The 103,144-nt window shown below is 40.5% G+C and overlaps 4 protein-coding genes and 2 long non-coding RNA genes across 16 annotated transcripts; 4 read left to right on the forward strand and 2 right to left on the reverse strand.

Annotated features, from left to right (window-relative positions):
- Nucleotides 1-238: 238 nt before the first annotated feature.
- Nucleotides 239-41,432, reverse strand: LOC125967064 (C-myc promoter-binding protein). 7 transcript variants are annotated; one of them, XM_049717753.2, is made up of 36 exons: nt 41,195-41,432; nt 31,845-32,175; nt 27,618-27,864; nt 25,850-25,919; nt 23,080-23,249; nt 21,552-21,835; nt 21,280-21,346; nt 20,905-20,963; nt 20,625-20,769; nt 20,269-20,444; nt 19,756-19,856; nt 19,341-19,556; nt 18,842-18,987; nt 18,534-18,572; nt 17,720-17,853; nt 17,509-17,641; nt 17,161-17,367; nt 16,916-17,044; nt 16,435-16,576; nt 16,104-16,232; nt 15,751-15,834; nt 15,077-15,193; nt 14,814-14,963; nt 13,380-14,539; nt 12,591-12,810; nt 12,002-12,084; nt 9,782-9,957; nt 9,497-9,664; nt 9,210-9,381; nt 8,416-8,670; nt 8,236-8,353; nt 6,367-6,393; nt 5,725-5,887; nt 4,646-4,710; nt 4,135-4,273; nt 239-4,048 (listed from the first exon to the last, which is right to left on the reverse strand). In XM_049717753.2, exons 2-35 carry the CDS (start codon nt 32,150-32,152, stop codon nt 4,137-4,139), a joined length of 5,997 nt encoding a protein of 1,998 aa, XP_049573710.1. In that variant the 5' UTR covers nt 32,153-32,175; nt 41,195-41,432; the 3' UTR covers nt 239-4,048; nt 4,135-4,136. The 7 variants fall into 7 exon arrangements, with proteins under 7 accessions (XP_049573710.1, XP_049573712.1, XP_049573709.1 ...); XM_049717755.2 differs by having other exon boundaries at nt 239-4,273; nt 12,002-12,060; XM_049717752.2 differs by having other exon boundaries at nt 239-4,273.
- Nucleotides 5,806-20,473, forward strand: LOC125967107 (uncharacterized). The gene is made up of 3 exons (XR_007480660.1): nt 5,806-5,909; nt 8,250-8,396; nt 17,751-20,473. It is a non-coding gene; the product is annotated as an uncharacterized lncRNA (long non-coding RNA).
- Nucleotides 41,433-45,040: 3,608 nt separating the features above from the next.
- On the reverse strand, nt 45,041-64,448 carry LOC137840246 (uncharacterized). The gene is made up of 3 exons (XR_011086774.1): nt 64,360-64,448; nt 54,836-54,889; nt 45,041-46,255 (listed from the first exon to the last, which is right to left on the reverse strand). It is a non-coding gene; the product is annotated as an uncharacterized lncRNA (long non-coding RNA).
- On the forward strand, nt 52,389-54,585 carry socs4 (suppressor of cytokine signaling 4). The gene has a single exon (XM_049718162.2). It carries the CDS (start codon nt 52,402-52,404, stop codon nt 53,557-53,559), a length of 1,158 nt encoding a protein of 385 aa, XP_049574119.1. The 5' UTR covers nt 52,389-52,401; the 3' UTR covers nt 53,560-54,585.
- wdhd1 (WD repeat and HMG-box DNA binding protein 1) lies at nt 64,393-81,829 on the forward strand. Of its 3 annotated transcripts, none has more exons than XM_049718159.1 (26): nt 64,393-64,521; nt 64,741-64,826; nt 65,319-65,430; nt 65,535-65,686; nt 67,905-68,016; nt 69,071-69,121; nt 69,207-69,302; nt 69,380-69,472; nt 70,047-70,153; nt 70,319-70,460; nt 70,876-71,095; nt 71,498-71,676; nt 71,784-71,968; nt 72,106-72,347; nt 72,723-72,860; nt 73,088-73,244; nt 73,776-73,890; nt 74,123-74,254; nt 74,328-74,548; nt 74,683-74,813; nt 74,900-74,965; nt 75,747-75,778; nt 75,867-76,031; nt 76,207-76,343; nt 76,547-76,682; nt 81,413-81,829. In XM_049718159.1, exons 2-26 carry the CDS (start codon nt 64,750-64,752, stop codon nt 81,599-81,601), a joined length of 3,387 nt encoding a protein of 1,128 aa, XP_049574116.1. In that variant the 5' UTR covers nt 64,393-64,521; nt 64,741-64,749; the 3' UTR covers nt 81,602-81,829. The 3 variants fall into 3 exon arrangements, with proteins under 3 accessions (XP_049574116.1, XP_049574118.1, XP_049574117.1); XM_049718161.1 differs by having other exon boundaries at nt 74,900-74,956; XM_049718160.2 differs by having other exon boundaries at nt 64,447-64,539.
- Nucleotides 81,830-85,589: 3,760 nt separating this feature from the next.
- On the forward strand, nt 85,590-102,207 carry gch1 (GTP cyclohydrolase 1). 3 transcript variants are annotated; one of them, XM_049718878.1, is made up of 8 exons: nt 85,590-86,063; nt 93,615-93,724; nt 96,751-96,806; nt 97,907-97,938; nt 98,007-98,091; nt 98,541-98,655; nt 100,057-100,120; nt 100,940-102,207. In XM_049718878.1, the coding sequence occupies exons 1-8, from the start codon at nt 85,703-85,705 to the stop codon at nt 100,975-100,977; spliced, it is 861 nt and encodes a 286-aa protein (XP_049574835.1). In that variant the 5' UTR covers nt 85,590-85,702; the 3' UTR covers nt 100,978-102,207. The 3 variants fall into 3 exon arrangements, with proteins under 3 accessions (XP_049574835.1, XP_049574834.1, XP_049574836.1); XM_049718877.2 differs by having other exon boundaries at nt 100,057-102,207; XM_049718879.2 differs by lacking the exons at nt 100,057-100,120; nt 100,940-102,207 and having other exon boundaries at nt 98,541-99,912.
- Nucleotides 102,208-103,144: the final 937 nt, after the last annotated feature.

Below are 103,144 nucleotides of genomic sequence, written 5' to 3' on the forward strand. Positions count from 1 at the left end.
TGTCATATGGTGTCTAAAGTATGGTGTCATATTGTCTCGTTAAACAGTTGATGAACTGAAATGGATGCAAATAGAAAGAAAACAATTTTTCATTTAAAACATTCTGCAATAAAAATATTTTTAACAGCCTCATCTTTTTTAACTTGTTGTCTTGAACAAATATGGAGATAAAAATACATATATATATTTAAAATGTTTTTAGTCTGATGTTTAGAAAAAGAGGGGAGGTGGACAAATGTGAGATTATATGACTTTATTTAAATCCAAAGAGCCCTGAATGCGTGGTCCTTCACAGAACCATCACCACACTCGGCACAAGTGTGAATAACTCTTACTTATACATACTGTATATATATGTTTTTCAAACAAAACATCAAAATGTAGCTTGTCGAGTCATTCCTTTATACATTTTCCATTTTACAGATGAACAATGTCAGCTTTCGCAAACTGTTGCCATCACTGAGCTAGTTCAAGTTAAAATCAGCCCACTTTTTTATGGGCAAAAGTGCAGCACTTTAAACAATTGTTCTTCCATGTCATAAAAGTGGTTGACTTTCATAAGACCTTCTCTTGACATGAGGGCTTCCTTCAACCACCATAACACTAAAGACATAAGAAGTTACTTCCATTATGCAAGACTTTTCAGCTACTTATAATTCATATTGCCAGACTTTAACCGAATGAGAGTCATTTGGTTCTCTGTGCAGTTTTAGGACCACTGGTGGTGGCTCACTGGTGCATTTTTTTTTTAATTCAGTCATTCCCTTTTTAAAATATATTTTAGATGGATATGCACATGGGTGTGAAACACTATATACAAAGTCTTGACCAGCTTGGCCTGTTGCTCCAATGTGTCAGCTCATTCACCCTTTCACAGACTAAAAACACATCAACAACATGGAAAGTTCAATCTGATGATTATTAATGGATATGATAGAAGTCAGCCCCAAACCAACATACCGGTACCATATGTGCTGCAAAATTTGACAGCTACCAATATATAACACTGTTATGGTGATTACAAATATTTTAGTATTTTTGCTTTCTCATTTCTTTAGCTTTGAAAAAGCTACAGTTTTAGAAAAGTTAAAGTAGGTAACTCACAACAGAGAAGTTACCTTGGGGCAATTTCATTTAATAGGCCAGATGTGGGAATTCACAGTTTTATTCCTGTAAATGTACTTGTTCCGAGTATTAAGTATTAAATCAGCAAATTGTATTTGTTTTGCAAATACAATCAAAAGTCAGAGTTAATTATCCAAGATCTTGCTAGGAGTGTAAAACAGTCGGTATATTTCTAAGCAGCAAAACAATATGGCATTTTTACTGCCTGCTCTATTTTGCCCCATCTAATATGGCAATGGCATTTGTGGATATACTGCAGTTCTTGGGTGTCATGTCATATACTATTGGCTTGCACATGTCAATCAATGTGTGCAAATTGCACCGCCGTGCATCAACGCAGGCAAAATGAGAGGCCATTGGGACAAATTCTGGAACTTTTGAGTGATTGAGAAGGCTGACTTCAGGCCATTCACAAGGAGTCATGCCATATCACCTATGACTACATTTTTTTCATCTCTGCAATTAAGCACCTGATATTGGGGATATTGTCAATCAGAACCTTCTAGTCTACACACGGCTGTAATGTGCTAATTTAAAAAAAAATCTAAAGATTTCTTTCATCTGTTTGTTGTCTCTGTTTGCTGCTCTACATATAGTATGTTAGCATTTCTAAAAACAATTCTATAAATAAAATGGAGTGATAAGATCTTTCTTGAAATTATGCAGTAAACTAAATTCATTCATAAAACAACTTAAAATAGCAATTCATTATTAGGCCCTAAAATCTCTTTTTTATCCGTTCCTCTTGTGCAGTTACCTTGTCGTGGTGGGGAACCTTGCGTGTTTCTGTGACCCGGATAGCTATACCGACGGGGGCTCTGCCGCCAGCAAGTTCAACCATGTCGGGCAGGTATTCCAGGTAGAGTCCAGACAAAAAACAGCACCTGGTCCTCCAGGTTGGGGGTGGGGGCCAACAACCCCACCCCGTAAAAAGACACTACCGTTACGGAAACTTCTAAAAACTATACTACAATGGACCTCACAGTAGGCTCTAGCCAACCTATTGGCAGTATGACCGCCCCTGATGAAAGCCTTCAAATTGGGAAGTCAGGAGCACGCGAGGCACCTTACAGGGACCCAAAACTACGATCCGCCTGGGTGCATGGAATGTCCGTACCATGTTCGACACATCCAAAACAGCTCAGGTCACGAGTGAAATGAGAAGAAACAGGTTGGACATCCTGGGAATATGTGAATGCTGATAGACCGGTTCTGGACACCAGGGGATGAGCGATGGCACAGTTATCCTGCACTCTGGGCACTCTGATCAACACATGCGTGCCGTGGCCCTCATAGTCTTAAAGGAGAAGGTCAACACCTTGCTGGACTGGGAACCCCTTGGCGACAGGCTGATCAGAGCCCACTTCAACTCCATGCACTGTAAGCTCGCCATCATTCAATGCTATGCACCAACCAATGAAGCGAAGGCCGAGGAAAAAGATCAGTGGTATGAGAAGCTACAACAGTCTCTGAAGTTCCCCTGTATGACACGCTAGTGACCATGGGTGACATCAACACCAAGGTGGGAGCTGAGATGTGAGAGAACTATGGGGAAGCACGGGTGCGGTGTGATGAACGACAATGGCGAGCATCTTGTTGACCTCTGCATGACCAACAACTGTGTCATGGTACCATCTTTCCACACAAAACTATCCATAAACTCACATGGAAAACACCTGACGGTTCCACCAACAACCAGACCGATCACATCTTGATCAACGTAAAGTGCCAAAGGTCTCTCCAACATGTTTGAGTTTATCGTGGCGCAGATGTCAACAGTGACCACTGGCTTTTAACAGCCATTATTAAGCTGAAACTAAGGACAGCGCAAAAGCGGAGTCAACGTAGGAAACATCTTGATGTAGCCAAACTAAGATGCCCTAAGCTCAACAAAACGTTCTGCCTGGAACTGAAGAAGCGTTTCAGTGCTCTCGCCAAACCTGCAGACGAAGAGTTGGACACCCAAGGCAAGTGGGAGAACATCAAAAAGTCTTACGTAGGGGCAGCCACCAAAGTCTTGGGTTATAAAAAGAGAGGGAACAAAGAATGGTTAACACCTGGCAAAGAATTGAAGAAAGAACAAAATCTGCATAGACCAGATTTTCTCTCTGAGGAACATTATCGAACAGTGTGTAGAATGGAACACTCTGCACATCAACTTCATCGACTTTCATAAAGCCTTTGACAGCCTACACCGTTGACACCCTATGGAAGAGCATTAGGGCCTTTGGAGTTTCTCCAAAACTGATCACTCTCATAGGAATATTCTACCATCACTTTGAATGCAGCGTCATTGTGAGCTATCTACATGGTTCACTGTGAAGTCAGGTGTGCGGCAAGGTTGTACTATTTCCCCCACTCTCTTCCTGATTGCCATAGACTGGGTCATGCGGAATACAACTGACAGACCCAGGTGTATTCAGTGGACTTTGTTCTCTCAACTTGAAGATCTAGACTTGGCCGATGATCTTGCTGTCATTGTACCAAAGCACATCTATCTGCAGGAGAAAACTGACAGATTGAACAAATTTGCCCAACAGGTAGGGCTGAACATAACTGCGTCCAAAACCCAAGTGATGTGCATTAATCCCACTCCAGATGTATCAATCAACCAAAGTTACAAAAGGTAAACAAATTGTTATTTTGGGTGCTCAGATCAGAATTGTGGCTGAGTGGTCATTTCTATTCAAGTCACATTCCCATTAATATGTCAGAAACTAACTGTAACACACCTACAACCACAGTAGAATCAACAGATGACTTTAGAATAAATACATCTGACTTTGTATAAATAGAATTCATTTGAAAATATCATTCCTTTTAGATTTGCATGCCATGTTTTCATGAAAAATATTGCCTTGAAAAATACTCTTCTGGTGCGTAGTAACAGTCTTTCTTTGAGGAGGCTCAGTGGAGATGATCCCTGTACAAATGAGAGGATGGCTACATGGTGAATATTTTTTTTATTCACAAACAGGACGGCAGGTTTCCTGAGCTCATCTTGATGACCTTTAGAGGTAAGGTTCGCCAAACGTCCTACGACACTCCATGACGCCCGTGCTGGGGGGGCGGTCGCAGTTGCGCGTGAGCTTCACCAGGCTTGGTGACAGGCGGTCGTACGCCAGCTTGTATTCTCGATCGAAGGCGTCTGCGTAAAGAGCACCATGTACCCGAGTTATTCCATGAAGTCCCTTTTGGAACTTTCCCACCACTCAATTCTCCTGATGAACCAGTCTACCTGTTTAGTACATCAAGTAGTGAAAGCATGCAGACCTGATACCCAGTTGCAAGCACAATTTAGAGAAACGTAAGACTTCAAGTCTTGACACTAAGTCTTAAACCTGAAGATGATTTGGAGTGGACAGGAAACGTTTTTAGCTATTTTGTAAACTGGATTTTACTTTTCCTGGCAGGTTGCTTGTCTAGTGTAGTAGTGCCAGTTCAGATACAGAAGTCACAGACTGAAATTGTACACCAAAAACATTTTGCATTTTCTTTCAAACACAAACTATGTACTGACCGATATCAATGTTGTCTTTACCCAGAGCCACCAGGGACAGGAAGAGGAGGTCTCTGTACAAACTCCTAAGGAGGAAAAAATCAAAGGGCAGGTCAACTTCCAAATTTTCTTAACAATACTGTGTTGAATATGACTTAAGCAGCAAACTCCACACATTTTTATCTATCTCAGGGGGCAGTTATTTTGCCACTTGCTGTCGGCTGAAAATTGATCAGTTTCCAGGTCTCAGTTCACAACCAATCACGGCTCAGCTTAAAAAAACTGATGATTGGTTGTGATGTGAGACCTGGCAACTGTGATGTAATTTTCAGTCGACAGCATGTGGCAAAATGGCCACCTTCTGAGATAAAAAAGAAAATAGGTGAACTTTACCTTTCATACTCGACAAACAAAACATTAAACAGAACACTGGCTTTCAAAGAGTTGGGCAGAACAGAACATATCACAAAGAAAAATTTGGGGCTGACTTCCTCTTTAAGGTCAACAAGCAACAGTCAACTGGTTGAGCATGTTTTAGTGCGACAGCGTGTGGTATTTAATGACATCTAGTGGTGAACTAGTAGAAAGCAGGGTTACACTTGGCAAGCTTACAACAATGTCTTCAGCAGAGGTGCAAACAAAATTTCATTACAAATGACTTCTAGTGTTCCCATAAGTGTATTGCATTTGTTTATAGTCAGTGATCCAGCAAATATGCAATTCGCTATGTTTGTCCCTTTCAGGAATCCTTGGCAGAATGGCAAGACGACATGTCTTGCTGCACGTTGAGGCGCGACCCATATAATTACAGATGACTAGACCTTCCTTTACGTTAAAAAAATGTACATTGATGTGATAGAACATTTCTTTGCTGAAATTGATAGTGGGTTTTTAAAATGAGGTTTAATTTGAGGATATTTACACCCAAATCAGGGGAACAGTTGAGGAAGTACAAGTTTACATATATGCCTCCCGCTTTTCAAGGGACCAAAAGTAAAGGGATAATTGGCTGAACCCCGCAAAATATGGAAGGCTAATGAATTGTACGGTGGCGTTTATTTGCATCGGTGTAGTCCAAATATAACCATTTCGAGACTAACCTTTGCCTTTTGAGACCGAGAGTGTGGTTCTGTAGCTCAAGTAGATGAGTCATTGGCCGGCTGACATCATTCCTCTGGATGCTCTTTACCACACTGTGCAGCAGCTCCTCCGTGAACACCTTCTCCTCTTTTGGAACGGTTCGGGACACAGCGTAGCCCACATCTACCAAACCACACACAAGCAGGTAAGTGCCCATTTCTTTCTTAATCATAGATTTATGTTGGGACCGTTTGTTTTTGTGACATTTTGTGAAAATATCCGTAGTTAACCACAGTGTGCTGCTACCTACGTCAGTTTAAATAAAGACAATAGTGGCACAACTGCTGGTAGTAGTTACGATACGGAATCAGTTTTAGTCTGCAAGTTTAGTATTTCTTTGATTTTTTTGATTGAAATTTGAATGTCCGTTTAAGTAAACATTCACAGAACTAACACCCACAATCAAATCAAGTGCAGGGATGTACTGTCGTTGGTACAGACGCCCACATACACGTCGGGTAATTTCACTCACGAAAACAAAACCCATGAAAAGTAAAAAATGACTTTTCACAGACACAGATGTGACCACAGCGAGCACACATAAGAGAGCAAAGACAACCCAAGAAATACGTAGGAGTCTACAGCCAGATGACAACACTCACTTTCTAACAACAGAGTACATTTAAGCCCTGAAAAACAGAAAGCAGACAAAGCCTGTTAGCAAAAGAAGACAACTAGCTTGACCAGCAGCACGTTCTGTATAAAATCTTCAAAACAGAGCCCATGGCGGCGCTCTATTTACGACTGTCAGTCAAATAACAGGAAATGCAGATTAAAAAAAAACGTTGAAACAGAGTCATCGCATATGGACACTTGGGTTTTGTGAAAACTTGATTCATGAAGTAACTACATTTTATATGTTTCATTTTGAAAACTGAAAAATATGAATACTGAGGAAGCAAAATGTTAAATATATAGTACACCCTAAAACTATTACTTTGCTGAAGCGCCTTTTGCAATAATTACAAAATTCAATCAATTTGGGTGGTAGCTTGTTCAGGTTTTGACTGAATACTTACCAACTCTTCTTTGCAAGCTAAATGTGGTCTTCTGATTTATGAGTGGATGACTGACAGTTTTTATGCCTAAACTGAATCGTATTTTGATAATACAGTAACACCTCGCTACATCGCAGTTAATTTATCGCGGCTTCAGTACATCGCGGATACCCCCCCAAAAAAATAAAAATTACAAAATAAAAGTTCTAAATTGAGGAATTATGGCACGAAAGTTGCCCGCATGCCAGCAGAAGGCAGGGAGTGCCAACACAATTGCAGTACGTACACTTGTACCTTGTTATAAAAAAAGTTGTTATATAATAAGAGTTCTAAAAACATATTTACAGTACTGTACCTTGTTATGAATTTTTTTTAGAATAAGAGTTCCAAAAACATGTTTACAGCATGTACACTTATACCTTGTTAGAAAAAAGTTGTTATAATAAAAGAGTATTAAAAACATATTTACATTATGTATACTTTAGCTACATATATATATATATATATGTTACACACACACACATCATATTTATATTATTTATACATTGATATTATTTATACATTATTTTCTGTATGTTATTTATACTATTAATATCGTATTTACATGTTTGAAACTATTATTTACTTGTTCTAACGATAACATGTGCACTTATATGGTTTAATATACATTAAATATACATTTATTGACACACCAAAAAATTTATGTATGTTAAAAATGAGAGGGTGACACTACTTTGCGGATTTTCACTTATCGCGGGTGGTCTTGGAACCAATTATCGGGATAAACGAGGGGTTGTTATATAATAAGAGTTCTAAAAACATATTTACAGTACTGTACCTTGTTATGAATTTTTTTTAGAATAAGAGTTCCAAAAACATGTTTACAGCATGTACACTTATACCTTGTTAGAAAAAAGTTGTTATAATAAAAGAGTATTAAAAACATATTTACATTATGTATACTTTAGCTACATATATATATATGTTACATACACACATCATATTTATATTATTTATACATTGATATTATTTATACATTATCTTCTGTATGTTATTTATACTATTAATATCGTATTTACATGTTTGAAACTATTATTTACTTGTTCTAACGATAACATGTGCACTTATATGGTTTAATATACATTTATTGACACACCAAAAAATTTATGTATGTTAAAAATGAGAGGGTGACACTACTTTGCGGATTTTCACTTATCGCGGGTGGTCTTGGAACCAATTATCGCGATAAACGAGGGATTACTGTACTGCGATTCTCTCCACATTCACATTTTATCGCATCATGGCCTGCTTTGAGAAGTATTAGAATGCCTTACACATTATATTGACAAATGTTTTTTCTGACAAAATGGTTTCAGTTGTTTCTTGTTTAAGCTGTTATATGATTTCTTTGATTTGGATATAACCTGTCTGCCAAAGACCAAATGTCCACTCCAGTAAAGAAGTATGACTTACTGTACGTGTTCCAGAGAATGTAAAAAGGCTGTACGGGGTCCTGCTGCAGCTTCAAGTTATCCCACAGTATCTGGATCAACACATGTTTACTGTCCTCTAACATCCACTGACGAGGGACCTGAAGAAAGAAGAGAACTTAACTTCTTGTCTTGGCTTTCCTTGTGAGTATGTGTTTCTTACCTGGGACCCCTTATTGCAGTGTTCGGAGGTGAGAATGAGTCCTGGCAGGTTGCTGGGCAAGTCCAGCCGCCTAAAGTACCACACAAGGTTCCAAAAGATGATAGGATGATGGTCCACCATGTCAGCCTCTGTAATCACTTGGTCACCCTCATTCTCCAGAAGGCTCTCCAACTCCTTCCACAGCACCAGTGGGCTCAAGTAGGGAACCGTCACTGGCTCAGGGTTATGGAGACGCCAGTCCATACTCAAAGGGTCCTGGACATAAATGATAGAGATACAATTTTTGGTGGCTCCACTAATATTTCTCACAACAGTGAAGGACCAGATTAGCCTTAGAGGTTTGTGGCTGAGCCTTTGAAAAATGTCAGAAGTGATGTGGGAGGAAGCCAGGTCAATAGAGCGAAAACCCATGCAAGTACGAGGAGAACATGCAAAGAACTGAGGTAGGACCACACCGATACAAACCCAAGTAGCACTACAAAGTTAATGAGTATTACTTTATCCAATATCCTGTCTACTTAATTCAGACTCAAACGTTTCAATAATGTGAAAAATCTATGCAATTGATAGTGACATACTGTATGAGGTAAGCACTTTTGTAATAGTTAATGACCGTCATATTTTTTTTTTTTTCACAATGTGAAAAATGCAGAAACCCTGACAATGACATGGACCAAGTTTATTTGTCTCAAGACTAGTTTTCATTATGACCTAAGATCAATAAAATAAGAGTACAAATGGTAGGGGCTAAAATAAATTTGACAATACTCTGGTATCAATGGCATGGGACATACAGTGGTCTCGTTCAGGCGGCTGGGTAAACTGCCAGAGATCGGCAAGAAATGGTTGCATTGGGATGTTTCCTCTCCAGGAGCGAAGGCACTGACGCTTCGGGCCATTGCCATTCCAGAACAAAGGCGCCACTCAGAGGGGATGTATAGACCGTGAGATCTGGTTGATAGAGTTCTGTGGAGAAATAACCTCCTTCCAATCAAAACTGCACCATACTGAAGACACACGGTAAAACAAACATACATAAGCAAGTCAAATGTTATGGCGCAATATTGTAACATCTTTGTACCTTGATTTTGCGGAACAGTCATGAATAGATATTACAGGGGAGGGTGGAGAGATAGCAGTGTTGGGACAAGGGGTGGACAATGTGGATGTCCCTGTGTCAAAGCCTGTTGAGGCAGAATATGAAGAGCACATCGCCTCATCCATTGATGCGCTTTCCTTTAAGAACATCCTAACAACAAAAGAACACAGTGATCAAATCACATTGACGAATGTAACATGCCTTGTCATATTATTACAATTGAAGTAATGGCATCCAGATTTACAGTGTAGAAATCTGTCGAATTACCTGCCGGGTCCTCTCGTGTCCCTAATCTCCACGTTTAGAAAAGGCAGGAAGAGGTTTCCACAGAAGGGGCAGATGGTGTTTAGATTGGAGTCATCAGCTGTCCAACCAGCCATGATTTCCTCATCGTAGACCAGACAGTCGCAGGTTTTACAGCGTGAACAGCTTGAGATTAACAGCTGGAAAAAGCAAAAATGTGAAAACAATTAGCAAAAAAATATAGATACATTTATATGACTGAAAAACCAGCATCATTCTACTTACCGTAATTTCCGGACTATAAATTGCCTTTTTTTTTTCACAGTTTGGGTGGGGGGGCGACTTATACTCAGGAGCGACTTATATATGTTTTTTTTCACAAATTTTTACTTGCTCATTAAGACATCACTTACTTACAAGTATAGTTGACCACTTCCCATGTTATTTTTAGTATAGTTGATCACTTCACATGCTTTTATATCTTTATCTTGAACATATTCAAAACATAAAAAATAGAGAAAACATCAAATAAAGCAATTAACACTTTAAAGCACCATATCCAAGTCAACTGTCTGCTGTATGTACACTTGCTCCATTTTTGCTCCTCTTATATTTATCATTATTATTTATTATTATTTGTTTATTTATCATTTATTCAACACTCTTATTTATTCATTGTTTGTGTTGCTTGTATGCATCTCACCGAGGGATAGTGGGAACGTAATTTCAATCTCTTTGTGTGTCTTGGTATATGAAAAAAAAAAAAAAAAAAAAAAAAAAAAAAATCGACAATAAAGCAGACTTTGACTATGATAAAACAACCAAATAAACAAAACAAAAAACTACATCTGAAAAAAATTATATTTTCAGACGAAACTGGATGAGGGCGCTCTAAATTTCACCGTTGGCCGTGACTCATCAACTGGGTGGGCTTAAGAAAAATGGCACCAAAAAGAAACCCATATTTTGCAGGTTACAAACTTCAAGTTGTAAAATATGCAGCTGAAAACGGTAATCGAGCAGCAGAAAGAAAGTTTGGAGAACCGTGATGTACCAAGGGATTACTATTTCAAGTGACGTCAGTGGCGCGGCGGTTGTTTACATAAAGGACAAACGTACCCACGTAAGGACTACCGGCATCATTAGCGGTGATCATTTCTAAGTGGCACGGAGGACAAAGAGTTTGAAGGAATTAAGGATTTGAAGTTACATAGAAGGTTTGAAAAACTATTATGGCTTTTATGCACGCCCGGTCCTACTCTACTGAGTCGGGGGCCGGCGCTCGGCCGAGTGGCTGTCCGCGAACGGTGCATGGGGCTCGGACATGGCCATTACGCACGCCCGGTCCTATGCCATGGAGCTCTCGTGTTTGGAAGTCCACGGATGGTTTGATAATATTATTGCTTATATTATAGTTATTTGAAATATAATTTATCTATCGTTATATGAGCCTGTGGAATATTTTGAAGTGCAAGCGCCCTCAGCCGTGCGCACCCATTGTTGACAAAGAACGATCAATGGCTTTAATGAATTGGAGTGACACCGATGGTTTTATAAACATGTTATTTATGTAATAGTTGTCCTAAATCACTCTATATGTTACGTCAGGCCCATTCTCAGCTCTTCGTTTGTGTTTGTCACGTTAGGATACCTATCGTTTACCCTGTTGCTATCGTATCGAACAATCGATGAATTTAATGAATTGGAGTGACACCGATGGTTTTATAAACATGTTATTCATGTAATAGTTGTCCTTAATCACTCTATATGTTACGTCAAGCCCGTTCTCAGCTCTTTGTTTGTGTTTGTCACATTAGCATACCTATCGTTTAGCCTGTTGTTGCTATCGTTTAGCCTGTTGTTGCTCGTTCATGACTGTTTTTGGTGTGGGATTTTGTAGAATAAATTGCCCCCCAAAATGTGATTTATACTCCGGAGCGACTTATATATGTTTTTTTTTCACTTTTTGGGGCATTTTATGGCTGGTGCGACTTATACTCCGGAGCGACTTATAGTCCGGAAAATACGGTAATAAAAAGAATGCAAATAAATTACTCCACAGAAAATGAAAGTCTGCAGTTAACACAAAAACAGTACATCAGCCAAGTTTTTCTATGAAGTGTTTCTATGAAGTTCTATGAAGATTTCACAAAAACTCAAAATAATAGCTCTGTCATTAAATTTATTTTTAAAAACAACAACAATTTTGTTGAGTATTTAAACAGGTGAGTTAAGAGTTTTCACCTCCATTGCGTAGTTATTGAAGATGCTGGTGTCGCTGGTGTAGCGCGAGGAACCCACATCTGACAAAGGAGGTGAGAGGTCACCTGGTAAGATTATGAATGCTCGTAAGAGTATGTGATGGTAATACATAAACTTCATGTATCGCCGGCATCGGGCAGAATCAGAGTAGCTCCAAAATCATCACTTTTCAGGAGACCCTCAAAATAGCAAGTGTGTCCATAATTTGCAAGAGTGACCAATAGTAAAACATTTTGGAAAAAAATAATTTCACAAAAAAATGACAAACGTTTTCTGCCTAACACCAGCGATATATTACAGATTACTATGGATACAAAGCACACTGATACATCAAATTGGTAAATTTCAAGCAAAATTGAGGGTCTTTTCTGGAAGATAAAGGCTGTTCTCAGCATTTAAGAAATGGAGTGGCAGTGGACAGTCGTCGGGCATCACACACAGATCCCCAGGCAATATTTTAAAGAAACTCCAGGCATCAGGCAAGCAAGCTTTCCCTGTCAGATCTAATTTCACAAATTTTCAAGTGCCAGTAAATATGATCAAATGTATCAATTAATACATAAGGATTTACCAGGAAGCAGAGTTGTTGGTCTTTTGAGGCTTGATGATGCAGTGGGACTGTTTAGTCTGCTGTGGAAAGGGCTCCTTCCAGATCCCTTTGGGCCAAGAGGCCCATTCTTTTGTGGGGAAACCATATAGCTCCTTGACTCTCTTTTGTGCTCCTCATCTTGAACAGGGAAGCAATCGGGATCCTCAACATCGAGTGAGCAAACACTGAGACGGTGTGTGTCCTGCATGAGCACAGATTGGAACATTAATGCCCAAACAGCAAACAAGTCACGCTAAGACAGTGGATGAGAGCTCACACAAAGACACTTAACTGAATCACGCAAACATGTAACAAGTTTAGAAGCAGGAACTCCAGCAATTCAGCACACACCATTAGCTCTATTAGACATTAAAACACATAATACATGCATGTATCATAGTTAGTTTTAGTTAGGTTATAAGTACCTAGAAGCACTGTCTCTTCAAATAGTAAAAATACTTGCCCACTTCATGGGAGAGTTAAACTTGGGCACTGCACTATTATTCGAAAATATTGCAGGTATTCAGGTTCCAGTTAACTTATTATGTAAAAAAATGGCATACGTATAAATAAGATGCATGCGATTTATTCACATTTACTGCTATTAGTCAGTCGACATTATTTTCTTGTATTAGTAGTAACTCCATAAAATTGGAACACAAAGTTGCAATGTTGATTTTTTTTTCTTCCTGTCAAAACCTTACATTGCCCTTATTTTGAGTTCATAGTATTGCTGTACATGCCTTCAAAGACGATTTTTTTGGGGTGTACCTTGGTTGGTGTGTTGTATGTAGTCAAACGTGAGTACCAACGGCTAGCCTTCTCTGCCACACCTTTCCCAGCAGAGAACACACTGGTTTTGAAAACATCCAGTGTTGGTGTCAGCAGTGTGTCAAGAGCAAAAGAGGAGGAGGATGGTGAGGGAGTGGCGACTTGCATCCTATTTGTCTGCTTCCTATAAGTCCTCGGGCTAGGACAAGGGCTAGGGGTGGTGCTAGCGCTGTGACAGGGTGGTGATGACCACAGATGCTGATGTAATATAGGCTGGGGTGGCGAGGGAGGATAGAAGGTGCGAGACCGTGGCACTGCTGTAGTCCTGAAGGGGGAGCTATGGGGTAAGCTAGCTCTTCGAGTAACACAGCGTGAAGGAGGGTGAAAGATGAGGGGGCTGGCCGGGTCCTGCAGGTCCAAGCTTGGTGTGCGACTGCTCAGTGGGCTCCCCATGTGCTTCATATAAAGCTCTATTTCCCTTGCCAAATGTCGGTTGGCAGTGGGTGTGCTGTCGTCATCTGTGCATGGATGCTCCTTTTGCTGCTCTGACTGTGAAGCTGCAGCTAGCAGGGATAAAGGGTCATAGCCAGTCTCAATGTCTGTGCGGTTCACAGTTGCACTTGATGCCATGTTGCTCATGCCACAGCAACCTGGGTTGCATTCAGCATGATTCTTATGAGAGCTGCAGGTTTTGTGAGAAGTCGTTCCAGTTCTTGTGGTAGTTTTGTCCAAATCCAAATCTTCCAAATCAAAAATAGCCTCTGTGTTATTTGTGTCTTCATCACTGGAGTCGGCTTTACAAGTTCTTGTGACAGCAGTTTCCTCGAAACCACTCAATGTCAATGACGGAGGCCTCTTGCTCTTACCAAGTTTGGTATTAGACAGAATTTTGGCATCAGCGCCAAGATGTCCTAGATGTGCAATTTTAACTGGGTCGATTTCACCCTGCCTCATACTCAAACCAAGGACGGTGGTGCTGTTACTATAGCTGTTAACTTTGTCACTACTCATACAAGGCCCGCTTACAACCCGCCAGTCAAAAGACGAGCCACAGTCGACAACTTCTTCCAGAGTACTCTTGTGTCTCCTGAGCAAGGTATTCGACTGAATCTCACCGATTTCTTCCAAAGAAGAAGTGAAGAGAAGACCTGCAACATGGCCTAAAAAAGGAAGGCAGGATATAGCTTAAAGTTTGTAGTGGGTTTCATTCTATTCATATATAGACTTTCCAATTATCTGATCAGCTATGTTGGTTCGGCCCACATTTTGTATTTTTTGCGCATTTTGTGAACAACTTTAATCTTACTTCTCTTATTGTCTATAAACCTGCAAATTTGTTTTGAGTAACAGTATTTACTTAACAGCTGACTTTAACTTAATCCCGCTTGAAACATGATGCATGAAGTGGACATTTGTGATGATGTGATGATTTACCTGTGCTTGCGGAGGTCTTAGGTCTAGATTTTGAATTGTCATATTGAGAGCTTCTTCTAACAATGCAGTGGGAATGTAAGGATGAATTCATCTCCATGTCCAGCTGAGGAAGACAGTCTTTACTTCCCTTGCCACTCTCTGTTTCTGATACTGCAAATACAGAAAACAATTGAAAATCTTACAACAGAATATGTACATGGACAAGTTATTTTACCCAAATGATACAAAATATCAGCAAACAGGAAATCAAATAGACTACTGACAAGAGCTGCAGTCACTCTCTTTCTTATCATCCTTGTCAGGAACGGAGCCCAACTGTGTGTCTCCTCTGCGAACCTCCTCTTTGGACAGCGAATCATATCCCAAATCTGATTGATCTCCTAGTTGACAGACATAAAAAGCACCATTTAATTGTGAAATAGAAGGAAATAATAAACAAACAAGCAATTAAATTACTTGATCCTAAACCTTACAATCATCGATTCCATAATAGCGTACGAAATGCTTAAGATTAAAATCACACTGTTTGATGGGAGATCCCAATTGCTTATTTCACACTACATACACTCTTCCAAAAAAATTAACTTGTAGTGGTTATGTGACGCTCCTCTTCCAACTATCTTTTGTTAATTCCTCTAACGCTGCAGTGAGGCGTGGCTCCCCTCTCTGCCTTTCGGAGAAAGTCAAAACAACCCAAAAATAACATTCGTCTAGATAACTACTTGCAATCATCAATCACAAGTCAGTTAGCGGGTGACCATGCAGGGAATACCAGAGGGACACACACAAGACTAATGTGCCACAAGAAATGACTTGGCTTGAAGGTCAGAGATCTGGGGGGATGCCAGACAAATAATATGGAAATGAAAGGGGTGAAAGATAATAAAGAGTTCAATTTAAGGAAGGAGAGATCGTCAGAAGGAAAAAATAGTTTTACCTGGATAGGGGGTGGGTTTTCTGTGCTCAGAGCGCCCCCAGCGTGAGCGGGCACTGGCGCCCATGCTGCTGCCCACATGACCGACTGCATGCAAGAAGCAACACAGGCAGGGCCAAAGTGAGGGGCAGCGTTAGCAACAGAGCATAGCAGAAATCACAGCCGCAAAACCATGAAGAGATGCGAAATGATATGAATGAAGAAAAACAGTCAAGGTGGAGAGAAATGAAGATGTGGCCAGTGGGTGAGTGAGATAGGACAAATGAGGGAGGAGAGTTGTCATTAAATTTTTTTTTAAAAATCTATCAAATAACGTCTCTGTCAGTAAAAGGTTGAGCCATCGATCTGAAGAATACCTGTACTAGATCTATCGTCAGTAGGATCGACTTTGGTGGCATCAGCGTTGTAAGGGACATGCTTGTTCAGGGTTGTGTCAGCAGCGCTATCGAGGCTGCCATGACTAACAGCATCAATATCGCTGCCATCTGTTAAAAAAATAACACAGAAGAGAAAAAGTGTTTTTATGCATCACTGCATGTTTTATTTTCAGTTAGCATGAGGATAAGCGGTGCAGATAATGTATGAATGGATTTCAACATTAACATAGGCAGAATTTAAGAAACTTTTTATGATTTTCACTAAACCACTAACCAATAACTCTGACGAATTTCCTCTCAGCAAAATTACCTGACAGCGGGCTCTGAGTAAGAGGGGCATGTTTCCGTAGTGACCGTTTAAACTGAGCCACACCCAGAACAACATTTCGCAACTTCATCCATAAGAAGTAGCCTCCTCTAGTGCTGGTTGGCCATGTGCTCTCCAACACTGCCTGAAAATAGAGGAATGTAGTTATTTTTACTTTTAATTGGTACATGGAACAAAGCAAGCTGATGTCAGATGATTTCCCTAGCCCCAGAGTTGTTGTTGTTTATGCATGTTCTATGTCTACCTTTTCGCAATGGGATCAGGGATAATAAGCCAAAAATGATAATGACAACAGTGCATCTAATAAAGAAAGTTTTGCTACACATTCTATTGTTTTAAAGTTTTACTAATACCTACATGACAATTAAGTATGGTAAAATTTGAATTAAAACTCTATATACTATATACTATCTACTCACTATAATATTAATAAACTCTAATTCTGAGGGACATATGTGGCTACCTTATTGTAGTAGCCGTATGTGATTGCATTGGGGTGGACTCCAGCTTTCTTCATCTCAAAGAGGACCCTGACAGCAAGGACAGGCTGACCATATTGTCCACAAAGCTGCATCAGCACTCTGTAGCACACCTATATAACAATGAATACAATTGTCAAGCTAAGATGACGAGCTTTTAAAAACGAGACTTGACTGAGGAGCCAACAGTTAAATTACGTTACAGTTTGGCAGTCTTGGAAAACATTACCTCATCGGGTGGCTGCAACTTTTTGGACTGCATCTTACGAAGGACATCATAGGCAGTATGAAGTGCTCGCACCTTAGAGTGGCAAGCCTTCACATATGCAGGCAGGCAGATGAACCAAAGGCCATAACAATGCCGGAGGAGGCACATAGACCATAGCTGGGGGATGGATGAGTACTTTTTGGCTATTTTTTGAGCTGATTTAATCTCCTGTGGACAAAACGGGAATCCAGGATAAAGAGATGCTATGTAGTTGAAATTTACAGTTTGAACTGTACGGTTAGATTAAGAACCATGGTACACATACAGGAACTGCCAGTAAAACTTTTTAACAGCTACTGTGATATTCACCTGCTTGCTGCGCCTAAACATGGGTGCAGGGCTGGTAGGACAGCTGTGCCTGGCATTGAGGCGGGAAGCTGGGGTCTGGAGCCCCTCGACTGGGTCAAACAGGTCAAGACTTAGTACTGGGAAGCCATCATATCTAATGAACAACATGCAAGCAGACATTATGAGACAAATCATTTTTACAAAGATAGAATTTTTCTCTCTTTTGTTCTACCTGTAGCATAGTGGATGCTCTTTGTCTTCAGGCAGAGGAGGCAACTCTGGAGGTGTGATGAAGACCGTGTGCTCACTTCGGTGGGATTCATCAGTCTCTATTAACCTGGTTTCTTCTGGCCTGTCAGCATCTCCCTGCAGAAAAGAGAGCAACATGATGGTACAATGACATTATTTCCCTTGGAGTACATCTTTTAGGTTGAAACCCCAAATACAGTGATCCGATTAGACAGATGACCTGAATATTCTGACAAATGGTAATACGTACCATGTCACATACATATTTAAAAACTGCTAGTAACTCAATTCCAGGTACTTGATGTAGTTTCCCCAAATTACCCTTTGAAATCTGTTTAGTTCCGGTTAAGCCCCTCAGTACTGTATAATGCAATTTTAAAAAATATTTCCGATTCATTTAATAATGTTTAAAAACATTAAGAGATTCCACAGCTATTCTGTTTCAATTCAATCTCGGCTTCTGTATTTTTGCTGCACCTGCCATCCCAATGTGCTTCTAAAGACAGCCTTTCACGGCAAGCCATAGGAGGAGGATCACATGAGCCACACCATGTGACTTAAGGCATAGCACAATGATGTACATTTTACAGTGCCTGCTGACAACTTTTGGTAGTTTAAAGTAAGTCAATTAGTACTGTTGCTGAAAATTAAATGGAACACAACCTCAAAATGCCATTTGGGCGAAACTGGTTTAATTATATATTTTGTGGGCTTGCTTGAATGGGCAATTAAGTGGAGGACAAGGCCGCAATATAAAGACAAAATATCCATAACAAACAAGAACAGACATACTGTACCTTCACCCCCTTTTCGGCACTCCGATCAGAGCTGTACAGCTGCTCACAAAGAGAGGCAAAAAGAATAGATAGAATAGAAAAATCAAATGAAAGTAAACAACATTAAAACAGAAGACAATTTCACGTAACACCAGACACATTACATAGTTATACTAATTATGTTATGTTGGTAGAACATAAAATAGGTTTTGTACGTGTGTGTTCAACCGTCCCCTTTAAGCGCAATATGTACATTACTGTGCGTTTCTGATCTCAAATGTCCCCATTGGGTATCATTAAAGGACCATTTTATTAATGAAGGCACTCACTTTTTCCACACAGTCATCGAAGAAGGCCAGACTGGCATCTTTGTCGCTAACAAAAGAGCATTCCTCAATAAAGCGGATGAACATCTGGGTTCTGGTCATCAACGAGTAGAATTTCTGGTGAGAGCGGTCACGGCTTCTCAAGAACCCTGAAGGGATAGATGTTAATATTTTGTTATAATTGCCACATATTGCTAACACGCTCAGGCTCAATTCAACTCTGCACAATATGTTTTATGGGTCCGAGTAAGGCTGGATTTCCAACATTTCAAGCAATCAACCTTTAATATCAACAGTTGGAGAATGTCAGGTTTAGTCTTTTGGTGCATTATTCTCAGTGTATTTGTCTAATACTGACACAGGGCATGTTTTATAGAGAAAATAGACAAGCCTGTTGATGTAATTCTGATGCAATACGAGTGTGTGTACAAGTAACGTGGTGAGGAAGGATGTCTCAGTTGTGCACTACAACTTTGTGTTCCAACTACATGATTTCCCATACCGTTCAAGTCAAAGAGTGAGCTGGCATCTGTGGCTTTCTCAGATGGTGCCTGGGTAATAGGTCGCAGGAAGGAACGGTATCCCTTTAAAATTGCTGCCATGAAGCGCAGAAAGGTTTCCTGGATCTCAAGCTCCACAGTATGGAGACTTTTTCCACAGCTTAATTCTGATAAATCACTGATGCTGAGCTCTAGCAAGCTATCAGACTGATACTGACCTGCAAACAAACATAGCTAATTACACTCCTGATATCAGAATTAAGAACAGAACAAAAAAACACTTAGAACCATAAAAGTAGGAGGATATATTAACACCATGAGCTTCTTGAGGTTTTCCTTATGTCTGATGGGAAAGCACAGTCGACAGGTAGTGTGGGGGCGGGGGCGCAATGCATATTAGTCACAATCAGTACTCACCATCAACGAGTTGCTGGTAATGATTGTTCAGCACATTCATTAGGTTTTTACAGGCTTTCTTGGGCAAGATCTTCCACGTGAGGTTTCGTTTATCTTCATTACTAGAAAACAAGACACTCTTAGTTCTGGAGGGGCTATGTACACCATGTGCGCTTCATCAGCAACTCAAATATTGCATAAAATAAACAAGAAAGCCAACTGCTATGTGAAGTCAGATAATCAGAACGCCATTGGTCGAGAAATGCTAAATGTTCACATACAAAAGTTTTAAATTGTATAACAAATATATTTGTGTACAAATATATTTGTTATACAATTTTAAAATGTTGTTAAAAATCATTTGGCAAATTTCCCAAATGAGTACACAATTAGTCTGGCAAAGCTAAATTAACTACAGAATTATCCAAACAAATTGAAGAAAATTGCTATTGTTCACTTTTTAAAGAAGATTTACTTATTCCTCTTGAACTGTATACAAATGGTGGCAAAGTAAAACGTGTAGAGTGCACTTACTGGAATATGGTGTTTGTGTCCAGGTCAACACAGTTCACATCTGGTGGAGGGTCATAAAGTTCAAAATACCGAGAGTCCACTCCTACGATAAATGGGCATGGGGCACTTAACACGTCAGCCAGTGCCAGGGGGCAAAGAGGAATATATGGGCAAGGCCAATGGAAGGGGAAGATCATCTGAAAGACATTAAATATTTCAATCCAAACTTGTCAAATCACTTCCATTTCTGGTTCATAATTTACTTTTGTTGATAAGTGCATCATTTTTATTTAATGGGTTTTTACCAAAAATATACTGAGGGATAAAATTGCAAATCACACAACGATAAGTCAGTACATCTGAATAGATCAACTTACAGACACCAAAGCTTCGGTTACACTGGTCAGTACTGCGGGTCGTAATGAGTGAACTAAAATCTTTTGTTCAGTGACAGCAAACACCAGCAGGGTGATTGCATTCTCTGGACCAAGGTTCTGGAGCAACGTGGAAAAACGTCCACCACTACAAAAAGACAAATGCACAAAACAATAATCTAATTCATGTTTTATGGATGGCAGGCCTTGGAAAACAGTCGTAGTATTTTTTCAAACTCAGTAAGACTACAAAACCGACATCACAGAAACTTCAGATATTTACCTTAGTTGTAATGGAGATGATACTGGCTGGCTCAACATCAGACTGTCATGAGGTGAAAGCTGTGAAAATAACCAAACATATATTTATTAAAATGATTGGGACAAAAAATGCACTTGCCATCTAGTGGTGGATTAGTGGAATGTTATGACCTATTTTCGAAGCGCACGCATTTAGAAGCAGGTGCACTACGGTTTGTAGGAAGTAGGATTGAAACTTTTTTTTCTTTTGGGCTGCAACAACAAACATATTTGCAGTATCACATATTTAAGTTAGCAGGTTATTAGTTTGGAGAATTTGGAAGTGATCGGTTATCAATACTGGTGGAAATCATTATTTTAAACTTACTGTGTATTCCTACTTGAAATCAATGTTTACCTGCACCAGGATGCGAGGCCTCTGAGAAGAAGGGAAGGGAACTTTGTGCATGAAATGAGAAATGTGCCTGTAGAAAGAAAGAAAGAAAGAAAGAAAGAAAGAAAGAAAGAAAGACAGAAAGACAGAAAGACAGAAAGAAAGAAAGAAAGAAAGAAAGAAATGAAAAACATCCAACAGAAATCTTAAATTTTATCAAAAGTCAAATTAATACAAATAGTAAAAAATAAGATTTATTAAAAAAAAAAAAAAAAGACAAAACATGGGGAACTCACTTCTCAATTGGCAAGGCATGAGGGCCAGAGATGGAATACCGATACAGGAAGGTAAGGAACTTGCGAAAAGCATCGAAGAAGGGCCAGTGAGAAAGCAAGCAGATACATTTGTTGGTGTAGACGGAGCAGGTGTGGGAAGTGGTATTGTTGGTGACATCAGTTGGGCTGTTGCAGGGGGAGGCTTTGGGTGTATCTGTGTTAAGTAGACCCAGCTGGGAGCTCTGTTGATCAGTCAGACACTCTTGCGGGTAGGGCTCATAGAACTGTATGGCAGCACCGTACACCTGAACACAAGATGTGTGTGAGTTTAATAGCTCGCCATCTAATAGTCACAGAATAATGTCACCCCTTAATCTATATTATATAGACTAGCATGCTTCAATACATTGCCGTCTACATTTTCTCCAACTGCATCTTTATAAGTTTGTGTGACACTGCCATGCAACCGAAAACATCTCCACAGGCAACGTGAGAATGTTCTGAGAGCTTGTCCTCCAGGTGCCACAGGCTTTTTAAACAGGTCATCCGGAGGGGTCACTAATGATGTTTGTTTTTGCAAGCATTCTCAAACTGCACTTGCACTAAGGGATAGATAGTCTGTGCTTGAAGCAATGCCTCTGGAAGTCATCCGGGACTCATAGAATAGTAGTTATATCCGTAACAGTTGTTTTATTCTATTGAAAAAGCTGAGTGAGGTCATCCTGATTTAAAACAATTTTGCAAATATTCTAAAATCAATAAAAAGAAAAAAAACACATTGACAAATAGTTACATTAGTCCTAAAGCATTACTCTAAATACTTCTTACATTCCAATGTAAATAAAATAAGCAAACTAAAGCAAGCACACCAATCTTTTGCTGAACATCAACAGAAGGGTAAAAAAAACAAATGTAAGTAAGTGGTGCTGGTGATTACATTTTCCCCAAAAACGTTTGGACTGATCAAAGAAAAAAAGGCCTAATCAGCACACAAACTTGGTTGTTTGCTGATGACGACAGAGCTAAGGACTGAGTGTTCCTATGTCCTGTGTGTTATTATGAGGAGTTTGACAATAAACTACTCAGAATGTGGCAAAAAAAAGGCAATCTAAATATTAAAGAAATGAAAAGGTGGTTTTATTGACATGTGGATGTATGGAATGGTGGGTAACGGTAGAATGCAAGTGGGTGATAGGGTTGGAGTAGGATACACACTTTAACTTGAACAATGTCAATAAGCCAGATAAGCATGTCTCGGCTTAAATGGTCAAATGAAAACAGCTCGGATAGGTGTACAAATTAAGCATGAAAAAATACTGCATGTCCTGTTCAGTCTTTTGATCCTAGAAAGTCAGATCTTCAAGTTATCAGATAAATACACCCACAATGGTCAATGCACTTTTGGTTTTGGCCATACTCAGGTGCTTAGATGAAAGTTATAATTTCTGTTACTGGGATCTACGTAACAGTTTGTTGCTTCTGATGATGCTACACAGATGTTTGGATAGTCGATTGGTTGGATAAGAACCCATCAAGTAATCCAGCCTACCTTCTCTCCAGAGGCTCCAGTCAAGACAAATGTAGAGAAAACAGGGAGTGAGTATTTGGTGTTCATGGGCCAACACTCAATTGTGGCCCCCATGGGAAGGCAGAAGAGAGGAACAGATTCTGGCAGTGGGAATGACTCATAGTCCTCTTCTGGATATCTGCTGAATAGTCCTAAATGAAAAGATTTTTAAACAACCATGTGAGAACAATTTAAGAGCAGGAGAGTAGAACTGTAACTCAACTAAACAGAGTTAATTCAACCAACAACAACAACAAAAGGTTAAACTGCTGTCAATGACCTGAATCCTTTTCGGTATGATTACCGTATTTTTCGGACTATAAGTCGCGTTTTTTTCCCATACTTTGGGTGGGGGGGGCGACTTATAGTCGGGAGCGACTTATATGCGTGTGTTGGTTCACATGTTGAGCTCTTGATTTGTGTCTTGCCTGGTGCTTTGGTAACGCTACAATATAGTTATATATGTAGATCTGTGGAATAATTGGCGTCGCCAACTGACAACGAGGCTGATGTCAGCGCGCACGTAGGTCCGGAATCGACAGCTGTTTTGTTTTGTTTTTTTTGACACAGAGGATGAATATTCCGGTGGATTTAATGATTTGGAGTGACACGGATGGTTCGTTAAAATTGTTGTTCATATTACATTTATTTGCTACATCTAGTCTGACGTCAGCAGCGCACGTAGTTTCGGTGTCAACAGCTGTTTGTGTTTTTTTTTAAATGACATGGAAGACGAAGATTCTGATGAATTTATTGATTTTCAATAAAATTGTTGTTTGTATTACATTTATTTGATATATTTAGTCTGACGTCTGCGGCGCACGTAGTCTTTCCGGCGTCAACAGCTGTTTTTTTTTTTGTTTTGTTTTTTTCCAAGTGACTCGGAAGACGAAGATTCTGATGGATTTATTGGTTTGGAGTGACACGGATGGTTTGATAAGATTGTTGTTTATATTATTGTTATTTCATACATAGTTTATATATTGTTATATGGGCCTGTAGAAAATCTTGAACTGCAACGCGCCGCTGACGTCGGACTTGTTTACATAAAGGAGGACCAACTCAATCGCTGGCTTTAATGCTTTGGAGTGACACAGATGGTTTGATAAAGGTGTTATTTATGTTATAGTTATTTGAATAACTGTTATTGTTACATCAGGCCCATTCTCAGCTTCTCATTTGTGTTTATGTCACGTTAGCATACCATATCGTGTAGCCTGTTGTTGCTCGTTCATTCATGTCTGTTCTTGGCGTTGGATTTTGTTGAATAAATTCCCCCCAAAATGCGACGTATACTCCGGAGCGACTTATATATGTTTTTTTTCACTTTATTGTGCATTTTATGGCTGATGCGACGTATATTCCGGAGCGACTTTTAGTCCGAAAAATACGGTATATACTTTCGTGAAAGCGGAATTTAAATAAAGATGTTAACATACAGCTGAACTGAAAAATGACAGCTCATGTGTCACAAATAAATAAACAGCTGAATCATGTCAACTTTCTGCTTAACTTGGATTTCAATCAAATTGGTACTCCAATTCCACCAAAAGATATGAATCAATAAACATAGCACGTGGGGGTAAAAAGTGTGACCTTCAGCCAGTTGTAGTTACCCAGGCGGATTATTACATAAGCAATTCAACTACAGTATATATCCAGCATTTTACAATAGAGCAATGCAACAGTTAAAGTTAGCGGAGATTTTTTTGCTCAGTCTGCAAAATGAAGACAGATGTTGAATAAGCATGTTTGTTTCCAAGCTCAAATATTGCCTGATCTGACCGACAACACTGAAGATAAACATTGGTGAGAAAAATATTATATCTGTCTTATTCACTGGCAAGACAGAAAAACATTCCTCTCTTTACTTTTAAAATTCAAGACAGATTTAAAAAGCTGTGATATGGCATTTTTTCCAAATGACTTCAATCAATATGAAACCATTTGGAGAGACAGATAACTACCAAGCGTTAAATCTTGGATTGTATTTCAAAGGCACATTTCTTCTGACAACATGATATAAAAATCAAAGATGTTTGTTTTATTAAGTATAATGTAATAAATATTTAGTACTATGATATAAATCTTTGCAAGTGATTCAAATTATCCATGAAAAGCAACATTATACGGCACATACTGTTACCGTTAAATGTACAGTGTTCAAAACACAAATGTGTACACCACCAGGTGAAAGTTAGCTTCTGAATTTCTTAATGAACACAAGCACACATTTATGGTGATTAACTGACATGGTTATTCTGTAGTTTTTGTATATTCTCTGCTAAACTTTCAGTAGTGTTTATTCATTTTTGCAACAGCATTCTAAAAAAATTATTTTACTTACGGGATGAATACTGTATATTTTTTATCCATCCAGTCTAACTAAATGAGTCGCCCCAGGAATCAGAGAAAGAGCAGCGAAAAAGTGTTGATTCCACAATACAAATAAGTGAAAGCACACACAAAACACCATTATTTTTTTTTAACTTTAAGTAACCTCAGCTTACTCACTGAAAAATAATGTTCTTCCATAATAACATTGGATTTTTTAAAATTATCTCTTTCTTTTCTATCAACGTCATTGATTGGTTTTAGCATAGCGGTCCCGGGAAGCCTGCCTTTTTCTATATTCTATATTTTATTCTATTTCATTGCTCAGATTATTTCAGCTATTCAGTTCACAATACAGGATATTCTCATTCATCTTGAGTATTTAAACATACAGTATATGCCCTATGTCAAGTTTTACCTGCTTTGTATGCTATCGAGTTGGTTTTGGTCACAGACTTCTTATAACATAGGTAGACAGAGGAACCCCACTGAAACAAAAACATCAGAGGGAAAAACACCATATTATTTCATGTCAAATACCTAGATGTAATTGGATTTTACATACGTTTTCTACGAAACACAGACTTTTGAACTTTTTGGATTGAGAAAAAGATCCAGTTGTCTGAATGGGTGCGAGACAGACATTATGGGTCTTGGTTTATGTGACAAATTAGTGCAAAATCATGAATACTTTATAGGGCATTTTATAGATATGCACCAACTTTTCTTCATCAGCATATCGGCCCAACATTTCTTTGCCAGTTTTTTGCCTTGTATTTAACACTTGGAATGAAAATTACGCATAAAGAGCTGTTTCTCTTATACTCACTATAGCGAGCAGTTTTATGTTATGAAATGTCTACCAAATAAGACAAACTAATGAGGTACAATGCAATATTTCTTGCACATCCAATCAAAATGTGTGCCACTGACTATCCCACCAGTTTACTGAAAAAGAGTAAATAACAGAATACGATATTTTGAACAAAGTGCAAAACAGCTGCATGGTGATGACCACATCCGGTTCTCAAACTTTTACGTTTTTACTCTGTTGTTCCTGGCCTAGTGAATTTTTCTGTCACTGAGTATGTATCATTCCCAGGCTGCAATTTAATGGTGCCCTGAACCTTATATACTTTAAGCATCCCAGTTGTGTAGTTACCATGTCGTAGGAAGTAATAAGTTTGCGTGGCTCCTATGTTTGCTTTACGCTAAGACTGCGCAACCTCACAAAATGGGACCAAGTTTACTGATATGCCTCAGAGCATTTGAGATTGCTCATTGCCATGTTTGAAGCAACAGAGTTTTTGGAAAGTAGTTAAACATGTAGTATGTCATCGCTATCATACCACAATACATTAGCAAGAAGCGGAATTGTTTTCTGTTAAAAGCTGCAACAGCTGGCTTTCCCATATTGTTAAAGTCTGTAACTGTCATAGAAAGTGGACTCACGTAGCATGTGAACAAAACACAGGTTCTCAAGTTTCACAACTAATTTATATAAAGGCTCATGGGGCATAGCAACATGGTGGACTAAACAACATACAAGATATTTCTGAGTCATTATTTCTTCAACTATAACAATCAGATGAATGGCTCTGTTCATTTCATTGTAAATCTTTTGCACCGCTGGGACAGTGCTGGTGAGTTTCCTTAGCAACCAGCAAAGGCAATGATTTTTGAGACAATCTACCAGTCACTGTGGTCTATTTAAAAAAACAAAAACATAGTAGGCCTGACATCACAATCAAATTATTGACGAGGCTCGGTTTGAGGAATCGAACCCACAACTTTTGCATTGTGGACCGGGCGTGGTAACCTTTGTGCATCGTGCCACCTGCAGATGATGATGATGATGATGATGAATTTATTTGTTTCAATGATATAAATAACATACATGTTTTAAACTATTATAGCAGCAGGGAAAACATTAACAGGCCAGCTTTTGTTTCAATTTCATGCTGTGTCACTTTTACATTTGCACTTGGGATACATTTCAATTGGGGGTGAAAAAAAGGTTGGTCTGAATATTGTGCGCAATAAAAATGTCGTTGTGAACCTCATATGACAAATATATTGTTTTTATTTGCCATATTGTCAAAAATATCATCACTGCAAATGTGATATAATTTTTAAGCTATATTGCCTAACCCTATGTCAAACACATCTCTTTAGCCCAGTCTTACCATACTGCTGTTAAGATTCTTCTCCACCTTGCAGAAGGTGTGAGGAGGAGTCTCTCCTTTGCTTGGGATAATGACACAGATGTCGGTAACAGCAAGTGCAGCATGTGGTTGGCTTTCAGGTGCCCTCCGGTAGGTGACATAGATGCGTTGGGAAGAGTTTCCACTGATGTTGGCTGGGCGACCAGAGGGGGTTGTCTGGATAAGGTGGCAGCCTGGCTTTAGTCTCTCTTTCCACTCATAGAGGACGCTGTGGGAGCAAGACCAATGCAGTACTCAGTCACACAAAACAAAGGAATATATGTTAACCTATTGAGAGACTATCATTGTGTGGTGCAGGTAGACTTCTAAATTTAGATACAAAGCTTGAATCAGTTGAGATAAAAGACAGGAAGAATAGCATCTTTAATGTACAACAGTAGTATGAATGTTCAAGCATGAACAGATTGATTGAAAAGAACATTAATTTAATAACAAAAACCCTTTTGATTTCTCTCTTGTGCATTTATCCTCCATTAATTCCTCTAATAAAACTATAGAGAATTTGTGGTGCTGATACGCCTAAATCTTAGCTTAGAATTTTAACAACAGAATTTTGTCTGGAGTGGTTTTGGGAGGTCATTGCAGGAAGAATGCTACACAGGGTAAGTTGAACACATACAATAGATCGGTAAATCCTCTGCAAGAACTTCATCACATCGTTCTTAATTAGTACGGGATGTGTCACTTCCATACAGTGAAATTCTAAGCGGTCCCTTGTCAAGGTTTCTTATTTTTCCCCTCCCCGGAGTTAAGATAAGGGAACGTCGAGAGTAATTGTCAACTGTGCACATGTGAAGCACTTTGAAACATTTTTGTGATTCAGGGCTATATAAACAAATTTAACTTGACTTGACTGAGCTAACAAGAAACATTGTGTTGGAAATTTCAGTACAATTTTTAAATACATATAGTGTTTCTAAGTCGCGGATTTTGGTTTTTGCAGGTGGTTCTGGAATGCAGTCTTTGATTATTAATCATTCATTAGTAAGAATTTTGATTTTTAATTATTATTTCTTAAATTGTCAAGGTGTGACAAAACTGGCCAGTCAGAGACTGTGAACACATAACCAAAGAATGTCAATCAGTTTTCTGTGCTCGCCACGTACACACATTCTCAGTCTGTCACTACTGGCCGCAGCACACAGACCTGTCTCACTGTTAGTGTTGACAAGCGGGTTATTGAACTTTGGCAAGCAACAAAGAAGGAGGCACAACAAGTTATCATTTCGTGTCTGTTTACTTTCCAACATGATAACCCATGCTAACAAGGTAGCATGGGTTTTTCATGTTGGAAAGTAAAGAGTCACAAAATGATGCGTAACTTGGTGTGAGGTATCTCATTTGCATTTAAAGAGACCGCACCAAAAGTCCCAAAAGTTATTTAAAGAGGCCGCACCAAAAGTCCCAAAAATTAAAGTCCCAATGATCGTCGTCATACACACATCTGGGTGTGGTGAAATTTGTCCTCTGCATTTAACCCATCCCCGTGTGATCCATCCCCAAGGGGAGAGGGAAGCAGTGAGCAGCAGCGGTGCCGCGATCGGGAACCATTTGGTGATCTAACCCCCCAATTCCAACCCTTAATGCTGAGTGCCAATCAGGGAGGCCATGGGTCCCACTTTTTTTAGTCTTTGGTATGACCCGGCCGGGGTTTGAACCCACAACCTTCCTGTCTCACCTCAGAACAAGTAGAAAACAGGCTATCAAAATGAGGAATTCAAACAAAAGCATGGCTTTTCCACTTTATATAAAGAGTAAAACTTAAAACGTAAGAATTTATAAATGTGATATGTAAGCTTTAAAGTATCAGTATCTAACCCAGCACAGTGACTGCAACTAGTATAATTCAAAGTATGTTATTTCACACACACACAAAAGTACAAAAAAAAAAAGGAATCATGACTTTTGATGCATCTTGGCCATCCGTCGTCAATTGTTATCATAACTGATCTCTGATGTAATTGTGACAAAAATTATGCCTGTATGTTTTGAAAATTGCAACTTAGAAGATTCTTAGAAATGTCACAAATCAGAAATAATATATACATTTGCCCACACAGAGGACTGTCCAGTTCTCATTAGTCCTACTCGTGTAAACAAAATTGAAGCCCCTCACAACTATCAGCACATAAAGGCTGCTGACAGTCTCAACAGAGCCTCTTCGTCAGTGCCTGATAAGAACAAGTCCTTTGTAGTCTGAGATTCGTCCGCTGTCGGTTGTCACAATTTGCAAGATATGAAAGAGCAGGAGAACTTAGTAAACAAATGAAATTCCCAGTACTCTATTTCAAAACATGTTGCTGAAAACGACACTTGTAGCTGTAGTTCTTCACGCTTTTTTTTAGCAACATTCTGACGACAGCTGCAAGGCAGGCAGAAAGGGACTGCCACTGTAGTATTGTTCAACGTGAATACATTAACAGAGCTGTTTTCTCTCTAGGTCATCTTCAGACGAGCCTTCCGAGCCTGCACACCCATATTTAGACGTGTAGTTAAGTAAAACGCTACTGAAATTCGTTGTTACTTTCACTCGGGGTTGCAAATCACATTTGATAATCATCATTTCAACTGTGTTTCTTATTTCATTGTCTTTGAAAGACCGAGAAAATCTAGGATCTTTTGTTTTTGGTAGACCCAACGAAATATTTGTTGGAAGAAAAAAAATCAACATGCACCATTTTGTAACATTCATCCAGTTAAGATTTGCTTCAGTGAATTTGAGTATTAGTGGTTGTTTTTCTCTATATTTGCCCCGTGATTGGCTGGATTAATAAATATTCCTAACAAAGTACTTCTCAATTATTTTATGTTACCGTATTTGCCGGTGTATTGGTCGACCTTTTTCGATCCAAAATCGACCGAAAAAAATCGACCTCGACTTATACACCGAGTCATAAAATTTAACTTCGTATTCATCGCTTCAAATGTGATGGTAACCAAGGCCGTTTCTCATGCATCTCATTGTGCGTTGCACTTAGAAATTTTGAACCGGGCGGCGTGCGCGAGTGCGCGGCCCGCTGGAAGTCGAATGAGGCTCCGCGATCTCTTCCGCGGTGCTTATAAACAGCCGATCCGCTCGACGGGGGCTATTTTCGGCCACTTGGCGCGTGCGCACGGCCTCCCGGATGTGCCGGGCGGGTGCGCGAGCTCGCCGGCCGCTGGAAGTCGAATGAGGCTCCGCGATCTCCTCCGCGGTGCTTATAAACAGCTGATCCGCTCGGCGGGGGCTATTTTCGGCCACTTGGCGCGTGCGCACGGCTTTCCCGGATGTGCCGGGCGGGTGCGCGAGCTCGCCGGCCGCTGGAAGTCGAATGAGGCTCCGCGATCTCCTCCGTGGTGCTTATAAACAGCCGATCCGCTCGGCGGGGGCTATTTTCGTCCACTTGGCGCGTGCGCACGGCCTCCCGGATGTGCCGGGCGGGTGCGCGAGCTCGCCGGCCGCTGGAAGTCGAATGAGGCTCCGCGATCTCCTCCGCGGTGCTTATAAACAGCCGATCCGCTCGGCGGGGGCTATTTTCGGCCACTTGGCGCGTGCGCACGGCTTTCCCGGATGTGCCGGGCGGGTGCGCGAGCTCACCGGCCGCTGGAAGTCGAATGAGGCTCCGCGATCTCCTCCGCGGTGCTTATAAAGTGCCGATCCGCTCGGCTTGGAGCTATTTCCGGCCTCCCGTTGGTGCCGGGCGGCGTGCGCGAGCTCGCCGGCCGCTGGAAGTCGAATGAGGCTCCGCGATCTCCTCCGCGGTGCTTATAAACAGCCGCATGCGCACGGCCTCCCGGAATTTGAACACATTTCGTCAATAAATTTCGCATATTGAATTTTGAAGTTTAATATAATGCAACAATTGAGCTCGACTTATACAAAGGATATATCATAAAATCGTAAATTTCCGTCGAATTTTAGGGGGTCGACTTATACACCGAGTCGACCTATACACCGGCAAATACGGTATGTGTAATGTTCACACCTTCCCAACTCTCCTTGGTGACTATAAACAGTATAATTTGTCAATAAAATTGGACACCTGCATATCATTGTATCCTACTAATTAACATTTTCGCTGTGGTCACACACGACCCACTGGCATCCCCCCCCCCCCCCCCCACACACACACACACACACGCACACTATTTGAGAAGGACTAAACCTATAAAGATCAAGAATGATCAAAGACAAATCAAGACTCTTACCCCAAGTCAATGAGTGGTGGCTTGTCGCAACCTCGCCTGAAGCATATGAAAATCTGGGGTGCCATCAGCCCTCCATTATTGAGATCAGCAGAATGTCCACTTGGTGTCGTCTCAATGCATGTAAAACCTGGTGGCACCTCATCACCGAATGAGCGAATCACCACAGCCACATCAGTGATGGGCGACTTAGGCTTGGCAGTTTTGTGGCAGGCATCGTCAAAGTGGATTTCCTGGTCCAAAGGCTTGGATGAGTCTGTCAGTCCAGCCACCACAAAATAGTCAGCTACTCGAGGGCCTTTATCCTCCATCGTTTCCCATTACCACCAAGTGCCTGTCATAAACAGATTAAATACATAATTAAAGTTAATTGTACTGTAGGAAAAGAAAAAAGTTTTAAGATCCACATAAAACAGACATTTTTAAAAACAGTGACTTTTCTGTGTGTGGTGGCTTTTTGCCTCCACACACTTTTTCCATGGCCTAAAAACACCCAGTGCAGTACAAAATTGTTGCAACTATAAACTTGTTTGAAACTATTTCATCTTTTTAAAATTTATTCAAATTGATCCTGCTCATGCTTGACTGAGTTCGTGTAGGGGTTAATAATGGTGGTCGTTTTCAAAAGCTGCGGGGTTAGCGCATTTTGTTTTTATTTCTGCTACGATTTGATTCCAGACAGAAGGGCGTGGTGCAAAAAAAACTGTATACTGTCCCAAAATCAGTACCGTATAAGATTGTTACATGAGTTGTGTACATGACCGCGCTCGAGTAAATAACATCTATACATTTGAAATCAGCAGATTTGCAACACACACCTTCGGAGCTTCTTGCCTACAGCAGTGCTAAACTAATTTCTATTCTTTCTATTATTCACAGCTCTGAACGGTAGATATAAATGATCATCGATTAAGTCACAGATTAAAAATGAGAATAACAGTACTCATCATATTGAGCAAAATAGTTAAAAATTAGCTAAATAGTAATTATTATTTAATATGGATTTAATATTGTTCAATAAAGTTAAATATTTGATATTCACCCTCTTTACTGAAGAACTTGATTCAGTAAGCAGGGCATGTCTCAAAGGTTTTTATACAAAATATAACACACACAAATGGTAAAGAAAATCAGACCGATTTCTGTAAAAACATTCCATAACTACCCGAAGCCATTTCATTGAAAACAGATTTGGTAATTCATGTCCGTCTACCCAATTGAAATCGTAATCCAGAGGACATTTATGATTCCAAGCATATTGAGTAAGAGTGTGGGAACTTCATTTTATTAGCAGGGTGTGTTGGTTAACTTGCCCTTCTTGACTCAGGGAAAAGTTGAAAAATGCGAAGCAAAGACACAAAATTTTTATTTTGAAGCCCTGTGGCAATGATGTCCACAAATTGCAATGTTTGAGCATGCAGCTTTGTAAGCTTTATTCTATTGTTTTTTTAATTTTGATTTATTAGTGCACCACATTCCGAATTATTAGGCAAATGATGTATTCCTCTGATTTTTATTAATAGTCTCTGCAAATGACACTGATTGATTGAAATGATTTTCAAGTTGCCAAGTGAATCAACTACATTTGAAGTGCAACTTTCTAACTTTTTAATATTTTTCTTTCTTTTTTGGGAGGTTAATCCCAGGGATCTAAAGCAAGATATTAAACAATAAAAATATGACAAATGCTCAGGTTAGCTTTGCGCAAACTAGCAAATAGGGATCTTTGAGATGAAAGTACATTATTTTAATCTTAAACTTGCCTTGCAGTATTACCACATTTTTTTTTTTTTTAATATGTTTCGAAAACTAACACACAACACGTATAATTTAGGCAGGCGGCCATCGGCATAGATTGTTCTACCTTTCTTTGCCAGAAATCCTTTGTGTTAATAAGCAGCCTGTAAACGTTTTACGTAGCATAGTCTGTACTTAGTAGTGCCTTTCGTGTTGCTTCACTTAGTTTCAGGTCCATCATTATGTTTCGTTGTTCAGGAATCTGCTATTCTGTTGTACCTCTAAACAGGGAAGCTAAGAAAAAAAATGGTGGCTCTTGACATCCAAACAGGATATATCAGTTTCCCACAGTCAAAGGCCCACTGATGAAGGCTATAATTGCTGAAACCTCTCATTGTTCTTATGGCCGTTATGTGGTGGGCTGGATTCATACAGAATAACGATGATTCTTGGTCGGAAAAAAAAAAAAAAAAAAAAAAAAAAAAAAAATGTGCATCCACCATTGAGGGGTAAAAGACATTACGTCAAAACCTAAGTTAAAAAGTCACACTTGAATAAGATACAAATAAACCATATGCTAGTTTGGTTCTTATTTAGTTTTTACATTGTTTAATTTTGGTTTAATGTTTGCATAAGTTAATTGAAGATGTGATGGTTGTGCAAAAAAAAAAATAATTATCCACATGTTGAAACGTTAATAACGTTAATTTAATTAATTTCCATATCATCTGTCCTCATAGATTAGTTATATGACATAATGTCATTAAGTTTCAGAATCCTAAAGCCAGCCCTTCTGGTCTAACTAAAAGCAGATGTTGGGTTAGCTTGTGTTTGTGTTCTTGAGCACATTCCTTTTTACCTCCTCCATGTGTCTGCCCTGCTGTGGCTGTGCCTCGGCTCAGTGTCTACACAGCTGGAGCCCAGAGCAGTGACTTGGCTGTTAGAACCTCAACAGAGATCCATTTGGTGAGTTTTCACCAGCCCTGCTGCTTTTAAGTCAAAACAGCCACACTATCACATTGTCTCAAACAAACCTCATGTGGATGAGTGCTTGGGGTTTGGACATATTAGTGAGCTTATTTGAACTCTGCAGTGATCTTAAGTCAGCAAGTTCAGGCCGGTCAGCTTTGCACCCAGGCTCTCACTCAGCCGAGTCTCAGGTTTCTTGACCTATGGTGTTTTCACATTAGAGACTTGGGTTTTCGCTCATTTCTACACGTCTTAAGTATTGTTTGACTTGGCAAAGCTCATAGTGTCATTTAAATACAGAATTAAAAGCAAATTTTTACATAATATAAAAATAAATTCTAACAGCAACTCTCAATCATCCTTTCTCTAGTGCTCCAGCACTGGTGCAAATATTTAGCTTATGCACACGTGTCAGAAATACAGCCCAGAGGTCAGATCCAGCATGCCGCTCATTGTGGCATATCACATTTTTTGCTTTGAAATTCATTTTCTTGTGTATTTGGAGTCTCCATGGGTGTAAAAAAGTGTAATCTATCTCTCCAGGTGCTGCAGAGATACTTTTATGATCTGTTTTGGGGGGCTATGTTTTACTCTGTTCATTTTTCTCCGTTTTCTATTACGTATTTTTATCTATCACATCACATTCGTTGGAGCGGGACAAACCAAACAAGATAATGGGTGTTGCCAAATGTTTGCACAAATCCGCCATCTTTATTACTCGGAGAGACTTTTGTAATCCAAACAACTCAAGGATGCCGAAATAGAAAGATCATAATGTTCCGTTTTTGGATGCATCAACAGCAAAAAAGTTTTTCATTGTCTGAACAAAATATTCTGTTTATAACTATGTTGTGTTATGTACCAAAATACCAAGCTGAGGCTTTCTTTTAGGTCAATCAGTGTTTCCATCTGTGCTTTGTAACAATGATTGCCATCCAGTGTGATGTGGCTCTTAAGTGCGCCATGAATGAAAACGATTTAACGTCAATGATTTGGGCAAAAATTTACTTTCTATTTTGATTACTATTGTTGTTGTTAATTGATCTGTGCCAACCATGTATAGTAACAGGTAGAACAATCAATGTTCTTCCATTAGATGACAGAAAGTACATACAGGGTACGGCAAAATGATCTGACACATTTGTAGGTTTAGTAAAATGCAAATAAATTCAAGAAACAAAACATTTTTATTATTTTTTTTCGAAAAGTACATATAATGCCATTTTGTTTTGTTTCGTTTTGTTTCATTTCATTTTCATGTCACTTTTATATATATATATATATATATATATATACACACACACACACACACACATATACATATACATATACATAAAAAAAAAAAAAAACTTTTCCTCACCCCCCGTGGGTGGTCTCTTTTTCCCTTCAAGCTCGGGTCCTCTACCAGAGGCCTGGGAGCTTGAGGGTTCTACGCAGTATCTTTGCTGTTCCTAGTACTGCACTTTTCTGGACTGAGATGTCAGATGTTTTTCCTGGGATCTGTTTCAGCCACTCCTCCAGTTTGGGGGTTACTGCCCCTAGTGCTCCAATGACCACAGGTACCACTGAAGTCTTAACTTGTTTGTTGCATCTCAAATGGGCGAGATGCAACATTATATATATATATATATATATATATATATATATATACATACACATATATATATATATATATACACATATATATATACACACATACATATATATATACACACATACATATATATACACACATATATATATATATATATATATATATATATATATATATATATATATATATATATATATATATATATATATACACAACACTTTTTTTCCGAAGTACGAGTAGCACTGGAGGAGACGATGAACCTGTTCGTTCACACTCAGTGAGAGTTACCACAGGTCTTAGCACGTCCTCGGAGTAGCCTTCAGTGAGCTGTGACAGTAAACTTGTGCAAGCGTGCGGACTCATAAGGGTGGAATGATTTTTGCAACTCGTTTAAACGGTTCAGTTCGACTGTACACCCATAAAAAATGCTTTTAACCCAATCTGGGTTAAAAATTGTGTCAATTTGACCCAACTTCCCGGGTTGTTTTGCACATAAACCATTTTTTGCAGGTCAAATTAAGTTGTTGTTTTTTTTTTTTTTTTTTTGCAAAACAACCAGAGGTAAATCATGTGATATAATGTTATAGTGGTGTAATGTTGCAGCTTTGGTTTGCATTGTATTTTTAGCTGACTCAGACGCATGGTGAGCATGATCGTCATTCTTCCACCCGCCATGTGGCACTTGCGCAGGGAGGTGTTGCCTTTAATTTGCATTTATGACACGGCAGTATTTCAGCAGAGAATTCAGCATGTTCATGCTCTTATGCTTACACTTTCACTCAACTGACATAGTTGTAGTTCCGTGATTTTTTTACTAAATACTAACAGAAAGAACTGAAAATAACACCCATTATTGATGACTTAACTTGTGATGGTTGGAGGAGAATAAATTCTGAAAATCATTTTGTCTGTCAATTTATAGAAAAATGAAACCAAACTAACCAGGAGAAGCTTTATCATGCAACAAAACAATGACCCAAAACAGACTGCCAACACACCAAAGGACTTCATCAGGGGGATAAAGTGTCCAGTCTTGAATTGACCAAGTCAATCACCAGCTCTTAACACAATACAGCCTGCGGTTCACATCCGGAAGAGGAGACTGAAGGGAGAGACCCCCAGAAACAAACAAGAACCAAAGGAGGCTGCACTAAAGGCCCAGGCCTTTCAAATGAAGAATGCAACTGGTGGAGTCAATGAGACCCGAGCTTGATGCAGTCATTGCATGTAAGGGTTATGCCAAACATGTTATTCAGCCCATGTTAATTTAATAATATCTGTTACAATAATTTGGCTGACCTGAAAAGTGGGTGGGAGACCAAAATCACAATTCATAAAACCACTATTCATTGATTTATTGTCTATTATAAATTGAATTAACTTTACTATTACTACTATACAATGTGAAATAGTAAATTCCAGGTGTCTTTAAAAGGAGACCTAAAATACTTTGGAGGTAGGGTTCTGCCTCACAACTGAGATTTACTAAAACAACATACAACCAGCCAGGTAGACTGTTTCAGATAACTTGGCTCCATAGTTGGTTTGGATGCAGAATGTACAATAGAGATTAGCGCAGATTAGCAATTGCACGACATGCCACCAGTCAGATAATTGGATTGTGGAAAGCAAACGAGATTGGCCTGAAACCAAAGAAACAACTGGTGAAATCTTTAATGCAGAGTATTATCTTTTTGTATGGTAGGGAAAGCTGGGCTTTGTACCAAAATGAGGAAAACAAGGCCTTTGAGATGTGGAGTTGCAGCAGAATGCTGCAGGTCATGGAAGGACAAGATGACAAATGCTTAACAGGCTATTTGGAACAAAAGGAAGACATTTGAGGTGTATTCAGACCTGACTGTTTAGCCCACATTAATCGAACCAGGGTTCGATTGTAACGCTGGTCCGGACCTTTTGTGCAGGTGTGAATACACGCAAACGAATCCTAGTGCGGATTAAAGAAACGGACCAAAACCCACTTTGTCAAGTGGTCTCGGTTTGCTTCCAAACGAACTCTGGTGCGGTTCGCTTCAGGTGTGAATACAAACAGCGTAGATCTGAACCAACAGCACAAATATGCAGAACAGGAACGCATTTCCGGGTCTGTACTCTGAGTGACGCCCTGGTCATTGCTGTCCAATGAGAGCAAAGACAGAAAATGGCTCTGTCCGCCAAAAAGGTTCCCGACCCCTGTTCTAGAGGTACTTGTTTAATTTCTACTCCAAAAAGTTCTACCCAGCTCTACCACGCTTTGATTGAGAGCACAGCGGCCTGAGTACACCCAACTGAGCTCTGTGGCCGCTACTGATCCAGCTGGTCCATCAATAGTCAGTCTCATCTTATCAGTCCATAAAATCTTTGAAAAGTCTGTCTTCTGATATTTCCTGGGCCAGTCTTGACGTTTCAATATGTATGTTTTGTTCAGTAGTGGTCAGCTGTCAGCCTTCCATCCCTTGGCCATGTCTCTGAGCACTAAAAACCTGGTACTTTGGTAGATTGAAGTTCCGGAATATGGTAGCACTGAAGGATCTTGGGTTCCTAGTAGCTTCATGTTTGAGTCTTCTCAAATTCTTAGCAGTTAATTTGCGTCTTTTTTTTCCTGAGCACGTTTCTTGCAACATTGTTGACAATTTACAATGAAACATTTGATGGTTCTGTGGTCACGCCCCAATTATCTTAGCAAGAGTGCTGCATCCCTCTGAAAGACTTTTTTTCTGCAATTTTGGTTTTTTCAGAGTCACTTAAATGTCTTTTTCTGCCCCATTTTGCCTGAGAAAACCAAACTGCCTAATAATTATGCACATTGTGATTTAGGGTGTTGATCTGCTGAGGCCCTACCATCCCTCATAACACAAATACACATCACTTGATATGCTTGTATTGAGTAAGCATTCATGATTATAAAGCATGGAGTTGGAAAATATGCATAAAAATAGCATAGCTAGCTCAGTTAGCACCACGTACCGTCCAGAAATTTCATACCTTGGAGCCCAAAAAAGTCTATTAACTTAGTCTATTAATCATTTCCCACAACACAATGGTTGCTCATCTAAAGCAATGATGTGAGCTAATGTGAATTGTTACTGAGGACTAAATAGTTAACTCATAATTGCTCCTACTCATATGAGGGGGTTTGTGGCTTTTCATATTGTAACTTTTACAGGTGCAGACAGCTGAATATGCATGCATAATACAGTGTATAAAGCTGAATGAATGCTAATCTTACAAGTGAACAGAATGAAATATGTGCTGAATATAAAGTATTTTGTAATTTAAACCCCAATGAAAATGATTGCTTTGGCAAAATACAGGTTGCAAAGTGCTGTTTGACATTCGAAGCCCCTTTGCACCTGCCATATTGTTTGCGGCCAAGAAAGCAATGTAAATGTGTTTCACACAAAGATGACAGCCCATTGGGAGCAACTTTTGGTTCAATGTCATGCTGAATGATATATTGAATATATACCGTAATTTTTGCACTATAAGATTGCACTAATATTAGGGGGAAATCCTGTTTTGTTGACACTCACGCACGCACGCACGCACACACACACACATACACACACACGAACACATACATACACACACACACACACACACACACACACACACACACACACACACACACACACACACACACACACACACACACACACACACACACACACACATATATATGAAAATATATGTAGTATATGTATCCTTCCATCCATTTTCTGAACCGCTTAGTCCCCACGGGGGTTGCGGGCGTGCTGGAGCCTATCCCAGCCGTCATCGGGCAGTAGGCGGGGGACACCCTGAACTGGTTGCCAGCCAATCGCAGGGCACACAGAGACAGACAACCAATCTCACTCACACTCACACCTAGGGACAATTTAGAGTCTTCAATTGGCCTACCAAGCATGTTTTTGGAATGTGGGAGGAAACCGGAGTGCCCGGAGAAAACCCACGCGGGCCCGGGGAGAACATGCAAACTCCACACAGGGAGGGCCGGAGGTGGAATCGAACCCGCACCCTCCTAACTGTGAGGCGGACGTGCTACCCAGTGCGCCACCGAGCCGCCCCTAGTGTGTGTGTGTGTGTGTGTGTGTGTGTGTGTGTGTGTGTGTGTGTGTATGTATATATATATATATATATATATATATATATATATATATATATATATATATATATATATATATATATATATAGTCCACACAGGACTAAAAATCGCAGGTGTTTCAAATGAAATGTCCTAATTTCTATTACCAAACAAATAATTTTACAATATCATAAAAACCATGAAAAATCCGTAGATGAGCCGCACCAGACTACAAGTCGCAGGGTTCAAAACCTGTGCAAGAAGTCGGACTTATAGTCTGGAAATTACGGTAGTATATGTATTTATATATACAAGACCTAAGGTATGCCTAATATCAAAGCCAAGTTCCAAAACAACTACAGTACTCAACAACAAGGCTCCTTTATTACTGAATTATCAAGGGACGCTGTCTAAGACAAGTTTAAGTCTATGAAGAATGAAAGTTATTTAGCCACACAGGCAGCCTTTTACACTAAATGACTACACAGGACTCAGAAGCTCCTTGCTCACTGATTCTTCTAACAGAACAAGAGATGGATTTCTAACACCGTCACCCCAAAATAACCTGAAGCTAAGGGGGTTTACACAGTGTTTTGATGTATTTATAGCAATATACCACAACGTATTCGGGGGTTAAATAACACATCGGCGATGGAGCCATATGGGTTGACGGCAATGTTACTTAAATTCACCGCTACCAGCTCAGTTGATCTCAGCAATCAACAATTGGCGTGGGTTGCAACAACCTGTGGCACACATTGTAGGAAGGTAGCGAGGAAAGAGAGCTCGACACGCGTTACATCCTCCGCGAGAATGACAAAATTCAGTCTCGAGCCGTGACAGGCAAATGGGAGAAGGCAACGATGGTGACAGTGTGAGCGAGGGCTCGGTCCTGCGCTTTAGAGCAATTCAGTTGAAGAAAAAGGGCAGCAGCTGCACTTCGACTAACTACGTTCATCATTCCCTACTTACCCCAGTTGGAAACGTTATTTTTAGTCTTCCAGGCGCAGCTTCGTCGGGTGTCATCTACCGGTGCTATTGCATTTATGTGGTAGCCATCGTTTCGTGCGTTTATCCAGTCGTCTCACAACGGGACTGTTTTGAGTCTGGTCGAGTGAAGCGTATTGCCTCCCCTGTCAGTCACCGCGCCGAGCCGGGTCGGCTGTCCGCTCAGTCGCCATTTTGCTTGTGATGGGGAAAATCCGCTACCCGGCGCGTGCGCGCGCATGTACACAGCCGCGGCACATATGCGCACGCAGACACACCTGCGATGGCCTTATTCCGTCAGTATTGAATTTGGAAATTCATCTCTAATTCTACCACAAATTGTTTCATTTATAAGCAAGTGAAGAACAAACTACAACCCACTGTTGACAACGTATTTCACAGAACAACAACAACAACAAAAAACGCAAATAGAGATGAAGTCTAAAGCTCTTGATTGGTTGAGAGCTTCATCTTGGTGAATTATCAGGTGGGGGGAAAGAATTGGGACATGAGGTTAGAAGTGAGATATTCCCATGGTCGAATTTGACAGAATTATTTGATGATGTTGGTTGCAAAAATAAGTATGGTGAGTGAGTGTTGCATTTTGTGCCAGTCTAACAACTAGAGCTTCTGGCCTAGCTTATTCCGACAATCTGGCCCTTTTATAGGTCATACTTGCTTTTACTTTATGCAATAAGGTGGACCTGCAATTTGCTGTATTTTCTTAACATGCCAAGCATTCATTATTGAAAATACAAACAGGCATAAAAGGAGAATGAATGATGAAGCATTGTGAATTTAATATGCAGTCTGGTGCGATAGATTGAGTCTTATCTTAATTTCTTTGAATTACTTCAGATATTGATTTACATTTGTAGTTGAAAATACTAAGTGTTTTCAAGTTAAGTTTGTCTACATGAGCAAAATGGAATAAAACTATAAAGCACATGGCTGTTAGGTAGTTTATTTCGTCACTAGGGGTGTTGAGTTGACGTAGTGTTCCCACACAGTCAGGCAGATCTTCAGGATAGTCCACTCCAGAATCCTGTAAGTCCATATCACTGTGTGGGAACACTATCTGCTACAATAGTAGTTGTCGTCTTCATTTGACAAAAATCTTTCTGAAACTCATTCAAATGTTGTCTGTTTCAAAGTGTACACAAATTATGCAGTATTGAAGTGTGACAAATAAAATAATTTAAAAAATAGTTAGTTTTTCCGTCCGCTAGTCCCCACGGGGGTTACAGGCGTGCTGGAGCCTATCCCAGCAGTCATCGGGCAGTAGGCAGGGGACACCCTGAACCGATTGCCAGCCAATCGCAGGGCACACAACATACAAACAACCATCCGCACTCGCACCTAGGGGCAATTTAGAGTGCTCAATCAGTCTACCATGCTTGTTTTTTGTGATGTGGGAGGAAACCGGAGTGCCCAGAGAAAACCCACGCAGGCACGGGTAGAACATGCAAACTCCGCACAGGAAGGGCCGGAGGTGGAAGAACCCGCACCCTCCTAACTGTGAAGCAGACGTTCTAACCAGTGTTCCACGTGCCACCTTATATATGTAGGTATTTTCATGAATAAATGACTATCTAAACATTTGAAGTCAGTAATAATTAGTCCCCGAGATAAAATAGAATATATGATAATGTATGGTTCTTTAGTGCTATCTGCTGGTGGTCAAACGCAAATGCTCTCAAATGGAAGGTAAAATGATTACTGGAAAAGTGTACTGTAGCACATGGTAAATAAAAAAATAAACCATAAAAAATAATTAAGTAATCATAAATAAATAACGGAATGAACATACTATGAAACGGTTAATTTAAAATGTTATTAATTAATCAAACATTTCATTCATTACTGAAATATATAATAAATCAAATAAATAAATAAATGAGCTGAAGGAATGAGGTCGAAATACAAAAAGTCCTGCCTAGCTACAAAAACAGATATGCTCAAACCTCATTGAATAAAGTACATAAGCAGACAAGCATATTCACATATTAAATAAATAAAAGAAACATTTTAAGCATATAATTATACCTACACACCAAATCAATAAAGAAGACATAACTAGACATTTTTGATAAGTGGTAATGAGAAAGGTTTTTATAACTTTATGATCTGAAATATATTTCTGAGCACTTTGAAATAACAAATGTCTTTTGATATATTGCCTAAATAGCTTAATGAACCTTAAGAAACTGTTTAATGCATGCCTGATGATTTTCTAAATCACAGACACTGCCAAAGTCGTCTAAAAATGTTCAGTACTTGATTGTATCTTATGTTTTGACTAATGCTAGACGCCAGTTTTCGATTACTACTGAACGTTCTGGACAGAGGGGAATATTTTGCCTAACAAAGAAAAGATATGGTTGAAAGCATGATTAAACTGAGAATATGATGACGTTAGCAAGTACATGGAGATCAAAAGAACACACTTTGCATAGTCAGGGAACAGTAATAGATTAATGATGTCACAGCCAAACGCTCACATAATTTTGTACAAAATGACAAAATTGAAAGAATGATGAAAGAATTAGGTGAGACAGTGTATGTGCAAGAATGGAGGAGAATGTTTACAGGAAGGTCACTTGGAGATAAAACCAGCAGGTGCCAGAGGGAGACAGCCCAGCCAAAGATGATCGTCAAGGCTGAAAGACGGAAAGGAAAACAACAGCCCCCACACATCGAATCACCCATAATCAGCACCCAACCCCACGGAACCAGCTCTCACCGAACCAGCACCCACTCCCATGGAATCAGACTCTCCTGCGAACTTGCCCCGCCCCAAAGACTCATCACCTATCAAACTCGGCCCACACTGGCATGTGCAAACTGAATATAAACTGACCAAAAACGTTGAATGTTGCCTTTTCTGAATGGAGACTTTCCGCTCTTGAAAGGCCCAGCGCTGTATTGTACTTTCCTGAAGACAGAGCTTTTTGAACAAGAATTGTGATTGAACTCAACCAACCTGTGTAAGTCTAATTTCTGCTTCAGTGTCTTAGCATTTTCCTAAATCTGAAGAAATCAAAGGAGCACGCAGTGAGTAAATTGGATAACAGGTGATTGGCAATGGCTTTTGCCGTGAGGCGCAGATAACGCGCTCCCTAAATTGTGGACAAAATCCAACAGAACCATTAAATAATTAAATGTATCATCAAAACATTTAATGGATGTCTTATTAGTTAAATGTTTCCTGTATTAATTAATAATTTTCATGGTCCATGTTGCATTGTGTCATGAATTTACTTTAAACACACACTCGCCCAACAAAATTTGGTGGGCAGGTTCTAAAACCTTATTTGTCGGCGTGCTCATCAAATCAAGGCAAATCGATTTCAGAATAATAGATTGATGCAAAGCGAGTGGAATAGACATACACTGATACGATGGGTAGCGCCATTCCCTTCTACGATGATTTTAACACAAAATAACTATAAACAAACTTCGGTATTTGAATACGTGAAGCTAAGAAGAAACTTCAATGTTTCAGCTGCTCTTCCACTATACCATCAAACACTCACCACAACATATGTCCTCAGATATCTAAACAATGATTGTAATGGTGTTTTACGGGTCTTAAAGTAGCACTGCGAAGGATTCCGTTATTGTTGATTATGGCGGCACCTAGCACCAGCTGATAGAAATTCTCACCAACAGAAGATATCGACCAACAATATAAAATTAATTACAACAAAAAATATATTGCTGGACAAGGCAAATGTGAATTTCTACTGACTCCTGCCCAAAAGGGCGGCAACTGGAGGTAGGGTGAGTGAAAACCGTGTGGTAGGTACTACTGAGATTTATAAGCATTAAGCACAAAATTGCTCGACTGAAACAGGATCAAATGTTGACATTAACGAAATTCTCAACAAGCAAATTGCAACCATTGCATGGAGAGCTTGCCAACTGAAAAGGAAGGGAAAATACAAAGCACTTGGACGACAAATTGTAAAATGTTCGGAAAGCCGGAAGGATCATCCCCAGAAAACACCAAACCAATACTGATCAAAACGATGGATGAAGTGGAGAAATACGCAAACTGAGACAAATGTGGGTACTACTTGGAAGATCAATTTAATAACTTCACAATAAGGAAAGAAAACTGTCCATAATCCATTTCAACAGCAGGAATTAAATGCCAACTTTGAAAAATACGGGACTATGTTAAAGCATTAGACAAACTTCTCGACATCATTGCAATATCGAAAACGTGGATTAAATGTGGATTAAAAAAAAAAAAAAAACGGAGTCAACGAGTTTCCACCTTGATGAATATAGATACGTTTACAGATGCAGAAGCAATAAAATAGGTGGTGGAGTTGAAATCTATATTGAAAACATTATTGTTTTTAAAACACTACTACGTAAATGATGATTGAGACTGTTTGTGAATATGTAACTGTCAAAATCTGTTTTGTTTTTTTCTATTTGTAACTATGAAAACAAATGGTACACGCACTCATAGAACACAGAAGTTCTGTATTGAAGAAGAGAAATGAAAAACCAAAGTAGTATTGAAAAAGCCACGTGCAATTGAATGTGAAAAGTAGGATGTCGTCGTGATGTTTGACACTGACAATATCAATGATGACGATTCCTTTTATATGTTGAGTTGGCAGTGATGGAACGTTCTCATAGCACATCAGACCAAACCCACAATCAGAACATAAACACGTCACATACCCTAACCTGATCATAAAAAAGTAATTCCGTATTACCATTGCTCTGTCATCGTCAAACAGGTTTTAGACCGGCGATTCTCTCAGTTCTGAGGACAATAAAGGCACTTTAGGTATTTTACTAGGTACTATTTCAAAATTAGTAGTCAGTCTACAGTTACTTTTAAAAGTCTAGTTTATGTATTACAGCATTATATTCATATGAAACTCATGTACTTCAATGATTTTATCACTTGCTAGTCTCCAACATCAGTACACAGTCACCCGAAGTACGATTGGGCTCAACATATCCGACATCAAAGTGAAGAAAATCCTCAACCGTGCCATCAGTCCAAACGTAGTCATCATCCTGGAAGACAAAGTGACATTTCAATGAGTTAAACACGACGATAACAACTGCTACAAAACATAGTGAAGTGAGGTGAAATAAATCTGCCGCTAAAAGCTATCTGTCGTTTGACATACGGAAGTTGCCTATTGAGTGCACACACTCACGCAGTTACTGGAATTTTCTTCTCTCCAGTCTCCGCTATTGATTTTTTTTTTTTATTCAGCTTCATGAATGTTCACACAGCTCGTCTGAAGAAATACAAAATCCTCACAGACACCCCACCTAGTATTTTTGCATGCATTAGAGGTCAGCAAACACACAGGATGTGATCAGACCAATAAAGTAGTGTAATGGGAGACTGAAAGGCTGCCAAGGATTGTATGTCAGCAAAGAGATGAACGCTTTCATGCACGGCATAACTGAAGTCACGTTAAGATCATGAATATTTGGGTTGCAACCTGTAATACAAGAAAAATAGGAACCATGAATCAAGAGTTCATAATTAAAGCTTGAGGTTTGCAGCACTGATGCGTCCAACAACGGAACATTTTGATCTCTCCACTTTGGCATCCTTGAGTTGTTTGGACAACAAAAGTCTCACCAAGTAATATACAAAGCGGTCGTCTTAAACATGGCGGATTCATGTTTATTACTCCTTCTTTGGTTTGTCCCGCCCCAGTGGATGTAATAAATAAAAAACAGTGCATCTGCAAAAAGTGAAGCGCGAAGTGGTGAGGGATCACTGTATATATGTATATATGCACATCAGTGACGACCTCTCCTGGACCACCAACACTGCATCACTGGCGTAGAAAGCTCAGCGCCGCCTGTACTTCCTGCGGAAACTCAGGCGAGCAAGTGCTCCACCAGCCATCATAACCACATTCTACCGTGGCACCATTGAGAGCGTCCTCTCCAGTTGTATCGCTGTGTGGGGTGGAAGCTGCACTGACTACAACATGAAGGCCCTGCAGCGCATAGTGAACACAGCTGGTAGGATTATTGGTGCTTCACTCCCCTCCCTGAAGGACATATACACCACCCATCTTCAAGATTCAAGAGGTTTTTTTTTTTCTCACACGCAAGGCAACCACAATTGTGAGTGATGTGAGTCACCCCGCTCACACTTTGTTTGATCTACTGCCCTCTGGGAAGAGGTACAGAAGCCTGCGCTCCCGCACCACCAGACTCACCAACAGCTTCATACTCCAGGTTAGGATCCTGAACTCTCTCCCCCCTCCACCCTCGGCTGCATAAGGTCCTGGCCTTTTGGGCCACATTGGCTGCCTTGCACTACTCCTCCTGTACTTTTGCGCTATATTCTGACTGTTTGCTGTATGCATGATTGCTCCATTTCAACCATGTTGTTCTTATATATTATTTATTCATTGCTCTTATTATTCATTGTATGTGCCTTCTTGTTTTTACTTTTTGTATTGTTTACTTGAATGTTTTGTTGTCGGTGGACCTATATAATATAATATATATATATAATATGTAATATGTTTTGTCACCGTGGGATAGTAGGAAACGCAATTTCGATCTCTTTGTGTGTCTTGACGTGAAGAAATAAAGCAGACTTTGACTTTGACTTTGATATATGTATACAATTTGTAATTCTTCACGAATACATACCGTAATACCATAATACAAACAATGCTGGACAACATAACTGCACATCAGCTATCTTGAGGGCTACAAAGGTCCCAGATAGACTGAAATGTAACACTATGCCACACCCTATCAGTCACCGAAGTATTCTCTATATCTAAGGGAGTATAGAGTATAAGGGTTTTCCATTTGAGTGACTGGCCTTGGCTTGGGTTACAGTCTTTAATGTGACGGAGGGAATGACTGCTCTGGATACTTACGGGCAGCAGAAAAGATGGAGACATGAATAATACGACAAAAGTCAATACAGCAGCTCACATGTCTTTGTCGGATGATTATTCCACAGTTTAATTACTCTACACGGATCTTTGAACAGTCTGGTACAATTGAAGACAACAATAGAAATGAGCGTCTTGGTAAATTCATACATATGCCTTTGCCTGCCTGACACACCTTAACCCTAGTTTTTATATATGACACAATATAGAATCCAAATTAATACAATTATAATGTTAAATGTTTAAAAGGAAGATGGAAAACATTGAATGGTTTTGAATGGCTTTCCCTTCACTTTTTTTCCAGTGAAGAGCAGGATATCAAGATATTGTGGACAGTTTACTAAATGCAGAGAAAGTTACACATGATGTTGTCCACTCCCCTTACTGTCATCTCTGCTCATTCCGATCAAGGTCTGTCTCTCTCTCTCTCTCTCTCTCTCTCTCTCTCTCTCTCTCTCTCTCTCTCTCTCTCTCTCTCTCTCTCTCTCTCTCTCTCTCTCTCTCTCTCTCCCCCCATGTCTTCCTGAACCTAACAATGCTTATGTTAATTCCTTTTTTTAATTTTTTTAATACAAACTAAAATGTAAAACTGAAATTAAACAGCAGCACCCACTGGAAATTCTATTATTGTTATCACCGTCACTCCTCATCTATCTTCATCAATGTCAAAGCTTCCTTTAAAGCCTAAAGGGCAGCTTGCTATATATTTCATAGGAAACATCATGGTGTTTTCCATCAATTAATAAAATTGTGTGAGTTAAATCCTATAAAATACATTGGCTTTTTTTATTTCCTCAGCAACCATACTCACTCATTTAATTGCATTCCACTGTTGATTTGTTCTTGACTTTAATATGAGTATTTTGTTTACCAGAACGAATGATGTCAAGCAGTGATCAAATTGAGATGTGTGATAAATTAACAATGGAACAATCACATTTGGACCACAGTCAGCCTTAAAGTATAATTAAATTGAAAACCAAACAGAACCCACATAGGATGAGCAACTATTATGAAGATGCAACCAAAAAACAAACCATAATCATAATTGACACCATGACGCTCTACAAAGACATTTTTATAAAGAGAATACAATGAGTTTACATTATGACACACGTCTCAGGTTTCTACACTGATAAATAAAGGTGGAATACTTCTCTTGGTGCATGTAATGTGACCCCGTTGCTGTACAGTGAGAGGTGCAGCACTGCTTTTGTCAGTGGAGTCTTCGGATAAAGATCAATGGAAACAAATGAGATCCGTGGAGCCAGACTCTGTACTGATTCAATTTACCATCTATGCAATTCACATTAGAATTCTGCATCTCTCTCTCTCTCTCTCTCTCTCTCTCTCTCTCTCTCTCTCTCTCTCTCTCTCTCTCTCTCTCTCTCTCGCAAGCACACTTTGTAACAGTAGATACTGATATGGAATAAACACAAATTGAACATAAATTTGAGTATAGTAGTGACAACAACTACTGTATTAGTGATATAGTACTGTTACAACCTGATGACCTCAGTTAACAGAAAAGAAACCAAAGGGAGGGTCACTGCTTGACTGGATTTAAAGGGATGAAATCACCAAACATCATTAACTACATCCAGATGTTGTCAAGCGACATGAAAGGATATTAACATAGAGTCTATCTTTTTCATTTGCGGTTAAACTAGAGTATCACCCAGAACCTACAAATGTATGATCATTTGTTAAAAATTATTTTGAATGACCCTACTGGGAAGTTTGTTTAAAATGGTATATAATACAACATATGCTATTACATAACAAGGGTTCTGGCCGACTGGCCAAATCAAACGGAATTCATGTAACCTGCCTTCCAAAAATGCCTGACAAATGTCCTGTAAATGACAAACCAAATATGAGTTGAGATTGGAAAATATTTTACAAGAGCTACAAAATGAAAACAACCTGCCACAATGTATTTTGTAGTTGCACCCCCTACAACCCCATTATCAATGTAATCTGAAATAGAGTTCATGTAAAAAAAATAAAATGAAGCAGAGTAGTCTCCATTCAGTCAGATTTGCATCTATTATTCATGAAAGCTAATATCATCCATGCTGCACATGAGATCGATGCCTCTGTAATGTGGATTAATATGTCCCCCCCGGTCGAGTCCTGGCTGCAGCAGGTTAATGGGCCGAAGGATATCACCAACTGGTTCTACAACTGGACTAAACTTTGCGCTATAATCTTTGGACACTTACTGAGATTACATTGTGAGGAGGGGAGTCTATTTCCATTTGTCTGTGGACTGTAGGTTGCAGTTTTGTGCAAGATGGAATTGTATTCTGTGACTGGCAGCACAAAGCGTGCTAATAATGGGATGATATGTTTAGGGAACAAGTCACACTTGACTTGACCTGTATTGACTGACCGGATGTAATTCTAGTTCCTGAAGGTATCATAGATTCTGTATGGAATTGATTAGGTTGATTGCAAGAACAAATACAGTTGTCATCTATCTGGCCACTGTGGTAATGCAAAGCGCATTAAATATTCAGTTAAGAGGAAGTTGAGTGTCACGACATAATCAGATATATCAGACTTGGTATAGATTTATTGATGGGTTTCTTTTACGCGCGCACACACACACAAAACCAATAGCAGTAATATTTTGTGTCTGACAGATTTGTTTCATGAATTATATTCACCCGAAAGTCATTCTGTGTTTGTAGATGGTTCACCATGAATGACACGTGTTTTGTCAGTAGCACTTGCTTGGCATTTTAAATGAGAAACCAAATGATAATTCAGTCACTAAGTGAAGCCTGTTAGAAGCTATTTTGTTTCCTCTATCCAACTAAATAATTAATTGAACTTCTAAGCAGGTAATAAGTCTAAACAGGCTGCTGGTAAATCAGATTAATAAACAACAGTTGGGATTCTCCTGCAGAAAGACTAGCCCTGTCTGCTCTGGGGCATTAAGTTCAATATTTATTTATTATATTTAATTATATATATATTTAATTATATATATATATATATATATATATATATATATATATATATATATATATATATATATATATATATATATATATATAAACCACTATTTCCTTTGCTCGATCACTCGCGTGCCCTCCTCGCTTTAGCGTCGGCGTGCCATATTTGGCCCAGATTCCATCAGAGGTTCATTTAGGATATTTGCTTCTTTTTATATATATATATATATATATATATAAGAATAAATATATATATATATGAGGCAACTAGTATCAACCTGAGCTCATTATCTCACCTTCTTCTAATACTCCGCCCATCTCTCCTCCAGCTTGACACCGCTCCACCTCTTCACTTCAGACACCACAATGGAGCGGAGGAAACTGCTGCCCCCAGTGGGATTTGACACAGTGATGTTATAGGATGTACAACAATCTGCCATCTGTCAGAAGCGGTGAGGTTGCAAGCTGGTCACACATGTCTGTTAATGTGTAGACAACTAGCATGGGTGAAGAGCTGGATTTGTGACACTGTTTCTAAGGTATGTTGTTCTTTTGGAGACTTTAACTGGTGCTTACGGCCTGATCAGAGATATTGCTAACCAAATAAATCACAGTGGTTCTTCTTGTGAAGCTTTTAGTAATGAACAAAAAGTATTAGAAGCAAGTGCAATATTACATTGTGTAATAAGAGATGATGTTTTTGTCAGCATTTGTTGATTTGATTTGATCACCAGGGCGCCGGATAGGAAGTGAATTTTGACACCCAGAGGAGTGATTTTAAAAAGTTCATTAAGAACCATTTAAAGAGTTTGAATTATTAAGCGAGTGATAGGCTTATGCATTGCTATATTTGTGCTGTACTTTATCAGTTAATGATCTTCCAAGCAAGATTGCTATCCTTTAGAGACTCGCCTCTTCCAAATTTAGGGCCACAAGCAGAAGTCACCAATTGTAGTTTCCTAAAATGCTGTAAGTTGTTATATTGTCCATTTAGCAGGCACACTTATTCTTTTCAGTTGCGGCGGAGATATTATTGTGGAAACTCTGTCGTTTTTAATTAGCCGCCCTGTGCAGTACGATTGCTATTTTTAAGTCAGGGTGAAATGGTAATGAGCTAATAAAGTTTAGGTTTCGATGAATAATAGGATTTCATAACAGAAGTGCAGTTCGGTTGTGTAAGCAATTTAATTGTACAGTACAGAAAAAGCGAATTTAACAGAAATTGAATTGTTGACACTTAAATGATCATTCATTTTTCCGAAATGTGTTTTCTAATTTCAATTATATGACAGTGAGCGAAGAGGGAGCAGCCATGTCTGAGAAGAAGCCCCGATGCTCGGACACTCGTCCCAAATGTGGCCTTCGCAGTTGGAGTGCCGATAGTTACATTTGGCGAGGAAAGAAGCGGTCGAGGAACTCTCGCAAGGGTTCCAGTCCTGGAGGGTTTGAGGTGGAGGGGTCAGAGGAACTTGGGGTACGGTCCACTTCCTGTCCGAGGAGGCGAAGAGAGAGAAAGTGTAGCTGTAGCAGTCTCGGGGAAGATATTGATGCTGTGTGCCGAAAGGCCATGTCCAGGCGCTCTCTGCGGCAGAAGTTCCAGGATGCTGTGGGACAGTGTTTACCCTTGCGCTCGCATAATCCCCACCATCATCATCACCATCTAGCGGGAACCTCACGTCCATTCTCTGTGTTATTCTGGTCCAAACGCAAGATTCACGTATCAGAGCTCATGCAAGACAAGTGCCCCTTCTCCCCCAAATCTGAATTGGCTCACAGTTGGGACCTTTTTCAAAACCATGCCACCCACTCAGGTGCCCACATGGACCTGGAGGCTAACCTGAAAGCCAACAACTCCCCACCACATCCCCCATCCCCCCCACACATCTCCTGGGAGGAGATCTGCTGCTCCCCTGATCCTAGAAGCCTCACTCAAGAGGACTGGGACACTATTTGTCCACACGAGCAAATAGAGGACAGCAACGGCCACATACTGGTCCCTGATCTCCTGCAGATAAACAACAGCTCCTGCTATTGGGGGGTTCTGAACCGTTTTGAGGCTGAGGAACTCCTGGAAGGCCAGCCGGAAGGAACCTTCCTTCTCAGAGATTCCGCTCAGGATGAATTCCTTTTCTCCGTCAGCTTTCGTCGGTACAGCCGATCCCTGCACGCACGCATTGAGGAGAATGGCATGCGCTTCAGCTTTGATGTGCGCGACCCGTGCATGTACCGGGATAGCAGTGTGACGGGGTTGCTGAGACACTACAGTGACCCGGCCACCTGTCTCTTCTTTGAGCCCCTCCTTTCCCAGCCACTACCCAGAACATTTCCCTTCTCCCTGCAGCACTTGTGCAGGGCTGTGATCTGCAGCTGCACCACCTACCAGGGGATAAAGAACCTTCCACTACCTTCTCAGCTCAGGAACTACCTCGGCCAGTATCACATCAAGTGTCAAGGGGCTTGTGCTGTGTGACTATCCAAAGCAAAAGAGACATTGGCCCTACATGTGCTATATGTTGTTGTTTTTTTCCATTGAATTGTTTCATGTTGTTTCAGGCCTGGACGTATTTTTCAAATATTCAAATTTTCAAATATTCATGGTAATTATAACTTGACAACTGCCTTAGTGCAGTTTTTGACAGAGGAGCACTGAGGATCGGAGTAAAAATATACATTTTATTTTCAGTTGAGTAATGGTGTGTATATTGACAGAAATATGTGAAATCCGTTATCTACTTAACAATACTGCCAGTAGGAGCACAACACAAACCCACTGTAATCAACTGCTTCAACTCTTTTATGTACATTACGCTTAATTAATAGAAAAACTAATTATGGTGCAAATCCCGACGAGCCAGTGACATCTTGCAAGTTTCAACTGGAAAGATGCAGATTCCCTCTGGCCAACAAAGGGTCAGAAGACAAAAGTACTTACAAGATTCAAAACAATATTCTGATGTGAATTGCCTTATTTATCAGCTTGAACGTGGTACTCCTCTACACCGTAGCACTTAGCAGAAGTACTTTTGAATCTTAATTATTCTGAAAACCCAAACCAAATCTCTCTCCCGGGGCTTGAGTGGAAACTGTGGTTATAGATCGAGTGTGCCTTGTAGATTTTTTGGCATATTTCAGAGGCGAATTGAGGGCAACATTATAACGATCTAAACCTTTATCTGTATCGGACTCTTTTGACTGATTGATAGATTGATTTTTTTTTTTATAATACTTTTTTTTTAATCACTGGCAAAGGAAAAAAAGGGAATGCATTATCCTCTACAGCCACTAGATGACGTTATACATCATCCAATTTTTGGCTATCTACTTGTTACATGAGGGGCTCGCCTCGATCATGTTTTTTAAATTGATATTCAAAGATGCTTCGGGCCTGTTGAGTTATAAATTAGTTTAATCCATGTACATGGTGGACATATTTACCCTTCAAATACTCTGGAATCAATGTCATGGTCCTGCACATCTTGAACGATATCCACCGTATTAATGCGCAAATCAAATAAATGCAATTTATGATGCTTCTGTGGTATTACTGTTTCTGAGCTTTGTGCCGTAAAAAACGTACAATTTTGTTCATGTGACAACTGCTGTGCATTGCCAGAGATCGACAGGCTAATGATTTGGAAAATTCTGCGTTCGCGCTCAAACAATCCAACTTGCTCTCTACAAAGGACATTCAGGGCTTCAGTGGAGCAAATACAGAAACAAGGACATGGAAAAATACCATTTCCTACCCAATGATGGGACTGTAATTCACGAGTCATTCAGCTCATCTCTCTTCCAAACAGCTGTTAAAAGGGAAAAATATAAATACAAAAGATTAATAAAGTAGCAATAGTGAAATAGAGTGCTTAATTTGGCAATGTCATATAGTTTTTAATGCCTTCTCATGCTGTGACTAAACTTTCCATTTGTCCCTCTTTTCCAAATGTGCTTGTTAAAAAATTTGTAACTGGGGATGACTGAGAATGTGTAAGGTAGTATCCAGTGCTATTGATTTTCTTAAATGTATGTATTTTGCATTTTGTAAGCACATTGAGGACTGGTTAATCCAATATGTTTTACCTAAATCACTCAGCAGTCAGACATTTATGCACATAGCATAAGTGTCCTCTGTTGGTTCCTGTATGCTATTAGATTTCACTGATGTACTTTTTAGACACCCAGCTGTCTGCCAACGGAGGACTTCCTGTTGAACAGATCAAATTCTCCCCTGAGGTGCAGCACAACTTGATGAGTGAGTGGAGAGTCAACACATGGTGTTGTCTTTTCCCAGCACAGGAAATAGTCAATATTGTATCGTACCATATCGTACATACATACTGTACATACAGCACTTTGCAAAACCCATAGGCACCATTAGAGTTAATATTTGCTATGATAAACATATATCTTGACATTTTAACCCTAGCATACCCATTTCAAGTAATTTTGCCTTATTCCCCTGTTGGGAACCCAGAAAGAAAAGAAAATTCCCTTTTTATCTGCCGAGGGAATTTACCGCGATTCTGCTAGTCGCGGTATACATCCCGCCTTCCAACATCGAAGGAGACAGGATCGCGGCGCTTGGTGAACTGTACCAGGCTGTCAGTGAACAGCAAACAGCGCACCCTGACGGTTTCACCATCTTCGCTGGAGACTTCAATCATGCCAACCTGAAGTCTGTTTTCCCGAGGCTTCACCAGTATGTTCCTTTTCCGACACGTGGAGACAGCTTCCTGGACCTAGTCTACTCGGCGCAAAAGGGAGCTTTCAAAGCCACCCCCCTCCCCCATCTGGGGCTTTCTGACCATCTCACCGTTTTGCTTTTGCCCGCATACAGACAATTGGTAAAGGCATCCAGGCCGGTTCGGAGGCGGGTTCGAGTGTGGCCTGAGGGTGCCTCCGATGCACTTCGTGACTGCTTCGACACGACTGACTGGGACCTGTTTAAGCAGGCAGCCACCTACAACGATTGGACGGACATAGAGGAGTATACTGACTCTGTTACCTCTTACATCACGAAGTGCATCGATGATGTGACTTGCTCGAAATCCGTCGTCACTCGCGCGAACTGGAAGCCGTGGCTGACGGGGGCTGTCCTCAGACTGTTGAGGGCCAGGGACAAGGCTTTCAGAGCGGGGGATGAGGCTGGCTTGAGGACAGCGAGGGTCGACCTGTCCCGAGGCATCAAAGAAGCGAAGAAGGCGTTCTCGTGCAAGGTCTCCACCCACTTCAAGGACAGCAAGGACGCACGTAGCCTTTGGCGGGGCATTCAGACCATCACGGACTACAAGCCCGCGCCGAGGAGCTGTGAGGGCGACGTCCGTCTGCTGAACGATCTGAACCACTTCTTTGCTCGCTTCGACGCCCAGAACAGCACTTGCCCGCTGAAGACCACTCCCCCCCCACACGAGCAGCCCCTGCGCCTCTCTGCCGCCGGTGTGAGGAGGGCGCTTGCCGCTATTGACACACGTAAGGCGGCGGGCCCTGACAACATCCAGGGTCGAGCGCTGAAGGACTGCGCTGGGGAGCTGTCGGGTGTCTTCACGGACATCTTTAACGTTTCCCTGCAGCAGGCCATCGTCCCCTCGTGTTTCAAGGCTGCCACCATCGTTCCCGTGCCGAAGAAACCTGCACCGTCCTGCTTCAATGACTACCGCCCTGTGGCACTGACGCCCATCATCATGAAGTGCTTTGAGCAGCTGGTCATGGAGCACATCAAGTCCGTTCTCCCCCCCACCATTGACCCTTTCCAGTTTGCGTACCGTGCCAAGCGGTCCTCTGAGGATGCCATCTGCTCTGCCCTCCACTCGGCCCTCACCCACCTGGAGAGAAAGGACTCATATGTGAGGTTGCTGTTTGTGGACTTCAGCTCTGCCTTCAACACCATTGTGCCGCAGCGACTCATCTCCAAACTCGACGAGCTGGGCCTCAGTACCTCCCTCTGCAACTGGCTACTGGACTTCCTCTGTCAGAGGCCTCAGGTGGTGCCTGTTGGCGACAAAATCTCCGCCAGCATCACGCTGAGCACGGGGGCCTCCCAGGGCTGCATGCTCAGTCCATTGCTCTTCACCCTGCTGACGCATGACTGCTCTGCGACCTACAGCGACAACCGCATAGTGAAGTTTGCTGACGACACGACTCTGGTGGGTCTCATCACGAAGGGCGACGAGACTCGGTACAGGTCGGAAGTTGACCTTCTGACCACGTGGTGCAGGGACAACAACCTCCTGCTGAACGTCAATAAGACCAAGGAAATCATTGTTGACTTCCGGAAGGGTCACACAACACACCTGCCGCTGATCATCGACGGTGCTGTGGTGGAGAGGGTGAGCTGCACCAAGTTCCTCGGGGTGCACATCAGTGAGGACCTCTCCTGGTCCGCAAACACCTCGTCACTGGCAAAGAAAGCTCAGCGCCGCCTGTACTTCCTGCGGAAGCTCAGGCGTGCATGTGCTCCTCAGGCAGTCCTGTCTACATTCTACCGTGGCACCATTGAGAGCGTCCTCACCAGTTGCATCGCTGTCTGGGGTGGTAACTGCACTGAACAGAACTTGAAGGCCCTGCAGCGCATAGTGAATACGGCTAGTAAGATTATTGGTGCTTCGCTCCCCTCCCTGAAGGACATTTACACCTCCCATCTCGCCCGCAAGGCAACCTCGATTGCCAGAGATGTGAGTCACCCGGCTCACTCTTTGTTTGACCTTCTGCCCTCTGGGAAGAGGTACAGGAGCCTGCGCTCCCGCACCACCAGACTCGCCAACAGCTTCTTTCTCCAGGCTGTTAGGGCCCTGAACTCGCTACCCCCTTCTGCGTAGCGTGCGGCACTGTTGCGCTATTTTCGGGAATGTCTGCTGTACGCGCACTTGCTCCTTTTTTTTCTGCTCCTCTTATTTATTTATTTATTGTTGTGTTATTTATTCATTATTTATTCAGCACGCTTTTGTTGTACTTGTTTACTTGTTTGTCTGTTGTGAGCCATGTCTTGTCACCGTGGGATAGGGGGGAACGAAATTTCGGTTTCTTTGTGTGTCTTTGGCATGTGGAGAAATTGACAATAAAGCTGACTTTGACTTTGACTTTGAAGGTAATTCCAACCGGAACACATTTGGCTTATTATCCTTAAGGGTAACATCCATCCATCTATTAACCATACTGCTTGTCCCCAAGAGGGTCGCACGCAAACTGGAGCCTATCCCAGCAGTCATCGGGCACTAGGTGGGGCACACTCTGAACTGGTTGCCAGCCAATCGCAGCTTAAGTATAACAGACGCTTTGATTTAAATTGATTCATTGCTGGTGCATTACAGTTGGGCATCATTTGTTCACAATGCTTTTTATTTGCGGTTTAAAACATAATACAGAAAAACAAAAAAATTACAAGTCATAAAAAATAATTCAAACATATTTACAATTACCACTTAGAAAGCGAGATGTCCTTGTGTGACCTGCATTTCAGCACTCAGCATCTGAATGTTCAGAACATAGCCAGTATAGCCGAATTTTTCCTTTCTACATATCTGTCACAGTCAAAACATCATAGAGGAGTGCTTGCACTGATGGTTGATCTGACATCTAATTATTTCAAATGTAAGTTGATTTCATAGCGCATTCACATTCAGAACACATCAGCTTCATCACCACATGGTCAGACAGTCTCCCTACTTGGAAGACCTTGCAAATATACGTATTATAAATATAAAGATGCGCTTATTTTAGCAAAAACTCGTTATTTTTCGCAAGTCATTAATCTTAATAAAAACAATCCTAAATACTTATTTGATACAGTGGCAAAGCTAACTCTGCGCCAGCCGACCCCCGATAGCTCCTTCCACTCAGCTGACGAGTTTATGAAATTTTTTCCTCAAAAGATTGAGTCCATTAGGGACGAGATCAAGAATACCATGCCAATCGCTCCGCCGGTTACTAGCGCTGGGGATCATGCAATAACCCTCTCAAATTTTAAAAGCGTGTCCCTTGAAATGCTTACAAAATTGGTTAGTACGGCTAAACAAACAACATGTTTACTCGACCCGCTTCCAGCCAAACTACTTAAAGAATTATTTCCAATTTTAGGACCGTCCGTCTTAAATATAATCAACCTGTCTGTTTCCTCTGGGATAGTGCCAATAGCCTTTAAAACCGCTATTATTAAACCACTACTTAAGCGAGCAAATCTTGACCCGGACTGTCTCAGTAATTATAGGCCAGTTTCAAACCTCCCATTCATAGCAAAACTTCTCGAAAAAGTAGTAGCACAGCAGCTTATTGATTACATGGTCGCTAATAATCGATATGACTCTTTTCAGTCTGGTTTTAGAGCTAATCATTCTACAGAGACAGCACTTGCTAAAGTGACTAATGATCTCCTCATAGCTATGGATTCAAATACGTCGTCTGTATTGGTACTACCGTATTTTCCGGACTATAAGTCGCTCCGGAGTATAAGTCGCACCAGCCATAAAATGCCCCAAAAAGTGAAAAAAAACATATATAAGTCGCTCCGGAGTATAAGTCGCATTTTGGGGGCAATTTATTCGACAAAATCCCACACCAAAAACAGTCATGAACGAGCAACAACAGGCTAAACGATAGCAACAACAGGCTAAACGATAGGTATGCTAACGTGACAAACACAAACAAAGAGCTGAGAACGGGCCTGACGTAACATATAGAGTGATTAAGGACAACTATTACATGAATAACATGTTTATAAAACCATCGATGTCACTCCAATTCATTAAATCCATCGATCGTTCTTTGTCAACAATGGGTGCGCACGGCTGAGGGCGCTTGCGCTTCAAAATATTCCACAGGCTCATATAACGATAGATAAACTATATTTTAAATAACTATAATACAAGCCAATAATATTATCAAACCATCCGTGCACTTTAATTCCATTAAATCCATCGATCAAATTCCTCGTCCTTTGTCAACATCGCCGCGCGTGCGCCCTGACGTCAGCCTCGTCTTTATTCCACAGATCTACTATATAACTATATTGTAGCGTTAACAAAGTACAAGGATAGACGTAGGTTTGGTAAACGGCTCTTTATTAAACAAAACAAACTTCCAAGCGTGTGGCGGCGTGGACTTCCAGACAGACCGGGCGTGCGTAATGGCCATGTCCGAGCCCCGCGCACCGTTCGCGGACAGCCACTCGGCCGAGCGCCGGCCCCCGACTCAGTAGAGACCGGGCGTGCGTAAAAGCCATAATAGTTTTTCAAACCTTCTATGTCACTCCAAATCCTTCATTCCTTCAAACTCTTTGTCCTCCGTGTCACTTAGAAATGATCACCGCTAATGATGCCGGTAGTCCTTGTGTGGGCACGTTTGTATGTAAACAACCGGCGCGCCGCGCTACTGACGTCACTTGAAATAGTAATCCATTGGTACATCACGGTTCTCCAAACTTTCTTTCTGCTGCTCGATTACTGTTTTCAGCTGCATATTTTACAACTTGAAGTTTGTAACCTGCAAAATATGAGTTTCTTTTTGGTGCCATTTATCTTAAGCCCACCCAGTTGATGAGTCATGGCCAACGGTAAAATTTAGAGCGCCCTCATCCATTTTCGTCTGAAAATATAATTTTTTTTGGTTGTTTTATCAAAGTCAAAGTCTGCTTTATCGTCGATATATTTTTTTATATACTAAGACACACAAAGAGATTGAAATTACACTTCCACTATCCCTCGGTGAGATAGTACACATATGCATACAAGCAACACAAAAAAAAACAAGAAGGCACTAACAATGAATAAATAAGTGTTGAATAAATGATAAATAAACAAATAATAATAAATAATAATAATAAATATAAGAGGAGCAAAAATGGAGCAAGTGTACATACAGCAGACAGTGGACTTGGATATGGTGCTTTAAAGTGTTAATTGCTTTATTTGATGTTTTCTCTATTTTTTATGTTTTGAATATGTTCAAGATAAAGAAATAAAAGCATGTGAAGTGATCAACTATACTAAAAATAACATGGGAAGTGGTCAACTATACTTGTAAGTGATGTCTTAATGATCAAGTAAAAATTTGTGAAAAAAAAACATATATAAGTCGCTCCTGAGTATAAGTCGCCCCCCCACCCAAACTATGAAAAAAACGCGACTTATAGTCCGGAAATTACGGTACTTGATCTTAGTGCTGCCGTTGACACTGTAGACTTCGATATTTTATTAGGGCGTCTTAAAAGTTGTGTTGGTATCTCAGGGTCAGCACTAAGCTGGTTCAATTCCTATCTATCAGGCAGGACGCACCGAGTGGTCCATGGTAATACGTCCTCTGAGCTTTATAATGTTACGTGTGGTGTCCTACAGGGATCGGTACTCGGACCGATTTTATTTAATATTTATATGATTCCGCTTGGGGACATAATACGTAAATATAATATTAGTTTTCAATGCTACGCGGATGACACCCAATTATATATGCCGTTATCGATGACAGATCCACAGGACTGCTGTAATCTCGAGGCGTGCCTTGCGGAGATTAAGCAATGGATGTCTCTCAACTTCCTTCGTCTTAACCCGGATAAAACTGAGATGTTGATAATTGGTCCTACTCGTTATCAACATTTATTTAAGGAAACCACTATAACTATAGATAACCGTACTATCACTCAGAGTGATACGGTAACTAATCTCGGGGTAATATTTGACCAAACGCTCTCCTTTCAAAAACACATTAAGAATATAACCAGGATTGCGTTTTTTCACCTTCGTAATATTGCTAAAATTCGTCCTATCCTCTCAACCGGGGATGCGGAAACTATTATACATGCGTTCGTCACGTCGCGCCTGGACTACTGTAATGTATTATTCTCTGGTCTTCCTAAATCCAGTATCAAAAGTCTACAGTTAGTGCAAAATGCCGCTGCGAGGCTGCTCTCACGGTCAAGAAAATTTGATCACATTACCCCAATATTAGCCAAATTACATTGGCTCCCGGTCCATTTAAGATGTCACTTCAAGGTTCTTCTACTAACCTATAAATCACTGCATGGCTTAGCGCCTTCACATCTCGTCGACCTAGTCGTTCCTTATGTTCCGTCTCGTAACCTTCGTTCGCAAAACGCTAGTCTTTTAGTTATACCGAGGGCCAAGAAAATGTCTGCAGGGTCTAGAGCATTCTCTATTCGGGCTCCAGAGCTTTGGAATGCCCTACCAATGGATATTAGAACTACTACCTCAGTAGAAACATTTAAGACACGTTTAAAGACACATTTCTATGAGATGGCCTTTAACTAACTTGTGATGGCCGATTTGGCCGGAGTTTGTTCTGTTCTCTCTGCCCACCTCCTCCCCGGCTGGGGAGGGGGTTAGGTGGCTCAAAAGCTGATAGCGGCTGGCTGGATTCTCGGGGACCAGTTCGGGATGGGGGAGCTGCGGCTCGGCCCCCTTGAGGACACTGCCAGGACAATCGAGGGCACCTCCGACATCCATTTTTTTTCATTGATTTTCATATTATGTATCACTTGTGCACTCTCTGCATCCATTACAACCTGGTGATCCTGAAAGGGGGATCCTTCCATCTGTGGTCCCTTCTCAAGGTTTCTCATTTTCCCCTGGCAGGGTTTTTTTGAGTTTTTCCTTGCCCTTTTGGGAGCTTATGATCAGGGGATGCTTTGAGAATAATTGTCAATTTTGGCTATGTGAAGCCCTTTGAGACTGTTTGTGATTTAGGGCTATACAAATAAACTTGACTTGACTTGACTTGTATTTGGATTTCAAATAACGAGCCACCCAAAACTTAATGTTAAACTTGTCTGGTTTTGTTGTGATGTACTGCAGGAAAGGGCAGCGGGACTTTGACCGGTACAGCTGTGCATCAATAGTGATGTGTCAACTCTGTACACTTCATGTAGTGCAGGTATTTGGACAGGGCCAAGGGGGAGCGAGCCTCTATTCTTCCATCTGCCCGCGGTAGGACGAGAACGTCACAGCGATGACGTAAATGACGTAATTCTACTGTTAATCTACTTCATTTTGGCAAATTTTTTCTCCATCTTCTGTTTCCCTAAATGACTACTAAAGTATCTGTGATCACAAAGCAGTATGTAGTAATTGGAGGGTTTGAGTTCATGTGAATCAGGGAGATGATTTGATTGATCCCTTTTGTTGGGCCACAGGTGTGAAACGGTGGTTCATGTTCACCCACCCATAGAAAAAGAAACAGCCCATCTCATGCAGGTTGCTCTCAAATGAGATGCAATCTCTTTTGTGCTGGTGGAATTCCTATTATTGGAGCAAACAATCATTTTGACAGACTGTGAAAGAGAGGTCACAACATTTGGGTGAAGATTAATTTCTCATACCTTGCATCTATTACAGTTACTCCAAACTGCAGGCAAAAACAAGTGAATGTGAAGAAAAATAGGTACACATACGTGAAATTTGTTCATTTCAGCAGCAACCATGCTCACCAGCTTCTATAACTACAATCGTATTTGCAAATGATGAGTGAATATCTCAGAATTCACTCATCATAGATGATGTTGACACAGGTGTGACTTTTAACATTTGAAGAAAAGAAATCTGTAGTGCCTGCCCCCGACATTTTCACAGTACATATATCAACAATACACACGTCAATTGTGACTTGAATCATTAATCAACGAAATGAAAAGTTTTGTCTGGACATTAGATTAAATCACATAAGAACAGACTGCAAAAATTCCAGTTCTCAATTATTTGTGGTGTATCTTGGTTTATTGAAATATATTTGGAACTATCATAAATTTACGATCCACAAATATGTTAAAAATTCACTCTGGTTTGTTTAGCTATATTATGTACATTACAAGAAGTTATCTTCAGTGACAAGTATGACTTTCAAATTGCACATTGATCCAATTATAAACCATCATGTGGATAAAGTGATTGAATATTTTGAACGATTTAAGTATAATTGTTTAAAATAAGTGTTTTTGTGTTCATTTGAGAAATATAACTCCCTTTACTTGTTCATTCTGGACGTGAAAGTGAATTGCCCGAGAAGAATCCACTTTTGAGGTAAAACATCCCATCAAAATACATTATTTTCATTCAAGCAGCGGTTTAGTGGTTTTACACATCAATACTGTTTGCAATCTTCCGGTTCCATATTTGTACCTTATATTTAATTGTACTTATATTTCATATGTGTACTTAAGACCTATACATGATGCTCCTGGCAATACGTAGCTTGTCTGACATATGCAAAGAATAATTGTTGTCTAGTTTGGTTTTCTAAACTACAATAAAGTTTCTTTTTTTTTAAACAACACCTTTTGTTACTTCCGGCTCTGCGTCGCTTTAACAAAGTGGGCGTGTCTGATAATACGTCACCACGTAGCTGGCGGGACTTTCGACGCCGGTTTCCTGTGTACAACGAAACGCGGGAGATTCAGGAGTCGTAGATCAACATTGAGTAGTCTTCAGGCAGAGTTGTAAGTTTCCAGAAAACGGTAATCGGCAGTTTGATCATCAAAAAATGATCCTAAATAAGGTTTCATTATGTTGAATTTGCTGTATAATCGCTTGACTTTTGTTAGCCCCGGCTTCTTTGTTAGCTTAACTCACAAACAAAATGTTATGGACAGTAACGTACTATCTATTATAATACATCAACAAGATTTGATTGTTTTCCTCCTTTTCTCATCTATTAGTTTGTCAAAATGCCTTGTGAAAGGAAGCCTATGCGTTACGGGCATTCAGAGGGACACACAGAAGTCTGCTTCGATGACACTGGGAAGTAAGTCAGCTTTACGTATTTTATATCATAAAATTACAGCAAACGCGATGTGACATTACTCTCAGTTGAAAACTTCTCCACACATTTGTTTGATCTTTCACATTTTTTAGACATAGGTACAGATCTCAAATTTATGTAGCACTGTTACTGCTTGTTGATGCTTTGTTGTCAATCCCAATTATTCAATTTTAACAACAACATTTACATGCTGCAAATGATGGTAGCCAAAATAAATTTCACGCAAGAAAATATACAAGATATTCAGTTTTCAACTTTATTTTTTGTCTTCTTACTCAAAAATTTGACATAGGAAAATAACAGATGTGTTTATTTCATTGCCCTGTTTCCTTAAGCAAGGTGAGCGTCAACCTAAGCAATAAATGAAAAAGATCAGTAGGAACTTTTTTTTTAAGCATGGTTAAAAATATCATTTTCCATTTTGACCAGTTGCAGTCCACACAGCATAAAAGCTTCACTTCTGATTCTTCTCAGGTTCATTGTGACCTGTGGACACGATGGTGATGTTCGGATATGGGAGAATCTAGATGATGACGATCCAAGGTTCATCACTGTTGGCGAAAAAGCTTATTCATTGGCACTCAAGGTTGCTAATTTTCCAAATGATCATTTTCAATATGCTGTAAAAATTCGATTGTGGTTGCTTTTCATCAAACAGTTTTGATCAGATGGCCCATGTTCTGTATTCAGAATGGCAAGCTCGTGACAGCAAGTTCGAATAACACCGTGCAGATTCACACGTTTCCTGATGGTGATCCGGACGGCATCCTTACTCGGTTCACTACCAACGCCACACACGTCACGTTCAACTCCAGTGGATCCAAAGTTGCTGTCGGCTCCAGGTCTGAAAATACACCTTAAATGATATAACCTTCTCTTTTGACACATTTTCCAAGCACTTCGAGCATTTTAATTTACCCGCTTTTACATATTTTATCATCAGTGCACATATCATATACTTATCTTCACACTAGCTCCATAGCGATCTGGCCGATCGACCTATGCACCCTTACTTTCTAGGTTTCTCTACAGGCAATGCACTTTTCTCACAAATGTTTAGCATATTTTTATTTTTATTTTATTTTAAAGTCTTGGGATTTGTAGTTATTTTTAATTAAGTGAATGGCCAATCAATGTGCGGCCGTTAGTTGCTCATCCCTGTGTCAAAGTATCCATTCAGTGAAATTATAATTTGACACAAACTGTATGTTTTTATTTCAGAACACTTAGACCATTAATTATAACAGAAACATTGATATTTTAGTTGAAGACACAAGGTAGAATTTCAAATTATTTTATTGTTTGAGAACATGAAGGAAAACCTTGACTTTTAAAAAATAAACATTCATTTATTTAGGTTAGAGCAAATAAGGAGCAGTAATTGAGAGCATTTGGGTGTTTTTACTCCGTTGCATACAACTGAGACATACTTGTACAACAATACATTTTTGCACCCGCAGAACATGCTGCTTGTCAATATATCTTGCCTAGCAAGAAATATCGAAACCAGCATCGCTTGAAATGGCATTAAGGTTCCACATTGTTTGTCACCATAGGTTTGCATGTCCACAGCCTTAGCTAGCAGGAAACTGCAATTTCGGCCTGGTCATTAAATATCCCAAATCCATTTTTTAACGCAAGTAGAATTTATCCAGAATTATTTTCTGATATATGAAGAGCAGAATAACATAAACTACTGTTTATTTTTTTTCCCCCTAAAGTAAGATTCGAACCATGTAGCAGTGGCGTAAAATTTGATTGAAATCAGATTTTGTAGATTCATCTTGAGTTTCAGGCGCCCTGGTTGTTCAAACCGGGTATCAGTGCGTCCTCTGCGTCATTCGCACAACCTACGTACGTCATGAAGACAGCAGCTCAGAACAATGCTATTTTTATCAGCCTCCTCCATCACTGCATCTGCCTCATGTGGTGGCTGAATTCAATACCGTAATTTGACAACATAAGTACTTACATAGTTTGGAGTTGTCTTCATTTTCCCCATGCTCAAATGATGGTAAAGATAATTATTCACAATCACTTATATATTCAAGTTCAGTTACACATTTTGCTGACGCCTCATATTTGTCTGAAGTGTGAAAAATGTCCTGCTTAGTGATTGACTTGTGATCAGCCTCTGCTGTGACACTAACTGAGATAAGCAATCCCGAAAATTAATGCAGATATCTTATTTTTATGGTTAACTTAAGTGACTTAAGTTAGTTGACTAATTCTCCATGTTAAGCGTCTCAATTAATTGCTTATGGTATCAAGCTTCTCCAAGCCTCTCCTCTCTCAAATGAATTGAATTGTTTTCCGTAATTGCGCGTATTACTGCAGCCTTTTTGATAAATAAAAAACAATCAACGTAGATTTATTTAGTTTTGCTGTCACTGAGCAAGCTCAGCAGCAATACAAAATATTTTAATCGATTGTCACATGATTGATTTGCTTCATGTACAGTGTATTGTTGTGCGGTTAATAAAATGTAAGAATGTCCAGTGGGTTGTCCACATCCCCTTCTCTGCTTTTCACCTAGAGATACTCCGAAAGAGCTGAAAGATAAGCAAATGTCACGTTTACTTTGTCAAACCATGCGGATTTGCTATGCTCAGGCCACATGTTTGACAGCTAGGAAATAATCCTTGCATGCTACATCAGTTGAATTCAGTTTTGAGCGCATTTATGACTGACCGGACAATGATGTTTTTATGTTGACGATTATTATCTCGCACAGATGACCCTCATACATTGACGTGCTTGAATCACATTTCCGGCACACAGACGGAGCAGCATATAGATTGGTTTATGATTAGTGGTGATTGGAGATGTCTGCCTGTTACCGGAATTGATTTGTGGAGAGCGCCGTGCTTTATTGATGGTGGCATTTTCACAATGTTTTTTTTGTTTGTTGTTATATTAATCTTAAGAAATAGGCATCTGTTAGACATTGATGTAAATCAGAATTGTCTAGAGCTGACATGCCTCTTGTTTGTGCTGACCATTTTGACTGCAAGTACCCAGTGTACATGTACTGATTTGTCAGTTCTCTCTTTGCTTCAGTGACTTTTTGGTTAAAGTGGTGGAAGTATCAGACAGCAGCCAGCAGAAAACCCTCCGGGGCCATGAAGCCCCTGTCCTCAGTGTCACCTTTGACCCTAAAGATGAGTTTCTGGTAGGTACATTTACGCCATGTATTTCATTATGAAGAACAATAGTGCACATTTTTAAACTTGAGTTATAGTTGAAGTACACTACCGGACCATCAAAATATCTTTACCATTTGTTCCAAAATACATTTTTATAGATTCTTTTCCACTGTATAGTACTTCACCTTGTCATAGCTGTCCTCACTGTTGACACACTTCTATCAGTAAAATAGGGCTGTCCAAGTAATCGAAATTGTGATTTTGATTTTAGCTTCTCATGATCCTAAGAAATCATAGTTAGAAAAAAATTAGTAATATTCCAAATAGCACAATTTGTTTGCCAGTTTCTGATATTGTGAAAGTACTCTGAATACAGCGTGTTGTTTGTATAATTTAATTTCACAAGGTAATTTTCTACTTTATTTAAAAAGAATAGAGTGTTCAAGAATTCAGTGTTTCTGAGTAGTTTTGGTACTTGATTAAATACCATGTTTTCAAATGAATAAATTATCTTTTTAATTTAATTGGGATTTTAATCCATCCCTCCATTTTCTATACCACTTGTCCCCGCGGGGGTTACGGGTGTGCTGGAGCCTATCCCAGCAGCCTTTGGGCAGTAGACAGGGGACACCCTGAACCGGTTGCTAGCCAATCGCAGGGCACATGGAGACAAGCAACCAGCCGCACTCACACCTAGGGGAAATATGAAATGTTCAATCGGGCTACCAAGCATGTTTTTGGGATGTGGGAGGAAACCATAGTAACTGGAGAAAACCCACACGAGCACGGGGAGAACATGCAAACTCCACACAGGGAGGGCCGGAGGTGGAATCGAATCTGCACCCTCCAAACTGTGAGGCAGACGTGCTAACCAGTGCGCTATTGTGCCGCCCTGGGATATGGCATTTTCCTGATTTAAAAATGTATTTAATTTGTACATAATGCAACAATCTCATAACAGATTTTTGACCGAATTTGATTTGTGATTTTGTGGCCTTTAATGTTAATGTGTTAATTAGAAAGCAAAAAAAAAATGTCTCATTCTTTTAATTAATTTCTACCAAATGTTTCTTTTACCAGGCGTCTGCCAGCTGCGATGGCTCAGTCGCTGTGTGGAATATTGAGGAGCAGGTACGTCAAAGCCTAACACTTGTCTGCATAATGTTGTTTCATACTGTGCCTGGTTTGTCTGATTGGATTTTGTTCACAAATTCAGGCTCAGGTGATCAGTTGGCCTCTGCTGAAGAAAACTAATGACGTCAGCAATGCAAAATCATTATGTCGCCTGGCCTGGCAACCTCACACAGGAAAGGTTAGGAGACCAAACTATCCATTTTGCATCGTTTTCCTGGCTTATCTAATTGATGTATGCACATTATCTGTCATCAGTTTTTGGCAGTTCCCGTGGAGACCAAAGTTCACCTGTATGAGAGAGGGTCCTGGAATCATGTGAGCACCCTGTTAGATGATCTGCTGACTCAGGTGAGTTTGACACAGTTGTTTTGGTTTGGTTTTTCTTTTATAGAGTGGTAGTGTGCCTCTACACATATTAAACAAAAATGTAACAAAGTGATTTGGAGAATTCTAAACAGTATTTTGTTGGCACTAATAATACAGTTTAGCATTTTTGTTGTTAAACTATAAATATGGAGGAGGTGGCAAATAGTTTCAACCAATATTTGTTGATGTAGGCCCTGATCTGGTTGTTCCATCTTTTGGACTATCTAGTGAAGCTTTGACTACATTGATGGGGAGAAAGCCATCCTGAAATCCATTCTCGAGTACTGTACATGTAATCGTTTTAGTAGGACACTGATTAAACAAGTCATTGAAGCGATTTTTTTTTTTAAATTTTTTTTTTTACGTTAGCCGTTCCCCGACATCAGTAATTTGTCATTACAAACCGGAACATTTGCAAACAAAATCATAATAGCTAATATAATTCCATAGTACAGACTTGATGCAGTACTGCCACAATTCTCTAATATATGGCTTGAATGTTTGCCAGGAGGTAAATATGATACATCTTTACAATGTTGACTGTTTTTGCTTTCAGCCCATCAATGTGGCAGCATGGTCTCCGTGTGGAAACTTCCTTGCTGCTGCCAGCGTTGGGGGTTTCATAACAGTGTGGGACATTGAAAGCAAACTGTGTGTTGAGCGGTATGTAATATTTGTGGAATCTTGTCATTTCTGGGAAAAATTGAATACAACATTGTTACTAAATGGATATTTGTTTTAACCCAGTCGTTCTTTCCTATTTGAAGTCATTTCAATATAATAATAAAGGATGACAGTTTTGTTCAAGTTGCCTTTTTTACTCCGCAGGCAGAAGCACGAGAAGGGCTTCACGGTGTGCGATTTAGCCTGGCACCCATCCGGCAAACATATTGCTTACACAGACAATGAGGGCTGCCTGGGCCTGCTGGAGGGTTTCATTGCATCTGGGTCTAAAACCACCTCTTCTAAGGTAGCACTCTGTTGTGTCTAAATATTTATTTCGATTGTCAACAGCTTAGTATTGTGTTTAAATTTGGTGTCGTAGCTATCACACTTTAGCTTCAAGCGGCTCAAGAAACTGTTGAGTTACAATAACTTTCATTATTTCTACAAGGTCTCTGCATAAGATAACGGGAATTTGAATTTTAACAAATGAAGTGTTCCTCTGCTATTTGTGGTGGATAAAAACTGAAGAGGACCCAAAAGATTTTGAATTGCTTATTGATGCCACAAGATGGGGCAAAGTCCAAAGCAATCTTGATCAACTATTTTGGCGTCAATTACTTGCTTTTTACCCTACGTCACCCACAAATATACACAGTTTTAAATTGACCTGTTATTAATTGTTATGGTGCTATGCTTAACGTCTTTTGGCTTTTCATCAGGCGACTGGAGAAAAAGGAGAGAAAGGCTACGAAGATCTATTTGATGAAGATGATGACCGGGTCATGGATGAAGGATTGAGTGATGCTAACTCCCCTGCTAAGAAAACATTCAGTGCGGTCAATGAAGATGAGGAGGACGATGATGACGATTTTGTCATACCTGTAACAGGGCGGGTAAAGAACAGAGGAGGAGCCATACTGGATGATGAAAATTCACTTGGTGAGTGTTCGGTGCCTGGTGACAGAATGGAGGTGAATTAAAACGTGTAGTTTAAAGTTATGACTGGCTTGCGGAACAAGAAGTAATGCTCATTTACCATACATTTTTTCCATCTGATTGTTTTATAATCATAGACTAGAAGGTAAAGAAAAAATATAGTGTAATTATGACCTAAGTACTGTATTTGCAAAGGTCGATAACTAAAGTTTGCTGCACAAATTTGGGTGGCGTCACCGCCCATAGGGCCAGAACTCGATTGTAGCACAGAACACACCTTTCACTAGTCTAAAATATTAGATGAACACCCTAGACTGCTGGTTGTGGGCAATGCTTATACAAACTTTGTCGTGTTAGTATATTATTATTATTTCCATTGTGGTCTCTAATGATGTCACTCCACAGATTCAGGCTTGTTAAGGCCAGCTAAATTTGGAGATGATAATGATGCCGACGGTGCCGTGATGACTGCAGCGTCTCTGCCTGCGGCCTTGCGCCCGGTCTATGAAGGGCCGCAACCAACGCCACCCCAAAAAGCTTTTCAACCAGGCTCCACTCCTATCCACCTCACTCACCGCTTTATGGTAGTTTACGATGAGACATTTTTAACTAATCATGCCTCACAGTTTTGTGAAATAAGTTTCAGTTGCAGTTTACCAAAAGTGCGTTTCTAATGCCAACTTTCCTTCAGATGTGGAACTCTGTAGGGACAGTGCGAGGCTACAATGACGAGCAGGACAATGCCATCGATGTGGAGTTTCACGACACGGCTGTGCACCACACCATGCACTTCACTAACACGCTGGGCCACACAATGGCTGATGTTTCCCAGGAGGCCGTGCTCCTAGCCTGCTCCAGCTCAGATGAGCTAGCAAGGTATGCCCACCGGTGTCCAGTCAAATGGTGATCAACAATTATATGCCAGCCTCTTAGACCCCACTGTCCGGGCCGTGACCACAATAAATTTCCACATGCTTTCATAGCAATTGAAACATTGTTCTTTGTATTCTTAGTAAAATACACTGTCTTCACTTCTCATCATGGGACACCAACAAGGAGTGGATGCTTGACTTGCCCAAGGGGGAGGATGCAAAGGCATTGTGTCTTGGTCAAGGCTGGGCGGCAGTCGCCACCAACGCACTCATGGTCAGGCTATTCTCCATCGGAGGAGTTCAGAGAGAAATCTTCAGTCTACCGGGAGCTGTCGTTTGCATGGCAGGACATGGAGAGCAGTTGGTCATTGTATACCACAGAGGTACGCATGCACGCACACACACACAGCTGATGGTTCTGAACTACTAAAACTTTTGAAACAACAGCAAAATGTTATGTTGCCTTGCTTACCTGACTGCTGTTGTCTTTACTCATTGCCATGAAGATGCCTTTCTTTTTTCATTCCCCGATTTAAAATGCCGAAACATCATTGGTTGTAATGAATACATCGACTGGTTGTCATGAATACATAATTTAAATTGTCACACTATGTAATCTAAGGTATTGTGGCCAAATCCGCTGTATAATATGATGAACAATTTATCATTATACCCCTGCTTCAATAAAAATCACTTCATAGGTTGGTGAAGCATTGAAAAGTGCATACTTGATTCTTTGTGTCCTTTTAAATCACCAGGGACCGGTTTTGACGGGGAGCAGGCACTGGCCGTGCAGCTCCTGCAGTTTGGTCGGAAACAAAGGCAAATCATCAATGGGGAACCTCTCCCAATCTCTCACAAATCTTATCTATGCTGGCTTGGATTTACCGCTGAGGGTACTAACTACATTTCTTTGATCATTTTAATATTTAGAGAACCCTACTAAACATTAAAATATTTCAACCAATTTTAAGAAAAATATTCACGTCCACAGTAAAAAATCCCATCCTCTAGGTGGATAGAACTAAGTAATCAACAAACCTATATGCCCTATATGCCTTGTTTTTTTGTTTTGTTTTCATTTAAGGATTTTAAAGATGTCAGCCTGGTGGTATATTTTCAGGTACCCCATGTTACGTGGATTCTGATGGGGTGGTACGAATGCTGAACCGCTCCCTGGGCTTGACTTGGACACCAGTATGCAACACAAGAGAGACGTGCAAAAGCAAATCAGACCACTACTGGGTAGTTAGTGTGCACGAGAACCCTCAGCAACTCAGGTGGATAAAAATGATTATGGGTGTTCATCTCTAAGAAATTAAATATCGGCAATATCGGTTCTTGTAGTAAATGAATAGTAATAAAAGGCTACAAATGTGTCACACATACACCAGATGTGCTCAATTTGAGAATCAATTTTATTAGCTTCCAACCTTGCATGCAATAGCAACAAACAAACAAATATGTATGTAAGCAGGAAATTGCACACTATCAATCGTGCACCAACGAAAACAGGTGGGAACAGGTTGCTTCCATTATCGTCATGATGGACCATGTTTTCTAGTCTGACGTTTGCTAGGTGGCAGTTTTGATCAGAACACTTGTCAGAATAGGCTTCTGGCTACTTCTTTGAATAATTTTTATGATGGTATTTGTATGATAGATTTGACTGCTATGTCTCGTCAGGTGTTTGTCAAGTTACAAATGCATGTTTGCTTTTTTATTCACCACAATGGAGGGGTAGCCGGGGGCTAAAGTTAACACACCTATACAATACAGTTTAATAAATATTGCAAACCTTTTTTTTCCAGGTGCATACCTTGTAAAGGCTCGAGATATCCCCCTACCCTGCCCAGACCAGCTGTGGCCATCTTGCCTTTCAAGTTGCCTCTATGTCAAACAACCACTGAGAAAGGACAGATGGAGGTAACATTGTACAGTTATCATTTGCAAGACATAATATTTCTTTTCATCCAATCCAGCTGTCCTATATCAAATCTTTCATTTCGCTCCCTGTGTGTTTTTTTTGTTATTGATTATGCATATTTGAAACAGACAAAGCTCCATTTTCTTCTCTGATCTGCATTTTCTGATTCACTGAAAGTGCGATATAGAATTTTGGATTTGATATACCCATTCTTCTTATCTAATCCTTCAGGAACAGTTCTGGCGTTCCATGCTCTTCCACAACCACTACAGCTTCCTGTCCTCCAGCGGCTATGAAGTTGATGAGGTTGGACAGAGTCAGTCACAGAAAGAGCAGCAGGAGCTGCTGATGAAGATGTTTGCAGTCAGTTTGAGTCTAATTTTGTGCTGTGGTTGTCTGTCGTCGTGACTGATTCCTTGAACTTTGCTCGTTCTAGTTGTCATGTAAGTTGGAAAGAGAGTTTCGTTGCGTTGAGTTGGCGGAACTCATGACTCAAAACGTGGTGACGCTGGCCATTCGATACGCGTCGAGGTCCAGACGCGTGGCACTCGCACAACGGCTCAGTCAGGTTGCTCTGGAAAAAGCCAGCCAAATTCAGGAGGAGCAGGAGGAACAGGAGGAGACGGAATACTCCGACATCAGGCGGACTCCATCGAGGTAATTCCAACATATGAAGCAATGTGACCTTTCTTGTGAGATATCGCTGCAGAGTGCCGTCGTCACCTACGTACATTTGATCGATATAGAGATGTGATATACTGACTTAATGTACAATCATGTAATCATGACAGTTATGACCAGAATGAGGTCAAAGAAAAGCATCACCGCAGAGAAACACTGGAGGATGAGCGTAGCCAAGAGCTTGAGGAGCAAGAGGACCCACAGACAATAGAACCTGAAGATGGAGCCAAAGCCCCAAAGTGTCAGTCTTCTCCGAGCTTGCTTTACATATATTCTCTTTATGGCTGCCAGTTATTTCATACTAATGGCTCATGTCTGATTCTGCAGGTCTAAACCCATTTACCAAAGTTTCCGGATCACCTTCAAAGCAAATGGCCCCTCTCGGTGAGCAAGGTTTGTCCTCAATCAATTGTCTGTATATTTACATTTGAAATGATCTCAATGTAAATTTAAGTCAACAAATTGTGAAAGGGCAGCATTGATGAATGACTAGAAAATCGAGCCTCGACAGAAAATCTGTATGTTTGTATTTGAAATGAACTCAATGTACGTAAATTTGAGCCAACAAATTGTGAAAGCGCAACACGGATGAATGACAGAAAGGTTTTATCAATAAGTTGTATGATATATTTTTAAGGACTCAAGGTTATAATGCATAATGAGACCAGTGTTGCTTGTGTACAACTGCTGTAAATGGTTAATATTGACCAAATGGACGACTCTGTATTTAGGCCGATCGATTTAATCGGCTGGACGATTAATTGTCAGACTCTAGAAACTATCAAAGCTACTTAAAAGTCAAACTGCTCTTTTAAATGTTGTGGTCTCCACCACCTTTACACCTCTTGCCAACAATCTGTCAGTGATCGAACATGCCATTTAGCACCCGCTATTTGCGATTTCAATGAATCAAACCCGAAAAGAGGGTATGGATGGAAGAATTATTACGAGGTTGTTTCGCTTCCCTAAGATGAGTAGCAAATGTAGCAAACGTGAGGAGCCTGCACGGTACATAGAGAATGTGATCTTTATAGGTAAATCACAATAAATAATCAGAATTGTGGTATAATTTGATGGAACAGCAGTGTGGTTGTGACCATGTTGATAATGGAATCTAGAAATGGCAGCAATTCCGTGTTGAGTGATTTACTCTAAGTCTTATTTGCTTTTGCAGCTAGCAGCGTTGGGCGCTCAAACCCTTTCAAGGTGAGTTGTGTACATATTTTAAACAAATAAGTGGTTGGGTATGTTAATCAATCTATACCAACTAAAGTTTTTGACGGGATTCTTGCAGGTTCTTGGTTCTGGGAAATCCTCTCCTGTGTCTTGTCATCCTCGTATGACAAACATCCTGGACAACATGACGTCCAGCAGGAAGTCGGCTCCACTAACTGCATCTGCAGGGAAGTCGAACAAAAGCCCGGTTCTCAAACCACTCCCCACTCGAGGAAAGACAAAGGTACTATTAGGTATAATTACGAGCCTCCTTATCGTAGAAAATGGTAGCGCAGGTTTCTGTAAGAACCACTCACGCAGCACGCATACTGTACATGTGTAAGTTTATGATCGTGCATACAACAATAGAAATAATTGAAGAATTACAATGATGTCTTGTGTATGAATTTACCACCCAGGCTCAGTCCACTCTCCTGCAGATGAGTGTAAAGACAGTCAGTAAGAAGACCGAGGAGATCATGGAGACCAGAGATAATCAACAGAAGCATGCAGATCTCCCAACTCCCTCACTAGTCGACAATGCTGAAACGAAGAGGTACAAGATGTAAATACATCCAAATCTAGTCGTTTATTTTGATAGTCACAGTAAATGCCAAAGAGGATTATGCCAGTTGAACATTGTGATCTTTAGAGGTGTGTACATTTACAGTAATTATTCAGTGATTCACATTGCAGCAACAAACTAAGAACAAATGGGAGAAGATTTTGTTCTCATTTGAGGCTTTTGCTGACCGTTAGCCCAAAAACAGGCTTCCAGCTGTGGTTGGAAGAGAACAGGAAGAACATCATAGCAGACCACCCTGACCTGGAAGAAATGGACATCATCAAGGAGGCTATGGGAATCTTCAGGAATCTTTCAGCAGAGGAGCGACTGGTATGAAACACCTACTAAATATTGCATTTAGTGGATTACATTTTAAAATCATTTTTTGAGCATAGAATCTTTGGTGACTCTTAAGAATGGCAGAAATATATATGGGGGGGGGGGGCTGCCAGAAACATGCATGGCAAGCCGACTGGCCACTCCAAATTGCCCGTAGGTGTGATTGTGAGTGCGAATGGTTGTTGGAGTTATTTTCTCACTTGAAGTACTCCACAGCTTCCCTGGAACCCCTGGGGTTAGGGTTCAATTGGCTTCCAGATTAAAATCGGAAAAAGAAGAGCAGGAGGAAATATTACATGAATATTTGGGAAGATAAGTGTTGAGTGTTTCACCCTCTCAATAGTCCTGATTTCTTTGGGGACCACGTTGTGGCCAATTAGGACATTACAAGAGTTTGCTCTTATTTTCTTTTGGAATTGTTCCTTGTGATTGAATATTTTGTGCTTGATGACTGCTGGGATAGGGTCCAGCACACCCGCGACCCTCGTGATGATAAGTGGTTAAGAAAATGGTTGGATGATTTAATTGTTGAAAAATCACAATGATCAAGTGGCTAATATTTGTTTTCTTAATACAATCAACACTGCAATGTTTATTTGGCACTAACAACAATCTGTGTGAAAAATTGGCTTTTTATCACGCATGGCATTTTAGTATATTAGGGCCTAACCCCCCCCCCCACTTCATATTTTCTGATGCACATTCATCATGATCAATTATTGTATTGATGATTTTTTTTGCCAGTGTTTAGAGGTGACATTATAGGTGTTGAGAGTCACCCAGTCGTGACCTTGCATTCATTTAGTTGGCAGCTGGATGATGCCTCATACAGAAGGGGGAGGAAGTGCTTGTTGCCTGGGAACCCGATTGAATGTGTGATGGCGGTGAAGGCACAAATCATTGATCTCATGATTACACTGAGGGACATAGAGGCAGTTGGCCTTGCTAAATTTCTGTTTTCAGACACATTTGCAGCTCCTATTTGCGTACCAGTAGTCTACTATTTTTGTTTCGTGTCGATACAGAAATTTTGCATTTGCATTTTCTATTTCCACTCATTGTTGGGCCACTAACATGTTGATATCTCCTCATACAAGGCCACAGGTGAGTTTCATCTTTTCATCACATCTATTGTCTAGACATTTATTTTACAATTGTTTCATTTTTTTTTTGTTTCTTTAACCTTTAGTTAACCAGGAAAATCTCATTGAGATCCACAGATCTCTTTTACAAGGGAGTCCTGGCCAAGAGGCAACACCACAACCCAAGAAAATAATTACAAATAAACATTAAAAGCCAAAGAGTAAGACCAGTAGAAGATTTTTTAAAAAAAAACTTTTATTAAAAGAGACATTTATAAAACGCAGCAGATGCAGCACAATATGATTCCAAGACCTTCAGAATCTAGTCAAACTGAGATAAAGTTCCAAGATTTGATAGTTTTACTGTGCTTTGCAGAGAGTTCCAGTCAGTGTGAGCACAATATTGAAAAGACATCTGTCCTTTCTGTGTCCTGACACTTAGGGGCACTTGTGTATACAAATCCTGGGAATGACGAGCGTACGGTCCATCAGACTTATGCAAAAGATATGCACTTAAGCATGGTGAGGCATGAGAGAAAGAATATGTAGTGCCTCGATTGGGGCATGCATGTATAAAAGGTCTATGGAAGCAATGTTAAAGTCTCTTTCTTGCATGGAAAGAAAAACTAAATTTGTTTCTAACATAGAAACTCAACTTCAGTCGTAACTTATTGACAAAGGCATCAACATGAGGTTTTATAGACAAAAACTTATCAATTAAGATGCCAACTATTTTAAAGCAGTGAAAATATAACTGAGCCGTCGGGAGTAGTGATTGGAGGAATATTCCGTTGCTTAACTTTATTATTAGAAAACATCACTTTCATTTGCTTGTGTTCAGGGACATTTTCACTGTCACAAACTACATGAAATGTATTTTGTGAATAGTTAATGGTAGTCACAAAAGAATACACTGTCATGTAATAGCGTAAAAATGACAACTTGCCTTACATTCTGTCCCACATCATTGATCCATACATATTTTGTAAAACAAAGTGGTCCAACAATAGACCCTTGTGGTACACCCTGAGTAACTGTCAAAACATCAGACCATAAGTCATCATGCTTAACACATTGAGTTCTATTAGTAAAATAGTTGGAGAGCGAACTAACTGCGTGCTCTGACAAGACAATGCTGCTCAGTTGATTTTTCAGTATCTTGAAAATTATTAAAAATTATTATTCAAATTGTTCTGTATCTACAAAAATTTAAGCACATTTCTATTGTCAATTAAGTGCAGAACCAACATTATTTACAACTTTTACTGCTACTATCATTTTGTAGTCAGTTTGGCACTTATGTTATACGTACAAGACAAAATAGAAAACAATCACTGATCATATAATAGTATACATCAGTGGTTCTTTACCTTGTTGGTGGTACCGAACCCCACCACTTTCATATGCGCATTCACCAAAACCATCTTTAGTGAAAAATATAATTTTTTTCTCCTTCAAATTCAAGACATAGATGTTTTTTACTGGTGCACAAAATGAGCCGTACATGAACATCACCTTGTTCAAAGAACAAAACCAACACAATGCATGAACTCACACACAAATTACATACCAGCAAATCAGTGTGACTTCTGCTGTTGCCTTTGTGAGACCAGTTCAGATTTGCATTAAACAATAAATGAGGTGTGTTCGGACTTCCGCAGAGGTGGCTCTGCCGAATCCCTGAGATGGACTCGCCGAACCCAGGTTAAGAACCACTGGTAAAGTCAAAGTCAAAGTCTGCTTTATTGTCAATTTCTTCACATGCCAAGACACACGTTCCCACTATCCCACGGTGACAAGACATAGCACACAATATACATATAAGTAAACAACACAAAAAAATAAAAACAAGAAGGCACAAACAATGAATAAATAAGAGTGATGAATAAATAATAAATAAACGAATAACACAATAAATAAGAGGAGCAAAAATGGAGCAAGTGTGCATACAGCAGACAGTCAGAATATAGCGCAAAAGTACAGGACGCTACGCAGAAGGGGGAAGAGAGTTCTGGATCCTAACAGCCTGGAGAATGAAGCTGTTGGTGAGTCTGGTGGTGCGGGAGCGCAGGCTCCTGTACCTCTTCCCAGAGGGCAGAAGATCAAACAAAGAGCGAGCGGGGTGACTCACATCACTCACAATCGTGGTCGCCTTGCGGGTGAGATGGGAGGTGTAAATGTCCTTCAGGGAGGGGAGTGAAGCACCAATAATCTTACCAGCCGTGTTCACTATGCGCTGCAGGGCCTTCATGTTGTATTCAGAGCAGCTACCACCCCAGACAGCGATACAACTGGAGAGGACGCTCTCAATGGTAGAATGTAGTCATGACGGCCGGAGGAACACTTGCTCGCCTGAGTTTCCGCAGGAAGTACAGGCGGCGCTGAGCTTTCTTTGCCAGCGATGCGGTGTTGGCGGACCAGGAGAGGTCCTCACCGATGTGCACCCCCAGTAATCTGGTGCTGCTCACTCCTAATACATAAATTTGACTGGTTCCGTTTTTTTGCATGTGTACATGTGTGTGCGTGCACGTGTGTGCGTGCACGTGTGCGGACGTGTGCGTACATGTGTGTACGTGTGTATGCATATTGGATCACAATATACTTTGTGGTACTCTGAGATGACATGTAGTCGCATTGTGTTGAGTCAAAATGTAGTATCTTCAGGGGTGAAGGTGCACATCCCTCTTAGACAGATTACACAAGCAATGCTCAATTTGATGACTTTCCATCCATCCATCCATTTTCTGAACCGCTTAGTCCCCACGGGGGTCGCTGGCGTGCTGGAGCCTATCCCAGCCGTCATCGGGCAGTAGGCGGGGGACACCCTGAACCGGTTCCCAGCCAATCGCAGGGCACACAGAGACAGACAACCATTCGCACTCACACTCACACCTAGGGGCAATTTGGAGTCTTCAATCGGCCTACCAAGCATGTTTTTGGAATGTGGGAGGAAACCGGAGTGCCTGGAGAAAACCCACGCGGGCACGGGGAGAACATGCAAACTCCACACAGGGAGGGCCGAAGGTGGAATCGAACCCGGACCCTCCTAACTGTGAGGCGGACGTGCTACCCAGTGCCCCACCGAGCCAATTTGATGACTAGATTTGTTTAAAAAAAAAAAAAAAGTACTTGTTTATTTGGTATTGTTGTAATTGCATGCAAACTCCTGAGTGGCCTTCATGCGAAAGCTGCTCACCCACAGATGCAAATATTTTTTGGAATAGCGAATCCCTTTAAAATTCAAACGTGAGGCGTGGTCACTTCAAGTAACGTGTGTTGCTTTGAATATATAAGTCTACATCTGCAAGTGAAGTGTGCGTGGAGTGTTGGTCCTGTCATCAGGCCTGATGATTCATCCTGGGCTCAATGGGCTTTTACCTTCAGGAAAGGGCTTTCTTTTTGTCTTTGCTCAAAGAGAAAGGAGGAGCGATGTGAGCAAGAAGCCGACGAGAGCCAGTGGGCCTGAAGAGATGCAACCTGTCAATTGTGATTATACATGACAAGATGCAATTTCCAACTGCATGCCTAAGTGTTGCTGCGTGTGTTCACTCATTATCATGGAGCTTGCGTCCAAACAGATGCACACTTCCCCCTTTGGTGTCCCTTATAATTAACATGTGTATGCCCATTTTCATTCAGGCATTGACTGAGCGAGCAAAAGGCCCGGCTGATGACGTGATGGACCTGAAGAAAAGAAAACGAAGTGAAGCAGGCGGCAGTGTAGAAAATGAAATTGGTCAGGCAGAAGCAAAGGAAAACAATGCGAAGAAGAAGAAAGCAATGGATCCGTCTTTGAAGCTTTCAGCATTTGCCTTTCACAAAAGTTAAAATTTGACAGATCTGTCTTAATGTGAAACTTTGTATTTAGTGTTCTTGTTCAGTAAGTTGTGTTCATGTCCTCAATTCTTTAAGGCTCTAGTACACTTGTTGACTCGCACTTGGGATTCCTGTTTTTGTATTTACACAAAGTCCCATCAAAAATGTTTTAATGCTTCCATTGCGTGATCCTGTTTACCAAAAGAAAACTGCATAGTCCAATAAATTCTGGTGAAGTGAGCACAGTAGCGACTGTACTTAGTTCGGGGGATGAGATTTGGAATATGGCTGCAAGTTTTCAAGACTCAAGAGTTTTTATTCGCCATGTTTGAGCGTGCCAAACAAGGAATTTGACTTTGGTACATCACAGCCTCTGTTCAACATTTAGGTGAATAACAACACAAATGTTCTCAAACATCCCCTGATCTTAAACTCCCAGGAGGGCAAGGAAAAACTCAAAACTCCAGCTACGGGAAATGAGAAACCTTGAGAAGAGACCACAGATGGGAGGGTCCCTCTTCCAGGATGACCAGGCGGGTAAGGCTGGTGCTGTTACATATTCTTACAACTTCTCATAGATCTTGGTGAAATGTACAATTGGCTTTACCTTGAAACAACCCACAGTAAACTCACAAAATATTGATTATTTTGCCAGGTCTGATGTGTGTGCAAAATTTCAAAGATTTAGATAAACTATCAGTTTGTTTTCTTGGCAAATTGCCACGGCAACAGTATTTAGCACAAACTTGCGAATATTGTGATTTAACATCATAACTGGCTAAACTGTCTTCCAAACCTATGATATGTAGAACAGTCTTCTAAACATATCACATTACTGTGCAATAACATCCCGCTTGCCACACCTTTTTTGTCTACACTGTTTGTACTATGTGTCCTCTCTGCATCCATTGCAGCCTGGTCATCCTAGAAGAGGGACCCTCCCATCTGTGGTCTCTTCTCAAGGTTTCTCATTTCCCCTAGCTGGAGTTTTGAGTTTTTCCTTGCCCTCTTGGGAGTTTAAGATCAGGGGGTGTTTGAGAATATCTTTCGTTCTTCACATGTCCTGAGTGTTGTTGTTAGTCACCTAAATGTTGAACAGAGGCTGTGATTTACCGAAGTCAAATTCCTTGTTTGGCACGCTCAAACATGGCGAATAAAAAACTCTTGAATCTTGAATTTAAAAAAAAAATCAAAGAATAATACAGGTGTTTCATTTAGCCAGTAGATGACATTGAAAAAACAACTGTAGATGACAACTAAGACTAGTCTCTCATCAAATGTGTGAAATTTTGAGAAAATAGACTCATCTGGTCAGAGCAGCTTTTGGGATCATAGAATTGTGATACCCAAATGGGCATGCACTCTACCAAAATGTCACAACATTCAACGTAAAGCATGATCGTCTTGAGGCTTTTCTGACCAATTTTCAATTGGATCCGTTCAAGGTGTGCATGGCAGTACATTAAAATGTAAAGATTGCATTTCTTGTCACCACTAGAAGGCGCTATATGTCGACCAGAATATCATATAGTGATCCCTCGCTACTTCACTTTTCGTTTATCGCGGCTTCACTACATCGCGGATTTTTTTTACAAATTAAAAAACAATTTAAAAGTCAAAATAAAAGTTCTAAATTGAGGAAACGTGTCTAACCTTTAGGACAATGTAGTATTGCTACAAATGTTCGTTTACATTCCTTTAGAAGTCCGTTTTCGCGTCTTAGCATGATCGCGAATTAGTATCTTTCCACTAACTCGTTAGCCTGCCCAGTACTTCTTGTTGGTGACTGTACTTCGCGGATATCACTTATCGCGGGTGGTTTTTGGAACCAATTACCCGCGATAAATGAGGGATTACTGTAGATAGCTCTTTTTATGCCAGGACTATATATCAATGTGAAGTTTTGGCTTGCTAAGGCAGCAATTACAGGGGAGTTTTTGAGCATTTCAAGAGGAACACAGGAAGGCTAGAGCTAGAATTGAACCCTGTACCTCAGAACCTTGAGGCGGACATGCTAACCAGTGCTCCACCGTGGCACCCCATCACTTAAATAACTTATACAGATGTGACTTTTTTTTTTTCAAACAAAAAAATGGCAACTTCAATACTGTAAAATACAAACTTTTTGGTTTGCATGGCAGTTGTCTACATGCGTGTGAAAAAAACATTTTACTCATGGTTATGCTAGAGTGAGCTTTGGATGGTAAAGTATGTCATCAGGTTTCAGAATTGCCTGGAGAAAAGTATGTTCTTTTGCCATTACCTTGCTAATAAACACGTTAAGCACCAGCATAATAGTAAATATTCACATTAAAAAACTGCCTGGGGAAAAAGTACTGCATGTTCTTTCCCAGCTAATAAACTGGTTATGTGTTCCAGACGTGTCATTTTCAGGTTTGCCTTGTCAAAAAGGAACATTTCAGATTTCCATGACAATAGTTTTCTTATTCACAACTATCATCAACACCACATCTTGCCAAGGATGGCAAGCAATGCCACAAAAAAATACTTCAGATATCCACAGCTACATTCTTCCTAATCGCAACTGTCATTCGGTTACCTTGTGAACACAAGGGGTGATTTGCACCTTTTAAAATAATTTTCACAATTATTCCACAAATTAAGACCAACGGCCGACATAATTGCTTTGTTTTGGTTCTCATGTTTAATTTTGTAAAAATTAGCTAAAAAATTCTATAATTATTACAATATTATTATTGAGTATTAGTCAAAATGACATGAAACTTTGAATTTGAATTAGAGATCTCTATTGAAAACAAATTTTTGCACATTTTTGCAGTGGCCAGACTTCAATTTGGTCATTGGTGTGAATTAAATTTCTCATTACCGATATTTAAAATTCACATAATTATCTGTAGACATCTACGTGAATATATGAATGACTTTAATTATGTATAGTCAAAATGACATTGTAGATATCACACATACAAATACTTATAATACAGTTGTAGGTATCTCTAATTCTGTGATTTAATTCATTTGGCTCACCACTCCTTTTCCCCGGACACTTTTGAGCCCTAAAAAAACATCCGGGGGGAATTTAAAAAATCGTCCGGGATTTTGTTGGACTGCCTCAAACATACATGCACAGTACATTGTCAATAGAATTGCCACTTAGCCACTCCGTTCCATTTTACTCAATTCCAAGTTTTTCTGTATCGTTCGCAAATAATTAATTCTTAAGTCACGCCCTTCTCCTCAAATCTAGTCACTTTGCTACGAAGTAGGGTGGGCTGGCCAGTCAGTCTACACCGAATGTTTACAAGCAATGTCGAAACAAAAATGCACGTTCACGGAGAAGTTGAATAAAAATTAAAAAAATCAGGTGCTTTCGCCAGGGTCGTGATCCTTATGAAGCTGAGTACTTGACATGCAAGGCAGGCACTTACGTGTCTGTGGCAAATAGAGGTACCAACGCAACCCGCAAGAGGAGGACTGAAGAGGAGCCCTTTTTTTCTTCAAATGCACCGATGGCCGTATTTCTTTGGTCTTTTTTTACTTAGTGTACCACTATAAAACTCAAAAATGTCAGTGTACACATAGTATGTTTTTGTTAGTGTAAATATGTTTTTGTTATTGTATATATGCTGTTTTGTGTTATTCGGGCCAATAAATGCAATTGCTATACAGACACCTTGTAATTTGTGTCATAACGTGACACAAATGACCCCCAATAAAAAAAATGACCACGCCCCCCCACCCCCACCACACACACACACACACACACACACACACACACACACACACACACACACACACACACACACACACACACACACAAAAAGGTGTCCACTTTTTCAGAAACGCAAATCTGGTCACCTTAAATCATAAAATAAAGTCATATGACAGAACAAATTGCCTCCAGCTTTTCTGGCGCCACTTGTGAAGAAAACGGGCAAGTCCCCGCCCACCGAAAGCCCACTGACCAATAAGAACTCAGCTGGGGATAATCTGTAGGTATATATGGCGAGGAAGCCTGACTCTTGTTTAATAAAAAAATACAATCCTGTAGTGAGGAGAGACTTGACTCAACAAGTGCTCAGTAGGCTGCAGGGCGCGCGCGCGAGAGAGAGAGAGGGGGCCACTGAAGTGATGGACCACTCAAAGCAGACTGAGTTCACTTTGACCGACAAAAAAGACTCGGGGGACGCCACTTTGGTGATCAACGGACACTTTGATGGAGTGGTCAAAAGACCCCCTGCTGCTCTCCAGGGTCCTGCTGCCGAGTCGGGGTCGCATCGGTCGGCGCAATCGGTGACGGAGAGCTGGAAAGAGGAGCACACCAGGAGCGTGGAGGACAATGAAGTTAGCCTGCCGTCGCTGGCCGAAGCCTACACTACAATTTTACGTGGGCTTGGAGAAGACCCACATCGGCAGGGGCTCGCCAAAACTCCCTGGAGAGCCGCAACCGCCATGCAGTTCTTCACCAAGGGCTACCAGGAGACTATCATCGGTAAGTTTTAAATCCTGCAAAGAGTTTCAGAGGGACATTTAGTATTGTTCTGACGTCCTCCGGTAACTTTTGTGAAGAACCATTCATACTAGTAATTGGTTCTTAAACTTTTCCACATCTATTGCAATCATATCTAAAGTGGAATATCATCTACTTACAGTAGCACAACAAACTACTGAATAATGCCATTATTAGGAACAATTGCTGCATAATTAAGACGCTTATTTGTATGCCTTTTCCCTCCTGTTAGTAGTTTTATTTTTTTTAGTTAACGTAAATGCATCTTATGACAGTGGTAGACAACCACAGCGTCTTCTGCCAAACAAGCGGTTATAATATCCATCCATCCATCCATCCATCCATCCATCCATCCATCCATCCATCCATCCATCCATCCATCCATCCATCCATCCATCCATCCATCCATCCATCCATTTTCTGAACCGCTTAATCCCAACGGGGGTCGCGGGCGTGCTGGAGCCTATCCCAGCCGTCATCGGGCAGTAGGCGGGGGACACCCCGAACCGGTTGCCAGCCAATCGCAGGGCACACAGAGACAAACAACCATTTGCACTTGCACTCGCACCTAGGGACAATTTGGAGTCTTCAATCGGGAGAAAACCCACGCGGGCCCGGGGAGAACATGCAAACTCCACACAGGGAGGGCCGAAGGTGGAATCGAACCCGCACCCTCCTATCTGTGAGGCAGACGTGCTACTCAGTGCATATATATACCGTATTTGCCGGTGTACAGGTCGACTCGGTGTATAAGTGGACCCCCTAAAATTCGACGGAAATTTACGATTTTATGATATATCCTTTGTATAAGTCGAGCTCAATTGTTGCATTATATTAAACTTCAAAATTCAATATGCGAAATTTATTGACGAAATGTGTTCAAATTCCGGGAGGCCGTGCCCATGCGGCTGTTTATAAGCACCGCGGAGGAGATCGCGGAGCCTCATTCGACTTCCAGCGGCCGGCGAGCTCGCGCACGCCGCCCGGCACCAACGGGAGGCCGGAAATAGCTCCAAGCCGAGCGGATCGGCACTTTATAAGCACCGCGGAGGAGATCGCGGAGCCTCATTCGACTTCCAGCGGCCGGCGAGCTCGCGCACCCGCCCGGCACATCCGGGAGGCCGTGCGCACGCGCCAAGTGGCCGAAAATAGCCCCCGCCGAGCGGATCGGCTGTTTATAAGCACCGCGGAGGAGATCGCGGAGCCTCATTCGACTTCCAGCGGCCGGCGAGCTCGCGCACCCGCCCGGCACATCCGGGAGGCCGTGCGCACGCGCCAAGTGGCCGAAAATAGCCCCCGCCGAGCGGATCGGCTGTTTATAAGCACCTCGGAGGAGATCGCTGAGCCTCATTCGACTTCTAGCGGGCCGCGCACTCGCGCACGCCGCCCGGCACATCCGGGAGGCCGTGCGCACGCGCCGAGTGGCCGAAAATAGCCCCCGCCGAGCGGATCGACTGTTTATAAGCACCGCGGAGGAGATCGCTGAGCCTCATTCGACTTCCAGCGGGCCGCGCACTCGCGCACGCCGCCCGGCACATCCGGGAGGCCGTGCGCACGCGCCGAGTGGCCGAAAATGGCCCCCGCCGAGCGGATCGGCTGTTTATAAGCACCGCGGAGGAGATCGCTGAGCCTCATTCGACTTCCAGCGGGCCGCGCACTCGCGCACGCCGCCCGGTTCAAATTTTCTAAGTGCAACGCACAATGAGATGCATGAGAAACGGCCTTGGTTACCATCACATTTGAAGCGATGAATACGAAGTTAAATTTTATGACTCGGTGTATAAGTCGAGGTCGATTTTTTTCGGTCGATTTTGGATCGAAAAAGGTCGACCAATACACCGGTATATAATATATATGACAGATGTAAAATGAATGGTTTGATTTGACCGCTGGAATGCTGTATAATAGACACACCCAATGTACAAACTTCAAAAAATGAGAGAACATCAAGTGCTGCACCTGGAAACACCGGTTAGACTTAAATCACTCCAGCATTTCCTGCTTTGTGATTCCTTTCAAACTTTCAAAGCCGCGCAGTGATGGGATTTTGTGTTAAAGACCTGCCTGATATTATTTTAGTCCATGCGCTGGGCCTCATGTCCCTGTAACAATTTTAAAGAGGTTTCAGCACCACATGGGGCCACTTTGCCACATTTCAGTACAATACAATGAAATCAGGGTTTTCCTCGCTTCATCCACCTCTTTAAGAATCCATCTGGAGGTAGTTTAGCTTTACGTGCTATGAGGCTAAATTCTAAAGAAAGAATGCGACTAAATGGAAGAAAAATGTGAGAAACCCAGCTTCAATGACAAGGTGACATGCACCAAGTTCTTAATTTATGATCGACAGAGGATGAACACTGAAAAGAATCATGATGGTATGCATGCAGTATGTTGCGTCTTCAAACCCGCTTTTTCCTCATTGGTTGGTTCAAAAGCCTCCCCCTTGATTTATTGGAAAGCAGAGAACACACACAAAACCAGTTTGCAATGGAAAGCTGGTTGTTTGTAAAGAGTTTAACCCTTCAGTGAGAGTCACCAGACTGTTTGTTGAGTGTGTTGTTGTGTTTGTGTGCCTGCATGCGCGTGTGTGTGTGTGTGTGTGTGTGTGTGTGTGTGTGTGTGTGTGTGTGTGTGTGTGTGTGTGTGTGTGTGTGTGTGTGTGTGTGTGTGTGTGTGTGCGCAAGGGCAAACAAATGTATGTGTGTGTGTGTGCCCTGGTCATGGGTTCAGCTTTCATCACAGCATGAGGCAGAAATCCGCTTGTTGACCAGCAAATGACCGAAAGATATAAAGAGATCTATTGGAAATTATGTGCTTATTTCTACTAGTTGATCAAAATCGTTACTTTATTTAGTCTAACGTGACAAAACTTGTAGGCCAGGCTGTGCTTAGTTCTCACTCACTGACACGTACGATCTGGGTAGAAGACAGACTCAAAACGTCAACTTCACAAAAACTGTGAATTCACCAGTCGAGGTTTGCTTTCAATCAAAAATGCACTTTGGAGGACTCATTACTTTGAAGATAATGAGTGTCGAAACAAGTCATCTGTGTTCACACCCACATATGTACTTAAATCTACCACACTGTACTGGCTTGCTTGATTGAGGCACAAAATGAACCTTGTGACCCAGTGAGACCGAGCCCACAACACTCGGAACAGAAAACAATCCAGAATATGACCGCCAACCGCCATGTCACAGTAATGACAATGTTGCTTAATTAAAGCTTTAACTCTTTGACATTCTTTTATACTTAGTGTAACCATGAATGAATGAGTGAATGAATGAATCTTCATTTCGAACACAATTTAAAGAATAAAAAAAACAATATGGCATCATAGGGTGCTAAAATAAAGAAATACATAAGACAAAATAAATACATAGATAAGACAAGGTTCTATGAATACACGATTAAAAAAACGACAACAAAAAACAATATAACAATACGATATGACAACAGGCTTAACTAACAGCTACAAGAGTCGGTTAAATAAAACTTGCAATTTTTGTTTAAAAACTGTGACTGATGTGATGACAGTGAGTTTAAGGGTATTTTGTACAGTATTCCAATCATAAGCTGCAGAGAAATGGAAAGACTTTTGACCAAAAACTGTACGGGCTTTGGGGATGGTGAATTTGATGAGATTATCTTGGCCCTTAGATTGAGGGCGCAATGAAAAAGGTGCAGGAGGGAGGAGAGATAGGGAGGTGTCTTGCCGAGTATGGATTTGTAAATGAGGTAAAACCAATGTCGCCAGTCGTTGTACCTGGAGAAAGCCCACGCAGGCACGGGGAGAACATGCAAATTCCACACAGGATGTGCCGAAGATGGAATCGAACCCGCACCCTCCGAACTGTGAAGCGGACGTGCTAACCTTATGCACTCAAAACGGAATATTGATTCAACTTCTAAATCCAAAGTACCGTATATTCTGGACTATAAATCCCAGTTTTTTTCATATTTTGGCCTGGCGGTACGACTTAAGTGAAATTATTAACACATTATATCACTTCACATGTTAATTTCACACTAAACCGCAAGAGGGCGCTCTAGGCTTGTGGAATAATTGGAACTGTAACTGACGATGAGTCTGACGTAAGCCACGTAGAAGAGGAAGCGCTGCATCTTCTACCTCTGGAGTTTGCAGAGTTGTTTAAAAGTGACAGAGGATGAAAATTTCATTGAATTTAGTGATTTGGAGTGACACGGATGGTTTGGTAAAGTTTTTAGCATGTTATTTATGCTATAATTTTCTGAATAACTCTTAATATGTTACGTCAGGTAGGTTCGTAGTTCCTTGTTTATGTGTTTATGTAACGTTAGCATACCGTATAATTATTCAGCCTGTTGCCTCTATTCTATTTTTACCTTAAATTGCCTTTCGAGATGACGTCTGTTCAAGGTGTTGGATTTTATCAAATACATTTCCCCCAAATATGCGACTTATACTCCAGTGCGACTTATGTCTTTTTCTTCTTTATTATGCTATTTATTTATTATTCAGCCTGTTGGCTCTATTCTATTTTTATCTTAAATTACCTTTCAAGATGGCATGTCTGTTCGAGGTGTTGGTTTTTATCAAATACATTTCCCCCAATACTCCAGTGTGACTTATATGTCTTTTTCTTAAAATACGGTACTCAAAACTATCATCATAGGCTAATGCCATTTGTCCCGGCACGTGAAAGACTAGTCCTTAAGTTTTTATTCTTTTGTCAAGTACAAAATGATATAATAATAATAATAATTATAATAATAATTAATTAAACAATAGTAATAACAATAATAATAGTGTTGTGCCTAGACTTTGAGTTTTTTGACATACAAGCCATCACTTGACCCCGACCACTAGGTGCTAGCAGCACATCATTAAGCCACCATCAATTTCCATTGGTTTTCTTGCAATGTAATGACTACGTTGGTGGCAGACGGTAAAGTGCCTTTTGGATGATGAGTCAGTAGACACCACAGAAAAAGATCAAGAAATGATACATTAGATACACTTGTGTTCTGTGCTCACATTTTCTGTGTCTTCAGGATATGTGGAGAGCAAATGTGACAGTTCATCGGTGTCATAGGCCTTTTATGGCTGTGCAAAAAGTATTTACTATTTTGTGACTAAAATAGCCTTTAAATTTGTAGCTTACCCCGTGAAGACGTATTATTCATTTACAGCAGCTGATAGCATGAATTGTGATTGTTTGCTCCACATTCTGTTCTGTGTCAAGATCAGCTCGCTCTTGTTTTTGTTCTGACTGCAGATGCCATGTAGTATGACAAAAGATCTACAGAAGCGTTTGAACTGTGTGTTCTCGGCAAGATGCTGATAAATATATGAAGTGATGATGAGTCAAACTGTCATTACCTGATGTGCGCCCTCCTCCTCCAAGATGACAGTTTTCACCAGCTGCCAGCCATTTAGTTAAGCTTCACTTAACCATATCCTCCAGGATGTTTGTGCATGGAAGTGTGCGTGTGCATGTTTGTACACACAGTATATTTGCAAGGTATTTATCATAGCAACAATTGAACTATTGCCAAAGAAGTTCTACAGATGCAAACAATGAAAATTTGCCAGCAGTATTGCCTCCAAAACTTGTCTGTGATCTTAAAAAATCTAGTAAGTTTCTAAGTCTTTTGGTACGCAGAAAACACCTTAGGAATCCAACATTATCCATCACAGGTTTTTTTTATCTGTAATAAATATGGTACTAACTAGGTGTTATTACCTGCCACATCTTCAGGTACTTGACAAGATAAAGCACTCCAATTACCACGTTATTACAGTTTCAACCCTGTGGCAACGTCATTCTCAGGCTAGGTTTTCCTTCCCAGTGCTCGTCTCTGAATTAACCAACCAAAATACTAGCTGATTAGCAGTTGGAGCGTTCATGCTAACATTTTGAAATCTCAAAAGAGCACATCAGTGTCACCTTTGCTTTATTGTTACATTGGAGAGTGGACGTCGCAGCTGCTGGTTAATGCAGCATTCCGTCTAAAAACTGACTTCAGCATCATAAAAGGATGCACCAATGACGTACATTAGCGATATAAAGTTACATGTCAATAAAAACCTTTCATCATATCCCCAAAGACTAGAAGTTTTTCTTTGCATCAAGGGATGCTTTGAGACTAATTGTCAATTTGTTTTGTATGTGTGAAGCCCTTTGAGACTGCTTGTGATTTCGGGCTATATAAATAAACTTGAAGGCGGCTCGGTGGCGCACTGGGTAGCACGTCCGCCTCACAGTTAGGAGGGTGCGGGTTCGATTCCACCTCCGGCCCTCCCTGTGTGGAGTTTGCATGTTCTCCCCGAGCCCGCGTGGGTTTTCTCCGGGCACTCCGGTTTCCTCCCACATCCCAAAAACATGCTTGGTAGGCCGATTGATCACTCCAAATTGTCCCTAGGTGTGAGTGCGAGTGCGAATGGTTGTTTGTCTCTGTGTGCCCTGCGATTGGCTGGCAACCGGTTCAGGGTGTCCCCTGCCTACTGCCCGATGACGGCTGGGATAGGCTCCAGCACGCCCGCGACCCCCGTGGGGACTAAGCGGTTCAGAAAATGGATGGATGGATGGATAAATAAACTTGACTTGACTTGACACAGGACCGTACAACACCAACATTTTGAAGTTATTTTGACAATGATTCACAAAGGCTCGCCTGGCAACGTTACAGAAATGTAATTAGACAGCTGATTGTGATGAGGTCCAAAAGAACCTCTAAATGTGCTTCCCCATCATCTTTTTACCTGGCTGCGTGTTTACTTTACAGTCCTGCGATAAGCAACAGCAACAAGTCGGTGACCCTCCCCGCCGTTGTTCCTTCACTGCCTCTAACTGATTGTCAGTCAGGAAATTAAAACCCGACATGGTACGGCTGGGAAGCGTCTGTGTCGTCACAAAACGATAAAAGCGCTTTATTGAATCCTGGTGACCAACAAAAAAAATGAAAAAAGTAATAAAGCAACAGGAGTGTATAGAAACAGCACTTTAATTTGATATGAAAAAAATGATGATAAAGGGATTGCCAAAAGTCGAAGGTGCATCACTTAATTGGATAAAATAAATGACAATAAATTACATTGCAGGTCAACAGAAATTTTTTAATCAAAGACAGCTTTATGTGTCCCTAAGAGTGTTTTTGACGCTGAATTAAAAATGAACATCAGGTTTTTGAGACAGATACAGATTTAACCATACATTGTAATTTTGGGCAAAACTCTGCCTGTTGCTGACCATCATAAATATCAATCAATCTATAACCATAATACTTATTTATGCAGTAATAAACTTGATATGGTACAGAAATTTTTTTGAAAAACATCACCTGTAACTTAAAAAATTGAGTAACAATTTACTGAATGGTGTTATGTTCAAATCTTAAGACACAAGAGATGGATGTAAAGTTTTAATTTTGACACTTACAACAAATAAAAATGTTAATTGTAGTCAAAATAAACTAGTCATTTATTTGAAGCGTCAACTTGGAAAGAAAGTAATCTAATGTCTATTGTGTTTTTGTGTGCAGACGTGCTGAACGATGCTATCTTTGATGAAGATCACGACGAGATGGTGATCGTCAAAGACATTGATGTGTTCTCCATGTGCGAACATCACCTGGTGCCCATCATCGGCAGGGTGAGTGATGTAGCATGCACATGTACAAACACACACATGCTGTGATGTGTATTAGGACCGGTCAAGATCTGTTTATCTATCCGTTTGTCCATCCATCTGTTGCTGGTATATAAAAAAAAACTGATGATTGAATGGAAAATGACCAGGAATATGTATGTCACAATTGCTATTTTGGTGGTCACTCATTATGTAGTTTAAAACAGACAAAATGAGAAACAATCTGATTAGCCAAAATCTACTTACTTTCAACTTTAGCTTCTGCTTCTGGCCAACCGCTTTGACATCATTACTCTGCATCTGAGACCTGATTGGTTATTCTTCCCTTTTTATGTGTATTCAGGCATAAACTGTTTCATCCCTCCATCTTGCCTGCAGGTGCATGTCAATTTAGACAAAGACGGGTGCCATCGGATTTTTTTTCCCCCAACGGTGTAAATAGCCTCTGGTGACATCAGTGAATCACACATTAAGACAAAGTGTTTTCTGGTCATGTGTGCGTGTGTGCGTGTGTGCGTGCATGCGTGCGTGCGTGCGTGCGTGTGTGTGTGTGTGTGTGTGTGTGTGTGTGTGTGTGTGTGTGTGTGTGTGCGCGCGTGTGTGTGTGTGTGTGTGTGTGTGTGTGTGCGTGCGTGCGTGCGTGTGATCAGGTGGTTGTGTCTCAAAACCATCCCCTCTCAACTGTGTGCTCTCAGTGACTCATGACAGGAAGTGACACACCTCCTCTTGCTTCTTTTTTTTTTTTTTGCATATCAGTGGCTGTGAGAGCATCATGAGAGAAAACATTCCATTCCATTCCATTCATCATTTGGTCACATATTTGACCCCTAGTTATTGCTTTATATCCCTTTGAATGAGAGTTCCTGTACCCTGGGCTGATCACTATAGTGGCTGACACAAAGCGACAAAGTGCTATCACAACTCACAAAAATGGCACAAACTGAGATTTAACACATTAGGCCTCTTTGTGTGAGGCAGCTTTGCCAAGATTTAACAGTGCTGCGTGAGATTAATTCAAATTACATGGAAGCTCTGAAGTAAAATAGAACGGAGACAGGGCGACCAGGTGCAGCTTGGACCAATGTTTATTGAAGGGAAAGGGGTAGTGGAGAACATGAAGACAGACAGGAATGGTCCTGTGGTTTATGGACAGCAGGATGATTAGCAGGGGCAGAAACGGGTATAACCAGTATGGGTTACATAAACAGATGGTTGAACAGGGAGTGAGCAGGTAACAGTGATTGCGGTAATTTACAGGGAGGCATGAAAGTAAAGAAAATACGGCATGTGCGGGTGCGCCACATATGGGACAAGCAAGTGAGAGTGCGGTAGAAACACCCATCTGCGATCGGCGCGCCCGGAGACGTGACAAAATTCAAGATGAATTCAAGAATATGCACAAAAACTTTGTGGTTGAACAGGGAGTTAAAAAATAAAAAGAATTGTATAAAAAAATGTGCTGTAAAGCATTCATTCATTCATAGATGTTCCGAACAGCTTATCTAATTAGCATTTTTTCCCACATATTTCCCCTCTCCTACTTCTACTATTTAACAAACATTGTAATGGATTTTTTTTTTTTTAGTAAAATTTATGCAAAATTCTCAATTACAAATTATATTTCCCTTCAAAGACTGTTCTAATAGCTTTCTTTGATCCATGAATACAAGTCGTCTACTGTAAAATTAGTTGAACTATATATACGTAGATTGGATTTGAATTTAGTTTTGCAACATGCGCAAATGATGGAACTTGAGATTTCTCCAACAAGACTTCAGCAAGTAAAACTGAAAATAGAACCACCTAAAGTTTGAGTTTGGCAATCTTTGCAACAGTGACTCCTCTAAGTTTGGCTGTACGCATGAGCAGGACCTAGAAGCCACCACATTTTATTTTTCAATTTACCCAAGTGGCAGTGTATCTAAGGCTCTAACTTCCTATCTAAAGACTCAGTCACGATGCTGTCCACTTTAGTCAACAAGCAAGAATATAGTCCCGGAAATAAATTCCATGCAAGACTGATGTAATATTTGGCTTTTTTTTTTTTAACTCTTGATTTGTAAAGTGATGGGGTTTTTTTTGTCAATGATGGTTTGCCTCTAACAAATATAATTTTGTTCTTAGCGTTTATTGGATTTTGTGAATTGTTTTTGTCCGTGACGCTCTCTTTTGGTCTCGAACATATGCATGAAAACACCCGCACCCAGGTGATGCAAAGTGAAGTCTTCTCACATGTTTGATGTCTGCTATCAGACTTCTGCAGCAGGAGGGAGACAGAAGGCGAGGAAAAAGGAGGAAAGACGAGCAAAAGAGATCTTTGCACGCTTGTGCTGCTGCCCTTTCTCTCATCTGGTCTACAAATTGCGTTTGACATTTGGGTGGAGCATTTGAGAGTGTACGTGTGTGTGTGTGTTGCAAAATTAGACCCTGCAGCACTCTAAGGCAGTGATTGTCCAGCTGATGACGCCAAGACTCATCCTTCCTTGCGTATCCAGCTACTCTGCCCTCGTCACTCTTTTAGCCTATGCGTGGAGATTTTTCTCCAACTGCTGTATATTAACTGCCATTGACGCCTGTAGACGTCAAATATCTATTTTATCTGGGCTGGCAGTGAATGAGTTAAGAAACCATCATCGTTCAACTATACAAGCTAACCACCGAATTACATCAGAAACAATCAAGGATAGTCACTTGTTGACACAAAGAATAACCCCAGCGAGCAAAGATCACATCAGTCATTGGTTGGCTGTGATATCAAATAACAGGATGTCTGCCACTTTGGGATTTTTTTCTTGATGTTCACCTCAAGGTTAACCACACAGAAGAAGACATTCTTAACATCACTGTGGCTTCTATTGTGTTTAGTACTTGTATTATTTACCACACCTACTAAATTGACATCAAACTTGTTTGATGTACATAAACTCACTAACAAACCTGCTATGATTTTTTTTGTCCGTGTGACAAATTTGCCTCATTATCTTTTTATTAATTTATTCATTTGAACTGGCTTCGTTGACTTTGTGCAGGTTCACATTGGTTACCTCCCCAACAAGCGAGTTTTGGGTCTCAGCAAACTCGCCAGGTGAGAACATTTTGTTACTATCAGTGTGTGTGTGTGTGTGTGTGTGTGTGTGTGTGTGTGCGCGTGTGTGTGTGTGTGTGTGTGTGTGTGTGTGTGTGTGTGTGTGTGTGTGTGTGTGTGTATATGCGTGCGTGCGTTTGTGCGTTTGTGTGTGTGTGTGCAGTCGCAAGTGGTTTTAGTATGCTAAGCCTAAAGGTATTGGGGTCAATGGGATCAGGTCTGCACTTGCACACATTCAATAAGCAGTCTAATAATCCTCTTAAAATGCACACCCATCGAACATGATCAATTAAACACTGCTCAGGAAACAAACACGCACAAATAAGCATGCCTTCTAACAATAAAATATGATTTTACTGCTAATTACTGATTCTGGTAGACCAGCCAATAAAGACGACTTAAAATATGACTTTACAGCTAATTACTGATTCGGTAGACCAGCCAATAAAGATGTAGCCACTAAATCACAAGGAAATTGTCCCAAATCAAAACTTAGATGTAAAGCCCTTTGTTATTGCTGCAACTGTTGTAAAATGCACCATATAAATAAAGTTCCTTTACCTAAATAAATATAAAATAATATTTAGTTTCTTTTTCGCTCGTTGCAGCCTGTTTATTCTTGTGACATTTGTCTGAATACAGCATACCAAGCTTTGAAAAGGTCTGAAGCGGTTTGCTTACTGAGAAAGTCAGCAGGTCAAAGGGCACCAGCAGAATGCTCTTGAGGATATGTTGCTCATTTGAACCCTTTCAACTCAGAACTCTGTGGTCGACATCCATCAGAGCTGGAAAACCTTATGAAACAGTGTTTACAGAAGCTACAACTGGGGTGATTTATTTGTCAAAATGTTGCCATCTGCTGGCTTTGAAAGAAATTGCGGGTATGGCAACTTCACGTGATGGCATCCTAACCCTAAGCGTCATACACGCGCACGGCTGCTATTATTGACTTAATAAATGTCACATTAGCGGATAATAAAGCGGTTCATAAAATTGCTACATTGTTAGTTTGTTTGACATTGTTTAAGAACATTACTGAGATAAAATATTGAACATATTTAAAGTGTTTTTTGGACTTTACAAACTTCCTTTTTCCTCAGGATTGTGGAGATCTACAGCCGCAGACTACAAGGTACATCCGAAAACTTTGCTTAGTAGCCATCATGTTCAGAGTTTACCAATGGTGTTTATTATTCACAGTTCAGGAGAGGTTGACTAAGCAAATTGCTGTGGCCATCACTGAAGCTCTGCACCCCACCGGGGTTGGCGTTATCATCGAAGCTACGTACGTACACAGAAATAGATAACCTATTTGTGCAGTCCAACATTTATTAACTGTTCTGGCAATGACAGGCAAAGTCACATTTCAACATTCTTAATCATCCATCCATTTTTCACTTTTTGGCACATACAGCCATCAAAAATAAAAACAAAATCACTTTTTTAAAACAAACATATAGTCCTCTAGCTTAATACTAACACATAATGGACACAAATGGTACAGCAACACATTTAAACATTTAATATAACAGTAGGTACTCATATTAACATTATTTAGTATCCTCTGCAAGGAGTTGAGACGAGCTGATATGTGCTCTATTTTCTTGTTTCATAACCTTATGTATGCTAAACAGTAAATGAGTTTATTATAACTGCTTACTTACTATTTATGATGCAACCGTCACTATCATTTCTTGTGGCAGTGTGTTAAACGTCATCCGTTTGTTTTCACAGTCACATGTGCATGGTGATGCGAGGCGTCCAAAAGATGAACAGCAAGACCATCACCAGCACTATGTTGGGAGTCTTCAGGGAAGACCCCAAAACTCGTGATGAGTTTCTGACGCTGGTCAGGAGCTAAATTTCCTCCTCCGCGTGTTGCTGGGGCTTACACGGACCAGCTTATGCGCACTTGTGTGTGTGTGTGTGTGTGTGTGTGTGTGTGTGTGCGTGTGTGTGTGTGTGTGTGTGTGTGTGCGTGTGTGTGTGTGTTTCACGTTAACAGAGAAAGTAAAACATTCCACTCTTCAGACATATTGTCTGCCTCAAACTCCACATCAGAGGCTTTAGTCTGAGTAATCCACAAGAAAATGTTTTAATGTTTTTAAGTGTTAATAGAAAAACGAAGTATGTATACGCAAGATGATGACATCAGGTGAAAATACAATATGACTATGAATACCTCACAGTATAATTTGTATGATCACAGTCCATCCATTTTCTATAGCGCTTGTCCCTCAGAGCTGGAGCAGAGAGGCGGGGTGCACCCTGGACTGGTTGCCAGCCATGTGCACCTTCTCCGGTTAGTCCAGCCCGCATGGTGAAAACAAATGTTGTTTGTCTCTTTGTGCACTGCAATTCGACGGTAACCATTCCAGGTGCACCTCACTTCAAAGTTTGCGTCGACGCAGTGTGAATCCTAACCATCACAAGGTCAGTATAGAAAACGGATGGACAGATGGTCCTCCTCGGACAGTACATTCCAAAAACATGAATGTTCAATGAATTGAAGACGCTTAAGTGCCCACAAGTGTGAATGGTCAGTCAGCTGGGACAGACTCAAGCTCGAAAATAGATTGGTGATAATCAGAGACATTACTCTGAAATGTTTTAAAATATAGAAAGGTACTATATGTATTCTGATGATTATTTTTATTCTCTTATGGAAGGATCTGTCTTTATGTGCCAACTCGGCTCAATCGCTGATTGTGACATTAGATCACAATCACGTCAACGTGTGTGTCTGTGTTCCTGTAACAGCACGTGTCTATGTTGTCCTGTGCGTTGGTAAAAGTTGAATTGTCTGTTCATGAACGTGGCTTGTGGCTGTTGGGTGTCTGCAGTTGTCTCATTTTTGTGTGGCCTTGCTGAGAGGGAAGGAATGCCAGTTCTATGGCTCGGTCTCTATTATTGTCATTGCATGTTTATTTAGATTTCTTAATCAAAAATAACAGTCCTGTAACAACAGGAAGAAGTTCTTGTTTTTCACCTCAGGCTCATGTGATGTGAGATTTTCTTTGAAGCCAATGAGGTCACTACAAATGCACAGCAGTAAACAAATATTTGTTTATTCGGTGCAATAAAACAAATCGTATCTGTCTTGAAATATACGTTTGATCATTCTGGTATGAAGTTTGCCCAAGCTTTCAACACACCTTTTGCATAATTATATAAATTCCAGTGCTAAACCAAAACATTCCAAGATAGTTTACCACCAATATGATAATCATGTCTCTCTTTATTCACCTAGCTATCCTGCCAGCCAGCGATGTATAATGACTGGCAGAACAAAGTCTTCCAATCGATGGCAGAAGGTACATCAATAGTTACCACATGTAACAGAATGCATCACAACCATAACACATCAAACATGGAGGAGGCAGTTGTACGGTATGGGCATTTGCACCGGCGGCTGGGACCAATGCACTGGTTTGGACTGATATCCTGTAACCTTTGAGCACAGTTCGAGACCTGCTCCTTAAGTCAAGTGTCTTGAGATCCATTCTCTTCAACTGGTGCCATAGAAGGAAGGATACAATGAACTTGATCATGAAAGGAAATCAAGACTTTTAGAAGGAAAATAAATTGAATATTATTTGTATTATAGCCATGTTAGCCGACCTTCACCTAAAACTTAAATCCTAGTATGGGCAAAAGCCATTCCTGAAGAATCCGAGCTCCTAAGCTGACGTCTGTTGAAAGCAGGGAAGAGTACAAAATGGCGGACAGAAGCGCCAGGAGAGGTATACACCCAAAAAGGGATAACAGCGCATTAATGAAGCGAGCAATTTTACAAAAATTTAGTTGAACAAACATGGCAATTAATATCTGCAAAGTTACAATACTATCATGATGTGAATACTAAGCACGTTTCCTACGTTTGTAGTATAATAAAGAATGATAAAGTATAGTTTAACAGATATTTTCTTTTACGTAAAATATCATTTACAATTACAATGTCTTAATAAGGATACATTTTATGGCTGAGTTCGATTTGGGTTTCCAACCTTTTCCCACTATCCCCAAGAGTAAGATGCTTTGCATTATTGCAGGTAAATTGATATAATTACTAGAATAAAGGCTATTTAATTATTTACTCATTCATTCATTTTTCTCTTTATTGTTCCTTTTAGACTGCGTGAAATCAGGATCCACACATCACACCAGCTGATATCGGTAATGCGCCATTAGGTTGTTTGCCAGCTGCCAAGTTAAAAACCAATAGAAGAAGAAAGAGAAGCGGCAGAAGAAGACCGACCCAATGACAGCTTTTAAAATGATGACCACACACCTCATTACAGGAGTTTGTGTCCATTACTTGCTCAGAGTTGTCTGACAATGTTCTTAAAACACTCCTAGTGAAGGAATGGAGTCGAAATACAAAAACAGATATGCTCAAACCTCATTGAAAAAAGTACATAAGCAGAAAAGTATATTCACATATTAAATCAATAAAAGAAACACTTTAAGCTTATATTTATACCTACACACCAAATCAATAAAGAAGACATAACTAGACATTTTTTGATAGGTGGTAATGACAAAGGTTTTTATAACTTTATGATCTGATATGTATTTCTGAGCACTTTGAAATAACAAATGTCTTTTGATATATTGCCTAAATAGCTTAATGACCCTTAAGGAACTGTTTAATGCATGCCTGATGATTTTCTAAATCACAGACACTGCCACAGTCGTCTAAAAATGTTCAGTACTTGATTGTATCTTATGTTTTGACTAATGCTAGACGCCAGTTTTCGATTACTACTGAACGTTCTGGACAGAGGGGAATATTTTGCCTAACAAAGAAAAGATATGGTTGAAAGCATGATTAAACTGAGAATATGATGACGTTAGCAAGTACATGGAGATCAAAAGAACAAACTTTGCATAGTCAGGGAACAGTAATAGATTAATGATGTCACAGCCAAACGCTCACATAATTTTGTACAAAATTACAAAATTGAAAGAATAATGAAAGAATTAGGTGAGACAGTGTATGTGCAAGAATGGAGGAGAATGTTTACAGGAAGGTCACTTGGAGATAAAACCAGCAGGTGCCAGAGGGAGACAGCCCAGCCAAAGATGATCGTCAAGGCTGAAAGACGGAAAGGAAAACAACAGCCCCCACACATCGAATCACCCATAATCAGCCCCCAACCCCACGGAACCAGCACCCACTCCCATGGAATCAGACTCTCCTGCGAACTTGCCCCGCCCCAAAGACTCATCACCTATCAAACTCGGCCCACACTGGCATGTGCAAACTGAATATAAACTGACCAAAAACGTTGAATGTTGCCTTTTCTGAATGGAGACTTTCCGCTCTTGAAAGGCCCAGCGCTGTATTGTACTTTCCTGAAGACAGAGCTTTTTGAACAAGAATTGTGATTGAACTCAACCAACCTGTGTAAGTCTAATTTCTGCTTCAGTGTCTTAGCATTTTCCTAAATCTGAAGAAATCAAAGGAGCACGCAGTGAGTAAATTGGATAACAGGTGATTGGCAATGGCTTTTGCCGTGAGGCGCAGATAATGCGCTCCCTAAATTGTGGACAAAATCCAACAGAACCATTAAATAATTAAATGTATCATCAAAACATTTAATGGATGTCTTATTAGTTAAATGTTTCCTGTATTAATTAATAATTTTCATGGTCCATGTTGCATTGTGTCATGAATTTACTTTAAACACACACTCGCCCAACAAAATTTGGTGGGCAGGTTCTAAAACCTTATTTGTCGGCGTGCTCATCAAATCAAGGCAAATCGATTTCAGAATAATAGATTGATGCAAAGCGAGTGGAATAGACATACACTGATACGATGGGTAGCGCCATTCCCTTCTACGATGATTTTAACACAAAATAACTATAAACAAACTTCGGTATTTGAATACGTGAAGCTAAGAAGAAACTTCAATGTTTCAGCTGCTCTTCCACTATACCATCAAACACTCACCACAACATATGTCCTCAGATATCTAAACAATGATTGTAATGGTGTTTTACGGGTCTTAAAGTAGCACTGCGAAGGATTCCGTTATTGTTGATTATGGCGGCACCGAGCACCAGCTGATAGAAATTCTCACCAACAGAAGATATCGACCAACAATATAAAATTAATTACAACAAAAAATATATTGCTGGACAAGGCAAATGTGAATTTCTACTGACTCCTGTCCAAAAGGGCGGCAACTGGAGGTAGGGTGAGTGAAAACCGTGTGGTAGGTACTACTGAGATTTATAAGCATTAAGCACAAAATTGCTCGACTGAAACAGGATCAAATGTTGACATTAACGAAATTCTCAACAAGCAAATTGCAACCATTGCATGGAGA

This window comes from Syngnathus scovelli, chromosome 4 (genome assembly GCF_024217435.2).
Source record: "Syngnathus scovelli strain Florida chromosome 4, RoL_Ssco_1.2, whole genome shotgun sequence".
NCBI classification, from domain to species: Eukaryota; Metazoa; Chordata; class Actinopteri; order Syngnathiformes; family Syngnathidae; genus Syngnathus; species Syngnathus scovelli.

What these genes read in the sequence shown, in the direction of transcription:
- LOC125967064 (XM_049717753.2), bottom strand. Translation starts at nt 32,152, where the DNA reads ATGGAGGATAAAGGCCCTCGAGTAGCTGACTATTTTGTGGTGGCTGGA. An exon ending in CCACCACTCATTGACTTGGG is followed by an intron (nt 27,865 to 31,844) that starts GTAAGAGTCTTG and finishes TTGCTCCCACAG; the next exon opens with CGTCCTCTATGAGTGGAAAG. An exon ending in CTCGATAGCATACAAAGCAG is followed by an intron (nt 23,250 to 25,849) that starts GTAAAACTTGAC and finishes CTTTTCATTTAG; the next exon opens with GACTATTCAGCAGATATCCA.
- socs4 (XM_049718162.2), top strand. Translation starts at nt 52,402, where the DNA reads ATGTCTGAGAAGAAGCCCCGATGCTCGGACACTCGTCCCAAATGTGGC.
- gch1 (XM_049718877.2), top strand. Translation starts at nt 85,703, where the DNA reads ATGGACCACTCAAAGCAGACTGAGTTCACTTTGACCGACAAAAAAGAC. An exon ending in TGGTGCCCATCATCGGCAGG is followed by an intron (nt 93,725 to 96,750) that starts GTGAGTGATGTA and finishes GACTTTGTGCAG; the next exon opens with GTTCACATTGGTTACCTCCC. An exon ending in GTGATGAGTTTCTGACGCTG is followed by an intron (nt 98,656 to 100,056) that starts GTCAGGAGCTAA and finishes TTATTCACCTAG; the next exon opens with CTATCCTGCCAGCCAGCGAT.
- wdhd1 (XM_049718159.1), top strand. Translation starts at nt 64,750, where the DNA reads ATGCCTTGTGAAAGGAAGCCTATGCGTTACGGGCATTCAGAGGGACAC. An exon ending in CTGAGAAAGGACAGATGGAG is followed by an intron (nt 73,891 to 74,122) that starts GTAACATTGTAC and finishes CTAATCCTTCAG; the next exon opens with GAACAGTTCTGGCGTTCCAT. An exon ending in TGGAGCCAAAGCCCCAAAGT is followed by an intron (nt 74,814 to 74,899) that starts GTCAGTCTTCTC and finishes CTGATTCTGCAG; the next exon opens with GTCTAAACCCATTTACCAAA.